This window comes from Tachypleus tridentatus, chromosome 7, assembly GCF_004210375.1.
Source record: "Tachypleus tridentatus isolate NWPU-2018 chromosome 7, ASM421037v1, whole genome shotgun sequence".
NCBI classification, from domain to species: Eukaryota; Metazoa; Arthropoda; class Merostomata; order Xiphosura; family Limulidae; genus Tachypleus; species Tachypleus tridentatus.
In genome coordinates this window covers 43020193-43164371 of record NC_134831.1, presented here as the reverse complement: position 1 = coordinate 43164371, position 144179 = coordinate 43020193, and the positions used below count along the sequence as shown (strand labels likewise).

At 32.0% G+C, this 144179-nt stretch overlaps 2 protein-coding genes across 2 annotated transcripts in view; both read right to left on the bottom strand.

Annotated features, from left to right (window-relative positions):
• Positions 1–2638, bottom strand: part of LOC143257980 (uncharacterized) — a 5845-nt gene extending 3207 nt beyond the window's left edge. Inside the window, exon 1 of the mRNA XM_076517028.1 lies at positions 1–2638. This exon is cut by the window's left edge and continues 819 nt beyond it. The gene's annotated coding sequence lies outside the window, so the exon portion shown is untranslated.
• Positions 2639–63900: 61262 nt separating this feature from the next.
• LOC143257665 (uncharacterized) lies at positions 63901–113735 on the bottom strand. The gene is made up of 8 exons (XM_076516706.1): positions 113632–113735; positions 101117–101243; positions 96801–96923; positions 72263–72309; positions 69817–70018; positions 69402–69524; positions 68753–68878; positions 63901–63987 (listed from the first exon to the last, which is right to left on the bottom strand). Exons 1-8 carry the CDS (start codon positions 113733–113735, stop codon positions 63901–63903), a joined length of 939 nt encoding a protein of 312 aa, XP_076372821.1.
• Between the last annotated feature and the right edge of the window lie 30444 nt (positions 113736–144179).

Sequence of the window (144179 nt, the reverse complement as noted above, 5' to 3'; positions counted from 1 at the left end):
TTGTTTTCTAACAAAAACACTACTTTTCGTTATTACTAAACACTGGCTGAGCCTCTTTTGATGAAAATTTAATCCCACCAACGTTTCTATATATTAGTATATACATCTATCCTCACAGCTTCGGTTCATTTGTTGCGAAATTTCTTCAAAAATTCACTGTAACTCTAATTTTTTTAACAATAGAATCTTAAATAGTGGAGAAGGAAGAAGAAAACAGGTACTACTCAATTAATGAAACACATCTGGAACACGTAGAGTAATGGCACTTATAAATAATCTTTAAAACATTTTGAGAAAAAATTGCTCGGAATAATAAAGCGTTTAAAAATGTGATGGAAATAAGCAAAGTTCTTTTACTGCTGCGTTTGGGTTTAATAAAGAATTAATTATCTTAAAAACATATCATTTTTATAAATCTTCTAGGTTTGTCTTATATATGTGACCAACGTAAAACACGATCAGAAGTTGAACGGGACATTTTAGAGCGTAAAGAGTATACATCTACAGAGGTTCAATATATACTCTTCAAAAAAAGAAACGCAAAAGGCAAAATTTGAGACATATTGTTAACAAGTTTATTCCGGGTAGTTCTGTATGACATTTGTGAAACTTTGCACATTCACTGCAGAACATCCAAGGTTTGCAAAGGCGAAGTCCACGCTCACTAGTTGAAGTTTAACGTCACTCAACCTCATTAACGAGTATGCCCCCCGTGAGCATCAATAACTGCTTGGCATCTCCTGCCGATGGAAGCGATGAGATGACGAATCACATCCTGTGGAATGGCTGTCCACTCAGCCTGCAAAGCTGCTGCAAGCTGAGGTAGAGTCTGCGGTTGAGATTGTCGCCGTCGCAGACGTCGGTCCAACTCGTCCCAAAGATGTTCGATGGGGTTTAAATCCGGTGTTCTGGAGGGCCAGGGAAGAACGTTGATGTTGTGGTGTCTCAAGAAGACAGTGGCGAGTCGGGCTGTGTGAGGACGGGTGTTGTCATGTTGAAAAACGTCGTTGACTTTCACCTTGATGGGTTGCACATGGGGCCTAAGAATCTCGTCGAGGGTTTCGTACGGTCTGATCGGAAATCCGACGCAGCCCTGGTATGCTTGAGGCAGTAGACGTCGCAATGGTGGTCCTATCCCGAAGGTGACGTAACCGGATGAAGCGATCTTGTGCGGGCGTGATCACACGAGGTCTGCCAGATCGTGGACGGTCACGAGTTGATCCATGTTATTGGTGACTATTTCATAGCCTTGTGATGGTGCTTGGTTGGACATTCACAACTCTGGCAACGTCTGATCGAGATTCGCTTGCTTCCAAGCGACCAATGGCGTTGTTGCGTTGTGCTTCATTCAGTCTTGGCGTAAATGTATTTCGTGTCGGTGGCTTAACACTGAGCTATGGAAACCGAGAACCCGTCACTTTTATAGGAATTTTGCACATGTTGCCCTTGCAGAACATGCAAATCTCTCAAACAAATTTATTGGACACGCATGAGTTTTGGCGAAAAATCCGATGTTTTTCTCCGTTTTCAAAGTGCACAACTTTTATTGTCATTTTGGTCTGACAATCAGTGCCTTAACACGTGTAACATCACATACTCTGAGCTTGTAACGTTATCACATATATTTCTCTTTAAAATAACAAAAATATCCCTTTTGCCTTTCTTTTTTGAAGATTTGTTTGTTTGTTTGTTTTGGAATTTACACAAAGCTACTCGAGGGCTATCTGTGCTAGCCGTCCATAATTTAGCAGTATAAGACCAGAGGGAAGGCAGCTAGTCATCCCCATCCACCACTACCTCTTGGGCTACTCTTTTACCAACGAAGAGTGGGATTGACCGTCACATTATACACCCCCACGGCTGAGAGGGCGAGCATGTTTAGCGCGACGCTATATACATATATACGTTACATACATTTCTAAATATATATTTAAGTAAAATTAACATCTATATTATAACAAGTAGGTATTACTAAACACGCTACAACAACTAGAAAAGCATTTCTTAAAATGTGTTATTCTCTTAGCTTTTCAATGGCATGAACCGCTATAAAACGATAAATCGAATGATAGTTTGGAATTCATATTAATGTATTAGTATTTTAAGCAGAATGTCCTGCTAAATAATTTACATGAATAAACAAGACATACCAGTTTTTCGTACTTCTGAAATTCCTTTGTAAACAAATACTTACTGTGTGAATAAAAGGACTTTCAAATAACTCTACATATAATATACTCTCCTGTTCTGTGTCGCCTAGTCTTTCTTATTAGGAACCCTCACTAATCTTCTTCTGCATGTGTCAAATCTGCGGCAGACATCGACGACTATGGCATGCCAGACTTTTCTGTTGTCAATCCTTCTTATCAACTCGATGTTGTTCATTGAGTTCTTGGTGACATAGTTATTGAGGCTGTCGATATATTTAGTTCTTTAGCACCCTCTGCTTTTTCTACCTTCTATTTTTCCACATAGCATCTGTTTCTCTATCCCATTCTTCCTACAGATGTGTCCTAGAAATTTCATTTGTTTCTTTCTTATAGTTTTCATGAGGGACCTTTTGTATCCTGCCAGTTCCATGACTTCCACATTTGTTTTTCTTTCAGTCCATGATATTTTCCTCACTAATACAGGATACAATTCCCTGCAATTTATATAAATAAGTAACAGTGGTTAATTTATTATATATTGGATTAAGAGTTAATAATTTAAACAACGTGATTTGCAAATAGTACAGGAAAGTAAGTTAGATTCTGAGATCACTATATTAATATCGAAATCTGGGTGAGTAAATAACATTTTAAAATACATATATACTGTTGTATCAAGCGTTAATGTCTAAATAATTTAATTAAAATTAACTTTTAAATATTAATTAAACATTCCTCAAAATACATCGTATATGATTGATATCTTTGATATTATAACTTATATAACACCATGTTTAACTATTTATCTAGAGAGTAGACATTTTTTACATAAATATTTTAACTAAATAATTCTCGAAGCTGCCCAAATCTCTTGCTCTATTTATGTTTTAAAATTATATTTAGCATTCCGTTTGTTTCTTTATTTTTTGAATTTCTACACGAGGTCTATTGAATAATCTTCAATGAACACACCGATTTTTTCTGCACGTTTGGTATTTGTCATTTCTCTTCTGGGAGCCACACAACTGTTGGAAACAGTAAGGTTATCCGCAGACACAGCTTCGTGTGGCGATTGAAGTCATTCACATTCGTCAACAATCAACGCAGGACTGACACGAATATACATCCTTCTATTTGCTTCAAACATGTTATGGAAAGATAGATAAGACAATATTATACGAAAGCTTTACTTAATAAGATTCTTTATACTTTTACAATTTCGACGTGCAATTTACTCTGAGTCTATCAGCACTGGTACAGGCGGTAGTAGGAAGCTAAAACTAAAATATATTAAATACCAAATTGTTTTCAAACACCAACAGAATTTTATTACTATCTATCTTTCCAGACGTTTTTGATCCAGCTAGTAACTAGTAAGTTTCTAAAAATTTGAATACAATGATAAGATATTGCATACAAAGATAAGTGCATTGCACTCGTTTCTCTAAAGAAGGAAATGTCTTATTCAATTTTTTTGGTGAATTTAATGCACTGACATCACAAGCAGAACACTTAATTTACAGTCCCTGTTTCGAATTGAAGAGAATAGATAGTTTAATCCAAACACATATTATTCCAGTAGTTACACAATCTCACTAATTGTCCTTAACGTTTAATACGTTAGATGTCAACGTCAATAGTATCTTATCAATGAAAATAGACAAGAATGTATAACAATATGTCAATCACACAATATTTGTGATATTCATTGATGAAGACGTTGTGAACACTATAACAGAATTCCTGGCGCCGAATTAGATGCAACATTCACATTAATGGTTCGTCTTCTTATGGAGAGTGCCAAGTTTACAGACTTCCATTACTAAAATCCTGTATTCGATTCCCCGTAGTGGACATAGCAAAAAGCCCAATATGGCTTTGCTCTAAGACAAGCAAACAATTTTTTTTTTGTTTTGTATGGGGCTAAGATATAGATATTATTAGACCCATTATCATACACAAGCCACTAATGCCACTGTGAGGTCACTTGCATTGTTTGGAGCAAATTCATTCCATTATTAATAATGTGTCAAATTATGTAATGTTTAGAATTACGACAAACAAAGTAAAAAAAAAAAACATTTAATGGTTTGGTTTGTTTTGAACTGAGCACAAAGCTTTTATTTTTTGTTTGTTTGTTTGTTTTTGTAATTTCGCTGTAAGATACAAGAGGGCTATCTGAGCTAGCCGTTCCTAATTTAGCAGTGTAAAACTAGAATGAAAACACCAATTATCACCACCCACCGTCAACTCTTGGGTTACTCTTTTACCAACGAATAGTGGGAGTGACCGTTACATTATAACGCACCCATGGCTGAAAGGGCTACCATTTTTAGTGCGACGGGGATTGGAACCCGCGACCTTCAGATGGCGAGTCAAACGCCTCAACCCACCTGGTTATGATGGGCTCCAAGTACAAAGCTACACAATGGACAAACTGTTCTCTGCCCACCACGACTATTGATACCTGGATTTTAGCAGTGTGAGTCCGCATACATACCGTTAAATTACTGGGGGACTTATTTAATGGACCTAACTAACGACAATGCAAATTGTGCAAATATAATAAAAGTTATAAAGAACATGCTCATTGCTAAATTAGATATATTTGTACAAATTCTTCTGAAATAGTATAAACTGATTTACTAAGACCTCTTTGAAATTGGTGTGTGTTAAACTTTGTTAAACTCAAAACCCTCAGGTAAATATGGCATTGATGCTGAATATAAAGAAATGACAATTAAAATACATCACCATGTTAAACTTCAGTTAATATTATGAATAAAGAAAGATTTGCAACATTATTGCTTATGAAATTAAGGAATCATTTCAAGCGAATATAAAATCGTGACAGTTGATATAGTTATTAAAAATGTAGTAATTCGTGATGACGAGAAGCTTCTATAGATATTAAAATAAAGTTTAGAATGACGTTTTCACCCTCTTAGATCTTCTTTAAATTAACAAAAAAGCTACATAAGCGTTATTCGTCAATAATTTAGCAATGTAAGAACTAGAGAGAAGGCAGCTAGACACCATCCCATACCGCCAAGTGTGTTTTGTAAAAGGAAAAGTATATATGTATATATAAGTTTACTGTAAAATCATATTTTCTAACTGTAATTAAATAATTTCGGAGTCTGCGTTTACTTTCTATTCATGTAACGTCCCACTCCTAGGAAAAGCTTCTCATTCCCTAGAACATGCCAACCACTTCCAAGTAGAAGCCTCTCAACCGCTCAAATAAACCTTTTACCATGTACCCGAAGCTCCATGTCATATACATTACATTCTAGACATTATTGTTCAGGGTCATATAGTTTTGAGTTGAAATAACTGTTTCTGAAATGCCATAGAATGGTTTGAGTACCTGTTTAATAGGAAATGCCTAAATCTAAAGTCATCCTGTTACTATCAAAGGTATTTTGTAGTATATATAATTGTTCATTTCAAATAAATAGCCCTTATTATGGGTATTGAATGCCATAGGTATTTGACAAATTTGGAATCTGAGTTTGATTGGCGACAGTGACGTGAACGATGCAGTCCTAAAAAGGTTGAAACAGCTTATGATTTGCAGACTTATGAGTAATTTTACTAGAAAGAGACGTTTCGACATACTTGGTTTTCCAAGTGCAACTATGCTAATAACCGTTACTAAGTTACAGATTACAAAGTTTATAGTGTGCTAACTGTAGCAAGCCAAGAATATAAAACTGATACTCGGTGTTGCATTGATTATCTTTTTTTTAAGCTTGATGGGAGTTCTTCTAGAAATTTTAGTTAAGGCAAAAATACCTGTAAAACATACTTTGTTGTCTCTCGTACTAAAAAATCTTCGACAAATTTTGGGAAATAGTTGGGAATTTCACAATATATATTTAACAATGTAAGTTACATGCATTTCTAAATATATATTTAACTAAAATAAACATCTATATTAAAACAAGTAGATATCTCTAAATCCGTAACAACAACTAGAATTTTTTTTTTTTTTTAAATAGGATATTCTATAGCCTGAAACGGGTATAACACAATAAATCGAAGGACACTTTGGGATTGATATTAATGTGTTAGAATTTTAGGCAGAATGTCTTGCTAAATAAACTAATTATACCAGTTTTTCGTACTTCTGAAATTCCTTGGTAAACAAATACTTACTGTGTGAATAAAAGGCCTTTCAAATAACTCTACATATAATATACTCTCCCGCTCTCTGTCTTTCTTATTGGGAACCATCACTAATAAAGAATACAATTCGCTGCAATTGTACAAATAAGTAACAGTAATCAATTTATTATATATTGGATTAACAGTTAATAATTTAAACAACGTGATTTATAAATACTACACAAAAGTAAGTTAATAGCTTTTGTTCCAAATGATTCCGAAATTACTATATTAATATATAAAACTGTGTGAGTGAAAATATACATACACTATTGTATCGAGTTTTAATGTCTGAATCACTTAATTAAAATTAACTCTTCAATATTCACTAAACATTCCTCAAAATACATGTTATATAATTGATATGTTATATACCAGAAAATATATAAAGAATATAAAATCTTCACTTCAATATTTTTAACCACAGAATTCTCGGATCATATGTTGTTTTCGATAATATCGTAGAACAGAAGTCAAACGATAAGAATCACAAAAAAATAAATATAGAAGTTTAATCATCAGCAAGTTTATAATGCATGATATCATTTGACTTAGAGTATATCAGGTTCTGACAAACCAGGATTTTCTACAAGTTTTCTGAAAGACGTTATAAATACAGTGAAATAATCACTTTTAAAACAATAACTTTCAATAGATTCATAGCAATGTTTGTATATGATACATAATGATAATACATGAAGATAGTTAGTAAAAAGAAACAGCTGATATCCAGAGAAAATCATTTTAATTTTCAATGTTTCATCCTATGGTCTCATCACATCGCAAACACCTTACTGAACACAAGCCCTGATTAACCCTGAGTTTGCAGCTCTGTCCACTGATATCGAAGGATATGTGAGACTCAGTTATCTATTTATGTATATATAAATATACGTACACTGTCATATTCCTCTCACATATTAGTTGCCTTGGTATCAATTTTTGTGTAAATATCCGTAATCATTTTAAACTGTATTTTCTGTTACTGTTGGTTATAAAATGGTTAAGCGTGACAAAAAGAGAAACTGTTCAGATGAAAGTTGATTAAAGAATTGAAATATTTTCTACATCACAGATAAATAATCGTGAAAAGTTGTTTTGTAACAACAATGAAATCTTTATAACTAGAAATGTCTGAAACTGTATAGAGAATCTCAAACTTATTCATGAGGGTAGTTTTCACAGAAAAAATATTATTTCTATCTTTCGTGGAAACGACAAGTGGAAGTAAAAAACTCACGTCAGTACGAAATATAAAAATGAAAAGAACCACATAATGTTTTATACTTTACATAACGTTTTATAGTAATACACAAATAGATACTGCTAAAAACAAACATTTAGTGTTGAAAAGGTTTCTGTTAGTGATAAAAACAAATTATAAGATTGCATGATACTCTATCGGGTATTATTTGGCATTTCATTTATTTCATTTGTAACTGGGTTGAAACTTTTGTGATATCTTAAAAATGAATTAGATTAGCTACCTTATGCCCACCATCAGTACACGATGAATGTACTCAAGTAAAGTAATTGGGGTTTGTAAATCTAGAAGAATAGAGGCAAGAGTTAATTATTTGTATCATTATTCCAAAATATTACCAGAACTCCACTTTAATCCAGCACTGCAACCACGAATATCAAAATCTGGTTTTCAGCGTCTTAAGCCCACAGAGTAATCGTTGATTCATGGGGGTTACACGTATTTTATAATTTATTTTTCATTCTTACTTTTAAATTTCAGAAAGAAATCGCAGATATGTCGAGAACATCACAGCAAAATATCTGAAAATAGTTCAATTATTTATTCGCTGAAAGAAAATATTATTACATAAAGAGTATTTGATAAAACAAAACATGGGAATACGTCAGTATATACACTGACTGTGTTTTATCTGTCTCTTACGTTTTTGTTTATTTTTCATAGTTGATTTGATTTATACAAAGATTCGTCTAAAGTATGTTATACTTTGCGTTTCCTTTCCACAAGATATTTAACATTAACATACTCTTGTTTAGTGTTTTACTTTGATGATACAAATAAAAAAAGTAATTTCACTGACTGCTTAATGCATCAGAAAACTTTAAACGTATTAACTATTACTAGTGTTGGAGAAGAGACCTCGTCAGCACCTGAGATGGCAGATTTCAGGTGACTAACATATAACATATTCTCCTTTGCTTTAAACTATGACTTTTATCATTTCCATAACCCGAAAAGTATCTAAATGTTAATAACATAGGAATAATCAGTGTCGGTATACGGAAGTTCTTTGAACTGATTTCCTAGTTTTGTTAAACCAAAATCAGTTTTCCAGCACTTAAAATTTATTATTTGCACTTGCAATTTTAATTTTTCACATAATCTTTTGTTCTGCTGTTATTATCTCCAATGCTATACAAAACTTTATGTCTGAGAGATAAAGGTTGCCCAACAGCATTTTAAAAGTATTGTGCGTGTCTGTACAGGTGGATCAAATTCAAACCTTTCCATAAATCTCCAGTTAAAAATAATTTAATAAATTCTATAGAATTTTTGAATTCACTCTTTTTACCTCAGTTAAGATAAGTATGTAAGAAATTGTTAATGAAGACACCAATAGACTTCAACGAGAGAACTTCTACATTTCGAAATTGAAAACAATATGTCCTTATAAATTGAACCAATATTTTAATAACTCTACTGCTTTAAATTTAAGTAATAATTATTGTATTGTTAATTTTTGTTTAAAGATGACTGTTTTCATAAAAGTAAGAAAAATAGAGGCAAAGAAACTAATATATTCAAATGGGTTTATTTATCAGAATTTTGTAGTAATCTTAACAAAATAAGAACATTAATGATAAGTTTTTGATTTTGGACGCGATAATACAAAACATGTATTTGTATATATTATAAAATATCTTTTAAAAGTCAGTGGTTTATTACGTTTAGAAAAAGAGAAACCATAAATTAAACATTCATATTTGCTAATTAATTTTAGGCGCAAAGAATTCAGTGAGTTTCAAATTTCAAAAAATTTTTGATTAAACTATAAAAAGTAATATCTTTTATTGTAAAAATTAAAGCCTACCATCAGTAATAAATACGAAGTTTCAACTGGTCCACCACTATATAATGTGGAGTGATAGCCAATGTATCTCCACAGAAATGTTGTTCATACTTCTGCAGTTATCTCGTGAACCAAAAACACCTTTTATATCCCACATTACAGCTGGTACCTTGGGATCCTTTCAATTTGTTTCGGCTCGTTTTTGGTCATAAAATCTATTATTAAAGTTTTTAAACTAATTTAAATGTAGATGAAAATAATAAATTACCTTGTGAATGTGAACATCTTTTATTTTTTGATACTTTACACAAACATATTATTACTTGTATTTTGAAAATTTAAAAAATAAAATATTACATGAAATACTCAAAAATTATCTAAATACACAATAGCCACAAAATGTGATAAGAATAATATCATAAAATCTATTGAAAACAATAATGATGAATATATTTTAAAACGAAACAATATTACATTTTATCCACCGAGATGGTTTATGTAAAGGAAGTTGTAGTTAGTTGAAAGGTCAAAATTTAACTGATTTTAGCGTTGTGAGTCAGCAGACATACCGCTGAGCCACTGGGGAGCGAAAGTAAACTATCTCTTACAAAATTAAAGAAATACTTTACAGATTTATGAATTCATCTGTTAAAAAATAAAATTCAAGAAATACAAGAAAATTCTCATTGATAAGGCTAATTGTAATATTGGTATCATTTATAAAAGGTTTTAAACATTATGATAAAAGAAATCAATAGAACAAAAAATTTAAACTATTAACCAATCAAAAGATACAGTAATTAACAATCACATGAAGGTTTATAATAAACTTTAGTATAAGCAAATTATTATCTAGATTTATCTTTTGTTTATGCTATTCCTAAATTCAAAATCTACAATTATATTTAGATTTATTTCTAATTCAATAAAAACAATTACTAAATAAACGGCCATTTTTTGAATGTTTCTTTATGAATTTCACGCAAAACTACACGACGGCTCTCTGTGCTATCCGTCCCTAATTTGTTGTGTAAGACTAGAGAGAAGGCAACTAGTCATCACCATCCACCGCCAACTCTTGGGCTTCTCTGTTACCAAAGAACATTGGGAGTGACAGTCACGTTATAACGTCATCGCAGATGAAATGACGAGCATGTTTGGAGCGACACGGATTGGAGCCCGCGAAATTCAGATTATGAGTCGCGTGCCTTAACCCACCTGGCCACGCTGGGCTATACCATTAAATAAATTACTTAATATTTTACTTGTTAAAATTAAAAACAAAAGTGTTAATAATATAAAAACCTACCTTTTTGGATAATAAAAAATAACCAACTCATTTTGAGTTATCTACGAAATTGTGAACAAATAAATAATATTCAAACATTTAATTTTACTACACTCTACACCACAACTCCATTAAAATATTTAATCTTTGTTTTAAATTCATCAAAAGTTCTGTTATCCTGTTATTAAACTGCAGGAAAAAAGATTAAGCTACAAAAACATGAAAGATATATTAAGTGTATGTATCTACAATAATTATATATTTTTAATAACAAGTTTTTAAAGAAGTAATAGTCCCAATGGGAGTTAATTTTTCTACTTGTACAGCAAATCTATATCTTTAATACTATGACAATAGATTTATTTAAAACTATACAATTTCAAACATTTTTATCTTAACTTACAGATATATAGATGATTTAATTAGTATAAATAATTCTCTAATAAACAATGTAATTAACACTCTTTATCCAGCAGAGTTAGAAACTGAAAATACTTCACCATCTAATACCAAAGCACATTATTTAAAATTATAAATTAAAATTATTGCTAAGGATATCAATATATATATATATTTATAAAAAAAAGTATTTTGCTTTTATAATTTATGGTATACCATCTTTTAATAGTACGATACCGCACTCTTCTGTTATAAGCATGTTACTTTGCAATTACTAAGATATTGTAAAATTTGTTATAAATTACAATAATATATCTGTAATGTTAAAATAAGGATAATAAAGTTTAAGATCGAACATTTGAACATTTATTAGGTTTTATATCTTGGAAAATATAATTGTCTAATCTTCAAATTAATTTGTACGATTTTTATACTAAATTAAATAAAATATATTCTATATATGTTTTTAGTCTTATTTCTACACTAATTTATCATTACGCATATAAATATAAAAACGTATACACTTCTTATTGTTTTGTACGTAATGTATACACTTCTTATTCTTTTGTACATATGTACATAATGTATACACTTGCAGTAACAAATTACATTTAATTTGTATAAGTAAGAATCTCTAATTTTGCTTTTTATTTCTACTTCTAATTTTATTTTGCTTTATCAAAAAATTTTAACACTATTTTGAAGGCTTGGTATGGTCAGGTGGTTAGGGCAGTTTCTTCGTAATCTTGGGATCCGAGGGCTCAAATTCCTGTCACACCAAGTATGCTTATCCTTTCAGCGGTGGGGAAGTTATATATTAACGATCAATTCCACCTATTTGTTCGTAAAAACAAAGCCCATGAGACGACGGTCGGTGTTAATGACTAGCTGTCTTCGCTATAGTCTTACACTGCTAAATTAGGGACCGCTAGCACAGATAACTCTCGTGTAGCTGTAAGCGAAATTTAAAAAAACAACAACAAAGAAACCCCATCTCATGTCTCTTCTTTGTAAAACAAAACCGTTTAATTTAGAATTCTGGCTTGAAGATTTATTATAAAAAAATCTGTTCTATATCTCTGGTGTGATAATCATATTGTTTTATTCTGTTGTTAAGAAACATCGTGGAACTTTTTAAAATAAAACACTAAAATTTCCACGTTCACATATAAAAATTCTAAAATATTTAACTTAAATTAAACTATCATTGATTCGTGTCTGATTAAGTTGTTGGAATAAATAGCATCGTCCTTATTCCAGAAAACAAAAAGTTCAAGTTTCCCTATTGCTATTAAATTCGTTTTGTTTTAAATGAGGAAAATAAATTATGAAATTTCTATTTACTAATTTTAATATCATTAAACCAAGTGTTTTTTCTCGTATTTTTTCATCCCTCAATTCAACAACAAATGATTTCAGAATCTTAAGTGTTGTGGGTTTCTGTGTGCCCTGTTTAACTGCAAGGGCAGATAACTGATATAAGTGGGATTCATCCACTGCTTTATGTTGCATCCCTAATATCCCTTGATGATTGTGTTTTCACGTTCCATTGTCTAAAATAGTTAAAATCAAATTGGTATTTTTGAGACAGTTTTAAAAAAAACCTCATCTTGTTTTTTTCTTTAATATAAAACTTTGTTTACAATAAGATAGAATGTAATACACGATAGTTAAATGTTTAGTTAATGTTAAAAGCAGGATACAGTTTGATCAATTGTTACAGTATGTTTGTTATTCAAGTCCAATGATGTACATCATCAGCCTTCATAGTTCAAGTCAAGTATTCCTGAAAACGAAAGTCTACAGATTACGTAAACTCTAACAGCCAAATATATTTCTACCGAAGGAAAACTAAAAAAGTGAACTTTGTGACTGGATATTAACAATACTGCTTGCTTTAAATTTTAATATGAAGGTGTTTTCTAAACATAATGTTATATCTATACATATTAATTTTATATTTGGCATCTATTTAAAGATACAATCTTAAAAAAGAAGTTGCCATACGATACTTTACCCACCTACACAAATATTTACTCACTAGCATATTTTTGTTACTACAACTTTGATGCGTATTTAAACACGCTCATTTTCATGCCTATTTTCAAATATTTTAATTTCTCAGCAAGGGCTCTGAAACGAATGCAGGAAAAACTTATGAACGTACTACTTGATTGAGTAATGAGTAGCAAAAAAAAACAACAATAATTCTCTCTTTATCAGTAAATAACTTTGGTAACTATGCTTTAAATAAACTCAATATTCACTGAATTTCTTAAATTTGGAGAAAATAAGAAATCGGAGAAAAAACTCTTTTGCAATTGGGATATAAAATATATAAATAATCCAAATTTCAGGTAATAAATATTGCCTTACAAGGATTGCTACTACCAATGCAACACAATATCAGTGCTATTGATTATTTCAATGAAATAAAAAAGCGTGTTAATTTAATAATACGTGAAAATTCAATGTGCACTAAATAAAACGTGAGTTAATATTTCAATACGACTAAACTACATAGTTGAACGAAATGATGAAAGGAACTTCAAACGAACAGTAATCAAAACCACAGCAAAATTTTCTATCGCATAATGTACATAAACTAAAAATAGTAGAGCGTAGAACTCAAATTCATTTACCAGAACACTAAAATAGATTAAAAGTGACGATTAATTTTCACTTCATAAAACCCAAACATTTTTTAGTATACCCTCTATTTCAGTAAAAAGGTGTCGTTTTCTTTGAATGAAATTTCTAATGACGTCTCTATATTATTACTAAACTTACCGAGTTTTGTTAATTACAACTGTATATGTCATTATATATTATAACTATTGACATACATGAATTAAACAGACCTGTTCCCATTGTTTCTATCAGTCATTATTATTATTACATATAAATACAATCATACATCTCACCAAAAAACACAAGAACCAATAATCACGCTCCAGGGACGTCCAATGAAAGAACCTAGTTTGCCTCCAAAGTAAAACAATGAACATGTAGAGATAAATGCATAGAAAATCCAGCTTGTTTCTTCATATGTTGTGTCCTTCTTGACTCTTTGTTTCAGGTAAGAAGTTATGTAAGGAGTAATGTTTCCAAATGTTAGTATTGTACCGAGTGCCAGATAAATCAGGAAACATCCAATAACTCTCACCAACGTCCGAACCTCCATTCTGCTATTTATTTATACGAATAAAAAAAGTACTTTATTGTTTTCACGAAATTAAGGAAATATTATCCATAGTTATGCAATTCTATGATATACAGCACTTACCTAATCACATCATACAACTGCAACTGTAAAAAGTGTACTGAATATTTGGTCTTATATGTCTTGCCATTACTTAAAGCAATTATTCAGTATTATAGACCCTCCAGTGGCATAGTGATATGACTGAAGACTCATAGTTATAGAAAAAGGGTTTCAATACCCGCGGTGTTCAGAGCACATATAGCCCATTGTGTAGCTTTTTTGCTAAGTTCCAAATAAGAATGTATACCACAAATTTTATTCCTGATAGTATGTGTTATTTCTTAATTGCTTATGTTCTAAAAATACAGAAAATGACCAATATTCTCTTCAAACTTCTGTGCTGGTTAATCAAAAAAGGAGCAAACTTGCTCATTTTCATTTATATAAGGTCTGAATAATACAACATATGAATTAAGATTTACATGTATTTAAACTAAAGTTATACAAAAACGAACAAAAATGTTTAGAAGTGTGTAGTGTTTCGGGATTTGCGACTGTAATGTAAATCACTTTTACGTATTAGCCTCCAAATATAGTTCCATAATGTTTTCGTTATACGCTCACAGGTGACAAAAGCAAAGTTTGATGAGAAAAATAGGTATTTACCATTTACTTACGCATAAGCAATTGGGAAATAACACTTTTTACCCAGGAACAATAAAAAGTAAAAATTTTGTTACATAATGTAATCAGTCAATCAGTGTCATAAAATTACACACATAAAAGGATTAATAAAAATGACGTCAAAAACGTACTATGTTAACGCCAAAAACAAATAATATGAAAGGCAATAAATTCTTTAATGCTTACTAAAAGTTATTATACTTCCAACATCACTCAGTTTCAATGATATAAAAAACTTCTTCCTTCTCGAGTTTAGGTCTTGGTAGATTGTAAACAAGGCTAAGTATTCTATAATAAAATTTTTTATTCTTTTGTTGTATAATAACTGTACTAATAGTATCTCATGATTGTTAAAGGCTGAAGAATTACAAGGCATCATTTCGAATGTTATAACTTTCAATGTGCTCCATGGAAGCGGAAAATTTTATATAACGGCGTATTTAGGACCTCATCTGATCCAGAAACAATATCAAACGCTAATTCACACATCATTAGATGATCTATGAATACTTTTGTTTAGATAAATTGTGTGAGGTTTACCTCATTTGCTTCACATACTTTTCTTAGAACTAAAGTTGAGATCAACGATTGCGTGATCCTAACATAATATCGAATAATAAAAAACATGCAACACATGATACATCTGGCTTATTTTAGTACGTGTAACTATTTAGTCAATCAAAGGTTTAGAATAAATAGAAAACCAGCATATATAAAACTGAAATTAGGAAAGTGGTATCTTACAAAAGTAAATCAGAAATATATTAAGTGATTGTAAACAGTAGATATTTTTTAACTTCGTGTAATTAGTAAAGTAACTACGAAACGAGATTAAAGAGTAAAATTTGTAATGTTTATACTGTAACTGTTCTGAATTACTTTCCACAACAAGTATAAATATATCAAAAAAAGCTACTTACAGAGTCCAATATTGTTTCTTCCTTTTTTTAAAAAATATTTAGGACAAAAAGTAATAATTATTTTAACCGTCACAGAAAATATGATACATGAAACCTAAGAAACGCTATTATTTCACACAGAGGAAAATAACTTTTAATCAAAACTATTTTTATACTTGTATGACAACTGTTCTATTTGTGTGCATGCGCATTCATGTTTTAGAACAGATGGCTTGAAGCATTAGTGTAAGTGTAATCTTGTTTATTGTTTTAAAGTTATGGACCCAACCAAGACAGGAATGATGTAGGCATTTTTGTATGAATTGGTCTTGTTGGAAAAGTACTTTTCTATCATATACAAAACAATAATTCACATTCCGTGATGACAAGAAAACTGACGTCAAGAGAAAAAGATATATGTAAAACTCCTGGTATGGGTTGAGAAAATTTTATGTAGAGAAGCAAATAACGTTTCGATCTTCTTCGGTCATCGACAGGATCATAAATAAAGAAAGAGGTAACTGATCCGTATCTCAACACATGTTTAAGGGGTTGTGTAATTGAGTGTAGGAATGTTCAGGACGTGCGTAAATGTTTGATTATATTTATTAATATAGGTATGAAGGTGTTCCTTTGTGTTGGTTTATCTTAGGCTTCAGTTGTTGGATAAGTAAGGTTTCTTTAATTTTTGTCAGGAATGTATTTTTGTTTATTTGGTAATTCAGTGTTTTTTATGTTTATATTGTGTTTATTTGATTTGCAGTGTTCGAAAACGTGTGAAGGTGACTTTTTGTGTTCTTTGAATCTGGTTTCCATTTTTCTACTTGTTTCTTCAATATAGAAGTCGTGGCAGTTATCATATTGTATTTTATAAATAATGTTGGTGTGGTGTTTGTCTCTGTAGGTTTTACAAAGTATAGACCTTAGTTTTGTGCCTGGTTTTGAATAAATTTGGAATCAACTGGAATGTCATGTTTTGTTACTAGTTTCTGCCAAATGTTGGTTATTTTCCTGCTGATGTCGGGAATATATGGTATGCAGCAGTATATGGTTTTGTGATTTTTTTTATTCTTGGGATATATTTACTTTTGTTATTTAATTTTGCTTCTTGTCTAGGTGTGTGCGTGTAATGTTTTCTACGATTTGTGAAGAAAACTTATTGATGTTCATAAAGTATTGTTTTATATTGTCTAATTCGTCGTTAATTTTATCTGGTAAACATAGTTTTATGGCTGTGTTTATTTGATTTCTTATTATGTTGAGTGTTTGTTTTGTTTCATGTGCTGAGTCCTAACAAATGTATAATCAAGCATGGGTGATTTTTTCGGTGGATTCCTTTTTTAAACTGTGTATCGGTTCTTGTAATTTTGAGGGTAAGAAATGAAATTTGATTACTTTCTTCCTGTTCACATATGAAGTTAATGCTGGAATGAAAAGAGTTAATGTGACTGTAAAAATTAAATGTGTGTTCTCTTTTTGTGAATCCCGCAATCGTGTCGCCTACATATCTGTACCAGTTCAGTGGTAGATGTAATGCTATCGTTGTTCGCTGCTCTATATAGAATTTTCTTAATCCATACCAGCCGTTTTACCATTTTGGCCAGCAGTGTATAAATAATTCAAATAATCTATATGTTGGTCCGTAATGGCAAGGCCATGGTTGAGACGTTCGACTACTAATCTGAGGGTCACGGTTTGGAAACCTCGTCACACCAAACATACTCGGATTCTCAGCCATAGTAGTATTATAACGTTACGGTCAATCCCACTATTCGTTAGAAAACAGTAGCCTAACAGTCGGCGGTGGGTGGTTTGTTTTCCCTCTGGTGTTACACTGTTAATATTAGGGACGGCTAGTACAGAGAGTCCTTGCGTAGCTTTGCAAGAAATTCAAAACAAACCAATCTATATATTAAAGTACGTCAATACTAGTGGTGAGTTTCAGTGCACATGTCGATAAATTTTAGGACTTGTTTACAATAGTGGTCAAAACTAAAAAAACCAAGTACATTATCGAGCTAAAAAAGACAACGCATATTGAATATAAAGTTTCTTTCAAACTAGCTTTAAATCTACAAGTTGTATTCGTATATATAATTATTTTCTTTTCGAGGTATATACAAAATAAGAACGTATGTGACATCATTTGCCTTACTGAAAGATGTGTTTCGACATTTAATAATACGGCTACATGATCTTATCTCTATAGCAACACAATTTAATTGATAATTTAACCTAATTTCATAACCCTTTGTGTTTACTATTTCGTTTTATACGTAAAACATTAAATCTACGATTTTAATATAACAATTTTTTAGTTTCTTCTTGCAAAGGCAAAAGGTGTTCCTCTAAACAGATTGTATTTCTTTATTTTGTAACAAAGCCACATTGGGTTCTCTCCTATGATCACTGTAGCGAATTGAACCCCTAATTTTAACATTGTAAGTACGCTTTCTTGTTGTTTTTTTAATTACCGACGGCGGGTTACTACCAACCCATAACTCATCAGGCAGTTTGTTTCTTTTGAATTTCGTGCTAAAGCTGCACGAAGGATGTCTGCGCTAGCTTTCCGTAATTAAGCAATGCAACACTAAAAGGAAGGCAGCTAGTCATCATCACCCACAACCAACTCTTAGACTAATGTTTTATTAACGAAGAGTGGGATTGACCATGATTTTATTACGCCTGCATGGCTGAAAGAGCAAACATGTTTGTTGTTACGAGAATTCGACATTTTAAGTGCGTAAACTTGCTGCTTTCCCACTGGTAGAACATCTGCAAACATTTAGTTTCAAAATCAAGCTTGTTTAACAGTAGAGATAAAACACTTTTTGTTAAATTTCACGCTAATACCTAAAGATAATCGTAAAACGTGAAACAAAATTATGAACTTGTTATCAAAAGGCCTGAGAAGACGAAAAATTTCTTTCATATAAAGGTTTATATTTGATTTTATTGTACCTGTTTGAAGCTGAACCCACCGATTATAATATTTAACTGCTGTCATGACAACGTGTAAGTTGCATTTTCCCTCACTCCACTCACAAAATTAAAGATTGACTGTCACTCTTATTAGACTATAATAGCTTAAAGTATAAAATTTCTATTATGTAGTCGCATGGATTCGAAAGTGGTTCACTAATATCGATAACCGGCGTACTATCAGAAGACCACCTGCGCCTTGTATTTAGTTGCAGTTACAAACAACAAATCTTTTCTCTCTGCTATCATGCTGTTCTGGATGCCGGGACCTGTCATGCCATTACCCCACCGATCTCCCCTGTTATCATCGACGGTCTATTGCCAAACCTCATGCCGCCTCAAGTAGCCACGTTCATCTACCAAGCGAATCCGAGCGAAATTATGGACGCGTCCAGGATTCGAATACTCCTCCGGTGCCTCGCGCAGGAAATAAAAAATCAAAATGGAATGAACCACAAACATGTGAAAAAATGAAATTCGTTGCAGGTATTTCGATTTAACTCTTTGCATCTCAAAAAGAGATGCAAAGCAATCATGGGCGCTCAAAAAAGACCTTCTCTTCGCCATACTCGTCATATAAAATTCAACTGGGCTAGTGATTGATTATTAATAGCTAAACCGACAAGATTTAAAGTTGACGAGTTTGTAATGGAATCTGGTGTGAAAGGTCTAATGGTGGTTCACGAGAGGTTAAATATTGACTCAACATAAAAAAACACATACACAAGAGGATTGGAATCTGTAGATCCAAATCCTCAGAATTTGCTGTCAGGAGAAACGGGAGAACCCCGAGAAACACACTTTCACGATCAGGGCGCCGAAAAGTCTACCCTGCTTGTGCCAGGAAGTTACTGGAAAGAAAATAATGGTTATAGAAAGCTTATAACAAAAAAACACAAAAAAATATACAACTTTTAGTGTTAAGTGTTAAGTATGCGATCGAACAAAAGATTGATCTAAGGCACTAGAAGGATAAATATATACAGTTCGTGGATACAAAACTGAATGATTAATTCCATCTGTCTTAAGGAGTCGTTATATTTCGGTCTGGGATGACTGGTGTCTTCTTGCAAATCTTGTTTGTGAGATCTTGCTGAATGTGATGTTGATATCTATAACGGTTGATATGACTATTGTCTTAACGAGCGTGGATTGAGTCTGGCATGAAACTGTCTTCATTTGTTTGGGTAGCTGCTGAAAGGTAACGTCAACGTTGCTCAGAGTAGTCTTGTTCTTCTTCTTAACATAAATTAAGTATTGCTGCTTGCAGAAGAGACAAATGGGATACATGAAGATTAAAAGGTTACTGGACGAGGTGTAGTCTAACTAACAGACTTGACATGTTGAAGAGTAGTTGGTCGACTTCGAGGACGTTCGACACTAAAATGAAAATAGTGTAAGTACATCCGTGGTTAAGTATATAATCAGCTACCTCTTTATGATCGGTCACGACTTCAACAAAGTGAGTTGGTAAACCTGTGGTCTTGAAGTGGATTCTGTGGAAATTGTTGCTTTCAGAGAATGTTGAATTTCAGCTGGAGTTACAGAGAGATAACGTTCTTGATAAATACCGAGTATAAGCTAATGGAACTTTTGGTGGAGGAACACTGAGCGTTGATATCTACTTTCCATAGTTTACAAAGATAATCACGGTCCTGGAGTGTTGAAGGCTGCAGTAATAATCCTCACCGGCAATTGATTATAGTTTTTCTTGGGTCAACTGAGGCGTTAGTTTTGAACTGGTCGATGAAGGCAATAATTTGACGAGTGGAGAAATCCAAAGTCAGTTCCTCAAGAATTACCAAGGGTACTAGTAATATTGGCGTCAAAGGAAGCTTGTGGTGTGAAGGCAACATGACAGAGATGAATTATCACGTCTGAACAATTCAGCAGCTAGTCGTAAAAATAAATAAATAAGCGCGCACACACACACAAATGTACCACCAAGAGAATTCTTCATATTCTGCATTAATGTAAATTACATGAATTGTATTATTAAAATTATTCTTCTACTGCTTTAACCAGTATCTAAATAGGTAATTTAAGTTTACGGGTTTTAACCACACTAATTTATTATTGTTTATTTTTTAAGTATGTAAGCTGTCCAACTTTCTAAGAAATAAACATGCAGCCCAGGTAGTCATCCATTTTACCACTTTTCACGTAATTATTCTTGTTTCAATATTTGGCAGCTCTGCTTACTCATATCGAAAGATATGTAATATACAGATATCTATTAACTTATATCTAAATGTACGTACATTGTCATATTCCTCTCACAAATGAGTTGCCTTGATATCAGTTTTTTGTTTAAATATCCGTAATCATTTTAAATCGTATTTTGTGTGACTGTTGATTTAGAGTTACTTATAAAATAGTTAAGCGTGACAAAAAGAGAAACCGTTCAGAGGAAAGTTGATTAAAGAATTGAAATATTTTCAATATCACAGATGAATAATCATAAAAAGTTGTTTCGTAATAACAATGAAATATCACCAGAACTCCACTTTAATCCTGCACTGTAACCACGAATATGAAAATCTGGTTTTCAGTGTCTTAAGCCCAGAGACTAAACCGTTGATTTATCTTTCATTTTGAATATAAGATTTCAGAAAGAAATAGCAGATATGACGAAAACATCACAGCGAAATATCTGAAAATAGTTGAATTGTTTATTTGATAAAACAAGAAATTAATACATATAGAGTACTTGATAACACAAAACACGGGAATACATTAGGATATTCCCTGACTGCGTTTTATCTATCTCTTTCATTTTTGTTTCTCTTTCGTAGTTGGTTTGATTTATTCAAAGTCTCGTCTAAAGTATGTTATACTTTGTGTTTCCTTTCTACTAGATTTTTTAATATTAACATACTCTTGTTTATTTAATCTTTTACTTCGATGATACACATGAAAAAAGTAATTTCACCGACTGCTTAATACATCAGAAACCTGTAAATGTATTAACTATTACCAGTGTTGGACGAGAGGCTTCATCAGTTCCTGAGATGGCAGATGTTAGGTGATTAGCCTATAACATATTCTCCTTTGCTTTAAACTATGACTTTTTATAATTTCCATAACCCGAAAAGTATCTAAATGTTAATAACATAGGAATAATCAGTGTCGGTATACGGAAGTTCTTTCAACTGATTTCCTAATTTTGTAAACCGAAATCAGTTTTCCAGAACTTAAAATTTATTATTTGTACATGTAATTTTAATTTTTCACATAATCTTTTCCTCAGCTGTTATTATCTCCACTGCTATACAAACATTTATGTCTGAGAGATAAAGATTGCCCAACAGCATGTTAACAAGTATTGTGCGTGTCTGTACAGGTGGATCAAATTCAAACCTTTTCCATAAATCTCAAGTTAAAAATAATTTAATAAATTCTATAAAATTTTTGAATTCACTCTTTTTACCTCTGTTAAGATAAGTATGTAAGAAATTGTTAATGAAGACACCAATAGACTTCAACGAGAGAACTTCTACATTTCGAAATTGAAAACAATATATCCTTATAAATTGAACCAATATTTTTATAACTCTACTACTTTGAATTTAAGTAATAATTATTGTATTGTTAATTTTTGTTTATAGATGACTGTTTTCATAAAAGTAAGAAAAATAGAGGCAAAGAAAATAAGAAATTAAAAGGGGTTTATTTATCAGGAATTTGTAGTAATTTGGATAATACTTTTTATACAAGTACTAGTGTACTTTAATTAATTTGTAAAAAGATTTATAAACTTAATCTTAACAAAATAAAAACATTAATGATAAGTTTTTTATTTTGGACACGATAATGCAAAATACTTACTTGTAGATATTATAAAATATCTCTTAAAAGTCAGTGGTTTATTAAGTTCGTAAAAAGAGAAACTAAAATTAAACTTTCATATTTGGTAATTAATTTTAGACATAACGTATTCAGTGACTTGCAGAATTCTAAAATTATTGATCATTCTATAAAAAGTAATATCTTTTCTTGTAAAATTTAAAGCCTACCATCAGTTATAAATACGAAGTTCCAACTGGTCCACTGCTGTATAATGTAGAGTGATAGCCAGTGTAACTCCACCCAATGTTTTCCTTACTTCAGCAGTTACTTCAAAAACCTCGAATACCTTTTATACCTCACATTATAGCTGGTACCTTGAGATCCTTTTAGTTAGTACAGTGTTTTTATTTTATTTTTGTTTCGTCTTCTTTTTGTTTATAAAACTTATTATTAAAGTTATTATTAAAGCGGTAAGTCTACAGATTTACATTGATAAAATTAGGGTTCGATTCTCCTCAGTTGACACAGCAAATAGCTCGAAGCGGCTTTGCTATATGAAACCCACACACACCCTGAAATACCATTCGAACATAACGTAATGAATCTGGCATAGCTAGGTGGTTAAGGTACTCGAGTCGTAATATGAAGGTCGAGGGTTAGAACCTCGTCACACCAAAATGCTCGCCCTTTCAGCCGTGGGGGCGTTATAGTATAACTGTCAATCCTACTATTCCTTGGTAAAAGAGTAGTACAAGAGTTGGCGATGAAAGGTCATGACAAGCTGGTTTCCCTTTGGTCTTACACTGCTAAATTACGGACGGCTATCTAATATAGCCCTTGTGTAGCTTTGCGCAAAATTCTAAACAAACAAACATAACATAATGTTTTGGGTCAAAAGGAATAAATGGTTTAGCCGGTCTGTTGCAACCTCTGGTCTAAACTGATAATATTAAATAATAAAAAAATGAAGTTAAAATCAGCCTTTATTATTCATGTCCGTAACAAGTTTTATTTTCAACTTGTTCAAATTTCCAACCTACCGTAACATCTGAATGCAGCACATTCCATAGGCCAACCTTTTATATGAAAAACGAAATTGTCTTATTTGAAGACGGTTTCTACCTAGCCTAAATCTATATTTGTGTCACCTAGTCTATAATTCTTTCTGTTTAGTATGAAGAATGTTGATTTACTAACATTATCAATTACTTTTACAATACTTAGCACTTCAATTAGATCCTCTTAACTATTCTTTTGTCACGAGAAAACAACAGTCAGCATCTTAATCTCTCCTCATACGACAACCCCTCCATCTTAGGTGCCAGTTTAGCAACTGTTCACTGAACTCTTTACAACAATTAAATATTCTTTTTAGGGTAAGGAGCGCACGACTGAACATAATGCTGCAAATGTAAAATAACTAGTTACCTATACAATGAAAATGAAACCTTTTTAGACTTGCATTAAATATTTCTGTCGATATAATCTGAATTGTTATTTTACTCTACCTCTATCAAGAACACACTTTTGGAAGGTTTTACAGACTGATCAACTATAACACCAATATCAATTTTTCATGACGCTGTTCATATTATTCACTTATCTAGCATTTATTAAATTTTAAATAATTTCTTATTTATTTGCCCAACTGACTAAATAATCTAAATTATTTTTGAAGCAGACGCATCCTCTTCACAACCAGCAGCACTCAAGACCTTAATAACATCAGCAACTTTAAGTGATTTATTGTCCATTTCTTCATGTATGTTATTAATGTAAATCAAAAGAGCAATGGTTCTAAGAGCTCTAAGGTACAAAATTTGCAACTTCAATCTACTTTTACTGATCTCTGTTTATAATAACTCTTCTGTTTTCTTCCATCAGGTCACTTTTCTATCGAATAAGTTAGCTTATACACAACGCCTAAAAAGATCAGTTTCTGTAACAAACTTTTACGTGGCAATTTATCAAATGCTTTATAAAATTTCAGATAGACCAAATCTATATTTTTATCTCCATCTGCATATGCAGTAACTATAACCATGTATTACAAAGACATTTCTATCCTCAAAGCGTTATCATAGTAACAGTTAAGCTTGTTATTATAACTATTTTTATTCTGATACTTTATGCTAAACTTTCCTCCTCATCTTAGTTTTGTTTCTTTCCGTTTCTCTATGCCATCACAACGATCCTGTCCAAGATTAAATCTTCCCTTACAGCTGAGTCACTAGCCGTTTAAAACATACAGGACCTTTTCCTACTTAAGTATAAATCATCCATTTTAAAACGTTCCCTCCTAACACTGAATTGATACCATAAGTCCAACCAGCTAACCTGCTTATCCTTAGATATTAATTTCAACCTAGCATTTAGCCCTGATGACGCAATACAAATTTTATCTTCACAATCAATTCTTGTCAGTATTCCAGACAAAGTTAATTTATAGTATTTATCTATAAATGCTTTTATTAACGTCTTATACTTATTAATTAGCTCCTCTGATTTTCCCTTCCCTGAACGGTTAACTCATACCTAAACAATAAAACTACCAATTTCTTTGTCCCCTTTATTATATATTTTCCTCTGTCAGTTACGTCTTCCACTTATACACTAGGTTACTTTTTTCTCCCTATTTACCCCACAGACTATTCTATGCATGTACTGTGTCACCTACAACTGTAACATTTTTCAGTTCATAATCCATGTCCTTGTGTATTTTATCTGTTTTCCCTCCACGAAATAGTTCGTCGTCTACATAAGCAAATTGGTGATATACGTTGCTCATTAGAATAGGATCTTTAGAACTAAGTTCGCTATTTTATCCCTAATATGACTCATCCTAACTGGTGTGACTTGTGTGAGACTTGTGAATATCAGTGTGAACGATGTGGGTCTTTATGGATATCATTGTGACTAGTCATACTGAAGTGAAAATAACCCCATCACAAAATAATGTATAACAAAGACATATTACTGATGATCTTTATTGAAATTTTGTAAAAGAAGACATGTTAATAAAATACTGTAACTGAAAGACATAGCCTTCTGTAAAAAAAACAAATAGTTATGATATAACTGAAGTAATAGCAATGATGGAAAACAATAATTGTTGATGATAAACTATTGGTATTAAGTAAGTTAATACTCATTGTCGTATTTGACATAAAAACATCTTTAATAACGTTATACTTTATTCATTACAATATTTTTCAACACATTAACAGTATTTCTCTCCTGATATTATATTCAAGTATAAAACAGGAAAACAGTTCAAAACATTTTACTTGAAAATATAAATTTCCCCAAAACACATTATCAATTGGTATCAAAATATGTTTTTGTTAGTTTTCATTTTCAATGTCGTTATTTATACATAGACACGAACCTGCACCACTGACAATATACGAGACACATTATAAAACGGATACAAGAAACTACAGCTGTAAGAAATAAAACGTGGCGTATCTTAATTATTGTTTGTACATGTGTTATAATAATTATTTCATAATGAACACAGTATTAAATATCTGTCAATACGGTGAAATTTCCTTTTCTTTCTTCCATAATAACTACATGAAAAGCGACAGTCGTTAATATGAATATAAAACTGACAGAACGAAAAACAAAGTTCACCCTTTTCCTTTTATGTTTCTGATCTGTTGTCTTTGTTACATGGAATCAATAAGACTCTTTTTAGTTGACGTATATTCCACATTTTACATTTTAGTAAGTACAAATCAATTGCCTTTTGTTCTATTGATGGTTTATGCTTGGTCTGTAACTTATAAGAAATGTTGATTAGATATATTTGTAAACCTAGTTGGAATAAATATTCATCATTTTAACAGAAAATGTATGATATACATAATTCACGTAAGAAATATTTGACTAGTTATTAAATATAGTTCAGTTGTTAATATTCACAACGTTTTCTCAGTTCGATGTCAGTAACCGGCTAGTTTATTAAAACACCTCTGATGAAGTCACTTAGTCTCCGCCATAACCACTATCTTCGAATTATCTGGCCAGATGTTTTTGGTTTAAGTGTTAAACGTTATTTCTCGTTGCTACAACACCTTTCAAAACGTGTTAAAATTAAAACTATTTACTTCAAGAAAAAAGCTAGAGTATTTTTATGTCATTATTGTTACATGATACGAATCAGGACACAGAGATCTACCCTGCCAAAATTTATATTTATGTCCCCTAGCCTTACTGTTTGACTGTTAAGTATGAAAAAGGATAATAAATCAAAACTATCAATCCATTTACAATCTTCAACATATCAATCAGATCTTCAATAACTCTTATTGTTTTCAAGAAAAATAAATTTGAGAGATTTCAAACCTCTCATCGTATGAAAACAACTCCATCCCAGGCACCATTCTAATTATCCTTCTCTGAACCATTTATACCTAAAGCTCTTTATACTGATACAAATTATAAATTATGTCCGAAAACAGATTGTACTATTTCATTTCCCTTGTTATTGTTTTATAATTGCAAATCTTCAGAATGGCCTATCTGTACCATGAAATTGTAACCAAGATTTTAACCATGTAATTCAGTATATCTGCCGAGACACACAGGAAAACACATTATTGTACTGACGTAATACAATATTTTGTTTTAAACGTCAAACTGGAAAGTGGGTTACTTCAGATGTTTTTTTATTTATCAAAATGTACCACAATATTCCCTGTCAAAAATTGTCATCACAAACATTAAGCTAACAGAGTATTATTAGAAGAATTATTCAGGGAAGAGAAAGGTTTGAAATTATTTTGAGAAATATACCTAAACAAATTGTTAGTGCTTCGACAAACACTGACTTGAAAATATTCTTTTAATTTGTAACTAAATATTTACTTGGATTCTGGTAACGAAGTGGTTACAGATTTTATCCAGAAATTCTATATCGAATAAACTCAAAGCGGTCTGGTTCTAACGTAGTTCTATTTCATTTCACTGATGCACAAACAAAAATAAACAATGTCAAAAACAAATAAATGATTACTTATTTATTATTGTTATTGTAGTGTAAGAGATATTAGAACAAACATGTAAACATATTAAAATATCTAGTATTTGATATATTTCAAGATAAATTAATAAATAAATATTGTATAATTTGATAAAACAGTTAACTATTCAAATAAATTTATACAATATAACAATATAAATACAATTATTTAATATTAATTTTTCTTTGTGTGTTTCCCATTTTTAGTGCTAAAATTAATAAGAAATTAAAAAATAAGACGTTTATAGAACAATAATATCAATAATTAGTCACTTGGAGTAACAACACAAAAGTTTTACTACTGAAGTAACATTGAAGTACTGCTATTGTAACTAAAAGTATGATATAGTACAAGTATTATAATTACATGTATGTTACTGTACAAAAATTACTATAGACAAGTTGTAGTGTTAATATAGTAATCATATGCTTGTTGCAGTACTAATAAAGTTACAGTAGAAGTGTTTCAGAATCAGCAAAAACTTTTTGCTGTACTAACTAACACATACATATTGTATTACCAATGTCATGACTCCAGAAACGTCAGAATACCTGTACGATTACCGTACACAAGTGACAGTAACGTTATAACCGTGATATATGTTGTAATTCCTGTAAACTCTACATTAATGCGTTCTCTAGTTGGAAACCTTATAAAAATACAGAAGTAACTCCAAATCTAGTACATGATCTGTAAATATACTTTATAATAGTTATTATAGATCTATTTTAAACTTATAATAATTACCTTATATATGTTACTTTAACATTATAATCATAACAAGTCTAATACCTCATACGTACCTAAAAAAACATAATATTAACTTTACATGAAATTCATTTTTATCATTTTAACCACCAAAATCTACTATTCTTTTGATACAATCTCATGCTCCTAATACGCCAATCCTGACTCATCATTTACAAGAATACTTTAAAAGTTAATTTAAATAAACATATTTTAAGAAATATATGTAATAGATACTTTGTTTAGTATTATTCACCTCGAAAATTTTAATATCATTTTCTCCACCCTGTATACGTGTATTACATGTCATATGTCCATTCTCTGCATGTGTCTAATGCATCACAATACTCACCTCATACCTAACTAAGATATCACAAACATAACTGACTAGGAGATATCTCAGTTACTGTACATAATAACATTCTCCATCATGAGTGTTTAATATGACAATATTCACCTTATACACGTATCTAATACACCACAATACTCACTTCCTACACCTGTGACCTGCTGGTTAGGGGTTCATGGCTCGCAATTTCTACACTGTAGGTTCAAATGCCTGTCACATCAAACATGCTTGCCCTTCCAGCCGTGTGGCCATTATAATGTGACGGTTAATCAAAGTACGAGTTAGTAATGTTTGGTGTTAACCATCTACCTTCCTTCGAGTAAGTCTAGTCTATCAGTGCTAAATTACGGACTGCTAGGGCACCTCGCCCTTGTATAGCGTTGTGCGAAATTCTTACAAATTCAACACATTTCTAATACTGTACTTATCAGCTCGCATAACATCTTATACCACTGTGTTAAACAAAAACAGATATCAAAGTGACAAATATCTTAAACATAGTTAATTTTTAATTATACTTGTCGTACGACATTATTATACGGCCTATTACATTTTTAAATGCTACATTCTTTATCTTGCCCGACAGGGATTTCCATGATTTAGAATAGTGTATAACAGTTGTATTCTAACCATATTGTATTCGCCATATACATTTCTAATCATACAATAACAAGTGCTATTGTAACACAGGGTTTGTAAAAATAGTTTTGACCACTATTGTTTATACTGCATTTCAGTTGACTTGTAAAGTTCTGGATTGAATGAAACATGTATTTGATAATTTATGTCGCGATCACAGTGCGGTTGGAGTAATATTTTTATACAGTTTTCTAATTCTCGAAAATACTTCAGTGACTATATAAAAATGTAGTGTTTAAAAATAGAACAGGTCTTATAGTAACATCTCATCACATTTACAAGTTGTAACACTGAAAAAACTAGTTGAATAACATTTCCATACGAGTATTTTTTACACTTGTCTTTTGTAACGTTTTAGGTTGGCAAAATACCATTCTTAATTTCTTATCTTTAAAACAAATTTGTCAACGTTTTTATCTTCATTTTGTTCTGTTTTCACATTCATCTTTTGTTACCCGAAATCTCACCCGGATTAACTTTTTTCTGCTTGTTATTTTCTGTTATATTAATTAATAACAATTTCTTGAAATACTCATTGGATGTTCATCACAAGAGAACTCTGCAAAAGTAGAGGTATTATCTTGTACTATGTAGCGAAAAACATTTACGTTCGAAACGTTTATGAAAACAGTTTTAGGTTAGTAATTTCAGCTCAACAATCCCCGTTAGAAATAGGTTCTGTGGTTTAAATATTATTTTATTTATCTTATGTGTGGGTACTAAAGGCAAAAGTTGGTCAAAGATAAACTATTATTCAAATTTTAGATCACTCAAACATAATTTATAGTTTGTATCAGTATAAAGAGCTTCTAGTGGCGCAAGTTGAGAGATAAACGTTTGTTAGCTTGTGAAACGAAAGTATATAAGTGAAAAATGTTGTTAACACAGCTCGTGGTGCAACTGATTGAGAATTATAGTTTCAGATGAATTTTGGACTAATGTTTATAGGCGTAGGTCGTACAATGATTATATTATTGTTGACGTTAGTCTGAAATTATCTATCAATATAAGTAGACTTGTAATAATATTGTTGTTGATAATAGTTGAAACTATAGTGATAAAATGTATATTATAGTCAGTTTTCAAACGGTATATCATTGAATTAGCAAAAAAAATTGATATTTTACTCCATTTTGTGACAAAGGAAGTCGATAGGATGAAGATTTTGGACAGTTACATTTTGTTTATTAAAGAATACATATATAAACTGAGTGGTCAATTTATTAGGTACACCTGGTCTTTAAGGCAAATAGTCAAACAGAGATTCGTGTGCCTGCAACTCAATGCATAAAGCATCCAGACATGGTCAAGAGTTAAGACGTTAAGTTGTTGTTCGATCAAACATTAGAATGGAGAACGTGTGTGATTTAAGTGACTTTGATTGTGGAATGATTGTTCGTGCCAGGCGTGATGGTTCCAGCATCTCCGACATTGCTGATCGACTGGAATTTTCAGGCATTACAGTCTCTAGAGTTTATATGTTATGGCGAATAAAAACATTCTGTAAGCTAGAATTATATGGGCGAAAACATTTTGTTGAAGAGAAAGGTCAGAGGAGAATGGCCATACTCGTTCAAACTGATTCATAGCAATCTTTGTATATGATATATGAGAATAATACATGAATATAGTTAGTAAAGAAAAACAGCTGGTATCCAGAGAAAATTATTTTATTTTTCAATGTTTCATCCTTTGGTCTCATCAAATCGTAAACACCTCACTGAACACAAGCCATGATTAACCAAACAAATACATCTATACTCCAGTTTACATTACTCCACTATCTTACTGAAGACGTCAGAGTATATGTAAATTATTCAATGAATTATCAACATATAGCATTTTATTTTATGAATTTGTTTTCATAAGACAGCTAATGAACATCTTTGAGATGGGTTAAAGAAATCTTTATCAGAACAGCTACAGATGAACAAACATTAAGATACCTTATAATATATTGATTAAAAAGGAAGTGAAGTCAGTGTTGCTGTTATAGTTTTAAAAACATGTGGAGATTAACAAGTATTAAGAAAATCACTTCTAATGTTCAAAATTTACGTAACTAGTTCCTTCGCTGTTTCTGTCAATGGTTCTTGAAATTAATGGTTGTGTGCGTATAGTCACAATATCCAAATGAAAAGAAGAAACAGACAAGCAGGCACATAGACACAAATTTATAAATTATTTATCATTACGCAATCACATAATATATGTTCATTAATTTCTAAAGTATTTCATTGTAATTTGTATTACATAATAAATGTATATCAATCTCATAGCCAATATGTGGTAATAGCTCAAATTCCTTAATTATTAACTGCAATTAATTTTGATAATTGCATTGATCACAAGAAAACACTGCTACGCTAAATCTAATTTTTTTAACGATACCTTTTTACTTCCTTACGCTTTATCTGAAAAGACAAGCGTATAATATATCCATTGCACATGATATATTTCTTTCAATAGCGGAACTCATTAGACCAGTTAGGATACAAGTAATATAAACGCTTTCATTGCTCTATGGTGTCGCAGATTGTGAAAGTTTTAAGTATCATAAAAACATGGTTGTTAATTTGCATTGCGAATTAAACATTTATTTACTTTTATTTTTTTCCAAGGAAACGAATGATAAAAACAACAAACGCTGATCTTTAAAACTTAATAAAATAGAACACTTATTGTTCCTAAACAAAAAGGAAATCATTTTGACCTCTGAAAGAAACAGTCGCTATCACACAAATTATAGCAAACCATCCCGACGAAGAAATAATACAAAGTATAAATGAGGACCAGAGAAAGAAGGAAGCCGTCTGAAATATTTTGTTTGTTTGTTTTTAAATTTCGCACAAAGTAACTCGAGGGCTATCTGTGCTAGCCGTCCCTAATTTAGCAGTGTAAGACTAGATGGAAGGCAACTCGTCTCGTCATCACCACCCACCGCCAACTTTTGGGTTACTCTTTTACCAACGAATAGTGGGAATGACCGTCATATTATAACGCCTCCACGGCTGAAAGGGCGAGCATGTTTGGAGGGACGGGGATGCGAACCCGCTACCCTCAGATTACGAGTCGCACGCCTTAACACGCTTGGCCATGCCAAGGAATGAAATATTAGTTAAAACTCGATATGTTCACTTACTGTATACAGAACTATAACAACTTTATGTCGGATAATTTCAAATCTAGAAGATAACGTGGTTTTAAGGTAATTACATTTTCACAAAGAGGGTTGGTCTTTAAATAAACTTGACTATATATAGTTCAATAATTTCTTTACAGAAACATTTATTTAGTTTTGTTTTAGCAATAAAAAATTGATATAATGTTGTGTACTTGCTGATGTAAAAATTACCATTCCGAAAATTTCAGAAGTGTATTTAAATCCAAAAACGTCAGCAACAGCAGCTGGAACACAGACAAAATCAAGAGAAATGTAAATGAGAGCCCACAAATCCAGATCATGTACATAACTTTTTCTTCAAGAGATGTCGCTACTATAGTGAACAGTAACACTGTCTCTATTCCCACAAGGAGAAGACTCGTTAACTGAAGTGAATGAAGTTAAAAAACTAATTTAAAATACAAGAAACATAAAACAACAGCTTTAAAAAGGATAGAAATTATCAGGTTTAATCCAGAGATATATTCTTATTATAAGTACACATTATTCGGTGCAAAGTTTTGATTAAGTGTATGTTTCTTATCCTTTTATTTTGGTGAGAAAAACTATACTTATCAAATCGACTGATTGGATGAGTAATCTGAAACTGTTCAGGTAATTATTTTCTTTGCGTTAAACTAAACTGTTTTATACACTTTTTCAACATTATTTTCACTATTTCAGTATTATCTCAGTATTACAACACTTAATATTTTCGCTTTATGTACAAAGCAAAGAAAGGACTGTGTTGTTATACGGCAGAGCACAGACACAAGTTTTATTATTCTAAACTCACTATCTTAGTGATTAACCATAAAGATTTTATACATTTAACATAACAAATATTATTTTAATGATTTTTAATAACAACACAAGTTCAATCACTTTTTTTACACCTTTTTACCTTGTAAGATATTTTATACTGAATTACGCCCACAGTCACCCGGCTGAGAGTAAGAACAGCTCCACCTACAAAACCAACGATAGACAGAAACGTATCGTCTTCTATAAACGTCTGTCCATATGTCTGAAAAACAGTAAGAAAGTAATTTTCAAATGAAAAAACTTTCTCTCATCACTCTGGTTAGATTGTTTTAACACAGTTCTGGAGTTGTTACTTAGATTCTAAATATAACTTCTGCTTATTTTGTATAAGGTTAAAGAACTGCACTCAATGGTTGCATGCAGAGTTTGTTTCATGTCGCAGATCAAGACGGTTTCTAATGACAATAAAATAATATTTTTTAAAGGTTAATCTTAGTTACGGTAGTTAAAAGTTACAGATACTACTTACCTCATAAAAAACATTCACAAACGTATATGGATAATATGAGCACATACAAACTATTGGCCCACTCTTAAAATTATTTCATTTTAAGAGCTCCTGTTGGTGACACGTAAAGTTGAGCTTCATTATTTTTGTATGGTTGGTGGTCATCAGCGTTCGCATTAGCGTTTCTTCTAATGATGTAGAGAGTTTTCAATTATTTATTGTTGTTGTACAGTCTAGAGTTTTCATACTTTATTCTTTAATGCACGAATGCCTTGACGTTTTGCACATATATGTTAGTCCACTGGATACTGTTTCTTCCTGGATTAGAAATATAAATGCAGTTCTTCTGTAAGTATAGAAACTGCTAATACAGTATAATGGAAAATAGAAGTACCAACTTTTCTAATTTTTTAATTATCTGATAAAGCCTTCATTTTACTGAAGGTTGTTTTTTTATAAAAAAACATTACATTTCGTTAATATTAGTTTTTGGTTCAGCCTCTTTAGATGAAAATTAAATTCCACCAACGTTTCTATATATTAGTATAAACACCTGTCGTCACAGCTTCGGTTCACACATGCAAAGATTTCTTCAGAATTACGCAGTAACACAATATTTTTAACAGAATATTCTTAAATACTGTAGAAGGAAGAAGAAAACAGGTATTATTAAATTAAACAAACATATCTGGAACACGTAAAGTAATGGTACTCATCAATCATGTATAAAACTCTTACGCTCATTTTCAAAAAGTATTACTAGGAATAATGAAGCGTTTAAAAACGTGATGGAAATATGCAAAGTTATTTTACTGTCGTGTTTGGGTTTAATGAGGGGATACTTATCGTACAAACAACTCACGTTTAGAAATTATGTAGATTTGTATTCATTTTCTAACCAAAATGACACCGGCAGAATTTAAACGGAGCATTTTAGAGCGTTTAGAAGATATATCTCCAGAGGTTCAATATACATGTATTTGATTGCAATTGAATTATTTTTATAATTTGGTTGGAATTTAACATACGTCCACAGAATGCTTACTATTCAGAATTAAAGTATTTCCAGCTCGCTTTACAAAAACTGCCACTAGTAAATAAGTCGGACTTTTTCATATCCTATGATGTTGACACGGATATATATAAATGTATATACTTACATGTATATACATGTATAGCTATTGAAATAAAATAGTTCAATGATATTTTTAAACGAATGGAATATGAAATTATCTGTTTTTTAAATATTTCTAATTGAGATGTTTTCGAAAGAAAAAAACAGACAAGTCACAAAGTATCAATCACTCCATAAGTGATTATGGTTGTTACGAGGCTGTGTTGTACACTCCAGTACGTCACTGCTATCCTAAAACTAACAGACAAAAATGTTTTTATTTAAATTGAATAAATACGCCAGTACTAGAACTACGAGAATTACCCACACATGACATTCACATTTACAAAAAATATATATTACATGTACAGCTGTCTTTGAGATCTAAAGAAAAAGATTACCATCTCTCCTATTCCGTTTTAATACTTTGATATTTCCTGTACCAATACAGTATCATTATTTTGGTTTTCCTTCTGTTTCTTTATCTATACAGTGTATCATTTTTGTACACTTTTTGCGCCACCATTTCTAATCTTCCTACTTAATACCAACATATTTCATAATCATATATCGCAACGTCATCTTCGGAAATATCTCTTAAGACATTTAGTAGAATTACATAAAACAAACAAAAACTTTGTTTTGGGAAATAATTTTTATTTGTCTAGGAACAAGAAAAAGTAAAAATTTTGTTACATAGTGTAATCAGTCAATCAGTGTTATAGAATTAAACATATGAAAGAATTACTAAAATTACGTCAAAAACATACTCTGTTAACGCCAAAAACAAATAGTATAAAAATGAATAAATTGTTTAAAACTTACTGAAAGCTATTGTATTTTGAACATTAGTCTATTTCAATGATATAAAAACTTCTACCTGATCAAGTTTAGGCCTTGTAAACAAGGCAAAGTATTCTTTATTCTTTTGTTGAAGAATAGCTGTACTAACTTTATCTTATGATTGTTAAAGGCTGTAAAATTACAGGACATTATTTCGAATGCTATAGCTTTCAATGTTCCCCATGAAAGCGGAAAATCTTGTATAATTGCGTCGTGTTTAAGACCTCATTTGATTCAGAAACAACATCAAACGCTAATTCACACATCATTAAACAATCTGAAAATACTTTTATTCAGATAAGTTGTGCAAGACTTACCTCATTTGCTTCACATAATTTTGTTAGAACTACAGTTGTGATCGAACATTGCGTGATCCTGACATAATATCGAATAATAAGGAACGTGCAATACGTAATACATTTTTGTACGTGTAACTATTTAGTGAATCAAAAGTTTCGATGAAATAGAAAACAAGCATATATAAAACTGAAATTAGGAAAGTGGTGTCTAAAAAAATTAAATCTGTAATATATTAAGACATTGTAAACAGTAGATATTTTTAACTTCGTGTAATTACTAAAGTAAAAGTCACTATGCAACGAGATTAAAGAGTAAAATTTGTAATGTTTATACTGTAACTGTTCTGAATTACTTTCTACTACCGCTAAAAATATAACAAAAAAAGCTACTTACAGAGTCCAGTATTGTTTCTTGCTTTTTAAAACAAATATTTTAGACAAGTAGTAAGAGTTATTTTAACCGTCACAGAAATATTATACATGAAAACTAAGAAACGCAATGACTTCACAGAGAGGGAAATAACTTTTATCAAACTATATTTAGTCTTGTATAACAACTATTCTATTTGTGTGCGTGCGCACAACTCAATAAATATAGATGCACAGGTATAACAAGGTAAAACCTTCTGTGTTAGAACAATTGGTTTCAAGCAATAATGTAAGTGTAATCTTTTTTCATTGTTTTACAGTTATGGACACAAATATGACAGGAAAGAATTTGTAGATGTATTGAGCTTGTTGGAAAATTACTTTTCTATCATGTACAAAACAATATTTCACATTCCGTGAGAGAAGAAAACCGACTTGTAGAGAAAAATATATATGTAAAAACGGCTGGTATCGGTAGAGAAAGCTCTGTGTAGAGGAGCGAACAACGTTTCGACCTTTTACGGTCATCCTCATTTTCACAATGAAAAAAAGAGGTAATTGGCCCACAGCTGACCACATGTTTGTAGGGGTTATGTCATTCAGTGTAGGAATGTAGACGGCGTGCTTAAATGCTTAATGTTATTTATTAATATAGGTATAATGGTGTTTCTTTGTGCTTTCTCCTTTCATGGAACAATTGAGCATCAGGATATATAGGGGCGTCAAAGTAAAGCTGGCAACATTGGCATGTTGGAGAGAGCATCCTTATTGACTGAAGGTTCTCTTGTGTGGAAATGACTGTATCTTTTAGCAGGATAACGCTGCAATCCAAAATGTCCGCAGGACAAAGAACTTTCTTATACCGAATAACTTGATTCTTTCAGACCATCCAGCGTGTTCGCCCGAACTGAACCCCATTGAAAAGGGAAGTCTTTTTGGTATGGTCTTAAACTTTTGGCCAGTTAGTATTTAGGCTAATTTCATTGTGTTCATTTTCCTATTAAATGCTAAAAAAGTTTTCTATTTTTATTTTTCCCACCACCAACTCTAAGGCTAGTGCGTAATCTTGCTCCTTCCACACTGGGAGGATATCTGAAAACGTATATAGTTTCAAAATCAAGCAAGTTTAACACTAGGGGTAAAACAGTTTGTGTTCAATTTCACCCTATTTCTTAAAGATAATAGTAAAACGTGAAACAAACATATAAACTTGTTGTCAAAAAGCCTGAGAAGAAGACAAATTTGTTTTGATATATCGGTTTTTATTGGTGTTTATGATAACTGTTGAAAGCTGTACCCACCGATTATAATATTAATCTACTGTCCAGAATGAAATGACAACGTATAAGTAGCATATCACCTCACTCCACTCACAAAATTAAAGATTCACTGTCACTCTTATTGGATATTAATAGCTTAAAGTATAAAAATTATATTAAGTTATCGCATGGATTTGAACGCGGTTCACTGATGTGGAAACCCGCCCACTATCATAAGGCCACCTCGCCTGTTATTTATTTGTAGTCATAAAATACAAATCTTTTCTTTCTGTTATCATTCTGTTTTAGATGTCAGGACCTGTCACGCCATGACTCCACCGGTCTCCACGGTAATCGTCGATCGCCTTCCGCCAAACCTCACGCCGCTTCAAGTTGCCACGTTCATCGCCCAAGCTAACCCTAGCGCAACCATGGACGCTACCAGGATTCAAATTCTCCCCCGGAGCTATATTTTTATCCAGTCCTCTGCGCTCGGTGACACGTGCAGGAAATCAAAATGCAATGAATCACACACACGTAAAAAAATCTCAAGAAGAGATATAAAGAAATCGTGGGCACTCACAAGAGAACTTCTCTTCCCCCGACTCGTTATATAAAATTTAACTGGGCTAGTGATTGATTATTAATAACCAAACCGACAAGATTTAAAGTTAACGAGTTTGTAATTCAATCTGGTGAAAACTGTCAAATGGTGGTCCGCGAGATGTGAAATATTAACTCTACAAAAAAAACAACACAAAAATACAAAAGGATAGGGATCTGTAGATACAAAAACCTCAGAACTTTCACGACCAGGGCACCAAAACATCTACCCTTACCGTGCCAGGACGATGCTGGAAAGTAAATCAGTTTTAATAAAACTTATAACAAAAAACACTCAAAAAATATACAACAATAAAACACAAGTGTTAAGTCTACAATTGATCAAAAGATCGATCTGAGGCACTAGCAGGATAAATATGGAGAGTTCTTGGATATGTAACTGAGTGATCGATTCTATTTGTCTCAATGAGTCGTTATATTTCCGTCTGGGACGATTGATGACTTCTTTCGAAACTTCCTTGTGTCTTCTTTCTGAACGTGATATTGATTTCTGTAGTGGTTGATATGTCTGTAGTCTTAACAAGCGATGGTTGGGTCTGTCTTCTTTCGTTTGGGTTTCTGCTGAAGGGTAACGTCAACGTTGCTCAGAATATCTTGTCTTTCTTCTTAGCATTAATTAAAGGGTTGCTCTTGCAGCAGAGATAAATTGTCTGACTGACAGACTTCACATGGGTAAGTAGTTGGTCGATTTCGGGGACTTTCGACACTAAAATGAAAATACTGTAGGTATATCTGTGGTTAAGTATATAATCAGCTACGTGTTTATGCTCGGTCACGACTTTTACAAACGTAGTTGGTAAATCTGTGGTGTTGGAGTGGGCTGTGGGATGTATGGAATTCCGTGGAAATTGTTGTTTCCAAAGAATATTGAATTTCAGCAGTAGTCACAAAGAGATGAACGTTCTTCATAAATACCGAGTATAGACTAATGACTAGCTGCTAGTGATAAAAATAAATAAACACACACACGTGACACCAACAGAATATACTGTATTAGTGTAAATTAGATGAATGGTTAAAGTTATTAAAGTTATTTTACTCCTTCTTTTACCAATATGTAAATAGGTAATTTAAGTTTACGGGTTTTAAACCATACTAATTTATTATTGTGTATTGTTTAAGTATAAAAGTTGTCTAAAGTTCTAAGAAACAAACATGCAGCCCAGGTTGTTATCCATTTTATTACTTTTCACGTAATTATTCTTGTTTCAATATTTGGCAGCTCTGATATCGAAGGATATGTAAGATTCAGATATCTATTTATCTACATCTAAAAATATGTACACTGTTATATTTCTCTAACACATTGGTTGCCTTGGTATCAATTTTTGTTTCAATATCCTAATCATTTTAAACTGTATTTTCTGTGACTGTTGGTTATAAAATGGTTAAGCGTGACAAAAAGAGAAACTGTTCAGATGAAAGTTAATTGAAGAATAGAAGGATTTTCGATATTAACGATAACTGATCATGAAAAGTTATTTTTTAACAACAATTAAATCTTTATAGGTAGAAATGTTTCAACCTGTATAGAGACGATCGCACTTATTGTTGAGGATAGTTTTCACAGAAAAAATATAATTTCTATTTTTCGTGCAAACGACAACTGGAAATACAAAACTCACGTCAGTACGAAATATAAAAAAGAAAATAACCCCATAATATTTTATACTTTACATAATGTTTTATGGTAATACACAAATAGATACTTCATAACACAAAACACAGGAATACATCAGGATACACCTTGACTGAGTTTTTGTTTCTTTTTTTTATAGTTGATTTGATTTATTCAAAGTTTTGTCTAAAGTATGTTATACTTTGTGTTTCTTTTCCACTAGATTTTTAATATTAATATACTCTTGTTTATTTAGTCTTTTACTCTTATGATACACATGACAAAAGTGATGGCAGATGTTAGGAGATTAACATATAACATATTCTCCTTTGCTTTAAACTATGATTTTATATAATTTGCATAACCCAAAAAGTATCTAATTGTTAATAGCACGGGAATAATCAGTGTCGGTATATGGAAGCTCTTTCAACTAATTCCCCAGTTTTGTTAAACCGAAATCAGTTTTTCAGCACTTGAAATTTATTATTTACACTAACAATTTTTATTTTTCACATAATCTTTTCTTCAGCTATTATTATCTTCACTGCTATACAAACATTTATGTCTGAGAGATAAAGGTTGCCCAAAAGCATGGTAACAAGTTTTGAACGTGTCTGTACAGGTGGATCAAATTCAAACCTTTTACATAAATCTCAAGTTAAAAACAATTTAATAAATTCTATAGAATTTTTGAATTCACTCTTTTAACCTCTGTTAAGATAAATATGTAAGAAATTGTTAATGAAGACACCAATAGACTTCAACGAGAGAACTTCTACATTTCGAAACTTAAAACATTATATCCTTATGAACCATTATTTTTGTAACTCTACTGCATTGAATTTAAGTTTTAATTACTGTATTGCTAATTTTTGTTTATAGATAACTGTTTTCATAAAAGTACGAAAACTAGAGGCTAAAGAAATAATATATTCAAATGGGTTTATTTATCAGAATTTTGTAGTAATTTGTATAATACATTTTATACTAGCACCAGTGTACTTTAATTATTTTTTAAAAAGATTTATCAACTTAATCTCTCCAAAATAAGAACATTAATGACCATAATAAGTTTTTTTTTATTTTGGACACGATAATGCAAAACACTTGTAGATATTATAAAATATCTCTTAAAAGTGAATGGTTTATGATGTTTAGAAAAAGAGAAACTACAAATCAAACCTTCATATTTGGTAAATAATTTGAGACATAACGTGTTCAGTGACTTGCAGAATTCTAAAATTATTGATCAAACTATAAAAAGTAATATCTTTCCTTGTAAAAACCTAAAGCCTACCATCAGTTATAAAAACGAAGTTCCAACTGGTCCACCACATTCTAATGTAGAGTGATAGCCAGTGTATCTCCACCGCAATGTTGTTCTTACTTCCGCAGTTATCTCGAGAACCAAAAACACCTTTTATATCCCACATTATAGCTGTTACATTGGGATACTTTCAGTTACTACAACGTTATTATTTTTGTATCGGCTTGTTTTTGGAAAAAAAAATTATTATTAAAGTTTTTAAACTAATTTAAATGTAGATGAAGTTAATAACTTATCTTGTGAGTGTGAACACAATTTATATTTTGATACTTTACAGAAACATTTTCATGCTGGTATCTTGAAAGTTTAAAAAACAAATTATTAAATGAAATACTCAAAAATTACCTAAATAAAACAACAGCCACAAATTTAAATAACAATAATATTCTAAAACAATATTGATGAATATATTTTAAAACATAACTATATTACAATTTATACACCTAGATGGTTTATGTGAAGTTGTAGTCACTTGAAGAGTTAAAATTAAACTATCTCGTACAAAATTAAAGAAATACCATATAGATATATTGATTCATTAGTTAAAAAATAAGTTTCAAGAAATGCAAGAAAATAATATAATTCCCATTGATAAGGCTAATATTGGTATCATTTCTAAAAGGTTTTAAACATTATGATAACAGAAATCAATTATACAAAAAAATTAAACTAATAACCAATCTAAAGATACAGTAATTAACAATCACATTAAAGTTTATAACAAATTTTATTCTAAATAAAAATATTTTGTAGTTTTATCTTTTATTTATACTATTCCCAAGCTCAAAATCGACAATTAAATTTAGGTTTATTTCAAATTCAATAAAAACATTTATTAATCAAACGGCTATTTTATTAAATGTTTTTTTTTAATTTCGCGCAAAACTACACGAGGGCTATCTGCGCTAGCCATTTCTAATATAGTAGTGTAAGATTAGAGGGAAGGCAACTCGTCATCACCACCCACCGCTAACTTTTGGGCTGTTCTGTTACCAACGAATAATGAGAGTGACCGTAACGTTATAACGCCAATACGGATCAAAGGGCGAGCGTGTTTGGAGAGACGGGGATTGTAGCCTGCGGCTTTCAGATTACGAGTCGCACTCCTTAACCCACCTGGCCATGCCGGGCCACTCCATTAAATAAATCACTTAATATTTTACTTTTTAAAATTAAAAACCAAAGTGTTAATAATATAAAAACCTTATTTCTATATAATAAAAAACAATCAAATCAATTTAAAATATCTACGAAATTGTGAACAAATAAATAATATTCAAACATTTCATTTTACTACATTCTACACAACAATTCCATTAAAAGATTTAACCTTTATTTTAAATTCATCAGTAGAACAGTTCTATAATCCCGTTATTAAACAACAGAAAAAAGATTTAGCTCCAAAAACATCAAAGATATATTAAGTTTCTGTATCTACAATAATTATATGTTTTTCAAAAACCAGTTTCTGAACAAGTATTAGTTCCAATGGGAGCTATTTATTCTAATTTTATAGCAAATTTATATATCTTTACTATTATGAGAATAGATTTTTTAAAACTACACAATTTCAGATATTTTTTCTTAACTTACAGATGTATAGATAATTTAATTAGTGTAAATAATCCTGTTCAACATCTAATATCAAAGCAAGTTACTTAAATTCATAAATAAAAATAATTGCTAAGGATATCATTGTATATCTTTTTTATAAAAGAAAATATTTTCCTTATAGAATTTATGGTCTACCATATATTAATAGTACGATACCGCACTCTTCTTTTATAAGCATTATAACTTTGCAATTACTCAGATAGTGTAAAATTTGTAATAAATTACAATAATATATCAGTTATATTGAAATACTGATAAGAAATCAATAGTTACTTCATGTCATAAAGAAACTTATAGCAACAGTTAACCTTATTATTATAACTATTTTTAAACTGATTCTCTATGCTAAACGTTACTTCTATCTCAGTTTTGTTTCGTTAAGTTAGTCTCTACTATCATCACTATCCTGTCCTAGTTTAAATCTTCTATTACAGCTGAGTTACTAGCCGTTGAAAACATACAGGACCTTTTCCTACTTAAGTATAAACCATCCATTCTAAAACGTACCCTACTACCACTGAACTGATACCATAAGTCCAACCAGCTAACCTGCTTATCCTTAGATATTAATTTCAACCTAGCATTTAGCCCTGATCACGTACTTCAAATTTTATCTTCACAATTAATTTTTGTCAGTATGCCAGACACAGTTAATTTATAGTATTTATCTATAAATGCTTTTATTAACGTCTTATACTTATTAATTAGCTCCTCTGATTTTCCCTTCCCTAAACGGTTAACTGATACGTACACAACAAAACTTTATATTTGTTAATCCCCTTCATTATATATTTTTCTCTGTCAGTTACATCTTCCACTTGTGCCCTAGGGTACTCTTTTCTCCCTATTTACACCACAGATTATTCTATTCATGTACTGTTTCAAGGAATCACCTACAACTATAACATCTTTAAGTTCATAATCCATATCCTTGTGTATTCCATCTGCTTTCGCTCCCCCTAATATTTCGTCGTCTGGATAAGCGAATTACTGAAATCCTTTGCTCATTAGAATAGGATCTTTAGAATTAAGTTTTCTATTTGATCCCTAATACGACCCTTCCTAACTGGTGTGACTAGTGTTGGATTTGTGAATGTTAGTGTGAGCGATGTGGGTATTTATTAATTTCATTCTTACTAGTCTTAATCTATTAATGCATATCAATGATAAATTACTAATGAATTTTATTGAACTTTTGTAAAAGAAGACATGTTGATAAAATACTGTAACTGAATGACCTAGCCAACCTGTAAAAGAGCTATGATATAACTGAAGAAATAGCAATGATTGAAAAAAATAATTGTTAATGATAAACTATATATCATTGGTATTAAGTACGTTAATACTCAGTATCGTAATTGACATAGAAACAGCTTTAATAACGTTATAGTTTATTTATTATAATATTTTTCAACACAGTGTTTCTCTCCTGATATTATATTCAAGTATAAAACAGGAAAACAGTTCAAAACATTTTACTTGAAAAGATAAATTTCCCTAAACAACAGACCTTTGTTCTATACCAAAACACGTTATCAATAGGTATCAAAATATGTTTTTGTTAGATTTCGTTTTCAATGTCGCTATTTATACATAGACACGAACCTACACCACTGACAATAAGAATTCATCATGTTTACAGAAAATGTATTGTATACATGATTCTCGTAAGAAATATTGGACGAGCTATTAAATCTAAATTCACGATTTCTATTTGACATTTTCGCAGTCTAAAGTTCTTGTTAATAAACTCCACGATATACAGTTGTTATTGTTAATATCCACAATCCTTTGCATAGCGGTATGTCTGGGGACTTACATCGCTTGAAACCAAGTTTTTATACCCGTGGTAGGCAGAGCACAGATATCGCATTGTGTGGTTTGTTACAAAACAAAAGAAATATCAACAATGTTTTCACAGTGCACAGATCTCTTGTTCATGTCCACGGTGTTTACACAGTAACAGTTCATATTGTTAATTAAAGTCCATGGTGTTTATATAATTTACAGTTCTGTTGTCACTATCCACAATGTTTGCACAGTGTGCAATTCTGCTGTTAAAGTCAAGTGTTTTCAAATTGAACATTTATGTTGTTACTACCCTCTTTAGTGTCATGGTTTACAACTCTTGTTGTTAATAATTTATAAATTCACAATAGATTAATCTACAAAGACATGATGGACGATTTCACTTTAATTTAGTCCCGATCAAAACCACATTACTTCCACAGTGTACAGTTCTGTTGTTAACATTCACAACGTTTACTCAGTTTGTTGTCAGTAACTGGCTAGTTAAATAAAACACTTCTGATGAAGTCACTTAGTCTCCGCCATAACCACCTTCTTCGAGTTTTTTCTTGCCAAAACCTGATTGTCAAAGGTTTCGGTTTCAGTGTGAAACGTTATTTCTGGTCGTTATGACACCATTAGAAACGTTTCAAAATTAAAACTATTTATTTTAAGAAAAAAGCTACAGTATTTCTTTCCAATTATTGTGACATGATAAGAAGCAGGAAACAGAGATTGTTTGCTACTACAAAATCGGTGTATTCATATATTATATGACAAGAAAAGATAGAGTGATAAAAAACTAGAATAATATTTTCTCTTTTCCCAATAGAAATGTGCAGAATTTGTAAGAATTTTAGCAACGCTACACTAAACCTAGGAGCCCTAGCCGTCCGTAATTTAGCAGTGATAGACTAGACTTACTTGAATGAAGGTACATGGTTAACACTAAATTTTAGTAACGAGTACTTTGATTAACCGTCACATCACAATGTCGCAAGGCTGGAAGGGCAAGCATGTTTGGTGTGACAGGGATTCGAACCTTCAGTTTAGAGAGTATTGTGGTGTATTAGGAACGTGTATAAGGTGAATATTGTCATGTTAAACACACATGATAGTGAATGTTATAATGTACAGTAACTCAGATTATTCCTAGTTAGTTATTTTTGTGATATCTTAGATAGATATAAGGTGGGTATTGTTATGCATTAGACACATGCAGGGGATGGACATATGATATGTTATACACGTATACAGGGTGGATAGAGTTATATTAAAGTTTTGGAGGTGAATAAAGGTTTTTGAGGTACTGGATAGAGTATCTGTTAGATATGGATTTGTTAATGGGTACGTATGATTAGATATGTTATGATTATAATGCTAATGTAACATTTTTGAGGTCATTATTATAATTTTAAAATAGATCTATAATAACTATTACACAGACTATTTGCAGATCATGTACGAGATGTGGAGTTACTTCAGTATTTCCATAACGTTTCCAACTAGAAAACGCATTAATGTAGACTTTACTGAAATTACAACATTTATCACAGTTATAACGTACTGTCACTCTTATATAATAATCATACAGGTATTTTGACGTTTCTGTAGTAATTACACTGGTAATACAATATGCGTGTGTTAATTAATACTGAAGCAAGTCTGGGTTGATTCTAAAATACTTCTACTATAACTTTAGTATTACTGTAACAAGCATATGCGCATTATATTAATACTACAACTTGTCTATAGTAATTTTTTATTGTAACATGCATGTAATCCTAATAATTGTACTATATCATATATTTAGTTACCATAGCATCACTTCAATGTTATTGCTGTAGTAAAACTAGTGTGTTGTTACTCCGAGTGACTAATCATTGAATATTATTTTTCTATAAACGTCTTATTTTGCATCTTATTATTTTTAACACTAAAAAAGGGAAACACATTAAGAAACAATTAATATAAAACAATTGTATTTATATTATTCTCTTTTATAAATATATTTGAATAATTAACTGTTTTATCAAATTGTACAATATTTATTTATTTGTTTATCTCGCAATATATCAAATACTAGATATTTTAATATGTTTACACGTTTTTGTTTTTCTAATATCTCTTAACTGCAATAACTATGGTTATTTATGACACTGTTTATTTTTGTTTAGGCATCAGTGAAATGAAATAGAACTACGTCAGAACCAGACGAGTTTCTTTTTATATAGATATTCTGGATAAAATCTGTAAACAATTCGGAACCTTGTTTCCTTGTTTTTGATTTTCGCACAAAGCTACTCCTGTGCTATCTGTGCAAGCCGTCCCTAATTTAGCAGTGTAAGACTAAAGGGAAGGCAACTAGTCATCACCACCCACCGCCAACTCTTAGGCTACTCTTTTACCAACATAATAGGATTGCCGTCACATTATAACGCCCCGACGGCTGAAAGGGCGAGAACGTTTGGCGCGACGGGGATGCGAATCTGCGACCCTCAGATTACGAGTCGCAGACCCTAACACGCTTGGCCATGCCGGGCCACCTTCGAAATAACTATTCAAGTAAATATATAGATACAAATTATCAGAATATTTTCAATTCAGGGTTTGTCGAAGCATTAACAATTTGTTTGGGTATATTTCTCAAAATAATTTCAATCCTTTCTCTTCCCTGAATAATTGTTCTTATAAGTGTCTGTTAGCTTATTTTTTGTGATGACAATTTTCACTCATCATTGAAAAAAATGTTCAACAGGAAATATTGTTGTACATTTTAATAAAAAAAAAGTGAAGTAACCCACTTTCCTGTTTGACGTTTAAAACAACAATTGTATTACGTTTGTACAATAATGTGTCTATCAGTGTGTCGCGGCAGATTTACGGAATTACATGGTTAAAATCTTGGTTACGATTTCATGGTACAGACAGCCCATTATAAAGATTTGTAATTATAAAACGATAACAAAGATAATACAATAGTACTATATATTTTCGGACATAATTTATAGTTTGTATAAAGTGCTTCTGGTGGCGCAAGTTGATAGATAAACGTTTGTTAGCTTGTGAATCGAAAGTATATCAATGAAAATGTTGTTAACACAGTTATAAATATAGAAACGTATATATTTGTCACTGTTTTCTACCAACGTACACACTTGTCATAACAAAGTACGTGCAACTTGTATAATTACGTATACCTAATTTTGAATTTTCTTTCTACAACTAATTTTATTTTGCTTTATCAAAAAATTTTAACACTATCTTGTAGCCTTGGTATGGTCTGTCTTTCCTCTAGTCTTACACTGCTAAATTAGGGAGGGCTAGCACAGATAACCCTCGTGTATCTGTACGCGAAACTATAAAAAATACAAAAACAAAGAAACATTATCTCACGTCTTTCCTTCGAAGAACAAAACCGTTTAATTTAGAATTCTCACTCGAAGATTTATGGTATAAAAACTATTCTATAATTCAGGTGTGATAATTATATTATTTTTTTCTATGGTTAAGAAACATCTTGGAATTTGTTATAATAAAACATTAAAATTTCCACATACACATATAAAAAATTCTAACATATTTCATTTAAATTAAACTATCACTGATTGTTGCCTAATTAGCTGATTAGAATGAATAGCATCGTCCTTATTCCAAAAAACAAAAAGATCCAGTTTCCCTATTACTATTAAATTCGTTTTGTTTTAAATGAGGAAAGTAAAACAAGAAACATATTTTTATTTACTAATTTTAATATTATAAAAACAAGGTTTGTTTTTTCTTACATTTTATCATCCCTTATCTGAACAACAAATGGTTTTAGCATCTTAAATGTTGTGTGTTTTTGTGCGCCCTGTTTAACTGAAATGGCAGTTAACTAATATTCGTGGGATTCATCCATTGATTTACGTTACATCCATTATATCCCTTGATGATTATGTTTTCACGTTTCACTGTCTAAAATACTTGAAATCAAATTGGTATTTGTGAGACAGTTTTCAAAGAAACTTCTTCTTGGGTTCACCTTTAATATAAAACTATGTTTACAATCAGATGGAATGTAATATACCTAAGTTAAATGTTTAGTTAATGTTAAGAGCTGAATACAGTTTAATCAGTAGTTACAGTAAGTTTGTTATTCAAGTCCAATGATATACATCAGTAGCCTTCATAGTACAGGTCATGTATTCTTGAAAACGAAAGCCTACAGATTACGTAAACTGTAACAGCCAAATATATTTCTACCGAAGTAAAAATAAAAGAGTGAACTTTGTGACTGGATATTAACATATAATTACTTGAATAACAATGCTGCTCACTTTTAATTTTAATATGAAGGTGTTTCCTGAGCATAATGTTATATTTATACATATTAATTTTATTTTTGGTATCTTTTTAAAAATAAAATCACAGAAAAGAGGGAGCCATAGGATTCGCAACTCACCTGCACAAATATTTAATCATTAGCGTATTCTTGTCACTTAGAAACTTTTATGGGTATTTAAATTAACACGTTTAGTTGGTATATTACTTCAAAGAATGTATTTAAAATTTACATTTTTCACATAAACATACACATACCATGGAAACTTACACAATATATTTTAAATAATTTTCATTGTTTACGACGATGAACAGTTTATTCTAAATTAATTGTCATGACTTCATGTAAAATATTCAATTTTCTCTAAATTATGATAAAATAAAATAAATAAAATGTACCATAAATTGAGATAATGTTTGGAAATCATAGAGTAAACTTTTTTGCAAGCAATCGCAAATAAATAAAAATAGAAAATCTTTTCTTAAAATATTTTAACATAAAAAGCTTCTTGTGAGTAAAGTTTATTTTATCTTAAGTTTCCAAAAATGTCTGGATGGCCTATATTATAATTATTCACCATCACGTTTTCACCAGCCTTGTGTATAGTTCCACTGTTACTGTTAAATTAATTAAACACAGTAATATCTAAATAAATTATACAATAAGTTAAAACAATCTCTGTAAATGTAATTTACAGTGTTTTAATGTATTTCCAAGTAAGGTATAATTTGTTGTCTTCTTGCTTACCTAAGCTGACCGAATCTCTTGCTATATTTATGTGTTAAAAATATGCTTAGCATTCCGAAAATTCTTTAAGCTATAAGTCTGTATTTACTCTACAGGATTCCTTCAGAGTGAATACAAAAGACATTCACACTAAAATGTTTAATATTAATTAGTCTGCAGAAGCACGAAAATATCGTTCCCAGTTAAGGAACATAACTGACAATACAACGCGTTCGTATATTTATAAGTAAGAAATCTCTATTAAATTTTGGTCGGAATGATTTTTATTTTTCAACTAAATGCAGGTAGTGTTATCCGATCAAAGGCTAATGTTATCAAATCAACAGTCATTTATAAAACTCGCAAAGATTTTAGACTAAATGTAGGTTAGAAAATTGTATGGTTTTGTTCTTCTCATCCCTCTTATACAAATTCATGTTGATTTTTCTCGAACAATTCGAACTGAAATTCATCTGCTATTGAATACAAATATGAATAATTCATATTTTTAGTAACATGGAAACGAACACACATGGATGTATTTCTGATTATGTTTCTTTCAGTTTTAAAAAGTTTGTTTCGTGAATTAAATATATTGATATTTTATCATCTGCCGTTTTATCATTATTACACATTACCTGACAAAGTAATCATGAATACTACTTAGTGAACAGTTACAACATTGATAAGTCTCCTTTAAAAATATATTTCTGTTCTGAATTAACATCAGTCTCTTAAATGTTTAGTTAGTAAGGCGGTAGCAGTCAGGTCTGAGGGCTTTGCCTCCGATGTTGAATACACTCAACAGAAACAGAAGATGCTGGAACGCTAAGGTAGCGTTTGGCTAGTATAGATAAGGAAGAAAAGTGGATGGATCTTCCAATAATCTATATATAGTTGTTTTCGTCAGGAATGTAAAGACTGTAGAGGTAGGTGTTTACATTCATCTTCTAAAGATGAAGCGCTAGAGTCATGGAGTAAACAAATAAACTAAATAGCTTTCCTTCCTTTCAAGGAAAGAAGAGTCCTCTTTTGGTTCTATGGTTCCGGGACAAAGTTGTGGAGAATATTTATTGACATTTTGCTGCGGAAGCATTCCACGCAATTAATAGATCGTAGTTCTAGTGAAACAACAGTCGTGTTTAGACCTGAGATCCATTGTTCCAGCCAAGTGGAATGTAGTTTGTACTGAATCAGCCAGGCGTAAACAGATATCTTCAACGAAGAGACAACATTGAAATTATATATGGAGTGCATCTTATCAATATGAGTCGTCAGCCTATAAACACATGGCACTACATAACTGAAGGTAACTGTTCTGACTCTGGCTGAAACCTGTTAGTGTCGGGATTGTCACCAAATCTTCAAGAACAATTAGTTCATAAAAGTACGTTTCGGTGTAATCTTTCAGTATAATAAGTTCATGAATCAATTCAATGAATACAAATACTATGTCACTGCATTTCAATTACAAGTATGATTACTTTTATTTTCCCTTCCACCGTATATAAATATTAATACCAATACCCCGTGTCTACCGTAAGGAAAACATGTCTACAGGTTTTCCTCTTGCCAATAGTTGTGTTTCGATTGTTGTTTGGTCCTGTTCGTGTAGTAAAAGCTTTCCAGTTCACTGAGAGTGTTTATTTCGTAGTAACGTGTACCTTACTGTCTTAAGGAAACAATTAAACCTTTATGTTAATCAAATTCGCTGCCAAGATATCTACTCTACTATTGAATCTCCATAAAGAATATATCCTAAGAAATTTAATATTCCTTATATAATTCGACAACTTCCAATGTTAATAGTGTCAGTTTTACTTACCTGTTAAGTGACTGCAATACGACCCTATTAAAACATAAAATATTGTATCAACGAGTCACATTGAATAATCTTCAATGAACTCACCTTTTGTTTTTCACGCGTTTGGTGGAATATCAGTGCTAGTTGTCTTTAAATTAACAGTGTAAGACTCGATGGAAGGCAGCTAATCATCACTACCCAGCGTAAAATCATGAAGTTACTCTTTTACCTACGAATACTTGGAGTGACCATCACATAATAACTCCCCCACGACTGAAAGTGCGATATTTTTTGTGCAACGGTGATTAGAACCAGCGGCTTTCAGATTATACGTCGACTACCATAACGGACCGGCATAATTTGGATATATGCATTCGCTTTCTATTCATGTAACTTATATTTATTTTTGAGTTCACAGTTAAATAGCAGATCCAAACTACCAACTGGCATGCCTCTTCCATGGAAAAGCACGTCCAACTTCTAGGAAAAGCTTCTTATGACCTGAAAGAAGCCAGTCACTTTCAAGGAGAAGCCTCTCAACCGCTCAAACAAACCCTTTGCCATGTACTCGAAGCCCCATATCATATATATTACATTCTAGACTTTATTGTTTAAAATAAATGTTTTTTAAATGACATAGAATAGTTTGAGTACCTGTTTAATCGGAAATGCCTAAATCTAAATTAATTCTGTTCCTATCAAAGGTATTTTGTAGCATATAAAATTGTTCATTTCAAATATAGAACCCTTATTTTAGGAATTGAATGTTACATGTGTTTAACATATTTGGAATCTGAGTTCGATTGCCGGCAGTGACATGAACGATACAGTCCTAAAAAGGTTGAGAGAGTTTATTATTGTAGTCTCATGAGTAAATTTTACCCTGAAGAGAAAACTGGAAACAGACATTTCGATACACTTGGTTTTCCAAGTGAAGCTATCCTAATAAGTTTTACGAAGTTATAGCTTCCAAAGTTTGTAGTATGCTAACTGTAGCAACTCAACAATATACAATTGTCACTCTGTGTTGCGTTAGTTATCTTCTATAAGCTTCATACGATCTGTTTTAGAAATTTTAGTTAAGAAAAAAATACCTGAAGATGCAAACACTAGTGCTTTCGTAAAACATACATTGTTGTCTCTTCTACTCGAAAATCTTCTACAAATTTTGGGAAATAGGTGAAAATTTCACAATATATATTTAAGAATGTACGTTACACACATTTTTAAACATATATTTAACTAAAATTAACATCTGTATTATAACAATTAGATATTACTAAACCCGTTAACACAACAAGAAAAGCATTTCTTGAAATGAGTAATTCTGTGAACTTTTCAATGGCCTGATACCTGTATAACACGAAAAATCAAATGATAGTTTGGGATTCATATTAATGCATTAGTATTTTAAGCAGAATATCATGCTAAATAATTTATATGAATAAACAAGACATACCAGTTTTTCGTACTTCTGAAATTCCTTTGTAAACAAACAGTTACTGTGTGAATAAAAGCCCTATCAAATAACTCTACATATAATTTACTCTCTCGCTCTATGTCACCTAGTTTTCATTATTAGAAAACCTCACTAATAAAGGTTACAATTCCCTGCAATTTGCATAAATAGGTAACAGTAGTCAATTTATTATATATTGCATTAACAGTTAATAATTTAAACAACGTGATTTGCAAATACTACAGAAAAGAAAGTTAGTAGCTTTTGTACTAAATGATTCTGAGATAACTATATTAACATAGAAATATGTGTGAGTAAATAACATTTGAAAATATACATACTCTATTGTATCGAGCTATAGTGTTTAAATCACTTAATTAAAATTAACTCTTAAAAATTAACTAAACATTCCTCAAAATATATAACTCATATGTTAGATATAATAACTTATATAACTCTATGTTCAACTATTTGTCTAAAGAATAGAAAATCTTCACATGAATATTTTTAATCAAAAAATTCTCGAATTATATTTTGTTTTCGATGATATCGTAGTACAAAAATCGTTTCCTTTCAGACAATAATCACAAGAGAAATAAAAAACAAGTTTAATCATCAGCAACTTTATAATGCATGGTATCCTTAGACTTAAAGTTTATCAAGTTTTGACAAACCAGGATTTTCTTCAATTTTCTCTAAAAGACATGTTATAAATACAGTGAAATAAACACTTTTGAAACATAAGCTTTCAAAGCATTCACAGCAATGTTTGTGTATGATATGTAATGATAATACATCTAGATAGTTAGTAAAGAGAAACAGCTGATATCCATAGAAAATTTTTTTTTCAATGTTTCATCTTATTCTCTCATCAAATCGTAAACACCTTACTAAACACAAACACTGATTAACCAAACAAATACATCTGTATTCCAGTTTACATTAGTCTACTATGCTACCACAGACGTCATAGTATATGTCAATTTTTCCATGAGCCATGAACATATAGAATTTTACTTTATCAATTTGTTTTCAAAAACAGCTAATGAGCATCTCTGTGTTACTATACTTTTAAATGGGTTAATCCTTATCAAAGCAGCTACAGATAAACAAATATTTCGATATTTTATTATATAATGATTAAACAGGAAGTGAAGGCTGTCAACTACTTCCCTCGCTGTTCCTGTCAAATGTGCTGATATTAATGGTTGTGTGCGATGTGTTTCAGGGAAAAATATAGTTACAAGTATCCATATGAAAAGCAGAAAACAAATAAATAGGGCATATGGGAATAAAATTATGAATTATCTATCATTAAGCAATCACGTAATATATGTTCATTAATTTATAAAGTATTTCACTGTAATTTATATTACATGATTATTGTACATCAAACTATAACAATCTCATAACCAATATGTGGTGATAGCTCTAATACCATCATTAAGTAACTGAAATTTATTTTGATAGTTGCATTGTTCACAAGAAAACACTGCTGCGGTTTATCTAATTTTTTAACAGTACCTTTTTCCTTTCTTATGCTTCATCCAAAAATACGAGTGTATAATAATACATCCACTACACAGGATGTATTTCGCTTAATAGCAGAACTTATTAGACCAGTTGGGTTTCAAATAATATAAAGGCTTTCTTTGCTCTTCAGTGTCTCAGATTGCGACAGTTTTTAATTACAAAAAAACATGGTAGTTAATTTGTGTTGTGAATCAGACATTTGTTTACTTTGTTTTCCAAGAAAATGAATGATAAAAAAACAAACACTCATCTTTAAAATACAGTAAAATAGAACACTTCTTGTTCATAAACTAAAACAAAATCATACTGACCTGTGAAAGAAACAGTAGCTGTACACAAAGTGTAGCAAACCATCCCAACGTAGAAATAATACGATGGATAAAAAAAACACAAGAGAAAGTTTTTTTTGTTTGTTTGGGAATTTCACACAAAGCTACTCAAGGGCTATCTGTGCTAGCCATCCCTATTTTAGCAGTGTAAAACTAGAGGGAAGGCAGCTAGTTATCACCACCCACCGCTAACTCTTGGGTTACTCTTTTACCAACGAATAGTGGGATTGATCGTAACATTATAAACCCCCACGGCAGGGAAGGCGAGCATGTTTAGCGCGACGCGTGCACTAACACGCGACCCTCAGATTACGAGTCACACGCCTTACGCGCTAGGCCATGCCGGGCCGACAAGAAATAGAAGGAAGCCATCTGAAATAAAAAGCCATGCATTGTTAGTTAAAACTCCATATGTTTACTTTATGTATTATAGAAAGATGTCTACTTTACTTCTGATAAATTCAAATTTAGAATATAACGTGGTTTTAAAGTAAATACTCGTTCACAGAGGGTTGGTCTTTAAAAAACCTTGACTATATATAGTTCAATAATTTATTTACAGAAACATTTATTTAGTTTTGTTTCAGACATAAAAAATTGATATGACGTTGAATACTTATTGATGTAAAAAAAACCATTCCGAAAATTTCAGAAGTGTACTTCGATGGAAAAACTTCAGCAAAAACAGCCGGAACACAGACAAAAGCAAGAGAAATTGTAAAGGAGAGACCACAAACAGAGTTTATGTACATAACCTTTCCTTCAAGAGATGTCGCCACCATAGTGAAGAGTAACACTTTATTAACTTCAAACAATGAAATCAACACAAAAACTAATAAAAAAACACATGTGTAAATTATAGCTTTAATTCCTGAAGAAAGACAATATTTGTGTCTTTCAAATATCTTGCTCCAGCCTGGTATCTAATATGTCATTCACCTTCTTTCAACAACTAACATTTCATATTTCTAAATTTCATGAATTTAATTAAAGAATAATCTATGACACATAACCCTTTGAAGATATTGTAAATATCTTAAAATAAAAATGATGAATCATGAATTCCAACAATGATATGCAGGATCTGATGGGTTGTACTCGACTAGCTGGTGTACCCGTACCCTGGACGGCAGTTATGTAAATTCATGATTGATCAAAGGTTGTCTTAGGAGATGAAAAGTTGTTTCTTTTACATATAATTAAAAAAAAAAACGCCTGAGAATGAAGAAAAATAAAGTTCTACTTAATGAGAAACGGAGACGAAATGGAAAAATTGTGATCTCCATAATATCATGATTTTACAATTCTCATAGTTTTTTTTCCAAAACGTACTAAATATTTGTGACTTGTAGAGTGAAAAAACTAACAGTTAAAACAAAAATAAGTAAGGATTTTTATTATTTTGAGGAAAATGTAAAATAAAGTACTAGAAAACTGAAACTAGGAATGTGTGTTTTATTTCTAAAAGCGTCACGAAAGTTTATAGAAATTTGTAACTTACCAATCAAAAGCAGGTTGTAGATTATTAGGGTTTATAAAGAATGTCTTCACACTATTCATAAATAGAGGAGTTACAGGTAACCCTGAAACAACTAGCACTGTCACGAATCCTTTATTGTTGGGAAACAACTGTAGAGGCAGAGAACAAGCACTGAAGGCAGTCAAACGTCAGTAAATTCCATTGTGAATTAACCATTGTAATCAATTGTTACAAAGCTGTGTTGCATATTCCAGTACGTTACTGCTATCCCAAAACTAACAGACAAAAATATTTTATTTAACATGAATAAATACGCTGGTACGAGAACTACGAGAATTACACACATATGACATTCACATTAACAAAAAATATATATTATATGTAGAGCTGTCTCTCCTATTCAATTTTATCACTTTGATATTTGCTCTATCAAAACAGTGTCATTATTTTGGATTACCTTCTCTTCCTTTATCTATACAATATATTTTTGTTGTGCAGATATAGCGCCACCATCTCTAATCTTCCTACGTAACACCAACATATTTCATATTGAAATATCGCAACGTCATCTTTGTTTTTCTGCTCAAACTATGAACTGTTGTCAACACGTTTAATAATGGAAATATATCTTGAGACAGTTAGAAGCATTACCTGAAACAAACAAAAACTCCTTTTTGCAGGATTTATTGACGTAGCTGTTACGTGCTATTTCTGGTGCTCTTCTTGTGGTAAAATTGTTATCACTACAAATTAACTGATATTTTATTTGTGTTTGCTGTTCCGATAGTTACAAAGTCCTTACAATACTTCTTATTGTATTGTTAATTTCCATACTCCCAGTAATTTTCCTGTCTTGCATCGTGTTTTCATTTTCAGAGATGAAGAAATATTATGTCATCAGCAAACCACAATAGTAACGTGTTTTGTTATTAAGTCGGTTTATTAGTATTATTTGTGAGATAATGCTAGTTTCAATTTATATAATCATAGCAAGTTAATATGTTTCTTTAATAAGCGTTTACTATACACACGTTTATTTTAAAGTCGATTTTTAAATACTTTAAATTTTCAACATAAGCTCTGAAACGAATGTAGGATTAACTTATGAACGTACTAATTCTTCATGTAAATTAATAGCCAAACAAAAACAACAATAATTCTCACTCCTATCAGTAAATAACTTTTCTAACTCTGCATTAAGTAAACTCAATATTCTCTGAATTTTTTTAAATTTCGAGAAAATAAGAAATCGAAGAGAAAATTTAGATGGAGTTGGGAAACAAAATAATGCTTGTCCTGCTACTAGCAATGCAACATAATATTAGTGCTATTAATTATTTTAATGAATTAAGAAATCATGTTAAATTAATATGTGCATATTGATTTTCAATGTGAACTAAATAGAACGTGAGTTAACATATGAAAACGACTAAACTATATTTAACAAAATGTCAGAAGGATCTTCAAATGAATAGTAAACAAAGCCATAGCAAAATAAAAGTAGAATTTTCTATCTCACAGAGTACATAAACCAAAATGAGAAGAGGGTAGAGCTTACATTCATTTACCTGAAATAGATGATATGTGACGATTAATTTTCACTTCATAAAACCCAAACAGCTTGTAGTAAACCCTTTATTACAGTAAAAAGTTGTCGATTTCTTTCAATGAAAATTCTAACGACGTCTCTCTTATTAATACAAACTTTACTAAATCTTGTTAATTACAGTTGTATTGTGATTGTATATTATAACAATTTACATCCATGAATTAAACAGGCCAGTTGTCATTGTTTTATTAGTTATTATTATTATTATTACAAATAAATACAAACATACCTCCTTCCAAAAAATACAATAACCAATAACAATTCACCAGCGACGTCCAATGAGATAACTTAGTGTGCTCCTAAGTAAAACAATGAACATGTAGCGATAAATGAGTAGAAAAACCAGCTAGTTTCTTCATATATCATGTCCTTGTTGTCTCTATATTTCAGGTAAGAAGTTATGTAAGGAGTAATGTTTCAAAACGTTAGTACTGTACCGAGTGCCAGATAAATCAGAAAACATCCAGCAACTGACACCAAGGGTCGAACTTCCATTCTGTTAATTTTCTATACGAATAAAACTAGTACAGTATAGTTTTAACGTAATTAAGAAAATAATTATCCATACTTACGCACATATATGTTATATGTATTGATTATTTGTCTTAATTCTCGTGCCATTACTTAAAGCAGTTCTTCAGTATTATAGACCCTCTATTGGCACAGCGGTATGACTAAGGATTCACAGTGCTAGAAACCGGGTTTCGTTACCCGTGGTGGGAAGAGCTCAGATAGCCCATTGTGTAGCTTCGTGCTTATTTCCAAATAACAATGTGTTACACAAATTTTCTTCCTAGATAGTATGTGCTATTTCTCATTGCTTATGTTCTAAAAATACAGAAAATGGCCATTATTCTCTTCAAATTTTCGTTTTGTGAAGTTGATAATGAAATTTAGAAATTAACCTATTTTTCGTGTAAAAACGGGGAAATTTGTACATTTTCATTTAAATAAAATCTGCATAAAACAACATATGAATCAAGATTTACATGTATTTAAACTAAAGTTGTACCAAAACGAAAAAAACTGTTTAAACGTCTGTAGTTTATCTAGATTTGCGACTGTAATGTAAATCACTTTTACGTATGAGCCTTCAAATATAGTTTCCCATCATGTTTTCGTTATACGCTCCTTGGTGACAAAAGCAAAGTTTGAAGAGAAATATAGGTATTTACAATTTACTTCGGCATAATCAATTGGGAAATAACACTTATTGCCCATGAACAAGAAAAGGTAAAAATAATTTTACGTACTGTTATCAGTCAATCAGTGTTATAGAAATAGACATATGAAAGTATTATTTAAGATGACGTCAAAAACATACTCTGTTAACGCCAAAAACAAATAATATAAAAGGAAGAAATTCTTTAAAACTGATTTAAAGCTAATGTATTTCCAATATCACTCTGTTTAATGATATAAGAAAGGTCTACTTTATCGAGTTTAGGCCTTGGTTCTATGTACATAATGTTAAGTATTCTATTATAACATTTTCTTTATTCTTTTGTTGTAGAATAACTGTAATAACTGTATCTCATGATTGTTAAAGGCTGTAGAATTGCAGAACATTATTTCGACTACTATGCTTTCAATGTTCCCCATGGAATCGGAAAATCTTATATAGCAGCGTATTTAGGACCTCATCTCATCCAGAAACAACTTCAACGCTAATTCACACATCATTAGATAATCTGAGTATACTTTTGTTCAGATTATTTGTGTAAGGTTTACCTCATTTGCTTCACATAATTTTGTTAGAACTGCATTTGAAATCGAAGATTGCGTGATCCTGACATAATATCGAATAATAAAGAACGTTCATTTGATTTAGTTTACTACGTGTAACTATTTAGTGAATCAAAGGTTTAGAATAAATAGAAAACAAGCATATATAAAACTGGAATTAGGAAAGTGGTATCTAACAAAGGTAAATCTGGAATATATCAAGTCATTGTAAACAGTAGATATTTTTAACATTGTGTAATTAGTAAAGTAATATCTCTATGAAACGAGATTAAAGAGTAAAATTTGTAATGTTTATACTGTAACTGTTTTGAATTACTTTCCGCTACAGCTATAAATATAACAAAAATAGCTACTTAATGAGTCCAATATTGTTTCTTCCTTTTTTAAAAAAAATTTTGGACAAAGAGTAATAGTTATTTTAACCGTCACAGAAAATATGATAATGAAAACTAAGAAACGCTATGACTTCACAGAAAAGAAAATAACTTTTATCAAATTATTTTTATTTTTGTATTACAATTGTTCTATTTGTGTGCATTCGCACAACTCAATAAATTTAGATGCGTAGGTATAACAAGGTAAAACCTTATGTTTTAGAACAGATGGCCTCCGTCATTAATGTAAGTGTAATATATATTTTTTTTTTTGCTTTAAAGTTATGGACACAAAAGACAAGAATGATGTAAAAAATTGTACATGTATTGAGGTTGTTGAAAAATTACTTTTCTATCATATACAAAACAATAATTCACATTCCATGATGACGAGAATTCCACTTGTATATTAAAATATATATGTAAAAACGAGTGGTATGAATTGAGAAAATTCTATGTAGAGGAGCGAACAACGTTTCAACCTTCTTCGGTCATCGTCAGGTTCATAAATAAAGAAAGAGGTAACTGATCCGTATCTCAACACATGTTTAAGGGGGTTGTGTAATTGAGTGTAGGAATGTTCAGGACGTGCGTAAATGTTTGATTATATTTATTAATATAAATATGAAGGTGTTCCTTTGTGTTGGTTTATCTTAGGCTTCAGTTGTTGGATAAGTAAGGTTTTTTTAATTTTTGTCAGGTATGTATTTTTGTTTATTTAGTAATTCAGTGTTTTTTATGTTTATATTGTGTTTATTTTATTTGCAGTGTTCGAAAACGTGTGAAGGTGACTTTTTGTGTTCTTTGAATCTGGTTTCCACTTTTCTACTTGTTTCTCCACAATAGAAGTCTGGGCAGTTATCATATTGTATTTTGTAAATAATGTTTGTGTTGTGTTTGTCAGTGTAGGTATTACATAGTATAGACCTTAGTTTTGTGCCTGGTTTTTGAATAAATTAATATCAATTGGAATGTCATATTTTGTTACTAGTTTCTCCCAAATGTTGATTATTTTTCTGCTGATATAAGGAATATATGGTATGCAGCAGTATATGGTTTCGAGAGTTTTAATTCGTGGGGTATATTTTCTAGTTGATTTTGCTTTTTGCCTAGGTGTATGCGTATAATGTTTTCTACTGTTTGTGGAAGAAACGTATTGATGTTGATGAAGTATTATTTTATTTTGTCTAATTCATCGTTAATTATATCTGACGAGCATAGTTTTATGGCTGTGTTTATTTGGTTTCCTTGTATGTTGAGTTTTCGTTTTGTTTCATGTGCTGAGTCCCAAGGATTGCATAGTCCAGTATGGGTGATTTTTCGGTGGATTCCTGTTTTAAACTGTGTATCGGTTCTTGTAATTTTGAGGTTACGAAATTATATTTGATTGCTTTCTTCTTGTTCACATATGAATCGTGTCGTCTACATATCTGTTCCAGTATAATGGTGGAAGTAATGCTGTGTTAAGTGCTTGTGTTTCAACTTGTGTCATAAAAATATTGGCTAGAACTGGTGATACTGAACTGCTCATGCTTAGGCCATTAGGCCACCGACTTCAAACATGTGGTCAGCTATCGGTCAGTTACCTCTCACTTTCTTTGTGAATCTGACGATAATCGAAGAAGGTCGAAACGTTTTCGCTTCTCTACATAGACTTTTCTCAATCCATATCAGCCTTTTTAATATATATAAATAATTCACATTAAATATATGTTGGTCCGAAATAGCCAGGTGGTTGAGACGCTCGTCTCGTAATCTGAGGGTCGCTGGTTCCAAACCTCGTCGCACCAAATATGCTCGGCTTTTCAGCCATGGAGGCATTATAACGTAACGATCAATCTCACTATTCGTTAGAAAACAGTAGCCCAACAGTTGACGGTGGGTCGTCTGTTTTCCCTCTAGTTTTACACTCCTAAATTAAAGACGACTAGCACAGCCTGTCCTCGTGTAGTTTTGCACGAATTTCAAAAAAAAACTATATAATCAAATATGCCAGTATTTTAGCGAGTTTCAGTGCTCATATTGATAAATTTCAGTATTTAATAACGATGGTGGTCAAAAGTTCATTACCGAGTTTAAAAAACAACGAATATTGAATATAAAGTTTCTTTCAAACTAGCTTTAAATCTACAAGATATATACGTACATATAATTATTTTCTTTTCGAGGTATATACAAAACAAGATCGTATGTATCATAAAATGCCTTACTGAAAGATGTGTTTCGACATTTAATAATACGGCAACATCATCTTATCTCTATAGCAACACAATTTAAATAATAATTTACCTAATTTCTTAACCCTTTGTATTTACTATTTCGTTTTATACGTAAAACATTAAATCTACTATTTTAATATATCAACTCTTTTGTTTTTACTTGCAAAATCAAATGGTATTTCTGTGAAAGATTGTCTTTGTTTATTTTATGGCAAATAACAAAGCCACCTTCGTTCTCTCCTATGTTCACTGTAGGTAATTGAGCCCAGAATTTTCGCATTGTATGTACTCTATTTTGTAGATTTTTTAATTACCGACGGCGGGTAACTACCAAACCATAACTCATCGGGCAGTTTGTTTGTATTGAATTTCGCGCAAAAGCTACACGAAGGATGTCCGCGCTAGCCTTCCGTAATTTAGCAATGTAAGACGAAAGGGAAGGCAGCTGGTCATCACCACCCACCAACAACTCTAAGGCTAAAGTTTCATTATCGAAGAGTGGGATTGAACGTGACTGTATAACGCCTCTATGGCTGAAAGGGCGAGCATGTTTGATGTGACGAAGATTCGGCATTGTAAATGCGTAATTTTGCTGCTTCCCCACTGGGAGGACATCTTAGAACACTTGATTCAAAATCAAGCTTGTTTAACAGCAGAGATAAAACACTTTGTGTAGAATTTCACCTTAATACTTAAAGATAATCGTAAAACGTGAGACAAACGTATAAACTTGATATCAAAAGGCCTCAGAAAAAGATAAATTTCTTTTATATAACAATTTTGTTGTTTATGGAAACTGTTGAAAGCTGTACCCACTGATTATAATATTTATCGTTTGTCCTACGGAAAATGACAACGTGTAAGTATCATTTTACCTCACCCCACTCACAAAAGTAAAGATTGTGTGTCACTCTTATTAGACACTAATAGCTTAAGTATAAAAATTATATTATGTTATCGCATCGATTTGAACGCGGTTTACTAATGTCCAAACCCGCCGCACTATCAGAAGTCCAACTACACTTGTTATTTATTTGTAGTCACAAAACACAAATCTTTTCTCTCTGTTATCATGTTGTTTTAGTTGCCAGGACCTGTCACGCCAATATCCCTCCGGGCTACCAGGTAATCGTCGCCGTCTTACCGCCAAACCTCACGAAGCCTCAACTAGCCACGATCAACGCCCAAGCCAATCCGAGCGCAATTATCGACGCGTCCTGGATTCTAATCCTCCACCGGGGCGGTATATTTATCCAGCCCTCTATGCTCGGTGACTCGAGCAGGAAACCAATCACACACCTAAAATGAATCATACACACGTAAAAAAAATGAAATTCGTGACAGTTATTTCAAGTTAACACTTTGCATCTCAAAAAAGAGATGTAAAGCAATCGAAGGCGCTATGAAGAGATCTTATCTTCGCCCTACTCGTGATGTAAAATTGAAATGGGCTGGTGATTGATTATTTATAGTTAAACCACAAGATTTAAAGTTGTCGACTTTGTAATGCAATCTGGTGACAAATGTCCAATGGTTGTCAGCAAGAGGTTAAACAGTAACTCTACAAAAAAAAAAACCGTAAAAACACACACCCAAAAGGGTAGGGATCTGTAGATTCAAAAACCTCAGAAATCTTGAATACCCCGAGAAAATCCATTTTTACGTGAAAGATCAGGGCGCTGAAAATACAACCTGACCATGCCCGAAAGTTGCTGAAAAATAAAATCAGGGTTAGTAAAGCTTATAACAAAAACCACTAAAAAATATACAAAGTTAAAACACAAGTGTTAAGTCTGCCTTCGATCGAAAGATCGATCTAAGACACTAGGAGGATAAAGATAGGTAGTTCGTGGATACAAAACCGATTCTATCTGTCTCAATAAGTTGTTCTATTTCGGTCTGGGACGATTGATGTCTTCCTGAGCATCTTGTTTGTTTCTTTTTACTGAATGTGATGTTGATATATGTAGCGGTTGATATCTCTGTAGTCTTAACGAGCGTGGGTTGAATCTGGCATGAAGCTATCTTTTTTTGTTTGGGTCGCTACTGAATAGTAATATCAACGTTGGTCGGAGTATCCTTGTCTTTCTTGTTAGCAATAATTAAAGTATTGCTGCTTGCAGAAGAGATAATTGGCATACATCAAGATGAAAAGCTACTGGACGAGGAGTACTCTGACTTATAGACTTGTCATGTTGAAGAGTAGTTGGTCGACGTTGGTTAAGTATATAATCAGCTACCTGTTTACGCTTTGTTACATCTTTAACAAAGTACGAAATATAAAAATAAAAGACCCACAATTAAAAACAAATTAAAGCATTCTATGATATTCTATAGGGTATTTAATTTGGCATTTGATTTATTTCATTTGTAACTGGGATGAAACTTTCTTGGCATCTTAAACACGAATTAGATTAGCTACCCTGTGCCCGCCATCAGTATCAGAATAATGCAGAGGCCAGAGAAATAAAGAAATTGCGGTTCGTGAATCGAGAAGAATAGAGGAAAGAGTTAGTTATTTGTATCATTATTCCAAAATATTACCAGAACTCCACTTTAATCCAGCAGTGCAACCACTAGTATCAAAATCTGGTTTTAAGCTTCTTAAGCCCGCAGACTAGCTGTTGACTTATAAGGGTATATGTATTTTGTAATTTATCTTTCTTTCTGACTATAAGATTTCTAAGAAGAATCGCAGATATGGCGAAAACAAGGCTGCTGTTCTAAATATACGAGTGTGTGCTTAAAATTATTGGAAACCATAGATGAATGATTAATGCTCTTTCGCTGTGTTTAGAAGTCTCTAGGCTTATAACCCTCAAAATCAAATATTCATACCCGTGGTGTGCCGAGAATAGATTGTGTCTTTTTAAGCCTAATAACACTGCAAACTAGGAGTGCAACAATGAACAGTTGCTATCTGTAGATATTTTATGAAACTACAGAATAACAAATATTTTTCTTAAATAAAACATTACAGCGAAATATTCGAAAATAGTTGAATTGTTTATTCCCTAAAAGAAAAAACACACATAAAGTAATTGATAAAATAAAACACGGGGAAACATCAGGATATACCATGACTGGGTTTTATCTATTTCTTTCGTTTTTGTTTCTTTTTCATAGTTGGTTTGATTTATACAAAGTTTCGTCTAAAGTATGTTATACATTGTGTTATCCTTTCAACCAGAATTTTCATATTAACCTACTCTTGTTTATTTACTTTTTTACTTTGATGATACACATGAAAAAGTTAATTTCACTGACTGCTTAATACATCAGAAACCTTTAAATGTAATAACTATTATTAGTGTTGAACGAGATTCCTCGTCAGCACCTAAGATGTGAGTTGTTATGTTATTAACATATAACATATTCTCCTTTGCTTTCATCTATGACTTTTTATAATTTCCATAACTCGAAAAGTATCTAAAGGTTAATAGCACGGGAATTATCAGTGTCAATATACGGTAGCTCTTTTAACTGATTTTATAATTTTGTTAAACCGAAATCAGTTTTCCAAGACTTAAAATTTATTATTTGCACTTGTAATTTAAATTTTTCACGTAATATTTTGTTCTCCTGTTACAATCTCCACTACTATAGAAACATTTATGTCTTGAGATAAAGGTTGCCCAACAGCATGTTAACAAGTTTTGAGCGTGTCTGTATAGGTGGATCAAATTCAAACCTTTTCCATAAATCTCAAGTTAAAAATAATTTAATGAATTCTATAAAATTAAAACATTTTTGAAATCACTCTGTTTACCTCTATTAAGATAAAAATAAAAAAATTGTTAATGATGAAGACTTCAACGAGAGAACTTCTACATTTCGAAACTAAAAACATTACATCCTTATGAATTAAACCAATATTTAATAACTCTACTGATTTGAATTTCAGTAATAATCATTGTATTGTTAATTTTTCTTTATAGATAATTTTTTTCAAAAAGTAAAACAAAACTAGAAATAAAGGAAATAATAAATTAAAATGGGTTAATTTATGAGTAGCAGTGTATTTTAATTAATTTTTAAAAATACTTAACTTCCTCTTTACAACATAAGAACATTAATGCCTGCGATAAGTTTTTGATTTTGGACACGATAATGCAAAACACTTACTTGAAGATATAAAATATGTCTTAAAATTCAATGGTTTATCAAGTTTCGAAAAAGTTAAAGCCCACCATCATTTATAAATACGAAGTTCCATCTGGTCCGCCAATATAAAATGTAGAGTGATAGCCAATGTATCTCCACCGCAGTGTTGTTCTTACTTCCGAAGATAATAATCACAAAAGAAAAAAAACAAGTTTAATCATCAGCAAGTTTATAATGGTATCATTTGTCCTAGTGATTATCAAGTTCTGACAAACCAGGATTTTCTACAATTTTCTCTAAAGGACATGTTATAAATACAGTGATATAAACACTTTTGAAACATTAGCTTTCAAAACATTGATAGCAATGTTTGTATGTGATATATGAGAATAATACATTAAGATAGTTAGTAAAGAGAAACAGCTGGTATGCAAAAAAAATATTTTATTTTTTAATGTGTCACCCTATGTTCTCATCAAATCGTAAACACCTCACTAAGCACAAGACCTGATTAACCAAACAAATACATTAAAAATAAAGTTTACATTATTCTACTATGTTACTAAAGAGGTCATAGCATATGTCAATTATTCAATGAAGCATTAACATACAGCATTTTACTTTATCAATATGTTTTCATAAGACAGCTGATGAACATCTCGGCGTTACTATACTTTGAGATGGGTTAAAGATATCCTTATCAAAGCAGCTACAAATGAACAAACATTACGATACTATATTATATAATGATTAAAGAGGAAGTGAAAGCTGTGTTGATGTTGCAGATTTTCAAAAAAACCTGCAGTTAAACAAGAATTAAGAAAGTCATTTCTAATGTTCAAAAGACCCGAAGCTAGGTCCCGCGCTGTTCCTGTCAAAATTTCTTGATATTAAAGGTTGTATGCGTTGTGTTTCAGGGAAAAATATAGTTACAAGTATCCTTATGAAAAAAAAGCAAACAAACAGGCATATCGGAATAAAATTATATATTATTTATCGTTACGCAATCACGTAATATATGTTCATTAATTTATAAAGTATTTCACTATAATTTATATTACATGATTAATGTACATCAAACTGTATCAATCTCATAACCATGGCCTGTCATGCCCACGTTAAGGCGTGCGCTTCGTAATCTGAGGGTCGCGGGTTCGCGCCCGAGTCGCGCCAAACATGCTCGCTTTCCCAGCCGGGGGGGCGTTATAATGTGACGGTCAATCCCACTATTTGTTGGTAAAATAATAGCCCAAGAGTTGACGGTGGGTGGTGATGACTAGCTGCCTTCCCTCTAGTCTTACACTGCTAAATTAGGGACGGCTAGCATAGATAGCCCTCGAGTAGCTTTGTACGAAATTCCAATACAAACAAACTCACAACCAATATGTGGTAATAGCTTTAATCCCACAATTAAGTAACTAAAATTAATTTTGATAATTGCATAGTTCACAAGAAAACACTGCTACGCTTTATCTATTTTTAACAACACTTTTTTGCTCCATTATGCTTTATCCGAAAACACGATAATAATACATCGTGTATTATTACACGATGCATAATTACATGCATAATTACGCATGATGCATTTCGCTTGCCCCCAATGGCTTAGCGGTATCTCTGCAGAGGTAGAACGCTAAGAACCGGGTTTCGATATTCCTGGTGTACAGAGCAGAGAGAGCTCATTGTGTAGCTTTATGCTTAATTAAAATCAACATCATTTCGCTTAATAGCGGAACTTATTACACCAGTTGGGATTCAAATAATATTAAGACTTCCTTGCTCTTGACTGTTTCAGGTTGTGACAGTTTCTAATTACCAAAAACATGGTAGTTAATTTGCGTCGTGAAACAGACATTTTTTTGCATTTTTTTTCTACAAGGAAACAAGTGATAAAAAACAAACGCTGATCTTTAAAATACACTAAAATAGAACACTTCTTATTCATAAACTAAAACGAAATAATTCTTACCTATGAAAGAAAGAGTCACTGTCACACAAAATGTAGCAAACCATCCTAACGTAGAAATAATACAATGGATAAATAAGGACCAGAGAAAGAAGGAAGCCGTCTGAAATAAAAAGCCATGAATTATTAGTTAAAACTCGTTATGTTTACTTAAAGTGTTGTAGAAATATATCAATTTTATTTTGGATAATTTCAAATCCAGAAAATATCGTGGTTTTAAGGTAATTAGACTTTCACAAAGAGAGTTGGTCTTTAAATAAACTTGACTATATATAGTTCAATAATTTATTTACAGAAACATTTACTTAGTGTTGTTTTAGTAACAAAAAATTGATAAAGTGTTGTATACTTAGTGATGTAAAAAATACCATTCCGAAAATTTCGGCAGTGTATTTTGATATACATACTTCAGCAACAGCAGCCGGAATACAGACAAAAGCAAGAGAAAATGTAAAATGAAGTCCACAAATCCAGATCATGTATGTAACTTTTCCTTCAAGAGATGTCGCCACCATAGTAAACAGGAATACTGTCTGTATTCCCAGCAAGAGAGAAACAGCTATAAAGAAAGAAAGAAATCATTATGTTTAATCCACGGATGTGTTTTTATGATAAGTACTAATTATTCGGTCCAGAGTTTGGATCAGGTGCAAGTTTCTTATCCTTTTATTTTGGTGAGATAAACTTATTACTTATCAAATCGACTGATTAGGTGAGTGATCTGAAAGTATTCGTATAATTATTTTCTTTACGTTAAATTGTCAGGTTCACGATGACCGAATAAGGTGGAAACGTTGTTCACTCCTCTACGTAAAAAAAAATTATCAACCAAAAAGAGCAGTTTTTACATATATGTTTCTCTACAAGTGGGTTTTCTCGACATCAAAGAATGAACTATGTTATTATATAAGGAAGAGCTCAGACAAAAATTTTATTATTCTGAGCTCTCTATTTTACTACTTAACCACAAAAATGTTATGCATTCAACACAACAAATATTATTTTAATAATTTAAATAACAACATAAGTTCAATCACCCTTTTTACACGTTTTTACCTTGTAAGATATTTTGTCCTGAATTAAGCCCACAGTCACTCGGCTGAGAGCATGAACAGCTCTAGCTACAGAACCGACGATAGAGAGAAAAGTATCGTCTTTTATAAACGTCTGTCCATATGTCTGAAAAACAGTAAAAAGTAATCACTCCGGTTAAATTGTTTTAACACAGATCTGGAGTTGTTACTCAGTTTCTAAATATAACGTCTGCTAATTTTATATAAGGTTAGAAAACTGCACTCAATGGTTGTTTGCAAAGTTTGTTCTATGTCGCACTTCAAGACGGTTTATAATGGCAATAAAATTAATATTTTTTAAAGGGTAATCTTAGTTACGGTAGTTAAAAGTTACAGATACTACTTACCTTGTAAAATATATTAACAAACTTATATGGGTAATATGAGCACATACAAACCATTGACAAATGATAAAATTCTTTCATTTTCAGAGCTTCTGTTGGTGACACATGAAGTTCGGCTTCATTATTTCTGTACGGTTGTTGGTCATCAGCGTACGAACTGGCTGGAGTTTCTTTAAATGATGTAGATAGTTTTTCATCATTTATTGTTTTTCTACAGTCCCGAGTTTTTGTACTTGATTTTTTAATGCACGAATGCCTAGACGTTTGCACATATGTGTTAGTTCACTAGATACTGTTTCTTTATGGGTTAGAAATATGAATACAGTTGTTCTGTATGTTCAGAAACTTTCAATACAAAACAATGGAAAATAGAAGCGTCAACGTTTCTCATTTTTTTAACAAGGTGATTAAACCATCGTTTTACTAGAGGCTGTTTTCTTAAAAAAAACACTACATTTCTTTAATATTAAGCATTTGCTGAGCATCTGTAGATGAAAATTTAATTCTACCAACGTTTCTATATATTAGTATAAACACCTGTCCTCACAGCTTCGATTCACACATGCGAAAATTTCTTCAGAAATACGCAGTAACACTATATTTTTTTTAACAGAAGATTCTTAATTACTGAAAAAGGAAGAATAACTCAGGTACTATTAAATTAAACAAACATATCTGGAACACGTAGTGTAATGATACTTATCAATAATCTGTAAAACTCTTACGCTTATTTTCAAATGGTATTGCTTGGAATAATGAAGCGTTTAAAAACGTGATGGAAATAAGAAAAGTTCTTTTACTGCCGTGTTTGGGTTTAATGAGGAGTTACTTATCTTACAAACAACTCATGTTTATAAATCATCTAGATTTGTATTAATTATGTGATCAACATGAAACACGAGCAGCAGTTGAAATGAGCATTTTAGAGCGTTAAGAGGATATATCTCCAGAGATTCAATATATTTGGTTGCAAATTAATTATTTTCATAACTTGGTTGGAATTTAACTTACGTCCACAGAATTTTACTATTCAGAATTAAAAGATTCACTTCACAAAAACTGTCACTAGCAAATAAGTCGGACTTCTTCATATGCTATGATAAAGATTTACTTTGCTGTCTAAAATTTTTAATAAACCATTTCATTCAGACTGCTCTAACCTGTTTTAATTCTTTATACATGAGTAACCGAATCAGTAGAATGCCAACAGTAAAACTTACCGTAATCAGAAACAAAGCAGGAACACTTTCTATAATTTCATCGTTGTAAAATTATCTGAAAGAATGTTGAACGTTTACTTGTTAATAAAAAACTAAAGTGACGTAAGAATTAATTTAATACTATAGTGATGTGATTGAACAGCATCACTCCATTTAACGAGGATTTCTTTATGAGGCTAAAAACCAAGTTCACACAACACAGATAATCCAAGGTGTGGCTTTATGTTTAACTATAAACAATGGAATAAACACACAAATCTAATAAATAAAACACATGGGTAAATTATAGCTTCAATTCCTGATGTAATACAATATTTGTGCCTTTCGAATACATTCCTCCAGTCTGGTATCTAAAATGTCATTCACCGTGTTTCAACAACTAACATTACATATTTCTAATTTTCATGAATTTAATGAAAGAATAATCTAAGAAATATAACCCTTTAAAGATATTGTAAATATTTTAAAATAAAAAATGATGAATAATGAGTTAAAATAATAATATGCAGGATCTGATGGGTTGTATATGACTAGCTAAGATACCCGTACCTTGGAGAGCAGTTATCTAAATTCATGATTAATGAAAGGTTGTCTTACAAAATAAAAAGTTTTTTTTCCTTTATATACAATTAAAAAACTCTTGAGAATAAAGAAAATGAAGTTCTACGTAAGAAAACGCCCGTAAAAACAGCAAAAACAAAATATGAAACGTTAAGTTTGCATATATCTCCTCTCAGAACCAACAATCCGTTTTGCCATATTTTATGGAACTCCATCAACAGGGCCAAAGCAGTGGTTACAAAAACGGAGCAAAATATTCACATGTTCACAACCTACTAATTATTTACATGTACATACAACATACAGTACTATGATATTTATGCAGATGGTGCCAGCGATTTACATCCCCGTTAGATGCATTCATGACGTCATATTTGTACCCTGAGAATGAAGAAAAGTTCTACGTAATTAGAAACGGAGACGAACGGGAATATTGTGACTCCTGTTGCAAATCTACATGAACACACAATAAAAATTTCGCGATGTTGTGGTTTGCACATCCCGCAGCAATTTTTTTTTAGTGTCGTATAAATAAAAGTTCCATTGTAGCATGATTTTACAATCTTTATAATTATAACTAGTAATCTGTGTTTTGTATATAGAAAAGTCACGAAAGTTTAGAGAAATTTGTAACTTACCCATCAGAAGGAGGTTAGAGATTATTAGGGTTCACAAAGAATGTCTGCACACTATTCATAAAAATAGGAGTTAGAGCTAACCCTGAAGCAACTATCCCTGTCACGAAGCCTTTCTTCTTCGGAAACAACTGTGAAAAAAAATGTTAATCAAGTTAAATTTTATATCATTTTGTAAATGTAGAAACGTTTAGAAACGTATTATATGAACAAGATATTATCTGGTTATTAATGAGAACGATATGTATTTGCATCTTAGACACGTCCATTTTATTATAGATTTACAGGATTAGAAATCTCGTCAACACAATAGTGATAGTTCCAAGTAGACGAGCATACCGCAGGTCAAAATATGTTAAGGCACTAACCAATATCGGCCCACCGTTCTATATACTAACCTCAATTCTCATACCTACCTTCAAAAATAATATTTTTGCGAAATCAAGTTTCACAATAGTAGAGGCAGAGAACAAGCACTGGAGGCAGTCAAACGTCAGTAAATTCTATTGTGAATCAACCAAAACAAAGGTCATTCATAAAATTTATTCGTCAAGTATTCACATAATAATAATTATTATAAATCAACTGGTTGTTTTTGTTGTTTTGAATTAAGCACTAACCTACACAATTGCCTATTTATGCTCAGCCAATAAAGGGTATCGAAACCTCTTTTTAGCTTGTAAGTCCGCAGACATAGTGTTCTGCCAGTGAGAGGTAAACATAAATTAGGTTGACAACTAATATGTAGAAACAACTTTAGTTTTTTTTTTTTTTTTAATTTAGAACAAAGCTACTCGAGGGCTATCTGTGCTAGCCGTCCCTAATTTAGCAGTTTAAGACTAAAGGGAAGGGAGCTAGTCATCACTACCCGTTGCCAACTCTTGGGCTACTCTTTTACCAAAGAATAGTGGGATTGACCGCACTTTATAACTCCCCCACGGCTGAAAGAGCGAGCATGTTTGGCGCGACGGGGATGCGAACCCGCGACACTCAGATTACGAGTCGCACGCCTTGATACGCTTGGCCATGCCGGGCCAAGTTGATAACACCACGATCAAAAATGTCTCTTAAAACATATTGCATAGCAACAAAATTATCGTTTAATATTGTTGTTAGTCTATGTACTTCAAGTAGAAAATAAAAGGTATACATAAAAAATTGATAAAAAATATTTCTTGATTTATTAATTTATAGGATTTCACGGCATCCTCATCATGTCCCCTTTTCAACCCCTTCGTGACGTTGAGTGTCACATACAGAGTTTAGATACCCTGCGGAATAATTACTGATACATTTTTTATAAGAGTTTATACAAGTATGGTGAATTTAAGAATTAAAACAATTCGAAGATTTAACTTATCGTGTATTACTCATGTAGGTTACCTGTGGACGTTAACATGGATGTACAGATGTATATACTTACATGTATGGTGCTTTATATCAATAGATATAAAATAGTTAAACGATATTTTTTCATCAAATGGAATGAGAAATTATCTGTTTTTTAAATATTTTTAACTGAGATATTTTCGAAACAACTGTGCTCGCCTCGACCACAGTGACCACTGGATGGCCAAACAACAGACAAATCCCAAAGTATCAATCACTCCATAAGTGATTATCGTTGTTACGAAGCTGTGTTGTATACTCCAGTACGTTACTGCTATCCCAAAACTAACAGACAAAATATTTTTATTTAACTTGAATAAATACGACACTACGAGAACTAATGAGACATTCTCATTAACAAAAATATATATATATTACATATAGAGCTGTCTTTGAAATCGAAAAATAAAAGATTACTATCTCTCCTATTCCATTTTATCACTTTCATATTTGCTCTTCCAATGCAGTATCATTATTTTAAATTTCTTTCTGTTCCTTTAAATATACAGTATATTTTTGTTGTCCACATAAAGCGCCACCATATATAGTTTTTATACATAATGCCAACATATTTCATAGTCATCTATCGCAACGTCATCTTTGTTTTTCTGCTCAAACTATGAACTGTTGTCAATGCATTTAAAGACAGTTAATATCATTACCTTAACAAACAAAAACTTCTTTCTGCAGGATTTATTGATGACTTTAGTAGGCTGTCACGTGCTATTTCTGGTGCTCTTCTTCTGGTAAAATGGTTATTACTACAAATTAACTTGTATTTTATTTGTGCCTGCTCTTCAGAGAGTTACAAAGTCCTCACAATACTTCTTCCTATTTTGTTAATTTCCATACTCCCAATAAATTTCCTGTCTTGCATCGTGTTTTCATTTTCACAGTTGAACAAATATTATATTATCAGCAATCCACTACAGTAACGTGTTTTGTTATTAAGTCGGTTTATTGGTATTATTTGAGAGATAATGCTAATTTCAATTTATATAATGATAACAAGTTAATATGGTTCTTAAATAAACGTTTACTTTTCCCACATTCATTTTCAAGCCTATTTTCAAATACTTTATATTTTCAACAAGAGGTGTGAAACGAATGTAGGATTAACTTATGAACGTACTAACTGATCGAGTAACTTAATTAAAAAACAACAACAATAATTCTCAATTCTATCAGTAAATAACTTTTCTAACTCCACATTAAGTAAACTCAATATTCACTGAATTTCTTAAATTTCGAGAAAATAAGAAATCGGAGAGAAAACGTTCAATGAGTAGGGATACAAAATTTATAAATAATCCGAATTTCAGTTAACAAATAATGCCTGTCCTGCTTCAAGCAATATAACATAATATTAGTGCTATTAATTATTTTAGTGAATTAATAAATCGTGTTAATTTAATAATAGGTGCATATTGGATTAAATGTGCACCAGATAAAAAGTTAGTTAACATTTGAATACGACTAACTACATAGATGAACTAAATGATAGAAGGATCATCAAATGAACAGGAAACAAAACCAAAGCAAAATAAAAATAGAATTTTCTATCTTACAATGTACATAAACTGAAAAGAGAAGAGCGTACAGCTTATATTCATTTACAAGAACACTAAAATACATGAAAATAGACATTTAATTTTCACTTCATAAAACCCAAAGAGCTTGAAGTAAACCATCTATTTCAGTAAAAAGTTGTCGTTTTCTTTCAATGAAGATTCTAACGACGTCTCTATATTAATACAAAATTTACCGTGTTTTGTTAAATGCAGTTGTATTGTGAGTGTATATTATAACTATTTACATCCATGAGTTAAATAGACTTGTTGCCATTGTTTCTATTCATTATTACATATAAATACAATCATACATCTTACCAAAAAACACAAGAACCAATAATAATGCTCAAGCGACGTCCAATGAGACAACCTAGTTTACCTCCAAAGTACAACAATGAACATGTAGAGATAAATGCATAGAAAATCCAGCTAGTTTCTTCATATGTTGTGTCCTTCTTGACTCTTTGTTTTAGGTAAGAAGTTATGTAAGGAGTAATGTTTTCAAACGTTAGTACTGTACCGAGTTCCAGATAAACCAGGAAACATCCAGCAACTGACATCAAGGGTCGAACTTCCATTCTGCTTATTTTCTATACGAATGAAACTAGTATTTTATAGTTTTAAATAAATTAAGAAAGTAATTATGCACTTCTATGTTATAGAGCATTTACCTAATCACACCATACAACTGCAACTGTAAAACATGTTTTGGTTATTTGATTTTAATTATCTGGTCATTACTTAAAGCAATTCTTCAGTATTATAAACCCTCCATCGGCAGAATGGTGTGACTGAGTACCCACATTACAAGAAACCGGGTTTCGATACCTGTGATGAGAAGAGCACATATAGCCCAATGTGTAGCTTTGTACTTAATTCCAAATAACAATGTGTAACAAAAATTTTGTTCCTGGATAGTATGTGCTATTTCTTAATTGTTTGTGTTTTAGAAATACAGAAAATGGCCGTTATTCTCTTCAAACCTTTGTTTTCTGACCTGGATAATGAAATTTAGAAATTAACCTATTTTCTATGTAAAAACATGCATTTTCACTTACATAAGGTCTGAATAAAACAACATATCAATCAAGATTTAGATGTATTTACACTAAAATAATACAAAAACGAATAAAATGTTTAAACGTCTGTAGTTTTTCGAGTTTTGCGACTGTAATGTAAATCACTTTTGTGTATCAGCCTCCAAATATTGTCTCCCATCATGTTTTAGTTATACGCTCCAAGGTCACAAAAGCAAAGTTTGAAGAGAAAAATAGGTATTTACCATTTACTTTAAATATAATCAATTGGGAAATAACATCTTCTGTTCAGGAACAAAAAAAAGTAAAAATTTTGTAACGTACTGTAATCAGTCAATCAGTGTTATAGAATTAGACATATGAAAGGATTAATTAAGATGACGCCAAAAACATATTCTGTTAACGGCAATATAAAAAGGAAGAAATTCTTTAAAACTTACTAAAAGCTAATGCATTTGCAAAATCACTCAGTTTCAATGATATAAGAAATGTCTACCTTATCTAGTTTATGCCTTGGTACATTGTACACAAGGTTAAAAAATTCTATTATAAAATTTTCTTTATTCTTTTGTTGTGGATTAACTGTAATAACTGTATGTCATAATTGTTAAAGGCTGTAGAATTGCAGAACATTATTCCGAACGCTATAGCTTTCAATGTTCCCCATGGAAGCGGACCATCTTATATAGTGGCGTATTTAGGATCTCATCTCATCCAGAAACAACAATAAACGCTAATTCACCCATCATTAATGAATCTGAATACACTTTTCTTTAGATAAGTTATGTAAGATTTACGTCATTTGCTTCATATAATTTTGTTAGAACTACAATTCAGATCGAAGATTTGAATATAATAATATCGAATGACAAGAAACGTGAAATCATGATACATCTGGCTTACTTTAGTACGTGCTTATTTTAGTGAATCAAAGGTTTAGAATAAATAGAAAACCAGCAAAACTGAAATTAGGAAAGTGGTATCTTACAAAAGTAAATATGGAATATATTTAGTCATTGTAAACAGTAGATATATTTAACTTGATTTAATTAGCAAAGTAAAAGTCACTATGAAACGCGATTAAACAGTAAAATATGTAATGTTTATACTGTAACTGTTCTGGATTGCTTTCCGCTACTGCGATAAATATAACAAAAATAGCTAATTACAGAATGGTGTATTGTTTTGACTTTTGTTAGTACAGCGGTATATCTTCGGATTTCAAAAACTAGAATCAGGGATTCGATTCTAGTCAGTGGGCTCAGCAAATAACCCCCTGTGGTTTTGTTCTAAGAAAACACAAAGCTAATATTCTTTCTTCCTTTTCTTATTTATAGTAATAGTTATTTTAACCATCACCGAAAATATGATACATTAAAACGCTATGATTTCACAGAGAGGAAAATAACTTTTTTCAAATTATTTTTATTCTTGTATAGCAACTGTTCTGTTTGTGTGCATGCGCAAAACTCAATAAATTTAGATGCATAGGTGTAGCAAGGTAAAACCTTGTGTTTTAGAACAGATGGCTTCCATCATTAATGTAACTGTAATCTTTTTTATTGTTTGACAGTTTTTGACACAAACAAGAGAGGAATGATGTATGAATTTGTATATGTATTGAGTTTGTTGGAAAATTACTTTTCTATCATATACAAAACAATAATTCATATTTTTTGATGACGAAAAAAAGCAACTTGTAGTGAAAAATATGTATGTACAAACGGGTGATATGGATTGAAAAAATTCTATGTAGAGGAGCCAACAACGTTTCGACCTTTTTCAGTCATCGTCAGGTTCATAAATAAGGAAAGAGGTAACCGATCGGTATTTGACCTCATGTTTAAGGGTTTGTGTAATTGCGTGTAGGAAGTACATGGCGTGCCTAGATGTTTGATTATATTTATTAATATAGGTATAAAGGCGTTCCTTTGTATTGGTTTATTTTGGGCTTGAGATGTTCTAAAAGTAAGGTTTCTTTAATTTTGCGTTTGTTTATGTTTCTTTCTTTATTTAGTATTTGGCTGTTTTTTATGGTTATATTGTGTCTATTTGATTTGCAGTGTTCGAAAACGTCTGAAGCTGACTTTTTGTGTTCTTTGAATCTGGTTTTCATTTTTTTACTTGTTTCTCCAAAAGTCGGGGCAGTTATCATATTGTATTTTGTAAATAATGTTGGTGTTGTGTTTGTCAGATATTTTTTACACAGTATAGACCTTAGTTTTGTGCCTGGTTTTTGAATAAATTTACTATCAACTGAAATGTCATATTTTGTTGCTAGTTTCTGAAAAATGTTGGTTATTTTTCCGCTGATATTAAGAATATATGGTATGCAGCCATATACGGTTTCGTGATTGTTTAATTCGTGGGGTATATTTACTTTTGTTAGTTGATTTTGCTTTTTGTCTAGGTGTTTGCGTGTAATGTTTTCTACTGCTTGCGGAAAAAACTTATTTATGTTGATGAAGTATTGTTTTATTTTGTCTAATTCGTCGATTATATCTGTCGGGCAGAATTTTATGGCTGTGTTTATTGTTTCTTAGTATGATGTGTTTTTGTTTTGTTTCATGTGATGAGTTTCAAGTTATATATAGTCCAGTATGGGTGATTTTACGGTGGATTCCTGTTTTAAACTGTGTATCGGTTCTTGTAATTTCTATATTAAGAAATGATATATGATTACTTTCTTCCTGTTCACATGTGAATGAATTTAATGTTGGGATTTATAGAGTTAACGTGATGGAAAAATTAAATGAACGGTTTGTGGATTTGATTCCCGCTATGGTGTCGTCTACATATCTGTACCAGTATTGTGGTGGAAGTAATTACGTGTTAATTGCTTGTATTTCAACTTGTGTCATAAAAATATTGGCTAGAAGTGGTGATACTGGATTGCTCATGCTTAGGCCATTTGTTAGTAAATACACAACCGCCTACAAACATGTGGTCAGCTATCGGTCAGTTACCTCTCTCATTTTTTTTTTTTTTGTAAATCTGACGTTGGCCGAAGAAGATCGAAATGTTTTCGCTTCTCCACATAGAATTTTCTACACCCATACCAGTCGTTTTAACATATATAAATAATTCACCTTAAATTTATGTTGGTCCGGAATGGCCAGGTGGTTGAGACGCTCGACTCCTAATCTGATTGTCGAGTGTTTCAAACTTCGTCACACCAAACATGCTCGGCTTGTCAGTCATGGAGGCATTTTAACGTAACGGTCAATCCCACTATTCGTTAGAAAACAGGAGCCCAACAGTTGGCGTTGGGTGGTCTGTTTTCCATTTAGTTTTACACTGCTAAATTAGGGACGGCTAGTACAGCCAGCCCTCGGGTAGTTTTCAACGAAATTCAAAACAAACCAAACTATATATTAAAGTATGCCAGTAACTTAGTTTCAGTGCGCATGTCGATAACTTTAATGACTTACTAACAATGGTGGTCAAAACGCAAAAAACCTAAGTGCATTACCGAGCTTAAAAAACAACGTACATTGAATATAAAGTTTCTTTCAAACTAGCTTTAAATCTACAAGTTATATATGTATATATAATTATTTTCTTTTCGAGGAATATACAAAACAAGATCGTATGTGACATCATTTGCCTTAATGAAAGATGTGTTTCGACATTTAATAATACGGCAACATCATCTTATCTCTATAGCAACACAATTTAAATAATAATTTAACCTAATTTTTTAACCCTTTGTGTTTACTATTTCGTTTTATACGTAAAACATTAAATCTTCAATTTTAATATATCAACTCTTTAATTTCATCTTGCAAAGGCAAATGGTATTTCTCTGAAAAGATTGTCTTTGTTTATTTTATAACAAATAATAAAGCCACATTGGTTCTCTCCTATGTTCACTGCAGGCAAATGAACCCCGAATTTTAGCATTGTAAGTACGATTTCTTGTTTTTTTTTTAATTACCGACGGCTGGTTACTACCAACCCATAACTCATCAGGCAGCTTGTTTCTTTTGAATTTCGCGCAAAAACAACACGAAGGATGTCTGCGCTAGCCTTCTTTAATTTAGCAATGTAAGACGAGAGGGAAATCAGCTAGTCTTCACCATCTACCGCCAACTCTTGGGCTATTGACTTTATAACGCCTCCATAGTGAAAGGGCGAGCATTCGACATTGTATGTGCGTTATCTTTCTGCTTCCCCACTGGGAGGATACCTGAAAACATTTAGTTTCAAAATTAAGCTAGTTTGGCTGTAGAGGTAAAACAGTTTGTGTTCAATTTCACGCTATTATTTAAAAATAATCATAAAATGTGAAACAAACTTATAAAGTTGTTGTCAAAAGAACTGAGAACAAGACAAATTTTGTTCGATATAACGGATTTTATTTGTGTTTATGGGAACTGTTGAAAGAAGTACATACCGTTTATTATCTTTAACTACTGTCCTGAGGGAAATGACAACGTGTAAGTCGCAATTTACCTCACTGCACTCACAAAATTAAAGATTGTGTGTCACTCTTATTAGATACCAATTGCTTAAAGTATAATAATTTCAAATGGTTGTGAATAATGAAACAGCATGCCAGGAATGGTCACACCATTACCTCTCCGATATGCCAGGTAATCGTCGAAGGTCTACCGCCATACTTCACGCCGCTTCAAGTATCCACGTTCATCGCCCAAGACAACCCGGGCGCAACTGTCGCCGCGTCCAGTACTCGAATCCTCCGCCGGGGCGATATTTTTATCCAGCCCTTTACGCTCGGTGTCTCGAGCAGGAAACCAAAAATCAAAATGAAATAAATCACACACACGAGAAAAAAATGATATTCGTGGCAGTTATTTCGATTTAACACTTTGCATCTCAAGAAGAGATGTAAAGCAATCGAGGGCGCTCATAAGAGACCTTCTCTTCGTCATACTCGTGATGTAAAATTTATCTGGGCTAGTGATTAATTATTAATAGCTAAACAGACAATATATAAAGTTTATGAGTTTGTAATGCAATCTGGTGACCAAGGTTTAATGGTTGTCCGCGAGAGGTTAAGTAGTGACTCTACAAGAAAAAAAAAACACCTTAGAATTTGCTATGAATGGAAACGGGAGTACCCCGAGAAAATCCACTTTCACGATCAGGGCGCCGAAAAATCTACTCTAACCGTGCCTTGAAGTTGCTGGAGAGAAAATCAGGGTGAGCAAAAGTTACAACAAAAAACACGAAAAATATACAATGATAAAACACAAATGTTAAGCCTGCAATCGATTGAAAGATCGATCTAAGGAACGAGGAGGATAAAGATAGGCAGTTCGTGGATACAAAACAAAGTGACAAATTCTATCTGTCTCAATGAGTCGTTCTATTTCGGTTTGGGACGATTGATGTCTTCTTGTGAATCCTGTTTGGGTCTTCTTGCTGAACGTGATGTTGATATCTGTAGCGGTTATATGTGTGTAGTCTCAACGAGCGTGGATTGAATCTGACATGAAGCTGTCTTTTTTTCTTTGGGTCGCAATTGAATAGTAATATCAACGTTGGTCGGAGTATCCTTATCTTTCTTGTTAGCATTAATTAAAGTATTGCTGCTTGCAGAAGAGATAATTGGCATACATAAAGATGAAAAGCTTCTGGACGAGGGGTTCTCTGACTGATAGACTTGACATGTTGAAAAGTAGTTGGTTTAACGTCGGGGACATTCTACACTAAAATGAAAATGCTGTAGGTACATCTGTGGTTAAGTATATAATAAGCTACCTGTTTATGCTTGGTTACGTCTTTAACAAAGTACGAAATATAAAAATTAAAAAATCACATTATGTTTTATATTTATAGTAACACACAAATAGATACTACTAAAAAACAGACGTTTAATGTTGGAAAGTTTTCTAGCAGTGATAAAAACAAATTATGAGATTGTATGATACTCTATAGAGCAGTTGATTTGGCATTTGATTTATATTATTTGTAATTGGGTTTAAACTTTCGTGATATCTTATAAATGAAGTAAATTAGCTACCCAATGCTCGCCATCAGTATCGAAATAATGCATAGGCCAACCAAGTGAAGAAATTGCGGTTCGTGAATCTGGAAGTGCAGAGGCAAGAGTTAGTTTTTTGTATCATTATTCTAAAATATTACCAGAACTCCACTTTAATCCGGCAGTGCAACCACAAATTTAAATTAAACTATCATTGATTGGTGTCCAATTAGATTATTGAAATGAATAGCATCGTCCTTATTTCAGAAAACAAAGAGATTCAGTTTTCCTATTACTATTAAATTCGTTGTTTTTTTTTTTTAAATGAGGAAAGTAAAGCAAGAAAAATATATTTATTTACTAATTTTAATACCATAGAACAAAGAGTTGTTGTTTTTTTTCTCGCATTTCTTTATCCCTCACTGGAACAACAAATGATTTCAGAATATTAAATGTTGTGGGTTTCTGTGGCACTGTTTAACTGAAAGGGCAGATAACTTTCATTCGTGGGATTCATCCACTGCTTTATGTTTCATCCATAATATCCCTTGAACATTGTGTTTTCACCTCTCATTGTCTAAAATACTTGAAATCAAATTGGTATTTGTGAGACAGTTTTGAAAGAAACCTCTTCTTCGGTTCTTCTTTAATATAAAACTTTGTTTACAATCAGATGGAATGTAGTATACGTAAGTTAAATGTTTAGTTAATGTTAAAAGCAGTATACAGTTTGATCAGTAGTTACAGTAAGTTTGTTATTCAAGTCCAATGATATACGTCAGTAGCCTTAGATAGTAACAGTTGATATAGTTAATAAAAATGTCGCAATTCGTGATGACGAGAAACCATCTCCTGAAGTCAGCTCGTATAGATATTAAAATAATATTCAGAATGACGTATCAATGGCATTTTCACCTTTTTAGGTCATCTTTAGGTTAACAAAAAGGCTACGTAAGCGTTAATCGTCAATAATTTAGCAATGTAAGAACGAGAGGGAAGACAGCTAGTCACCACCACCTACCGCCAAGTGTGTTTTGTAAAAAGAAAAGTATATATATATAAATTTGCTTTAAAAACATAATTTTCTAATTGTAATTAAATAATTTCAGGGTCTGCGTTCGCTTTCCATTCATGTAATTTATATTTATTTTTAACTTAGCAGTTAAATACACAATTTCAAATATTTTTTCTTAACTTACAGATGTATAGATAATTTAATTAGTGTAAATAATCCTGTTCAACATCTAATATCAAATCAAATTACTTAAATTCATAAATAAAAATAATTGCTAAGGATATCATTGTATATCTTTTTTATAAAAGAAAATATTTTCCTTTTAGAATTTATGGTCTACCATATTTTAATAGTACGATACCGCACTCTTCTTTTATAAGCATTATAACTTTGCAATTACTCAGATAGTGTAAAATTTGTAATAAATTACAATAATATATCAGTTATATTGAAATACTGATAAGAAATCAATAGTTACTTCATGTCATAAAGAAACTTATAGCAACAGTTAACCTTATTATTATAACTATTTTTAAACTGATTCTCTATGCTAAACTTTACTTCTATCTCAGTTTTGTTTCGTTAAGTTAGTCTCTACTATCACCACTATCCTGTCCTAGTTTAAATCTTCTATTACAGCTGAGTTACTAGCCGTTGAAAACATACAGGACCTTTTCCTACTTAAGTATAAACCATCCATTCTAAAACGTACCCTTCTACCACTGAACTGATACCATAAGTCCAACCAGCTAACCTGCTTATCCTTAGATATTAATTTCAACCTAGCATTTATCCCTGATGACGTACTCCAAATTTTATCTTCATCATATAGTATTTATCTATAAATGCTTTTATTAACGTCTTATACTTATTAATTAGCTCCTCTGATTTTCCCTTCCCTAAACGGTTAACTGATACGTACACAACAAAACTTTATATTTGTTAATCCCCTTCATTATATATTTTCCTCTGTCAGTTACATCTTCCACTTGTGCCCTAGGGTACTCTTTTCTCCCTGTTTACACCACAGATTATTCTATTCATGTACTGTTTCAAGGAATCACCTACAACTATAACATCTTTAAGTTCATAATCCATATCCTTGTGTATTCCATCTGCTTTCGCTCTTTCAAATATTTCATCGTTTACTTAAGCGAATTGCTGAAATCCTTTGCTCATTAGAATAGGATCTTTAGAATTAAGTTTTCTATTTGATCCCTAATACGACCCTTCCTAACTGGTGTGACTAGTGTTGGATTTGTGAATGTTAGTGTGAGCGATGTGGGTATTTATTAATTTCATTCTTACTAGTCTTAATCTATTAATGCATATCAATGATAAATTACTAATGAACTTTATTGAACTTTTGTAAAAGAAGACATGTTGATAAAATACTGTAACTGAATGACCTAGCCAACCTGTAAAATAACAAAGAGCTATGATATAACTGAAGAAATAGCAATGATTGAAAAAAATAATTGTTAATGATAAACTATATATCATTGGTATTAAGTAAGTTAATACTCAGTGTCGTATTTGACATACAAACAGCTTTAATAACGTTATACCTTATTCATTACAATATTTTTCAACACAGTGTTTCTCTCCTGATATTATATTCAAGTATAAAACAGGAAAACAGTTCAAAACATTTTACTTGAAAAGATAAATTTCCCTAAACAACAGACCTTTGTTCTATACCAAAACACGTTATCAATAGGTATCAAAATATGTTTTTGTTAGATTTCGTTTTCAATGTCGCTATTTATACATAGACACGAACCTACACCACTGACAATAAGAATTCATCATATTTACAGAAAATGTATTGTATACATGATTCTCGTAAGAAATATTGGACGAGCTATTAAATCTAAATTCACGATTTCTATTTGACATTTTCGCAGTCTAAAGTTCTTGTTAATAAACTCCACGATATACAGTTGTTATTGTTAATATCCACAATACTTTGCATAGCAGTATGTCTGGGGACTTACAACGCTTGAAACAAAGTTTTTATACCCGTGGTAGGCAGATCACAGATATCGCATTGTGTGGTTTTGTGGTTTATTACAAAAGAAATATCTACAATGTTTTCACAGTGCACAGATCTCTTATTCATGTCCACGGTGTTTACACAGTGAACAGTTCATATTGTTAATTAATGTCCGTGGTGTTTACACAATTTACAGTTCTGTTGTCACTATCCAAAATTTTTGCACAGTGTACAATTCTGCTGTTAATTTCAACAGTGTTTTCAAAATGAAAATATATGTTGTTATTATCCTCAATAGTTTCACGGTTTACAATTCTGTTGTTAATAATTAATATTTTTACAATTGATTAATTTACAAAGACATGATGGACGATTTCACTTAAATTTAGTCCCGATCAAAACCACATTACTTCCACAGTGTACAGTTCTGTTGTTAACATTCGCAACGTTTACTCAGTTTGTTGTCAGTAACTGGCTAGTTAAATAAAACACTTCTGATGAAGTCACTTAGTTTCCGCCATAACCACCTTCTTCGAGTTTTTTCTGGCCAGAAGCTGATTGTCAAGGGTTTCGGTTTCAGTGTGAAACGTTATTTCTGGTCGTTATGACACCATTAGAAACGTTTTTAAATTAAAACTCTTTATTTTAAGAAAAAAAGCTACAGTATTTCTTTCCAATTATTGTGACATGATATGAAGCAGGAAACAGAGATTGTTTGCTACTACAAAATCGGTGTATTCATATATTATATGACAAGAAAAGATAGAGTGATAAAAAACTAGAATAATATTTTCTCTTTTCCCAATAGAAATGTGTAGAATTTGTATGAATTTTAGCAACGCTACACTAAGGCTAGGAGCCGTAGCCGTCCGTAATTTAGCAGTGATAGACTAGACTTACTTGAATGTAGATAAATGGTTAACACTAAATTTTAGTAACGAGTACTTTGATTAACCGTCACATCACAATGTCGCCAGGGCTGGAAGGGCAAGCATGTTTGGTGTGACAGGGATTCGAACCTTCAGTCTAGAGATTTCGAGTATTGTGGTGTATTAGGAACGTGTATAAGGTGAATATTGTCATGTTAAACACACATGATGGTGAATGTTATTATGTACAGTAACTCAGATTATTCCTAGTTAGTTATTTTTGTGATATCTTAGATAGATATAAGGTGGGTATTGTTATGCATTAGACACATGCAGGGGATGGACATATGATATGTTATACACGTATACAGGGTGGATAGAGTTATATTAAAGTTTTGGAGGTGAATAAAGGTTTTTGAGGTACTGGATAGAAGTACCTGTTAGATATGGATATGTTAATGGGTACGTATGATTAGATTTGTTATGATTATAATGCTAATGTAACATTTTTGATGTCATTATTATAATTTTAAAATAGATCTAAAATAACTATTACACAGACTATTTGCAGATCATGTAAGAGATGTGGAGTTACTTCAGTATTTCCATAACGTTTCCAACAAGAGAACGCATTAATGTAGAGTTTACTGAAATTACAACATTTATCACAGTTATAACGTACTGTCACTCGTATATAATAATCATACAGGTATTTTGACGTTTCTGTAGTAATTACATTGGTAATACAATATGCGTGTGTTAATTAATACTGAAGCAAGTCTGGGTTGATTCTAAAATACTTCTACTATAACTTTAGTATTACTGTAACTAGCATATGCGCATTATATTAATACTACAACTTGTCTATAGTAATTTTTTACTGTAACATGCATGTAATTCTAATAATTGTACTATATCATATATTTAGTTACCATAGCATCACTTCAATGTTATTGCTGTAGTAAAACTAGTGTATTGTTACTCCGAGTGACTAATCATTGAATATTATTTTTCTATAAACGTCTTATTTTGCAACTTATTATTTTTAACACTAAAAAAAGGAAACACATTAAGAAACAATTAATATAAAACAATTGTATTTATATTATTCTCTTTTATAAATATATTTGAATAATTAACTGTTTTATCAAATTGTACAATATTTATTTATTTGTTTATCTCGCAATATATCAAATACTAGATATTTTAATATGTTTACACGTTTTTGTTTTTCTAATATCTCTTAACTGCAATAACTATGGTTGTTTATGACACTGTTTATTTTTGTTTAGGCATCAGTGAAATGAAATAGAACTACGTCAGAACCAGACGAGTTTCTTTTTATATAGAATTTCTGGATAAAATCTGTAACCGCTTCGGAACCTTATTTCCTTGTTTTTGATTTTCGAACAAAGCTACTCCTGGGCTATCTGTGCAAGCCGTCCCTAATTTAGCAGTGTAAGACTAAAGGGAAGGCAACTAGTCATCACCACCCACCGCCAACTCTTAGGCTACTCTTTTACCAACATAACAGGATTGCCGTCACATTATAACGCCCCCACGGCTGAAAGGGCGAACACGTTTGGCGCGACGGGGATGCGAATCTGCGACCCTCAGATTACGAGTCGCAGATCCTAACACGCTTGGCCATGCCGGGCCACCTTCGAAATCACTATTCAAGTAAATATATAGATACAAAGTATCAGAATATTTTCAATTCAGGGTTTGTCGAAGCATTACCAATTTGTTTGGGTATATTTCTCAAAATAATTTCAATCCTTTCTCTTCCCTGAATAATTGTTCTTATAAGTGTTTGTTAGCTTATTTTTTGTGATGACAATTTTCACTCATCATTGAAAAAAATGTTCAACAGGAAATATTGTTGTACATTTTGATAAAAAAAAAATGAAGTAACCCACTTTCCTGTTTGACGTTTAAAACAACAATTGTATTACGTTTGTACCATAATGTGTCTATCAGTGTGTCGCGGCAGATTTACGGAATTACATGGTTAAAATCTTGGTTACGATTTCATGGTACAGACAGCCCATTATAAAGATTTGTAATTATAAAACGATAACAAAGAAAATACAATAGTACTATATATTTTCGGACATAATTTATAGTTTGTATAAAGTGCTTCTGGTGGCGCAAGTTGATAGATAAACGTTTGTCAGCTTGTGAATCGAAAGTATATCAATGAAAATGTTGTTAACACAGTTATAAATATAGAAACGTATACATTTGTTACTGTTTTCTACCAACGTACACACTTGTCATAACAAAGTACGTGCAACTTGTATAATTACGTATACCTAATTTTGAATTTTCTTTCTACAACTAATTTTATTTTGCTTTATCAAAAAATTTTAACACTATCTTGTAGCCTTGGTATAGTCTGTCTTTCCTCTAGTCTTACACTGCTAAATTATGGAGGGCTAGCACAGATAACCCTCGTGTATCTGTACGCGAAACTATAAAAAATACAAAAACAAAGAAACATTATCTCACGTCTTTCCTTCGAAGAACAAAACCGTTTAATTTAGAATATTCACTCGAAGATTTATGGTATAAAAACTATTCTATAATTCAGGTGTGATAATTATATTATTTTTTTCTATGGTTAAAAAACATCTTGGAATTTGTTATAATAAAACATTAAAATTTCCACATACACATATAAAAAATTCTAACATATTTCATTTAAATTAAAATATCACTGGTTGTTGCCTAATTAGCTGATTAAAATGAATAGCATCGTCCTTATTCCAAAAAACAAAAAGATCCAGTTTCCCTATTACTATTAAATTCGTTTTGTTTTAAATGAGGAAAGTAAAACAAGAAACATATTTTATTTACTAATTTTAATATTATAAAAACAAGGTTTGTTTTTTCTCACATTTTATCATCCCTTATCTGAACAACAAATGGTTTTAGCATCTTAAATGTTGTGGGTTTTTGTGCGCCCTGTTTAACTGAAATGGCAGTTAACTAATATTCGTGGGATTCATCCATTGATTTACGTTACATCCATTATATCCCTTGATGATTATGTTTTCACGTTTCACTGTCTAAAATACTTGAAATCAAATTGGTATTTGTGAGACAGTTTTCAAAGAAACCTCTTCTTGGGTTCACCTTTAATATAAAACTATGTTTACAATCAGATGGAATGTAATATACCTAAGTTAGATGTTTAGTTAATGTTAAGAGCTGAATACAGTTTCATCAGTAGTTACAGTAAGTTTGTTATTCAAGTCCAATGATATACATCAGTAGCCTTCATAGTACAGGTCATGTATTCTTGAAAACGAAAGCCTACAGATTACGCAAACTGTAACAGCCAAATATATTTCTACCGAAGTAAAAATAAAAGAGTGAACTTTGTGACTGGATATTAACATATAATTACTTGAATAACAATGCTGCTCACTTTTAATTTTAATATGAAGGTGTTTCCTGAACATAATATTATATTTATACATATTAATTTTATTTTTGGTATCTTTTTAAAAATAAAATCACAGAAAAGAGGGAGCCATAGGATTCTCAACTCACCTGCACAAATATTTAATCATTAGCGTATTCTTGTCACTTAGAAACATTTATGGGTATTTAAATTAACACGTTTGGTTGGTATATTACTTCAAATAATGTATTTAAAATTTACATTTTTCGCATAAACATACACATACCATGGAAACTTACACAATACATTTTAAATACTTTTCATTGTTTACGACGATGAACAGTTTATTCTAAATTAATTGTCATGACTTTATGTAAAATATTCAATTTTCTCTAAATTATGATAAAATAAAATAAATAAAATGTACCATAAATTGAGATAATGTTTGGAAATCATAGAGTAAACTTTTTGCAATCAATCGCAAATAAATAAAAATAGAAAATCTTTTCTTAAAATATTTTAACATAAAAAGCTTCTTGTGAGTAAAGTTTATTTTATCTTAAGTTTCGAAAAATGTCTGGATGGCCTATATTATAATTATTCACCATCATGTTTTCACCAGCCTTGTGTATAGTTCCACTGTTACTGTTAAATTAATTAAACCCAGAAATATCTAAATAAATTATACAATAAGTTAAAACAATCTCTGTAAATGTAATTTACAGTGTTTTAATGTATTTCCAAGTATGGTATAATTTGTTGTCTTCTTGCTTACCTAAGCTGACCGAATCTCTTGCTATATTTATGTGTTAAAAATATGCTTAGCATTCCAAAAATTCTTTAAGCTATAAGTCTGTATTTACTCTACAGGATTCCTTCAGAGTGAATACAAAAGACATTCACACTAAAATGTTTAATATTAATTAGTCTGCTGAAGCACAAAAATATCGTTCCCAGTTAAGGAACATAACTGACAACACAACGCGTTCGTATATTTATAAGTAAGAAATCTCTATTAAATTTTGGTCGGAATGATTTTTATTTTTCAACTAAATGCAGGTAGTGTTATCCGATCGGTGGCTAATGTTATCAAATCAACAGTCATTTATAAAACTCGCAAAGATTTTAGACTAAATGTAGGTTAGAAAATTGATGGTTTTGTTCTTCTCATCCCTGTTAAACAAATTCATGTTGATTTTTCTCGAACAATTCGAGCTGAAATTCATCTGCTATTGAATACAAATATGAATAATTCATATTTTTAGTAACATGGAAACGAACACACATGGATGTATTTCTGTTTATGTTTCTTTCAGTTTTAAAAAGTTTGTTTCATGAATTAAATATATTAATATTTTGTCATCTGCCGTTTTATCATTATTACACATTACCTGACAAAGTAATAACGAATATTACTTAGTGAACAGTTACAACATTGATAAGTCTCCTTTAAAAATATATTTCTGTTCTGAATTAACATCAGTCTCTTAAATGTTTAGTTAGTAAGGCGGTAGCAGTCAGGTCTGAGGGCTTTGCCTCCGATGTTGAATACACTCAACAGAAACAGAAGATGCTGGAACGCTAAGGTAGCGTTTGGCTAGTATAGATAGGGAAGAAAAGTGGATGGATCTTCCAATAATCTATATATAGTTGTTTTCGTCAGGAATGTAAAGACTGTAGAGGTAGGTGTTTACATTCATCTTCTAAAGATGAGGCGCTAGAGTCTTGAAGTAAAGAAATAAGCTAAATAGCTTTCCTTCCTTTCAAGGAAAGAACAGTCCTCTTTTGGTTCTATGGTTCCGGGACTATGTGGTGGAGAATATTTATTGACTTTTTGCTGCGGAAGCATTCCACGCAATTAATAGATCGTAGTTCTAGTGAAACAACAGTCGTGTTTAGACCTGAGATCCATTGTTCCAGCCAAGTGGAATGTAGTTTGTTCTGAATCAGCCAGGCGTAAACAGATATCTTCAACGGAGAGACAACATTGAAATTATATATGGAGTGCATCTTATCAATATGAGTCGTCAGCCTATAAACACATGGCACTACATAACTGAAGGTAACTGTTCTGACTCTGGCTGAAACCTGTTAGTGTCGGGATTGTCACCAAATCTTCAAGAACAATTAGTTCATAAAAGTACGTTTCGGTGTAATCTTTCAGTATAATAAGTTCATGAATCAATTCAATGAATACAAATACTATGTCAGTGCATTTCAATTACAAGTATGATTACTTTTATTTTCCCTTCCACCGTATATAAATATTAAACCAATACCCTGTGTCTACCGTAAGGAAAACATGTCTACAGGTTTTCCTCTTGCCAATAGTTGTGTTTCGATTGTTGTTTGGTCCTGTTCGTGTAGTAAAAGCTTTCCAGTTCACTGAGAGTGTTTATTTCGTAGTAACGCGTACCTTACTGTCTTAAGGGAACAATTAAACCTTTATGTTAGTCAAATTCGCTGCCAAGATATCTACTCTACTATTGAATCTCCATAAAGAATATATTCTAAGAAATTTAATATTCCTTTTATAATTCGACAACTTCCAATGTTAATAGTGTCAGTTTTACTTACCTGTTAAGTGACTGCAATACGACCCTATTAAAACATAAAATATTGTATCAACGAGTCACATTTAATAATCTTCAATAAACACACCTTTTGTTTTTCACGCGTTTGGTGGAATATCACTGCTAGTTGTTTTAAATTAGCAGTGTAAGACTCGATGGAAGTCAGCTAATCATCACTACCCAGCGTAAAATCATGAAGTTACTCTTTTACCTACGAATACTTGGAGTGACCATCACATAATAACTCCCCCACGACTGAAAGTGCGATATTTTTTGTGCGACGGTGATTAGAACCCGCGGCTTTCAGATTATACGTCTACTACCATAACGGACCGGCATAATTTGGATATATGCATTCGCTTTCTATTCATGTAATTTATATTTATTTTTGACTTAACAGTTAAATAGCAGATCCAAACTACCAACTAGCATGCCATTTCCATGGATAACACGTCCCACTCCAAGAAAAAGCCTCTTATGTCCTTGAAGAAGCAAACCATTTCCAAGGAGAAGACTTTCAACCGCTCAAACAAACCCTTTGCCATGTACCCGAAGCCCATGTCATATACATTACATTCTAGATTTTATTGTTTAGTGTCATATAGTTTTAATTTAAAATAACTGTTTTTGAAATACTATGGAATGGTTTGAGTACCTGTTTAATCGGAAGTGTCTAAATCTAAATTCATCGTGATCCTATCAAAGGTATTTTGTAGAAAAAATAGTTCATTTCAAACAAAGAACCCTTATTATGGAAGATGAATGTCACATGTATTTGACAGATTTAGAATCTGAGTTATAATGCCGGCACTGACGTGAACGATGCAGTCCTAAAAAGTTTGAGAAAGCTTATGATTTGTAGTCTCATGAGTAATTTTTACCCTGAAGAGAAAACTGGCAAGAGACATTTCTATACACTTGGTTTTCCAAGTGCAGCTATCCTAATGAGCGTTACTAAGTTATAGCTTCCGAAGGCTCCTCCTTTGGTACAGAGGTTAATCTACGGATTTATAAAGCGAACATCAGGGGTTCGATTTCTCTCGGTGGGCTCAGCAGATAGCCCAAAGTGGCTTTGCTATAAGAATAAACGCAAAACGCCTTAAGCTTAATTATATCTTTTAAGCTCCCCAGTAGCTCAGCGGGTATGTCTGCGGACGTACAAAGCTAAAATGCGGCTTTCGATACCCGTTGTGGGCAGAACGCAGAGAGCCCATTTTGTAGCTTTGTGCTTAATTCAAAACAACAACAACAGCTTCCGAAGTTTTTAGTATGCTAACTGTAGCAACTCAACAATATAAAATTTTGTTTAAGTCAAAAATACCTTAAAATACAAACGTTAGTGCTTTCGTAAAACACACATTGTTGTCTCTTATACTAGAAAATATTCTACAAATTTTGGAAAATAGGTGATTAGTTTGTTTTTGTTAATTTCGCGCAAAGCTCCTCGAGCGCTATTTGCGCTGGAAATAGGTGGGAATTTCGCAATATATATTTAACAATGTAGTTTACATGTATTTCTATATATATATTTAACTAAAATAAACATCTATGTTAAAACAAGTTGATATTACTAAACTGTAACAACAACTAGAGAAACATTTTTTAAAATGAGTTATTCTGCGAACTTATCAATGGCCTGTAACCGGTATAACACGATACATCGAATGATAATTTGGAATTAATATTTATGTGTTAGTATTTTAAGCAGAATGTCATGCTAAGTAATTTGTATGAATAAAGTAGTTATACCAGTTTTTCGTACTTCTGAAATTCCTTCGTAAACAAACACTTACTGTGTGAATAAAAGGCCTTTCAAATAACTCTACACATAATATACTCTCCCGCTCTGTGTCACCTAGTCTTTCACTTTTAGGAAACCTCACTAATAAAGGATACAATTCCCTGAAATCTCTATAATAAGTAACAGTAGTGAATTTATTATATATTGGATTAACAGTTAATAATTTAAACAACATGATTTGTAAATACTACACAAAAGTAAGTTAGTAGCTTTTGTTCTAAATGATTCTGAGATAACTATATTAATATAGAAATGTGTGTGAGTAAATAACATTTGAAAATATACATAAACTATTGTATCGAGCTTTAGTGTCTAAATCACTTAATTAAAATTAACTCTTAAAAATTAACTAAATATTCCTCAAAATACATAACTCATATGTTAGATATAATAATTTATATAACACTATGTTCAACTATTTGTCTAAAGAATAGAAAATCTTCACATGAATATTTTTAATCATAGATACTTAGTAAATAGAAACAGTTGGTATCCAGAGAAAATTATTTTATTTTTCAATGTTTCATCTTATTGTCTCATCAAATCGTAAACACCTTACTAAACACAATCCCTGATTAACCAAACAAATACATCTGTATTCCAGTTTACATTATTCTATTATGTTTCTGAAGACGTCAGAGCATATGTCAATTATTCAATGAGCCATTAACATATAGCATTTTATTTTCATAAGACAGCTAATCAACATCTCTGTGTTACTATACTTTAAGATGGGTTAAAGAAATCTTTATCAAATCAGTTATAGATGAACAAACATTACGATACTTTATTATATAATGATCAAACAGGAAGAGAGGGCAGTGTTCAAGTTATAGTTTTAAAACATCTGAGAATTAATATTAAGAAAGTCGCTTCTAATGTTCAAAAGATCCGTAACTAGTTACCTCGCTGTTCCCGTCAAACATTAATGGTTGTGTACGTTGTGTTTCAGAGAAAAATATAGTCACAAGTTCCTTAAGAAAAAAGACAAACAAAAAAACAGGCGTATAAGGATATAATTATTTATATATTATAAATTGTGTTATTTATCATAACACAATCACATAATATATGTTCATTAATTTATAAAGTATTTCATTCTCATTTATACTACACGGTAAATGTATATTTATCTCGTAGCCAATATGTGGTGAGAGCTCTAACACCTTAATTAAGTAACTGAAAATAATTTTCATTATTGCATTGTTCACAAGAAAACACTGCTGCGCTTAATCTAACTTTTACCAATACCATTTTTAAGCGTTATTCCGGGCCCGGCATGGCCAAGCGTGTTAAGGCGTGCTACTCGTAATCTGAGGGTCGCGGGTTCGCATTCCCGTCGCGCCAAACATGCTTGCCCTTTCAGCTGTGGGGGCGTTATAATGTGACGGTGAATCACACTATGCGTTGGTAAAAGAATAGCCCAAAGTTGGCGGTGGGTGGTGATGACTAGCTGCCTTCCCTCTAGTCTTACACTGCTAAATTAGGGACGGCTACAACAGATAGCCCTAGAGTAGCGTTGTGCTAAATTCAAAAACAAACAAACAAACAAACAAAAAAGCTTTATCTGAAAGAACGAGTGCATTTTGCTTAATAACGGAACTTATTAGACCAGTTAGGATGCAAATAATATAAAGGCTTCCTTGATATTGAGTGTCTCAGAGTGCGACTGCTTTAAGTATCGTGGGATGAGCAGATAGCCCCATGTGGCTTTGCTATAAGAAAATCACAATCACGCTTTAAGTATCATAAAAACATGGTAGTTAATTTCCGTTGTGAATTAGACATTTATTTACTTTTATTTTTCTTCTAAGGAAACAAATGATAAAAAAACAAACGCTGATCTTCAAAATACAGTAAAATAAAACACTTTTTGTTCCTAAACTAAAACGAAATCATTCTAACCTGCGAAAGAGACAGTCGCTGTCACACAAAATGTAGCAAACCATCCCAACAAAGAAATAATACGCTGGATAAATAAAAACCAGAGAAAGAAAGAAGCCGTCTGAAAAATCATAAATTATTAGTTAAAACTCGATATGTTTACTTTATGAATTGTAAAAATATATCATCTTTACTTCTGATAAATTCAAATCTTGAAGATAAGGTCGTTTTAAGGTAATTATACTTTTACAAAGATGGTTCGTTTTAAAGAAAGATGAGTATGTATAGTTCAATAATTTCTTTTTAGAAAGATTTATTTAGTTTTGTTTTAGCAATAAAAAATAATATAATGTTGTGCACTTACTGACGTAAAAATTACCATCCCGAAAATTCCAGAAGTGTTTTTAAATCCAAAAACTTTAACAACAGCAGCCGGAACACAGACAAAAACAAGAGAACAAAAGAGAGACCACAAATCCAGATCGTGTATATAACTTTTCCATCAAGAGATGTCGCTAGTAAAGAGTAATACTGTCTGTATTCCCCACAAGAGAGCATTCGTAAACTATAAATATAATATATTATAACTTTAAGTGACTAAAGTTAAAAACGAATTTAAAATACGAGAAAAATAAAACAACACCTATTAAGAAGGACAAAAATCATAATAAATTTAATCCAGATGTATGTTCTTATTATAAGTACACGTTATTCGGTCCAGAGTTTGGATAAAGTGCATGTTTCTTATAGTTTCATTTTCGTGAAAAAAACTGATTACTTATCAAATCGACTGTTTAAGTGAGTAATCTGAAAGTGTTCGTATAATTATTTTCTTTGCGTTAAACTAAACTGTTTTAAAAACTTTTTCAAAACAGTGTTTTCTTCAACATTATTTTCACTATTTCAGTATCTTTGAGTATTATTACTCTGATATATTATTGCTTTATGTACAAAGCAAAGAATGGACTATGCTGTAATGTGGCAAAGCTCAGAAAAAAGTTTTATTTTTCTGAACTCTGTATCTTACTGCTTAACCATAAATATTTTATACATTTAACACAACAAATATTATTTTAATAATTTTTAATAACAACATAAGTTCAATCAGTTCCCTCTACAAGAATTTACCTTGTAAGATATTTTGTCCTGAATTAAGCCCACAGTCACCCGGCTGAGAGCATGAACAGCTCCAGCTACAAAACCAACGACAGATAGAAACGTATCGTCTTCTATTAACGTCTGTCCATATGTCTGAAAAACAGTAAGAAAGTAATTTTGAAATAAAAAACTTTCTTTCAACACTCCAGTTAGATTGTTTTAACACAGTCCTGAAGTTGTTACTTAGTTTTTAAATGTAACTTCTGCTTATTTTATATAAGGTTAGAAAACTGCACACAATGGTTTCTTGCAGAGTTTGTTCCATGTCGCACAAGAAGACGGTTTATAATGACAATAAAATTAGTATTTTTAAAGGTTAATTTTAGTTACGGTGGTTAAAAGGTACAGATACTACTTACTTTATAATAAAACATTCAAAAACATATATGGGTAATATGAGCTGATACAAACTATTGACAAAAGATAAAATTCTTTCATTTTAAGACTTTCTGTTGGTGACACATGAAGTTCAGCTTCATTATTACTGTACGGTTGTTAGTCATCAGCGTTCGCATTGGCTGGAGTTTCTTCCAATGATGTAAATAGTTTTTCATTATTTATTGTTGTTCTGTAGTCCAGAGTTTTCGTATTTAATTCTTTAAAGTGCGTATGATTTGACGTTTTGCACATATGTGTTACTTCATTCGCTGCTGTTTCTTCCTGAATTAGAAATATGAATAAAGTTCTTCTATATGTGTAGAAACTGACTATATATTATTATGGAAAATAAAAGTACAAACTTTTCTTATTTTTAAATTGGCTGGTAAAGCCATCATTTTACAAAAGGATGATTTCTTTGAAAAACACTACATTTCATTAATATTAAACACTGGCTGAGCCCTTTACATGAAAATTTAATTCCACCAACGTTTCTATATATTGTTATAAACACCTGTCCTCACAGCTTCGGTTCACGTAAGCCAAAATTTCTTCAGAAATACGTAGTAACACAAAATTTTTTTGAAGAATAGGATCTTAAGTACTGAAGAAAGAAGAAAAAAGCAGGTACTCCTCAACTGGTGAAACATATCTGGAACACAAAGAGTAATGGTACTTATCAATAATTTATAAAACTCTTAAGCTCATTTTCAAAAATTTTTGCTAGGAATAATGAAGCGTTTAAAAACGTGATGGAAATAAGAAAAGTTCTTTTACTGTTATGTTTGGGTTTAATGAGGAGATACTTATCTTACAAACAACTCATGTTTATAAATCATCTAGATTTGTATTAATTATGTGATCAACATGAAACACGAACAGAAGTTAAACGGAGCATTTTAGAGCGTTAAGAGAATATATATATATATAGAGGTTCAGTATATGTGGTTGAAACTGAATAATTTTTATAACTTGGTTGGAATTTAACATATGTCTGTAGAAACCTTACTATTCAGAATTAAAAGATTCCCGGCTCGTTTAACGAAAATTTCCAATGGTAAACAAGTAGGACTTTTTCATAACTTATGATGAAGATTCACTTTGCAGTCTGAAGTTCCTTTAATAAGCTATTTCATTCAGACTCTCTAACCTATTTTAATTCTTATGGTAATTCTTTATACATGAGTAACCCATCAGTAAAATGCCACCGGTAAAACTTGCCGTTATCAGAAACAAAGCAGGAACACTTTCTATAATTTAGTCGTTGTAAAAATATCTGAAAGAATGTTGAACGTTTACTTGTTAATAAAAAACTAAACTGACGTAAGAATTAATTTTATACTATAGTGATGAGATTAAACAGCATCACTCCACATAACGCAGCCCCATTTATAACGTTAGAAACCAGATTTCGACAATACAGATAATCCAAGGTGTAGCTTTATGTTTAACTACAAACATTGAAACCAACACACAAAACTAATAAATAAAACTCATGTGTAAATTATAGCTTCAATTTCTGATGTAATACAATATCTGGGTCTTTCGAATATCTTCCTCCAGCCTGGTATCTAAAATGTCATTCAACTTCTTTCAACAACTACGATTTAATATTTCAAAATTTCATAAATTTAATGAAAGAACAACCTATGACGCATAACCTTTTGAAGATATTGTAAATATTTTAAAATAAATATGATGAGTAATGAGTTCAAATAATAATATGCAGGATCTGATGGGTTGTATACGACTAGCTGGGGTACCCCTACCCTGGACGGCAGTTATGTGAATTCGTGATTAATGAAAGGTTGTATTAGAATATGAAAAGTTGTTTCATTTATACATAATTTTAAGAAAACGCCCGTAAAAAACAGCAAAAACAAAATATGAAACGGTAAGTTTGCATATATTTCCTCATAAAACCACCAAACCTTCTTGCCATTTTTTGTGAAAGTCCATTAACAGGGCCAAAGTAGTGGTTACAAAAACGGAGCACAATATTCATATGTTCACAAACTGCTAATTGTTTACATGGACATACAACAGACAGTAATATGATATTTATGCAGTTGGTGCCAGCGATTTACATCCGCGTTAGATGCTTTCATGACGTCATATTTGTACCCTGAGAATGAAGAAAAGTTCTACGTAATTAGAAACGAAGACGAAACGGAAAATAGTGACTTCTAAAGCGAATCTACATGTACACACAATAAAATATTTGCAAAGTTGTGGTTAACACATCGCGCGGTAATTTTTTTTCAGTGTCATATAAGAAACAGTTCCATTATAGTATGATTTTACAATCTTTATTATTTTCTTCCAAAATGTTCTAAATATTTGGGACTTGTACAGTGAAAAAAATAACTGTTAAAATAAAAAGATGTGAGGATATTGATGATTTTGAGTAAAAAGTAAAATAAGGTACTAGAAAACTGAAACTAGGAGTTTGTGTTTTATTTCTAAAAGTGTCACAAAAGTTTACAGAAATTTGTAACTTACCCACCAGAAGCAGGTTGTAGATTATTAGGGTTTACAAAGAATGTCTGCACATTATTCATAAACAGAGGAGTTACAGCTAACCCTGAAGCAACTATCCCTGTCACGAAGCCTTTCTTGTTGGGAAATAACTGTGAAAAAAATATTAATTTATTTTGTGGCGTGTCTTTTGAAATAATCAAGCTAAATGTTATATCAATTTGTAAGTTTAAAAACGTTTTGTATGAATTATATATTATCTGGATATTAATATCAACTATATGTATTTGCATCAACAGACACATCCATTTTGTTTTAGATTTACTGGATTATTCAGAAGTGTATAAGAAAAGAAAGCGAAACCATGTTTACACATTAGTGATAGTTCCATGTAGGCGAGCATACCGCACGCCAAAATGTGATGGGGCACGAACCACTATCGCTACCCCGTTGTATGTCCTAACCTCATTTGTCATATCAAAATTCAGAAATAATTTTTTTGTCAAATCAAGTTTCATTAAGGTAGAGGCAGAAACCAAGCACTGAAGGCAGTCAAATGTCAGTAAATTCCATTGTGAATGAACCGAAATAAAGGTCATTCATAAAATGTATTCGTCAGCTATTCACATAATAATAATTATAAGAAATCAACTAGTTGTTTTTGTTGTTTTGAATTAAGCACAAATCTACACAAATGGCTATTTGTGCTCATCCAACAAAGTGTACTGAAACCTGTTTTTTTAGCTTTGAGTCAGCAGACATGGTGTTCCGCCAGTGAGATGCAAACATCAATGAGATTTACAACTGATATGTAGAAAAAGTAAGTTGGTAACCCGAAGATCCAAAATGTGTTTTAAACATGTTTCTTAGCAACATAATTATAACCTTCTATAATTGTTAGTCTGTGTACTTGAAGTACAAAATGAAATATAGACATAAAAAGGGGAAAATATTTCTTGATTTATTAATTTATAAGATTACACTGATACACTTATAATGTATCACGACAACCCCATCTTGGCTCCCTTTGAACCACGTCATTAAAATATAAATAAACAGACAATATTATAACTATTGCATTCTGGCTTTCATGACATCTCCTATTTTCAGAAATGAATCGTCACGTGGAGTGACACATACAGAGTTTAGATTCCTAGCGGAATAATTACCGATACCCTTCTCATAAGAGTTCATACAACTGTGGTGAATTCAAGAATTAAAACAATTCGAATACTTAATTTATCGTGTATTACTGTTGTAGGTTAGCTATGGACGTTAACATGGGTATATAAATGTATAAACTTACATATATGGTGCTTTATTGCAATTGATATAAAACAGTTAAATGATATTTTCTAAACGAATGAAATGTGAAATTATCTGTTTTTAAATATTCCTAATTGAGATATTTTCGAAACAACTGTGCTCACCTCAACAGCAGTGACCACTGGGTAGCCATAACAAAAGACAAGTTCCAAAGTGTCAATCACTCCATAAGTGATTATAGTTGTTACGAGGCTGTATTCTATACTCCAGTACGTTGCTGCTATCCCAAAACTAACAGACGAAAATGTTTTTTTATTTAACTTGAATAAATACGCCAGTACGAGAACTACGAGTGTTACACACACATAACATTCATATTTACAAAAAGTATATATTATATGTAGAGCTGTCTTTGAGGTCGAAAAAAAATTACCATCTCTCCTGTTCCATTTTATTACTTTGATATTTGCTCTACCAATACACTATCATTATTTTGGATTTATTTCTGTTCCTATATCTATACAGTATATCTATATTGTCCACTTACAGCGCCACTATTTCTAATTTTTCTACGTCATATCAACATATTTCATAATAACATATCGCAACGTCATCTATGTTTTTCTGATCAAACTGTTACCTGTTGTCAATACAGTTAATAATGGAAATATCTCTTGAGACAGTTAATAGCATTACCTGAAACAAACAAAAACACCTTTCTGCAGGATTTGTTGATGTACTTTAGTAGACAGTAACGTGTTATTTCTGGTGCTTTACTTGTGGTAAAATTATCGCTATAAATTAACTGGTATTGTATTTGTGTTCAGAGAGTTACAAAGTCCTCACAATACATATTCCTATGTTCTTAATTTCCATACTACTAATAAATTTCCTGTCTTGCATCGTGTTTTGATCTTCAGAGTTGAACAAATATTATATTATAAGCAATCCACTACAGTAACATGTTTTGTTACTAAGTCGGTTTATTAGTATTATTTGAGAGATAATGCTAATTTCAATTTATGTAATGACAACAAGTTAATGTATTTCTTAAGTAAACGTTTACTATACTCACGTTTACTTTGAAACCTATTTTCAAATACATTAAATTTTCAATATAAGCTCTGATACGAAGGTAAGATTAACTTATAACCTTACTAATTGACCGAGTGACTTAAAAGAAAAAACAAAAACAACAATAATTCTCACTTTTATCAGTAAATAACTTTTCTAACTCTGCATTAAGTAAACTCAACATTCACTGAATTTCTTAAATTTCGAGAAAATAAGAAATCCGAGAGAAAACTTTCATGGAGTTGGTTTCAAAATTTATAAATAATCCAAATTTCAGTTAAGAGAAAATTCCTGTCCAATTCTAGCAATACAACATAATATCAGTGCTATTAATTATTTTAATGAATTAAGAAATCGAGTTAATTTAATAATACGTGCATATTGAAAATGAAATTTGTGAGGGCGTCACTATGTTAATACAAACTTTACTGAGTGTTGTTAATTACAGGTGTATTGAGATTGTATATTATTACTATTTACATCCATGAATTAAACAGACCTGTTGCCATTTTTTCTATTACTTATTGTTATTATTACATATGAATAGAAACATACATCTTACCAAAAAATACAAGAACCAATAATAATGCTCCAGCGACGTCCAATGAGACAACCTAATTTGCCTCCTAAGTACAACAATGAACATGTAGATATAAATCCATAGAAAATCCAGCTAGTTTTTTTCATATGTTGTGTCCTTATTGACTCTTTGTTTCAGGTAAGAAGTTATGTAAGGAGTAAAGTTTCCAAACGTTAGTACTTTACCGAGTGCCAGATAAAAGAGGAAACACCAGCAACTGACACCAAGAATCGAACCTCCATTCTGCTAATTTTCTATACGAATAAAACTAGTACTTTATAGTTTTAACAAAATTAGGAAAATATTTATCCATAGTTATGCACATCGAGGTTATAGAGCATATAACTAATCAACCATACAACTACAACTGTAAATAGTGTATTGGTTATTTGGTTTTCATTGTTTGACCATTACTTATAGCAATTCTTTAGTATTATAGACACTCCAGTGGCACAGCGGTATGACTGAGGACGCACAGTGCTATGAACCAGGTTTAGATACTTTTGTTTAAACAAGTTGAGTAAGGTTCACCTCATTTTCTTCAGATAATTTTGTTAGAACTCCAGTTGAGATCGAAAATTGCGTGATCCTAACACAATATCGAATAATAAGGAACGTGCAATACATGATACATCTGGTTTATTTTAGTACGTGTAACTATTTACTGAAACAAAGGTTTAGAATAAATAGAAGCCCAGCATGTATAAAACTGAAATTAGGAAAGTGGTATCTAACTAAAAGTAAATTTGGAATATATCAAGTCTTTGTAAACGGTAGATATTTTTATCTTCTTGTAATTAATAAACTAAAAGTCACTATGAAACGAGATTAAAGAGTAAAATTTGTAATGTTTATACTGTAACAGCACTGAATTACTTTCCGCTACCGCTAAAATATAACAAAAATATGAATTGTAATAGGTATCTGTTATATGAGTTTGTGGATTTACAAAAATAGCTACTTACAGAGTCCAATATTGTATATTTCTTTTAAAATATATATTTTGGACAAAAAGTAATAGTTATTTAACCGTCACAGAAAATATGATACATGAAAACTAAGAAATGCTATGACTTCATAGAGAGGGAAACTTTTATAAAATTATTTTTATTCTTGTATAACAACTGTTCTGTTTGTGTGCATGGGCACAACTTAATAAATATAGATGCATAGGTATAACAAGCTAAAATCTTGCGTTTCAGAACAGATGGTTTGAAGCAACAGTGTAAGTGTAATCTTTTTTATTGTTTTACAGTTACGGACATAAACAAGACTGGAATGATGTAAGAAATTGTGTATGTATTGAGCTTGTTGGAAAATTTATTTTCTATACTAACAAAACAATATTTCATATTCCGAGATGACGAGAAAGCCCAATTGGAGAAATATATATATATGTAAAAACGGCTGGTATCGGTAGAGAAAGCTCTATGTAGAGGAGCGATCAACGTTTCGACCTTCTTCGACATCGTGAGGTTCATAAAGAAAGAAACAGGAAACTGACCCACAGCTGACCACATGTTTGAAGGGTGGTGTATAACTCAGCGTAGGAATGTAGAGAGTGTTCTAAGATGTGTGATTTTATTTATTAATGTAGGTATAAAGGTGTTTCTTTATGCTTTCTCCTTCCATGGAACAATTGAGCTCTGGTTTTACAGGGGCGTCAAACAGCAGCTGGTAACATTGGTATGTTGGAGAGAGCATCCTTATTGACTGAAGGCCTTTGCTTGTGTGGAAATAATGTATCTTTTAGCAGGAAAACGCTGTAATCCATAATGTCCGCAGGACAAAGGACTTTTTTATGGCGTATAACGTGACTCTTTTAGACCATCGAGCGTGTTCGCCCGAACTAAACCCAATTGAAAATGTTCGGGGGTGGATGGTAAGGGAAGTCTATAGAAATGGATATCAATTTCAAACAGTGCATGATCTTCGTGAAGTCATCTTCACCACTTGGAATAACATTATAGCCAGTTTTCTACTTGTTATATCGACCATGCCAAAGCGAATGTTTCAAGTTTTTCGCAATGACTGCCATAAAACTCTCTACTAAGACCACTTGTTGGGAATTTCCTACCTTGTTTAGGACTTCTTTTTGGTATGGTCTTAAACTTTTGACCAGCTAGTATTTAAACTTATTTCATCGTGTTCACGCTTTCCCGATTCAATTCCAAAATTTTTATTTTTTTTATTTTCCCTTTTCTTATTTTCATCTTTTGAAGCTCTACTCAAATAAGTGGTTGAGTCTAACAACGCAAAATGCATATTTTGTCTTTATCTTCATTGGCCTTAATATTTTGTCCAGCTGTGTATAAATAAATCAACTAAACAATATGTTTGTTCTGAATGGTCAGGTGGTTGAGACGCTCGACTCCTAATCTGAGAGTCGCGGGTTCCACACCGCGTCGCACCAAACATACTCCACTTTTCAGCCATCGAGGCATTATAACGAATCGGTCAATCCCACTATTCGTTAGAAAACAGTAGCCAAACAGTTGGCGCTGAGTGATCTGTTTTCCCTCTATTTTTACTCTGCTAAATTAGAGACGGCTTGCACAGACAGCCCTCGTGTAGCTTTCGTGCACGAAATTCAAAACAAACCAAAGTGTATATTAATGTATGCTAGTATCTTAATGTTGAGTTTTAGTGCGCATATCGATAAATTTCAGGACTTGCTAACGATGGTGGTCAAAACGCAAAAAACCCAAGTGCATTACTGAGCTTAAAAAAACAATGCATATTGAATATAAAATTTTTTTAAACTAGCTTTAAATCTACAAGATATATACGTACATATAATTATTTTCTTTTCGAGGTATATACAAAACAAGATCGTATGTGTCATCATTTGCCTTAATGAAAGATATGTTTCTACATCTAATAATACGGCTACATGACCTTATCTCTATAGCAACACAATTTAATTTATAATTTAACCTATTTTTTAACCCTTTCTGTTTAGTATTTCGTATTGTACGTAAAACATTAAATTTACGATTTTAATATATCAACTCTTTATTTTCTTCTTGCAAAGGCAAATGGTATTTCTCTGAAAAGATTGTCTTTGTTTATTTTATAACAAAGAACAAAGCCACATTGGTTCTTTCCTCTGTTCACTGTAGGCAAATGAACCCCGAATTTTAGCATTGTATGTACTCTTTCTTGTTGTTTTTTTTAATTACCGACGGCGGGTTACCACCAACCCAAAACTCATCAGGCAGCTTGTTTCTTATGAATTTCGAGGAAAAGCAACACGAAGGATGTATGCGCTAACCTCCTTCCTTAATTTAGCAATGTAAGACTAGAAGGAAATCAGCTTGTCATCACCACCCACCCCCAACTCTTAGGATATTGACTTTATAACACCTCCATAGTGAAAGGGCGAGCATTCGGCATTGTAAGTGCGTAATCTTTCTGCTTCCCCACTGGGAGGATACCTGAAAACATTTAGTTTCAAAATTAAGCTAGTTTGACTATAGAGGTAAAAATAGTCTGTGTTCAATTACACTCTATTACTTAAAGATAATCATAAAACGTGAAACAAACTTAAAACTTGTTCTTAAAAAGAACTGAGAACAAGACAAATTTGTTTCGATATAACGGATTTTATTTGTGTTTATTAGAACTGTTGAAAGCAGTACTTACTGTTTATTATATTTAACTTATGTTCTGAGGGAAATGACAACGTGTAACCAGCATTTTACCTCACACCACTCACAAAATTAAAGATTGAGTGTCACTCTTATTAGACATTAATAGCTTAATGTATAAAAATTATATTATGTTATAGCATGGAATCGAACGCGGTTAACTAATTTCAAAACCCGCCGCACTATCAGAAGGCCACCTGCGCCTGTTATTTATTTGTCGTCACAAACAACAAATCTTTTCTCTCTGCTATCATATTTTTTTAGAGGTCCTGTCACGCCATGACCACACCGGTCTCCCCGGTAATCGTCTACGGCCTAACGCGAAACCTCACGCCGTTGACAACCAGATCGCAACTATGGTCGCGTCCAGGATTCAAATCCTCCGCCGGGACTGTGTTTTATTCAGCCCTCTACGCTCGGTGACTCGAGCAGGAAACCAAAAATCAAAATGAAATGAATCACACACAATCAATATAACTGATTTAACATTTTGCATCTCAAAACGGCATTTCAATCGAGGGCGCCCAGAAGAAACCTTTTCTTTGCCCTACTCGTGATGTAAAATTTAACTGGGCTAGTGATTGATTATTAATAGCTAAACCGAGAAGATTTAAAGTTAACAAGTTTGTAATGCAATCTGGTGGCAAGGGTGCAATGGTGATCCACAAAAGGTAAAATATTGACTCTACAAAAAAAAAAAACACAAGAAGATAGAGATCTGTAGATCCAAAATCCTCTGAATTTGCTGTCGGGAGAAAGAAACGGGAGTACCAAAGAAAACCCACTTTGACTATCAGGGTGCCGAAAAATATACCCTGTCCCTACCCGGAACTTGCTAAAATAGAAAATCAGGGTTAGTAAAGCTTATAACAAAAACTCTAAAAAAATATACACTGATAAAATACAAATGTTAAGTCTGCACCAGAAGGATAAAAACAGGCAGTTCGTGGATACAAAACTGAGTGATCGATTCTATCTGTCTCAATGAGTCGTTCTATTTCGGTTTGGGACGATTGGTGTCTTCTTGCGAATCTTGTTTGGGTCTTCTTGCTGAACGTGATGTTGATATATGTAGCGGTTGATATGTCTGTAGACGTAATGAGCGTGGATTGAGTCTGGCATGAAACTGTCTTCATTTGTTTGGGTCCCTGCTGAAAGGTAACGTCAACGTTGCTCAGAGTAGTCTTGTTTTTCTTCTTAGCATTAATTAAGTATTGCTACTTGCAGCAGGGATAATTGGCATACATGAAGATGAAAAGGTTACTGGACGAGGGGTACTCTGACTGACAGATTTGATATGTTTAAGAGTAGTTGATCGACTTCTGGGATCGTTCGACACCAAAATGAAAATACTTTAGGTACATCTGTGGTTAAGTATATAATCCTCTACCTATTTATGCTCGGTTACGACTTTAAAAACGTGAGTAGGTAAACCTTTAGTTATGGATTCTGTGGGCTGCATGGAGTTTCGTGGAAGTTGTTATTTCCACAGAATGTTGAATTTCAGCTGGAGTTACAGAGAGATGAAAGTCCTTGATAAATACCGAGTATAAGCTAATGGAACTTTTGGTGGGAGAGCACTGAACGTTGGTATAAGTTTTCCATGGTTTATAGAGATAATCATGGTCATGGAGTGTTGAAAGCTGCATGATAAGCTTCCTCAACGAAGGATTCTAGTTTGTTTTGGGCCAACTGAGACGTTAGGTTTAAACTTGTCGATGAAAGCAATAATTTGACGAGGAGAAAAATTTACTGGCAATTTATCAAGAATAATCGGGGGTACTGATGATCTTGGCGTCAAAGGAAAGTTGTGCAATGAAAACAACATAACAGAGATGAATTTTCACGTCTGAACGCTTTAGCTACTAGTCGGACAGACATAACGCCAAGAGAATACTTCATATACTGTATTAATGTAAATTACATAAATGGTATTATTAAAATTATTATACTCCTGCTTTAACCAATATTTAAATAGGTAATTTAACTTTAAGGGTTTTTACCCGTAATAATTTAATATTCTGTATTGTTTAAGAATATAAGCTGTCCAACTTTCTTAGATATAAACATGGAGCCCAGGTTGTCATCCATTTTATAACTTTTTACGTAATTTTTTGAGCGATGAAGTCAATATGACAGATGAATTGTCACGTCTGAACACTTCAGTTGCTTGTTGTGAAAATATACAAATAAACGCACAAACACACAGGTTCCGCCAAAATAATATATTGTATTAGTGTAAATTACATGAATTGTATTACTGAAATTATTCTACTCCTGCTTTAACCAATATGTAAATAGGGAATTTAAGTTTACGGGTGTTTAACCATACAAATTTATTATTTTGTATTGTTTAAGTATGTAAGCAGTCCAACTTTCAAAGGAATACACATCCATCCAAGATTGTCATCAATTTTGTTACTTTTCACGCCATTATTCTTGTTTCAATATTTTGCAGTTTTGCTAACTGATGTAAACGGATATGTAGGATTCAGATATCTATTTTTATATATTTAAATATACGTACATTGTCATATTCCTCTCACATATTAGTTGCCTTGGTATCAGTTTTTGTTTAAATATCCGTAATCATTTTAAATTATATTTTCTGTAACTGTTAATTTAGAGTTGGTTATAAAATGGTTAAGCGTGATTAAAAGAGAAAAAGTTCAGATGAAAGTTAATTAAAGAATTAAAGGATTTTCGATGTTAGAAATAAATAATCATGAAAAGTTATTTTGTAACAACAAGGAAATCTTTACAGGTATAAATGTTTGAAACTCTATAGAGACGATTACACTTATTGTTTTGGATAGTTTTAACAGAAAAAAAATACAATTTCTATCTTTCGTACAAACGACAACTGGAAGTAAAACTCACATCAGTACGAAATAAAAAATTAAAACAACTACATAATGTTTTATACTTTACATAATGTTTTATTGTAATACACAAGTAGATACTGCACAAAAACAACCATTTACTATTGAAAAGTATTCTGGTAGAGATAAAAATAAATTATATGATTGCATAATACTTGTATATAGGATATTTGATTTGGCATTTGATTTATTTCATTTGTAACTGGGTTGAAACTTTCGTGATATCTTAAAAATGAATTAGATCCTATGCCCGCCATCAGTACCCGATGAATGCATAGGCCACCCGAATAAAGAGATTGCGGTTCGTGAATCTTGAATAGAAACAAAGGTTAGTTATTTGTATCATTATTCTAAAATATTACAAGAACTCCACTTTAATCCAGCACTGCAACCACGAATATCAAAATCTGGTTTTCAGCGTCTTGAGTCCACAGACTAACCGTTGATTTATGGGGAGTATACGTATTTTATAATTTACCTTTCTTTCTGACTATAAGATTTCAGAAAAGAATCGCAGATATGGCGAAAACAAGGCTGCCGCTATAAATATACGGATGTGTGCTTAAAATTATTTTAAACCATAGATGAATGATTAATACTCTTTCGCCGTGTTTAGAAGTCTGTAGGCTTATAACCCTCAAAATCAAATATTCATACCCGATGTGGGCGGAGAATAGATAGCCCATTCTGTCGGTTTGAGCTTAGGGTCCAACAATAAACCCTTGCCATCTGTAGATATTTTAAGAAACTACAGAAAAACAACTCTTTTTCTTAGATAAAACATTAGAGCGAAATATCTGAAAATAGTTGAATTGTTTTTTCGCTAAAAGACAAAATTCACACATGTATAGTTTCTGATAAAACCAAACACGGAAATACATCAGGATATACCATGACTGGGTTTTATCTGTCTCTTTCGTTTTTGTTTCTTTTTCATAGTTGGTTTAATTTAAACACAGTTTCGTCTAAACTATGTTATACTTTGTGTTTCCTTTCCACTATCTTTTCCATATTAACATACTCTTGTTTATTTAATTTTTTTACTTTGATAACACAAATGAAAAAAATAATTTCTCAGACTACTTAATGCATCAGAAATCTTTAAACGTATTACCTATTACTAGTGTTGGACGAGATGCCTCGTCAGCTCCTGAGATGGCAGTTCTTATGTGATTAACTATAACATATTCTCCTTTGCTTTAAACTATGAGTTTTTATAATTTCTATAACCCGAAAAGTATCTAATTGTTAATAGCACGGGAATAATCAGTGTCGGTATATGGAAGCTCTTTCAACTAATTTCCCAGTTTTGTTAAGCCGAAATCAGTTCTTCAGCACTTAATATTTATCATTTGCACTTGCAATTTTAATTTTTCACATAATCATTTCTTCAGCTGTTATTATCTTCAATGCTATACAGACATTAATATCTAGAGATAAGGGTTGCCCAACAGCATGTTAACAAGTTTTGTGCGTGTCTGTACAGGTGGGTCAAAATTCAAACCTTTTGCATAAACATCAAGTTAAAAATACGTCAATGAATTCTATAGAATTAAAACCTTTTTGAATTTAGTCTTTTTACCTCTGTGAAGATAAGAACTTAAGAAATTGTTAATGAAGACACCAATAGACTTAAACGACGGAACTTCTACATTTCGAAATTAAAAACATTATATCCTTTTGAACTGAACCAATATTTTAATAATTGTACTGCTTTGAATTTCAATAATGATTAGTTTATTGCTAATATATTTTAGATATAAATTTTAATAAATGTAAGAAAACTAGAAATGAAGGAAGTAATAAATTAAAATTGGTTGATTTATTAGAATTTTGCCGTAACTTGAATAATATTTTTCATACTAGTACTAGTGTAATATAATTAATTTTTAAAAAGATTTATGAACTTAATTTTTCCAAAATATAAACATTGATAACTGTAATAAGTTTGTTTTTTTATTTTGGACAAGATAATGCAAAACTCTTACTTGTAGATGTTATAAAATATCTTTTAAAATTCAATGGTTTATCAAGTTAAGAAAAGGAGAAAGTACAAATCAAACCTTCATATTTGGTAATTAATTTTAGACACAAAGTATTCAGTGAGTTTCAGATTACTAAAATTATTTATCAAACTATAAAAAAGTAATATAATTTCTTTGAAAAATTTAAAACCTACCATCAGTTATAAATACGAAGTTCCAAGTGGTCCACCAATATATAATGTACAGTGATAGCCAATGTATCTCAACCACAATGTTGTTCTTTCTTCTGCAATTACCTCCAAAACCTAGAATACCTTTTATATCCAACATTATAGCTGGTACATTAGGATCCTTTCAGTTAGTACAATGTTTTTATTTTATTTCATTTTTGTGTCGGCTTGCTTTTGGTTATAAAAAACTATTATTAAAGTTTTCAAACTAATTTAAGTGTAGATGAAGTTAATAACTTATTTTGTGAGTGTGAGCTTAGTTTATTTATTGATACTTTACACAAACCTAGTGTTGCTGGTATTTTGAAAATTTCAAACATAAAATACTTACAAAATGAGTAAGAAAAATATTCTAAAATCGATTGAAAACAATATTGATGAATATATTTTAAAATTAACTATCTTACATTTTATCCATCTAGATGGCTTAAATAATGGAAGTTGTAGTTACAAAATTAAAGAGATACCATAGAGATTTATTAATTGATCAGTTAAAAATAAGTTTCAAGAATTGCAGGAAAATGTTATAATTCCCATTGATAAGGCTAATTGTAATATTGGTATCACTTCTAAAATGTTTTAAACATTATGATAAAAGAAATCAAAAGTACAAAAGATTTAAACTACTAACTAATCTAAAGATACAGTAATTAATAATCACATTAAAGTTTATTATAAACTTTATTCTAAACAAAATTATTATGTAGATTTATCTTTTGTTTATAGTATTCCAAAACTCAAAATCTACAATTAAATTTAGATTTATTTCTAATTCAATAAAAACAATTATTAAACAAACGGCCATTTTATTAACTGTTTGTTTTTTGAATTACGAGGACTATCAACGCTAGCCGTTCCTAATTTAGTAGTGCAAGACTAGAGGGAAAGCAACTAGTTATCACCACCCACCTTTAAATCTTGGGCTGCTCTGTTACCAACGAATAGTGAGAGTCACCGGCTCGTTATAACGCCATCAAGGATGAAATGGCGAGCATGTTTGGTGCGACGAGGCTCACACCTTAACCAACTTGGCCATGCCGCGCCGTTCAATTAAAGAACCTACTTGATATTTTACTTGTTAAAATTAAAAACAAAAGTGTCAATAATATAGAAACCTACTTTTTTGATAATAAAAAATAATCAACTCATTTTAAAATATCTACAAAATTGTCAACAAATAAATAATATTGAAACATTTGATTTTACTTCATTCTACACCACAATTCCATTAAAGATTTAATCTTTGTTTTAAATTCATTAATAGAAGAGTTCTGGTATCCTGTTATTAAACTACAGGAAAGTAGATTTAGCTCCAAAAACATAAAAGACAAAAGTTTCTGTATTTACAATAATTATATGTTTTTCAATAGCTAGTTTTTAAAGAAGTATTAGTTTCAATGAGAGCTAACTATTCTACTTGTATAGCAAATTTTATCTTTGCTATTATGAGAATAGATTTATTTAAAACTAAACAAATTCATATATTTTATCTTAACTTATAGATATATAGATTATTTAATTAGTATAAATAATCCTGAAAAAAATGTTATTAACACTATTTATCCAGCAGAATTAGAAACTGAAAATTTTTCAACATCTATGACCAAAGCACATTATTTAAATTTATAAACTAAAATAAATGTAAGAATATCAATGTATACATTTTTTATAAAAGAAAATAATTTCACTCTATATTTTATAGTCTACCCTATTTTAAGAGTACGATACCGCACCCTTCTGTTATAAGCATTATAACTTTCCAATTATTATGATATTGTAAAATTTGTAATAAGTTACAATGATATATCAGTATTGTTGAAATACTGATACAAAATTTAATAGTTAATTCATGTGATAAGGAAACTTTAAATAAAATTATTAAACTGTTCTCTAATAAATAGCGAATTTTGTTAAATAAATATAAACAAACAAAAATTAAAGCAATTTTACTAAAAAATTATAATAACTATTTTTAGTTATGAAAAACGCAATTTAATACCGTTGCACAACTTTATGTAGATGTGCACCTTTCCGCATGTAAAGGCTTTTTTGAAAACGATAGTCACAATAGACTTAATGGGAGGTAGTTGGGACTTGTACTAGTTAATTTTTATAACTGAGTGGGACCCTTCATACTGACATAATTCTTTTACTGGGCTACCAATTAGTGCTCTTCTACCTCAATGGAGCTGGAATGCTAACTTCAAGAGGTAAATTTAATAAACTTACTTACGCCCGAATGACCTTATTTTCTTTATTCTTATAAACTTTAACTCACTTTTTCTTCTTCTTTAATTCGGAGAGGAGTTGCCTTTCCACAACTGTCTGCAGGCAGTGAAGGATGACACAGATGAAAAACGTTGTGAGCTTGAGCACCCACATCTCGCTCTTTTAATTTTTATTTCTATATCTATTATTTCTACTGCTATTTCTTTACTTCATTTTTCTTTCTGTGAGGTTGGCGAATGGGGGTGATTACTGATATACGGTGTATTCCCATCGCAATTTGGGTCCTTCTTCTCCAGTCATGTCCTAAACATAAAGTACATTTTTGTTCATAACAAATTAGTATAAAATGTATATAATAGTTTAAAAAAACACTATTTTATATTGACAAAAAGTAACATTTTACAAACCATTCCAATTTTGGTGGTAAGAAAAATATGATAAACCGCTGTCATCTTTAAAACAAAATATTTAAGCTTATTAAACTTTCTAAATAAAATGTTGAATTTTTATACATATTTTAATAGCATTACAGTCACTGAAGATAAATAATAAAATCACAACTATTAATATCACGTATTTATTAAATACTAATGTGTAAAAGAGATCAGTGTCAACAACGCTCTCTGTGTTGTTGATGACGTAATCGTAATTAAAAATTGAATATTCAATATTACTTTCATGAAGTAATAATCAATATGTAATTATTAATTTGCATATAATTTATACCTCATTATTAAATTAATTAACCTTGAAGTAATAATAAATTAAGTATTAATTTATTCCTTCATCTCAGTTTTGTTTCGTTCATTTTGTCACTGCCATCACCATTATGTTGTCCTAGTTTAAATCTTCCCTTACAGCTGAGTTACTAGCCGTTTAAAACATACCTGACCTTTTCCTATTTAAGTGTAAACCATCCATTCTAAAAACGTCCCTCCCACCACTTAATTGATCCCATAAGTCTAACTATATTAATTTCAGCCTAACATTTAGACTCCAAATTTTAGCTTCACAATTAATTCTTGTCAGTATTCCAGGCACAGTTAATTTATTGTAATTATCTTTAAATGTTTTTATTCACGTCTTATACTTATTAATTAGCTCCTGTGATTTACCCTTCCCTGTATGGTTATTCATACGGACACAACAAAACTACATATTTGTTAGTTTCCTTTATTATATCTTTTCCTCTGTCAGTAACGTCTTCCACTTGTGCCCTAGGGTACTCTTTTCTCCCTATTTACCCCACAGAGTATTCTATCCATGTACTGTGTCAAGGAATCACATACAATTATAACATCTTTAAGTTCATAATCCATATCCTTCTGTATTCCATTTGCTTTCCCTCCCCGTAATATTTCGTCGTCTACATAAGCGAATTGCTAAAATCCTTTGCTCATTAGAATAGGATCTTTAGAATTAAGTTCGCTATTTTATCCCTAATACGACTTATCCTAACTGGTGTGACTAAGGTGAAACTTGTGAATATCAGTGTGATCGATGTGGGTCTTTATGGTGTTCATTGCGACTAATCTAAGTCTATTAATGCATATCAATGATATATTACTAATAAACTTTATTGAAAGTTTGTAAACGAAAACATGTTAATAAATTTCTTTAACTGAATGACATAGCGAACCTGTAAAATAACAAATAGCTAAGATCAAAACTACGTTACTTCCACAGTGTACAATTCTGTTGTTAATATTCACAACGTTTCCTCAGTTCGATGACAGTAACTGCCAGTTTAATAAAACGCATCTTATGAATTTACTTGGACCCCGTAATAACCACCTACTTCGGGGTATCTGGCCAGAAGCTGTTTGTTAAAGGTTTTGGTTTCAGTTTTAAACGTTATTTCTATTTGCTACGACATCTTAAACGTATCAAAATTAAAATTATTTACTTCAACTAAAAAGCAACAATATTTCTATCTAATTATTGTGACATGATATGAAGCAGGAGACAGAGATCGTTTGCTGCTAACAATAAGTGTATTCATAAATTATGTGACAAGAAGAGATAGAGTGATCAAAAACTAGAATAATGTTTTATCTTTGCCCATTTTATGCCTTTAGTACCCACACATGAGATTAATAAAATAAACTTTAAACCATATAACCTATTTCTAAAGCGGATTGTTGAGCTCAGATTACTAAGCGAAAACTGTTTTCATAAACGTTTTGAACGTAAATATTTAGCCCTGCCTAGTTCAAAATAAAACTCTATTTTTCCACTGTTCTATTGTGATGAACATCCAATGTGTATTTGAAGAAATGTTTCATTAATTAATATATCAGAAAATAACAAAAAGAAAAAGTTAATCAGGGTGAAATTTCGGCTAACAAAAGTAGAACATCAAAACAGAACAAAATGAAGAAAAGAAAAATTTGAAAAATGTGTTTTAAAGATTAGAAGTTAAGAATGGTAGTTTGCCAGCCGATAACATTATAAAAGATAAGTGTAAAAAATACTCGTAAGAAAATGTTATTTAAGTAGTTTTTTCAAAGGAAAGAGAAAGAAAGTATTACTAAGAACATGTAAATCTCTTGTATTTATTGTTTTACAATTTTTTTTAATTAGGATAATTTTGTTGGAATGAGAATCAAATATTTTCTTCAAGGTCTGAGGTCAGGAGATGTGGACGTTTATTGAATCTTGTTCATTTCGTAGTAAGGATCAAAGATCACGCAAGTTTCAAAACGACATGGTATTAACGCCCTTTACAAGTTGACGAAGCAGTGTTAGAACTTGTAAAGGCCATGAGATATTACTATTAGACCTATTCTATTTTTTAACACTACATATTTTATATAGTCCCTTCGGTATTATGGCCCGGCATGGCCAAGCGCGTTAAGGCGTGCGACTCGTAATCTGAGGATCACGTGTTCGCATCTCCATAGCGCCAAACATGCTCGCCCTCCCAGCCGTGGGGCCGTTATAATGTGACGGTCAATCCCACTATTCGTTGGTAAAAGAATAGTCCAAGAGTTGACGGTGGGTGGTGATGACTAGCTGCCTTCCCTCTAGTCTTACACTGCTAAATTAGGGACGGCTAGCACAGATAGCCCTCGAGTGCTTTGTCCGAAATTCCGAAGGGTTTGTTTTGGAATTTCGCACAAAGCTACTTGAGGGCTATCTGTGGTAGCCGTCCCTAATTTAGCAGCGTAAGGCTAGAGGAAAGGCAGCTAGTCATCACCACCCACCGCCAACTTTTGGTCTACTTGGAATAAAGAATGCAGCATTTAAAAATGTAATAGACCGTATAATAATGTCTTTCGACAAGTATAATTAAATATTTACTATGTTTCAGATCAGAATGAGGCCCATGAAACAAGAGTGGCGTATTACGAATATATTTTGAGCAGCTCATATGTGATATTTATATCTATATTTGTTAAACACATAGTAGTAAATAACATTATGCGAGTTGATAGTAACAGTATTAGAAATGTGTAGAATTTCAATGAATTTCGCGCAAGGTTACACAATGGCTATCTGCCCTAGCCGCCCGTAATTTATCAGTGCTCGACTTGCCTTACTCAAGGTAGATGGTTAACATCAACCATTACAAAGGATTACTTTGATTAATCGTCACATTATAATAGTGCCACGGATGGAAAGGCAAGCATGTTTGGTAAGACGGGGATTTGAACCTACAGTCTAGAGATTGCGAGCCATGAACCCATAACCAGCAGGTCACAGGTGTAGGAAATTAGTATTGTGGTGTATTAGGAACGTGTATACGGTGAATATTGTCATATTAAACACACATGCTGGTGAATGTTATTATGTACAGTAACTGAGATTATTTCTTGTTAGTTATTTTTGTGATATCTTAGATATGTATGGGGTGAGTATTGTGATGCATTAAACATATGCAGAGGATGGACGTATGATATGTTACAGACGTATATAGGTTGGATAAAGTGATATTAAACTTTTGGAGGTGAATAATACTGGACAGAGTATGTGTTAGATGTGGATAGGTTATTGGGTACGTATAAGGTATTGGATTTGTTCTGATTATAATCTTAAGAAAACGTATATGAGGTAATTATTATAATTTTAAAATAGCTCCATAATAACTATTATACAGATTATTTACAGATCATGTACCATAAGGTTTCCAACTAGATAACGCATTAATGTCGGGTTTACTGGAATTACAACATTTATCGCCGTTATAACGCTATTGTCACTTGTGTACAATAATCATACAGGTATTCTGACGTTTCTGTAGTGATTACACTGGTAATACAATGTGCATGTGTTAATACCGCAGCAACTCTGTGCTGATTCTGAAACATTTCTACTGTAACTTTAGTAATACTGTAACAAGCATATGCGCATTATATTAATACTACAACTTGTCTATAGTAAATTTTGTACTGTAGCATGCATGTACTTATTATAATTGTACTATATCATATTTTAATTGCCATAGCAACACTTCAATGTTACTGCTGTGGTAAAACTGTTGCGTTGTTATTCCAAGTGACTAATCATTGAATATTATTGTTCTATAAACGTCTTATTTTTGCATTTCTTATTAATTTTAATACTAAAAAAGGAAAACACATCAAGAAACAATTAATATTAAAAAATTGCATTTATATTATTATCTTATATTAATATATTTGAATAATTAACTGTTTTATCAAAATATACAATATTTATTTATTTATCTCGCAATATATCAAATACTAGATATTTTAATATGTTTACAAGTTTTTTCTAATATCTCTTACACTGCAATAACAGTAATAAATATGTCATAATATGGTTGTTTTTGACATTGTTTATTTTTGTTTGTGCATCAGTGAAATGAAATAGAACCACGTTAGAACCAGACCGCTTCGAGTTAATTCGATACAGAATTTCTGGATAAAATCTGTAACCACTTCGTTACCAGAATCCAAGTAAATATTTAGATACAAATTAAGAGAATATTTTCAAGTCAGTGTTTGTCGAAGCATTAACAATTTGTTTAGGTATATTTCTCAAAATAATTTCAAACCTTTCTCTTCCCTGAATAATTCTTCTAATAATACTGTGTAAGCTTAATGTTTGTTATGACAATTTTCACTCATTGTTGAAAAAAAATGTTAAATAAAAATTATTGTTGTACATTTTGATAAAAAAACCCTGAAGTAACCCACTTTCCACTTTTACGTTTAAAACAAAATATTATATTACATTAGTACAATAAATTGTCTATCTTTGTGTCACGACAGATTTACAGAATTAAATGGTTAATATCTTGGATACGATTTCATGGTTCAGATAGCCCATTACGAAGATTTGTAATTATAAAACGATAACAAAGGTAATACAATAGTACTGTGTTTTCGGCCATAATTTGTATCAGTATAAAATGCTTCTAGTGGCGCAAATTGATACATGCGCCAAAATGAAAATTGTTGTTAACATTAGTTGTGTCGCAACTGATTGAGAACTATAGTTTCAGATAATTTTTGGACAGAGGTTTATATGCGAAGGTCACACAAAGATTATCTTGTTGTTGACGTTAACCTGAAACTATCTATCGATATAAGTAGACATGTAATAATATTATTTTTATAATAATTTTAAACTGCATACACTGTGTCAACATAACTAGAGATTTAATATTTTTCTGAGCGTTTAAAATAAAAGACATCAAGATATTTTTGAAACAAATCTGACCATTTTAGTTTTTTTATTTCAGTTTCATAAGTGTGTAAAGCATGATGTGGTGTGTGTTTTAATTTATTATTATACTGCATAAAGTAGTAAAGATATGATAAAATTAAGTTCAAAATAATATTTGGTCATTTGTGGAATATAATGAAGACTTGGATTGATGACTCGATGATATGTGTATTTGAACAGAATGTCTTTGTTCTAACCAATACGAAACATTTACAATTCCACTTTATACGTCAGAACCTAGCTTCATGCTTTGTTCAACGGCATAATCGTTTCGGTAATATCTTAAACTTATTTTTGTATCAAACAGAATTAAAAAACTACATGGCTTCCAGTCTTTCAAATATCAGTTTCAATGAGGAGATATTCCGCTTTTAACCAATATGAATATTTTTCAACGTTACTTTAAAGTGTTTCTATACCACGTTCACCCAAGTAAATATACATGTTTAGGTGATAACTTGCTATAAACGTTATTCATATTTAACCAGAATTTCATTAAATGGAATCTAGTGATCTTCAAATGATTCAGTTTCGTTATTAAATATTCTAACGTTAAAATATGTTATTCTCACTATTCAGCTGTTAGTTTATAAGGAGAACTGGCAAAAATAGTGATAACAATGTATATTATAGTCACTTTTCAAAGAATATCTCATTCAAAATTGATATTTTTACTCTATTTTCTTAGGAAGGGAGTCGACAGGATGAAGATTTTGGACAGTTACATTTTGTTTATTAAAGAAAACATATATACACTGAGTGGTCAATTTATTAGGTACACCTGGTCTTTGAGGCAAATAGGCAAACAGAGAATCGCGTGCCTGTAACTCAATAGATAAAGACATGGTCAAGAGTTAAGACGTTAAGTTGTTGTTCGATCAAACATTACAATGGGTAACGTGTGTGATTTAAGCGACTTTGCTTGTGGAATGATTGTTGATGCCAGACGTGATTGTTCCAGCATCTCCCACATTGCTGATCGCCTGGAATTGTTATGCATTACAGTCTCTAGAATTTATAGATAATGGCGAAAAAAACATTATCTAAGATACAATTATACAAATGAAACCAGCTTGTTAAAGAAAAAAGTCAGAGGAGAATTGCCAATCTTGTTCAAACTGATAAGAAGGCTACAAACACTCTAATGACCACTCTTTAGAACAGTGGTATGCAGAAGGGCAACTCTGACGCACAAAACATCAAACCTTGAAGCGGATGGCCTACAGCAGCAGAACACCATGCAGGGTTCCATTCATGTCAGCTAACAACAGGAAGATGAGGCTACAGTGGGCACGGGATCACCAAAACAGGACGATTGAAGATTGGAAAAAGGTCTCATGGTCTGACGAATCTCAATTTTTGCTGCGGAATGCATTTGATAGGGTAGTAATTTGGCGGAAACAGCATGAATCCATGGAATCATTCTGCATTGTGTCAACGGTAAACGTCAATGGTGTCGGTGTAATAGTGTGGGATACGTTTTATTGGCACACATTAGGCCACTTAATACCATTTAAGAATAATGTGAATGCCAAAGTTTATTTGAATATTCTTGCTGAAAATGTGCATCCCATTATGGTTATTTTCTACCTATTTTCCAAAGGCTACTTCCAGCAGGATAATGCACAATATCATAAAACACGCATCATTTCATGCTGATTCCACGAACATGACAGTAACTTAAGTGTACCCCAATGGCATGGCCAATCACCATATCTCAGTCCAATATAGTACTTTTGGGATGAGGAAGAACGGGAGGTTCGCAGCATAAATGTGTGGCCGCCAAATCTGCAGGAACTGCGTGATGTTATCACATCAACATGGACCAAAATTCCGAGGGATATTTCCTGCACTGGTAGTAGATAAGTCTACCTAATCAAATGGCCATATGTATATATATATATATATAGTATTTTTCGACTCCATAGATCTGAAATTTGCGTGTAAAACGTTATATCTTTTTATGATATAAAAAACTGATAGCTAAAACCGTCGGAACGTGGTCACACAATCAAGTAAAAACCAAGAGAAGAGTTTATTTCAGACATACTTCATTTATCAACAACCATGGTTACACTATTAAACGCACCATCAGTTGCAGGCTAAAATCCTTCCATCCGACCTCCTTAGCAAAAGTTTTGGGTATTAAGAAAAAAAATAATATTTTCCTTGCAGTTTTTTTAAGATTAAATTGATGATTAGTTTTAATAAAGTGGGATGCAAAGGTTGAATCTGTTCTCCTCGATACTCATGTTATGGAAAATTAGAGGGTTGGTAATACGTTTTGCTTAATATTTTATAAGAATGACTTCTAACCTCTCTTTATCAGCAAATAATCTCCTAGTAGAAATGATTCACAAAGTTAATTTGTTTGACGTAGTAGATAATACGATAGAAAGATTTGAAACTTAAATTTTTGGCGTAAACCTATTAATTTTAGTGAAAAGTCAAAATAATTAAACGTTTAAGATAAATCCCCATTTTAACCTTCTAACCGCTGTTGAAGTATTAAGTTTCTGAGTGCAGTATAACTCTTCCATGGGGTTTACCATAAAAATATTACGTAAGATATTTTCTTTTTGATGGACATGACATAATTTGGTAGAACTGGAGTTCGATTTGTTTGTTTGTTTTGGAATTTCGCACAAAGCTACTCGAGAGCTATCTGTGCTTGCCGTCCCTAATTTAGCAGTGTAAGACCAGAGGGAAGACAGCTAGTCATCATAACCCACCGCCAACTCTTGCACTACTCTTTTTCCAACGAATAGTGGGAGTGACCGTTACATTATAACGCCCACCCGGCTGAAAGGGCGATCATGTTTGGCGCGACCGGGATACGAACTAGCGACCTTCAGACTACGAGTCGCACGTCTCAACAAGCTTGAGCACGCCGTGCCATGGAGCGTAACACATTAAGTAGAATTTGAGAATATTTTTGTTCAGATAAGTTGTGTATAGTTTATCTTATTTGCTTCACATAATTTTGTTAGAATACAGTTTAGATCGAACAAAGATTGCGTGATTCTAACATAATATCGAATAATAACAAACGTGCAATACATGATACACTCGCTTATTTTAGTACGTGTACCTATTTAGTGAATAAAATGTTTTCAATAAAAAGAAAACAAGCATATGTGATACTGAAAATCGGAAAATGGTATCTAACAAAATTAAATCTGGAATATATCAAGTCATTGTAAAGAGTAAATATTTTTCGCTTCGTGAAATTAGTAAACTAAAAGTCACTATGAAACGAGATTAAAGAATAAAATTTGTAATGTTTATACTGTAACTGTTCTGAATTACTTTTTACTACCGCTATAAATATAACAAAAATAGTTACTTACAGAGTCCAGTATTGTTTCTTCCTTTTTAAAAGATATATTTTGGACAAAAAGTAACAGTTATTTTAACCGTCACTGAAGATATGATACATGTAAACTGAGAAAGGTTATCATTTCAAAAACAGGGAAATAGCTTTTATCAAATTATTTTTATTCTTGTATGACAACTGTTCTATTTGTGTGCATGCGCACAACTCAATAAATATACATGCATAAGTATAACAAGGTAAAACCTTGTGTTTTAGAACAGATGGTTTCAAGCACTAATATAAGTGTGCTATTTTTTATTGTTTTACAGTTATGTACACACACAAGACAGGAATTATGTAAGAATTTGTAAATGTTTTGATCTTGTTGGAAAATTACTTTTCTATCATGAACAAAACAATAATTCACATTCCGTGAAGACGAAAAAACCCACTTGTAGAGAAAAAATATATATATAGAAACGGCTGGTATGGGTAGAGAAAGCTCCATGTAGAGGAACAAACAATGTTTCGACCTTCTTCGGTCATCGTCAACTTCACAAAGAAAGAAAAAGAAACTGACCAACAGCTGACCATGTATTTGAAGCGTGTTATGTAATTGGGTGTAGGAATGTAGAGGGCATGCTTAGATGTTTCATTATATTACTTAATATAAGTATAAAGGTGTTCCTTTGTACTGATTCATTTTGGGCTTGAGTTGTTGTAAAAGGAAGGCTTCTTTAATTTTGCGTTTGTTTCTTTATTTAGTATTTGGGTGTTTTTTATGGTTATGTTTTGTCTATTTGGTTTGTTGTGTTCGAAAATGTGTGAAGGTGATTTTTGTGTTCTTTGAATTTTGTTTCAATTTTTCTACTTGTTTCTCCAATATAGAAGTCGTGGCAGTTATCACATTGTATTTTATAAATAATGTTTGTGTGGTGTTTGTAAGTGCAGGTGTTTCATAATGTTGTCCTTAGTTTTGTGCCTGATTTTTGAATAAATCTGGTATTAAATGGAATGTCATACTTTATTATTAGTTTCTGCCAAATGTTGTCTATTTCTCTGCTGATGTCGGGGATATATGCTATGCAGCAGTATATGGTTTCGTGATTTTTTTAATTCGTGAGGCATATTTACTTTTCTTAGTTGATTTTACTTTTTATCTAGGTTTGAGCGTATAATGTTTTCTACGGTTTGTGAAGAGAACTTATTGATGTTGATGAAGTATTGTGTTATTTTGCCTAATTCGTCCCTAATTCGACTCATGTCCTGAGTCCCAAGGAATGTGTAGTCCAGTATGGGTGATTTTTCGGTGGATTCCTATTTGACACTTTTTCCGTCTTGGAATTTTGATGTTAAGATTTTTAACAACTCAAAACGCATATTTTTATGTTCATTGGCCTTAAGATTCTTTATATGTATGATATTTTTAGACCTGAAATAGAAGTTTAAAACGTTATATCTTTCCCTAACTTATATCTGAAATCGTCGGAACATGGTTTCATAATCGAGTAAAAAAACCAGTAAAAGAGTTCGTTTCACAAATAATTCATTTATCACCAACCATGATTACATTATTTAAGGTACCATCAGGTACAGATTTAAATCCTTCTATCCGACGTCCTTAGCAAAAGTTTTGGCTATTAAGAAAAAATCAAAATTTTCCTTGCAGTTTTTTAAGATTAACTTGATAATTAGTTTTAATAAATTGGGATAAAAAATTGAATCTGTTTTTCTCGATACTCATGTTCTGAATTATTAGAGGGTTGGTAATACTTTTTGCTTAATATTTTATAATAATGACTTCTAACCTGTGTTTGTCAACATCTAATCTCCTTGTAGAAATGATTGAAAAAATTAATTTAATTGGCATAGTAAATAATACCATAAAATTTTTGCATCTTAAATTTTTGGCGAAAACCAATTATTTGTATTAGAAAGCCAAAAAAGTTAAGGGTTTAATATAAATCTTCATTTTAACCTTTTAACCGCTGATGAAATATTATGTGTCTAAGCAGAGTATTCCACTAATGATTTATATTATTAAAAATAAAACAAATGGAAGGACATTTTCCGTTTCTATTCTAAAACGTTGTCAACATCTCTTGGGTATCGCTATGTGGAGGAAATATTCTTTTCATGATTCTACAATACAATAACTAATATTTTCTCTTCTTATCGCGTTTAACATAAAAAATGTTATCTGAGATATTTTCTTTTGATGGCCTGACATAGTTTGGAAAAAGAGAGATCGACTTACGATCTGCAAGTCACGGGAGCGAAACCTCTCATCAAATATTGTCGCTTTTTCAAATGTGTCTTCATTATATGGTGACGGTTAATCACACTACTCGTTGGTAAAGAGCAGTCCAAGCCTTCGTAGTGAATGGTATTCAGTGGTTGACTTCCATGCAGTCTATAACTTTAAAATTAGAGACAGATAAAATAGGGACTCTCTGAATAACTACGATAAAAAGAAAATCAGCGGATCACCTCATTGTGATATGGTAAGGGTTAAACTCGAAGTAATACCATTTATTTAATTATAAAAAGTATTTTTCTATCGAGATAAATAATGATGGCCTATAAACTGAAAATATTACGAACAAAATGCCGGTGAGCCATTCTAAGTGAATACATTATTAAAGAAGAAGTTTCTACGCAGGTTACTTATCAAAGTTTTGTTTCGAAAAATTGAATATTTATTGTGTTTTATATCCTGGAAAATATAACTAGCTAATCTTCAAATTTATTTGTAAGATTTTTATACCAACTTATGTTATATATATTTTATATCGTTAGATTTTATAGTCTTATTTCTACATTAATTTAATATTAAGCATACAAATGTGAAAACGTACACACTTGTTATTGTTTTGTGTAAAATGTACACACTTGTCATAAGAAAGTACGTGTAATTTGTATAAGAACGAATCCCTAGATTTGGTTTTTATTTTTACAGTTAATTTTATTTTGCTTTATCAAAAAATTTAACTTAATCTTGCAGGCTTGGTATGGTCAGGTGATTAGGGTGGTCCACTCGAGGGCTCTTATAACTGTCACACCAAGCATGCTCACCCTTTCAGCGGTGAGGAAGTTATATAGTTACGATCAATTCCACTATTTGCTCGTAAAAGAGTAGCGCATGAAATTGCAGTCGGCGGTAATGACAAGCTGTCTTCTCTCTTGTCTTAACCTGTTAAATTTGGGACGGCTAGCACAGATAACCCTCGTATAGCTGAGAGCGAAATTCCAAATAATCAAAAATCGTTTTGTTTTAAATGAGGAAATTAAGGCAAGAAAATATTTTATTTACTAATTTTAATATCATAAAACCGAGGTTTTTTTTTTCTCATATTTTGTCGACCTTTAATTAAACAACAAATAATTTCAGAATCTTAAGTGTTGTGGGTTTCTGTGTGCCCTGTTTAAATGAAAGGGCAGATAACTGATATTCGTGGGATTCATCCATTGCTTTATGTTGCATCGATAATATCCCTTGAAGATTGTGTTTTCACGTTTCATCGTCTAAAATACTTAAAATCAAATTGGTATTTATGAGACAGTTCTCATCAGCCTAAGGAAAACTAAAAAAGCCTTTTTTTGGGTTCGTTTTTGACATAAAACTTGGTTTACAATCAGAAGGAATGTACGAGGGAGCTCATTTAATGGACCTAACTAACAACAATGTACGTTATGCAAATATAATAAATGTTATAAGGAACATGCTCGTGTTTAAATTTGACATTTTTGTACTAACTACTTCTGAATTAGTATAAACTAGTGTATTGAGACCTGTTTTACACGGGTGTATGTATTTTGTTTTATGATATCAACCAAACATAATATTTTGTTAAATTCAAAACCCTGAAGAAAATTAACTGGACCAGTCCCTGTATGTGTTTGTTGTGCAAATAATGTTTTATTATTTAAAATCAGGCAAATATAGAACTGATACTGAGCATAGATAAATGATGATTAAAATGCATCACCATATTAAATTTCAGTTAGTATTATGAATAATAAGAAAGATTTGCAACAATGGTGGTTTATCATATCAAGAAATCCATTTGAAACGAATATAAGGTAGTGACAGTTGATATAGTTATTAAAAATGTATTTATTCATGATGACGAGAAACCCTCTTGAAGTAAAAATGTATCCTGAAGACGGCTGGTATAGGTATTAAAATCAGGTACAGAATGACGTTTTGACCTTCTTAGGTCATCTTTAAGTTAACAAAAATGCTACATTGACGTTATTCGTGTAACGGTAGAGGAAAGGCAGCTTGTTACCACCACCTACCCCCAACTTTGAGGCTAATCTTCTACCAACTTATAGTGGGATTGACCTTTATACTATAATGGTCTACAGCTTAAATGTCGATCATGTTTGGTGTGACAGCGATTCGAACCTACGACCATCAGATTACACGTCGACTGCCCTAACCAACTAGCCATGCTGGTCCGCCAAGAAGACGGAGAAAGTGTTTTGTTAGAAGTGTTTTGTTTTTTCTAACTGTAATTAAATAATTTGGGTATATGCATTCGCTTTATATTCATGTAATTTATATTTAATTTTAACTTAACAGTTAAATAGAAAAGCCAAACTACCAACTAGCATGCAACTTCCATGGCGAAGCATGTCCCACTCCTAGGAGAAGCCTTTCATACCCAAGAAGAAGACAGCCACTTCCAAGGAGAAGCCTATCAACCACTTGAACAGGCCCTTTGCCATGTACCAGAAGCCTCTTATCATATGCATTGCATCCTAGACTTTATTGTTCAGTGTCATATAGTTCAGATTTAAATTTACTGTTTCTTAAATGCCATATAATGGTCTCAGTACTTTTAAATAGGAAATCCCAAAATCTAAAGGCATCCTGTTCCTATCAAAGGTATCTTGTGATATATAAAATTGTTCATTTCAAATAAAAAGCCCTTATTATGGGAATTGAATGTCACAGGTATATGACAGATTTGGAATCTGAATTCGATTGGCGAAAGTGACGTGAACGATGCAGTCCTAAAAAGGTTGAGACAGCTTATGATTAGCAGTCTCATGAGAATTTTACCCTGAAGAGAAAACTAGAAAGAGACGTTTTTATACACTTGTTTTTCCAAGTGCAGCTATCCTAATAAGTTTTACTAAGTTAAAGCTTCCGAAGTTTGTAGTATGCTAACTGTTGCAAACCAACGATATAATATTGTCACTCTGTGTTGCGTTGGTTATCTTTTATAAGCTCATGGAAGTTGTTCTAGAAATTTCAGTTAAGATAAAAACTCTAGTACTTTCGTAGAATATATATTGTTAACTCTTGTACTCGAAAATCTTCTACATATTTTGGGAATTAGTTGAAAATTTCACAATATTTATTTAACAGTGTAAGTTACATACATTTCTAAATACACATTTAACTAAAATTAACATCTCTGTTAAAACAAGTAGATATTGCTAAACCTGTAACAACAACTAGAAAAGCATTTAAAAAAATGGGTTATTTTGTGAACTTATCAATGGCCTGAAACAGGTATAACACGATAAATCGATTGATAGTTTGGGATTCATATTTATGTGTTAGTATTTTAAGCAGAATGTCTTGATAAATAACACTGGTTTACAAAGAAATTGAGGCAAGCACAAAAATAGTTGTTTTAACCTTAATTTTGGGGTGCTAAATTCAGATTTGAAATCCGTTTTTACTCATCACCTCTAGTTTTTTAGATATGCATATTGTACATTTTGTACACATACTGTACATAAAGGCGTATATGCATTCAGGGTTAATTTCTAATATTGTGTGACTTATGTCTTCTTTTTTAGTTATTATGCAATAAATGTAAGTGATAGCATTACATTATATATATATATATATATATAGCTATATATCAAGACGGATTTTGGCAGTTAAGCGTAGCCAACACGTCTCAATCAACAGTAAGTAGTGCACTGGCAGTCAGCGCAGGAGGTTGGTGTCCCTCGACAATTGTGTTACACAATCTTTTGGGTATATATTTTTATTACAATTTCCAACGACGCACATAATTATTATTGCCTTACATATGATTTAATTTTACTTTGTTTTTTTTCAGATTCTCCAATGGCTTCAAGCTCGTCAAAACACCGAGGATGCCTCAACAAGGCCAATTCTTTCTGCCACGTGTGTGGGGACTTCACAACAGTTGCACAGCGTCGAACCATCACTTCCCTCCTCAGAACTGCCTACTTTCATTATTTTGACTGTAAAATTGGTGATCAGGACAAATCTTGGGCTCCACACATCTGTTGTAAACCCTGCGACAATGGACTAACTGCTTGGATTAATGGCAAGAAAGCGGCTTTCAACTTTGCAGTCCCGATGGTTTGGAGAGAGCCACGAAGCCATGCAGATGATTGTTATTTTTGTCTAACAAATATAACTGGTTTCAATGCATCTTCTAGAAAAAAGATCAAATATCCCAACCTTCCATCTGCTATGAGAACCGTTCCCCATTCAGATGATCTTCCTGTCCCAACACCTCCAGTAAATAAGGATCTTCTTTCCTCATCAGATGAAGAAATGCCTCCAAGGAAAGATTCTGCCAGGTCAATCTCTTCCAAAGATATTGACTCTTCTTATTCAGTTACAAGTGGCAACGAGCCACACTGGATCACGCAAGAAGACCTGAATGACCTTGCTCGTGATTTGTATCTGTCAAAACAGCAGTCAGAGCTCTTGGCTTCTCGGCTTAAACAGTGGAACCTAGTCCAGGAAGATGTAAGGATCACCAGTTTCAGGAATCGGAACAAAGACCTTGTTTCATTTTTCGACATGGAAAACAAGTTGTGCTACTGCACAAATGTACCTGGCTTGTTCACTTTCCTTGGTTTGCCACATAATCCTTCAGACTGGCGTCTTTTCATTGACTCTTCCAAGCGAAGTCTCAAGACTGTGCTTCTGCACAGCGGGAATAAATATCCCAGCATTCCCACTACACACTCTGTCCATATAAAGGAGTTCTATGACAATATGGAGCTTCTTTTAGAAGCTGTTAGGTACAACCAGTACCAGTAAAGTCTGTGTGGGGACCTCAAAGTCATTGGTCTTCTTATGGGTATGCAAGCGGGCTTCACAAAGTACTGTTGCTTTCTCTGTCTCTGGGATAGTCGAGCTGTATCCCAGCATTACAAGCAGAAAGACTGGGGGTCTAGAAGCATTTTCGTTCCTGGCAAACACAGCGTCAAGGAGAATCCTCTGGTTGACATGAAGAAGGTGCTTCTTTCTCCTCTTCACATCAAGCTTGGTTTGATGAAGAATTTCGTGAAGGCCATTGACAAAAATGGTGCTGCCTTCCAACACTTGTCTACTGTGTTCCCAGATCTCAGTGCTACTAAGCTCAAAGAGGGCATCTTTGTCGGACCTCAAATCCGAGAAGTGCTGAAGGATACTAATTTTGAGGAGCTTCTTACCTTAAAGGAACTGAGAGCTTGGGAAACATTTAAGTCAGTCTGTAGTGGATTCCTTGGTAACACACGCGTATCAAATTACCAAGCCTGTATTGAGAAGTTGCTAAAGACTTATGAGGATATGGGATGCCGAATGTCACTCAAAATTCATTTTCTCCATTCCCACCTCAACTTCTTCCCTCCAAACCTTGGAGCAGTGAGTGATGAGCACGGAGAAAAATTCCATCAAGACATTACGAAGATGGAGAGCAACTGCCAAGGCAAGTGGAACCCCAGCATGATGGGAGACTTCTGCTGGATGCTCTTGCGTGTCATCCCGGAGGCAAAATACACCAGATCATCTAAGAAAACACACTTCTAACTGTCTGCGGTACTATGAATTGTGTACATTGTGTCATCCAAGTATATTTATTCCGTCAATGTTCTTTATCTATCCTGTTTTATATGTAATAAGCTGCTACAACTGTTGAAATAAGCACGTAAATACTCTGTATATACTAAAATGAGACTATTTAAAAGCCAGAAAACTAGACGTGATAGAGCAAAACTGTTTATAAATTTGAATTCAGCACACCAAAATTAATAAAAAACACCTATTCACATTCTTGCCTCAGACAAAAAATATTTTTTTGTAAACCAGTGTAATTTACACGAATAAACTAGTTATACCAGTTTTTCGTACTTCTGAAATTCCTTCGTAAAAAACACTTACTGTGTGAATAAAATCCCTTTCAAATAACTCTACATATAATATACTCTCCCGCTCTATGTAGCCTAGTCTTTCATTTTAATCAACCCTCACTAATAAAGGATACAATTTCTTGATTTTCTGATCAGCCAAATAAATACATATATATCCCAGTTTACATTTTTCTATCATAGTACTGAAGACGTTAGAGCATATGTCAATTATGCAATGAACCAAAAATATGTAGCATTTTACTTTATCAATTTGTTTTCATTAGAGAGCTAATGAATATCTCTGTGTCACTATACTTTTAAATGGGTTAAAGAAAACTCTATCAAACAGATGAACAAACATTTACGATACTTAAATATATACATAATGTATTAATTAAACATGAAGTGAAGGCTGTGTTGATATCACAGTTTTAAAAATATCTGGAGATTAACAAGTATAAAGAAAGTATCTTCTAATGTTCAAAAGATCCGTAACTAGTTCCTCGCTGTTCCTGTCAAAATTTGTTGATATTAATGGTTGTGTACGTTGTGTGTCAGGGAAAAATATAGTCACAAGCATCCCTATGAAAAGAGAAAAACAAACAAACAGGCGAATGGCAATAAAATTATAAATTATTTATCATTACGCAATCACGTAATATATTTTCATTAATTTCTAAAATATTTCATTGTAATTTATATTTCATGATAAATGTATATCAATCTCACACACAATATGCAGTGACAGCTCTAATCCATTAATTAAGTAACTTAAATTAATTTTCATTATTGCATTACTAACAAGAAAACACTGCAACGCTAAATCTAAATTTTACCAATAACTTTTTCCTTCTTAAAGCTTCATTCAAAAGGATGAGTACATTTCGCTTAATAGCGAAACTTATTAGACCAGTTAGGATGCAAATAATATAAAGTCTTGATTGCTCTTGAGTGTCTCAGAGTTACGACTGTTTTAAGAATCATAAAAACATCGTAGTTAATTTGCGTTGTGAATTAGACATTTATTTACTTTTTTCCCAAGCAAAAAATGATAAAAATAACAAACGCTGATCTTTAAAATACAGTAAAATAGAAAATTTCTATTTTCTAAACTAAAAAGAAATCATTCTGACCTGTGAAAAAAACAGTCGCTGTGACACAAAATGTAGCAAACCATTCCAATGAAGAAACAATACGATGTATAAATAAGGACCAGAGAAAGAAGGAAGCCGTCTGAAATAAAAAGTCATAAATTATTAGTTAAAACTCGATATGTTCACCTCGTGTATGGTAGAAAGATATCAACTTTATTTCTCATAATTGAAATCTAGAATATAACGTGGTTTTAATGAAATTACACTTTCACAAAGTAGGTTGGTCTTTAAAAAAACCATGTAAAGTTGAATAATTTCTTTATAGAAACATTTATTTAGTTTTGTTTTAGAAATAAAAAGTTGATATAATATTGTGTACTTACTGATGTAAAAATTACCATTCCGAAAATTTCAGAAGTGTATTTGAATCCAAAAACTTCAGCAACAGCAGCCGGAACACAGACAAAATCAAGAGAAAATGTAAAAGAAAGCCCACAAATCCAGATCATGTACATAAATTTCCCTTCAAGAAATGTCGCCACCATAGTGAACAGTAAAACTGCCTGTTCTCCCAGCAAGAGAAGACTCGTTAACTAAAAATATAATGTTATAGCTTAAAGTGACTAAAGTTAAAAAACGAATTTAAGATACAAGAAACATAAAACAATATCTATAAAGAAGGATAAAAATCATTATATATAACCCAGACATATGTTCTTATTATAAGTACACATTATTTGGTCCACAGTTTGGATTAAGTGCATGATTCTTGTACTTTCATTTCCGTGAGAAAAACAGATTACTTATCAAATCGACTGTTTAGGTGAGTAATCTGAAAGTGTTCGTATTATTATTTTATTTGCGTTAAAATAAAGTATTTTAAACACTTTTTCAAAAGAGTGTTTTTTCAACAATATTTTCACTACTTCAGTATCGCTGAGTATTATTACACTGATATATTTTGTCTTCATGTAAAAAGGATAAGAATAGACTATGTTGTTATACCGTAGAGCTCAGAAAAAGTTTTATTATTCTGAACTCTCTATTTTACTACTTAACCATAAAGATTTTATACATTTAACACAATAAATATTATTTTAATAATTTTAACAACATAAGTTCAATCACTTCCCTTTACATGTTTTTACCTTGTAAGATATTTTGTCCTGAATTAAGCTCACAGTCACTCGGCTGAGAGCATGAACAGCTCCAACAACAGAACCAACGATAGATAGAAATGTATCGTCTTCTATAAACGTCTGTCCATATGTCTGAAAAACAGTAAAAAACTTATTTTCAAATGAAAAAACATTCTCTCATCACTCTGGTTAGATTGTTTTAACACAGACCTGGAGTTTTTACTTAGTTTCTAAATATAACTTCTGCTTATTTTATATAAGGTTAGAAAACTGCACTCAATGGAGTCGTCCAGAGTTTATTCCATGTCGCACAAGAAGACGGTTTATAATGACAATAAAATTAATATTTTCTGAAGGTTAATCTTAGTTATGGTAGTTAATAGTTACAGATACTACTTACCTTATAAAAAACATTCACAAACATATATGGGTAATATGAGCTGATACAAACTATTGACAAAAGATAAAATTCTTTCATTTTAAGAGTTTCTGTTGGTAACACATCAAGTTCAGCTTGTTTATTTCTGTACGGTTGTCGGTCATCAATGTTCGCATTGGCTGGAGTTTCTTCCAGTGATGTAGAAAGTTTTTCATTATTTATTGTTGTTTTATAGTCCAGAGTTTTTGTACTCAATTCTATAATGCACGTATGCCTTGACGTTTTACACATATGTGTTAGTTCACTGGATACTGTTTCTTCCTGGATTAGAAATATGAATACAGTTGTTCGGTATGTATAGAAACCGACAATAGAATATAATGGAAAATAGAAGTAGAAACACTTCTAATTTTTTTTTTAAAATTAGCTGATTAAGATATAATTTTACTAAAGGTTGTTTTCTAACAAAAAACACTACTTTTCGTTATTATTAAACACTGGCTGAGCCTCTTTTGATGAAAATTTAATTCCACCAACGTTTTTATATATTAGTATATACATCTGTCCTCACAGCTTCGGTTCATGTATTCTAAAATTTCTTCAAAAATTCGCTGTAACACTAATTTTGTTTTAACAATAGAATCTTAAACAGTGGAGAAGGAAGAAAAAAACAGGTACTACTCAATTAATGAAACACATCTAGAACACGTAGAGTAATGGCACTTATAAATAATCTCTAAAACATTTTGAGAAAAAATTGCTCGGAATAATAAAGCGTTTAAAAATGTGATGGAAATAAGCAAAGTTCTTTTACTGCCGTGTTTGGGTTTAATGAAGAATTATTTATCTTAAAAACATCTCATTTTTATAAATCTTCTAGGTTTGTCTTATATATGTGACCAACGTAAAACACGATCAGAAGTTGAACGGGACATTTTAGAGCGTAAAGAGGATACATCTACAGAGGTTCAATATATACTCTTCAAAAAAAGAAACGCAAAAGGCAAAATTTGAGACATATTGTTAACAAGTTTATTCCGGGTAGTTCTGTATGACATTTGTGAAACTTTGCACATTCACTGCAGAACATCCAACGTTTGCAAAGGCGAAGTCCACGCTCACTAGTTGAAGTTTAACGTCACTCAACCTCAATAACGAGTATGCCCCCCGTGAGCATCAATAACTGCTTGGCATCTCCTGCCGATGGAAGCGATGAGATGACGAATCACATCCTGTGGAATGGCTGTCCACTCAGCCTGCAAAGCTGCTGCAAGCTGAGGTAGAGTCTGCGGTTGAGATTGTCGCCGTCGCAGACGTCGGTCCAACTCGTCCCAAAGATGTTCGATGGGGTTTAAATCCGGTGATCTGGAGGGCCAGGGAAGAACGTTGATGTTGCGGTGTCTCAAAAAGACAGTGGCGAGTCGGGCTGTGTGAGGACGGGTGTTGTCATGTTGAAAAACGTCGTTGACTTTCACCGTGATGGGTTGCACATGGGGCCTAAGAATATCGTCGACGGTTGCGTACGGTCTGATCGGAAATCCTACGCAGCCCTGGTATGGTTGAGGCAGTAGACGTCGCAGTGGTGGTCTTATCCCGAAGGTGACGTAACCGGATGTAGCGATCTTGTGCGGGCGTGATCACACGAGGTCTGCCAGATCGTGGACGGTCACGAGTTGATCCATGTTGTTGGTGACGATTCCATAGCATTGTGATGGTGCTTAGGTAGACATTCAGAGCTCTGGTAACATCTCATCGAGATTCGCCTGCTTCCAAGCGACAAATGGCGTTGTTGCGTTGTGCTTCAGTCAGTCTTGGCGTAACTGTATTGCGTGTCAGTGGCTTAACACTGAGCTATGGAAACCAAGAACCCGTCACTTTTATAGGGATTTTGCACATGTTGCACTTACAGAACATCCAGATCTCTCAAAGAAATTTATTGGACACGAATGCGTTTTGGCGAAAAATCCGATGTTTTCCTCCGTTTTCAAAGTGCACAACTTTTATTGTCATTTTCGTCTGACAATCAGTGCCTTAACACGTGTAACATCACATACTCTGAGCTTGTAACGTTATTACATATATTTCTCTTTAAAATAACAAAAATATCCCTTTTGCCTTTCTTCTTTTGAAGAGTAAATGTGGTTGAAACTAAATTATTTTTATAATTTTCTTTCAATTTAACATTCGTTCACACAAACCTTAGTTAGATAGTTAGTTTATCACCATTAGATTCTATCTAGAACATAGGGCCGCAAGCGCTTGCGGATTCTTCAATAAGTATTTAAATAGGTTGTTAGCCCACTGCACCGAGCTGTCCCTAATTTAGCAGTGTAAGACCAGAGGGAAGGGGCAGCTAGTCATTACCACCCACCACCATCTCTTGGGCTTCTCTTTTACCAAGATTTTTGACCGTCACATCATACGCCCCCACGGCTGGGAGGGCGAGCATGTTTGGCGCGACGCGGGCACGAACCCGCGACCCTCGGATTACGAGTCAAACGCCTTACCTGCTAGGCCATGCCAGGCCCATAAACCTTCCTATTCAGAATTAAAAGATTCCCAGCTCGCTTAACGAAAACTGCCATTAGTAAATAAGTCTAACTTTTTCATGTCGTATAATGAAGATTAACCTTACAGTCTGAAGTTTCTTCAATAAACTCCTCATGGACACAACAAACCTTCATGCCAAATTTGATGAAGGTCCATCAAGAAAAGCAAAGTAGTGGTTACAAAACGGAGCAAAACATTCATATGTCCACAACCTGCTAAGTATTTATGTGGACATACAACAGACAGAACTATCATATTTATGCAGATGGTGCCAGCGCTTTACATCCGCCTGAGATGCATTCATAACGTCATATTTCTACCTTGACAATAAAGAAAAGTTCTACTTTATGAGAAACGGAGACGTAACTGGAAAATTGTGACTTCTAAACTAAATCTACATGTACACACAATAAAATTTAGCAAAGTTGTGGTTTTCACATCGCGCGGTAATTTTTTTCAGTGTCATATAAGTAAGTGTTCCATTATTGCATGAATTTACAATTTTTATAATTTTCTTCCTAAATGTTCTAAATATTTGGGACTTGTTCAATAAAAAACATAACAATTAAAATAAAAAGATGTAAGGATTTTGAGTAAAAAGTAAAAAAAGGTAGCAGAAAACTGAAACAAGTAGACAGTGTTTTATTTGTAGAAGCGTCACGAAAGTTTACAGGAACTTGTAACTTACCCATCAGAAGCAGGTTGTAGATTATTGGGGTTTACAAAGAATGTATGCACACTATTCATAAAAAGAGGAGTTACAGATAATCCTGAAGCAACTGGCCCTGTCACGAAGCATTTCTTGTTGGGAAACAACTGTGAAAACAAATGTTAATTTATTTTGTGGCCTGTTTTTTTGAAATAGTCAAGATAAATGTTATAACACTTCATAAATTAAGAAACGTATTGTATGAACTATATATTATCTGGTTATTAGTGGTAACTATATGTATTTCGATCAACAGACACAACCACTTTGTTACAGATTTACGGGATTATTCAGTTTATTTGTTTACAAATTGGTGATAGTTCCACGTAGGCGAGCATATCGCACGCCAAAATATATTGGGGCACTAATCGCCACACCCTTGAAAATCCTAACCTCAATTGTCATAGCTAACTTCGAAAATAATTTTTTTGCGAAACCAAGTTTCACCAACGTAGAGGCAAAGAATAAAAACTGAAGTCAGCTATACGTAAGTAAATTCCATTGTGAATGAACCAAAATTAAGATCATTCATGAAATATATTCGTGACGTATTCAAATACTAATAATTATTAGTAATCAACTAGTTGTTGTTCTTTTATTGAACTAAGCACCCAAATCTACACAATTGGTTGTTTTTGCTCAGCCAACAAAGAGTATCGAAACCTGTTTTTAGCTTGTAAGTTCGCTGACATAGTTTTCTTCCAGTGAGAGGTAAACATCAATTCGACTATCATCTAATATGTTGAAAAGCAAGTTGGTAACACCACGATCCATTATGTATTTTAAACATGTCTCTTAGCAACAGAATTATAACCTTATATTGTTGTTAGTCTATGCACTTGAAATACAAAATGAAATATATACATAAAAAGGGGGAAAATATTTCTTGTTTTAATAATTTATAACATAAAACTTATACACTTCTTAATTTTCAAGGCATCCCCATCATGGTCCCCTTTCAACCCCGTCACTAATATCTCAATGGACAGACAATATTATACCTATTGTATCTGGATAAATGCATTTTAACTATTATGCCATCTCCTATTTTTAGAAATGAATCGTGACGTAAAGTGACACATACAGAGTTTAGATTCCCAGCGGATAAATTGCAGATACCCTTCTCATCAGATTTTATTCAAATATGTTAAAATCAATAATTAAAACAATTCGAATACTTAACTTATCGTGTATTACTATTGTAGGTTACCTATGGACGCTAACATGGACATATAAATGTATATACTTACATATATGTTGTTTATAGCTATTGAAATAAAATAGATAAATGATATTTCTTAAACAACTGGAACATGAAATTATCTGTTTTTTAGTGATTTCTAATTGATATGTTTTGAAAAGAACGGTGCTCACCTCGACAGCAGTGATCACTGAGTAGCCAAAACAACAGACAAGTCCCAAAGAATTAATCACTCCATAAGTGATTATGGTTGTTACGAGTCTGTGTTGTATACTCCAGTACGTTACTGCTATCCCAAAACTAACAGACAAAAGTGATTTTTATTTAGCTTGAATAAATACGCCAGTACGAGAACTACGAGAGTTACATACACATAACATTCACATTAACAAAAAGTATATATTATATATAGAGATGTCTCCTATTCTATTTTATTACTTTGATATTTGCTCTTCCAATACAGTACTATTATTTTGGTTTTCCTTCTGTTCCTTCATCTGTACAGTTTTTTTTTTGTTGTTCACTTACTGCGCCACCATTTCTCATCTTCTTACTTTATACCAACATATTTCATAATTATATTTCGCAACGTCATCTTCGTTTTCCTGCTCAAACTGTGAACTGTTGTCAATACATTTAATAATGGAAATATCTCTTAAGACATTTAGAAGTATTACCTAAAACAAACAAAAACTCCTTTTTTTCAGGATTTATTGATCTACTTTAGTAGACTGTTACGTGCTATTTCTGGTGCTCTTCTTGTGGTAAAATTGTTATCACTACAAATTAACTGGTATTTTATTTGTGCTTGCTCTTCAGAGAGTTACAAAGTCCTCACATTACGTCTTCCTATTTTGTTATATTCCATACTTTCAATAAATTTCCTGTCTTGCATCGTGTTTTGATCTTCAGAGTTGAAGAAATATTATATTATCATCAATCTACTGCTGTGAAGTGTTTTGTTATTATGTCGGTTGATTAGTATTATTTGACAGATAATGGTAATTTCTATTCATGTTATGATAAGAAGTTAATATGTTTCTTAAATAAACGTTTACTATACCCACGCTCACTTTCAAGCCTATTTTTAAAAACTTTAATTTTACAACGTAAGCTCTGATATGAATGTAGGATTAACTTATGAACATACTAAATGATCGAGTAAATGAACAGCAAAACAACAACAACAATAATTCTCACTTCTTTCAGTAAATAACTTTTCTATCTATTGTTTCTATTCGTTTTTATTATTATTACATATAAATACAATCATACATCTTACCAAAAAACACAAGAACCAATAATAATGCTCCAGCGACGTCCAATGAGACAACCTAATTTGCCTCCTAAGTAAAACAAGGAACATGTAGAGATAAATGCATAGAAAATCCAGCTTGTTTCTTCATATGTTGTGTCCTTCTTGACTCTTTGTTTCAGGTACGAAGTTATGTAAGGAGTAATGTTTCCAAACGTTAAAACTGTACCGAGTGCCAGATAAATCAGGAAACATCCAGCAACTGACACCGAGGGTCGGACGTCCATTCTACTAATTTTCTATACGAATAAAATTAGTGCTTTATAGTTTTAATGAAATTAAGGAAATAGTAATCTATAGTTATGCAGATCTATGTTATAGAGCATTTAACTAATTACACCATACAACTGCAACTGTAAAACGTATATTGATTATTTGGTCTTAATTGTCTTTCTATTACTTAAAGCATTTCTTCAGTATTATAGATCCACCAGTGGCACATCGATATGACTGAGGACTCACAGTGTTGGAAACCGAGTTTAGATACTTTTGTTTAAATAAGTTGTGCAAGGTTTACCTCATTTGTTTGAGATAATTTTGATAAAACTACAGTTGAGATCAAATATTGTGTGATCCTAACGTAATATTGAACAATAATGAACGTGCAATACATGATACACCTGACTTATTTTAGTACGTGTAACTATTTTTTGAATCAAAGGTTTAGAAGAAATAAAAAAACCAGCATAAATAAAACTGGATTTGGAAAGTGGTATCTAGGAAAAGGAAATCCGGAATATGTTAAGTCATTGTAAACAGTAGATATTTTTAACTTCATGTAATTAGTAAAGTATAAGTCACTATGAAATGAGATTAAAGAGTAAAATTTGTAATCTTTATACTCTAACAGTTCTGAATTACTTTCCACTACTACTATAAATAAAACAAACATAGCTACTTACATAGTTCAATACTGTTTCTTCCTTCTTTAGAAAAAATATTTTGGACAAAAGTAATAGTTATTTTAACCGTCACAGTAAATACGATACATGAAAACTAAGAAACGCTATCACTTCACAGAGAGTGACATTACTTTTATCAGATTATTTTTATTCTTGTATGACAACTGTTTTATTTGTGTCCATGCGCACAACTCAATAAATATTGATGCATAGGTATAACAAGGTAAAACCTTGTGTTCTGGAACAGATGGTTTCAAGCATTGGTGTAAGTGTAATATTTTCTATTGTTTTACAGTTATGGACACAAACAAGACAAGAATGATGTAAGAATTTGTATATGTATCGAGCTTGTTGGAAAATTACTTTTCTATCATATACAAAACAATAATTCACATTCCGAGATGACGAGAAAACCCACTTGTAGAGAAAAATATAGAGCGAACAACGTTTCGACTTTGTTCGGTCATCGTCAGGTTCAGAAAGAAAGAAAGAGGAAACTGACCCACAGCTGACCACATATTTGAAGGGGGTTGTGTAATTCAGTGTAGAAATGTAGAGGGTGTTCTTAGATGTGTAATTTTATTTATTAATATAGGTATAAAGATGTTTTTTGAGCTTTCTCCTTCCATGGAGCAATTAAGCTTCAGGATATACAGGGGTGTCAAACAGCAGCGGATAACGTTATTCTTTTAGACTATCCAGTGTGTTCGCCCGAACTGAACCCCATTGAAAATGTTTGGGGATGAAATTATATAGGAATGGATGTCAATTCCAAACAGTGCATGATCTTCGTGAAGCCATCTTCACCACTTGTAATAATATTCCAGCCAGCTTTCTGCAAACTCTCATATCGACGATGCCAAAACGAATGTTTGCATTTATTCGCAATGAAGGCCGTAACACTCACTACTAAGACCTATTGTTTGGGCATTTCCTACCATGTTTAGGACTTCTTTTGGATATGGTCTTAAACCTTTGACCAGCTAGTATTTATGCCAATTTTATAGTGTTCACATTTTCCCTATTAAATTCTAAAAAAGCTTTTTATTTTTATTTTTCCATTTCTTATTTTCATCTTTCGAAGCTCTACTCAAATAAGTGGTTCAGTCTAACAACGTAAAATGAATATTTTTTTTCATGTTTATCGGCCTTAACGTTTTGGCCAGCAGTGTATAAATAAATGAAATAAACTATATGTCGGTCCTGAATGGCTAGGTGGTTGAGACACTCAACTCCTAATCTGAGGGTCTCGGGTTCGAAATCTCGTCGCATCAAACATATTCGGTTTTTTGACATGGAGGCGTTATAACGTACTCTCAATCCCACAATTCGTTAGAAATCAGTAGCCCAAATATTCTTACAATACTAAATTAGGGACGGCTAGGGCAGATAGCATTCGTGTAGCTTTGCACGAAATTCAAAACAAACCAAACTATATATTAAAGTACACCAGTATATTAAGGGAGAGTTTCAGTGCTCATATCGATAAATTTCAGGACTTGCTAACGATGGTAATCAAAACTCAAAAGCCCAAGTCCATTATTCAACGTAATAAAATAACACATTTGAATATAAAGTTTCTTTCCAACTAGCTTTAAATCTAAAAGATAAATATGTACATATAATTATTTCCTTTCGAGGCATATATAAAACAAGCACGTATGTGACATCATTCGCCTTACTGAAAGATGTGTTTCGACATTTAATAATACGGCTACATGATCTTATCTCTATAGCAACACAACTTGATTAATAATTTTACCTAATTTCTTAAGCTTTAGAGTTTACTATTTCGTTTTATACGTACAACTTTAAATCTACGATTTTAATATATCACCTTTTAGTTTCTTCTTGCAAAGGCAAATGGTATTTCTATAAAAATATTGTCTTTGTTTATTTTATAACAAAGTCACATCAGGTTCTCTCCTATGTTCACTGTGTGAAATTGAACCTCTAATTTGAGCATTGTAAGTACGATTTCTTGTTGTTGTTTTTAATTACCGACGGCGGGTTACTACCAATTTATAACTCATCAGGCAGTTTGTTTCTTTTGAATTTCGCGCAAAAGCAACACGAAGGATGTCTGCGCTAGCCTTCTTTAATTTAGCATGTAAGACGAGAGGGAAATCAGCTAGTCTTCACCATCTACCGCCAACTCTTAGGCTATTGACTTTATAACGCCTCCATAGTGAAAGGGCGAGCATTCGACATTGTATGTGCGTTATCTTTCTGCTTCCCCACTGGGAGGATACCTGAAAACATTTAGTTTCAAAATTAAGCTAGTTTGACTCTAGAGGTAAAACAGTTTGTGTTCAATTTCACGCTATTATTTAAAGATAATCATAAAACGTGAAACAAACGTATAAAGTTGTTGTCAAAAGAACTGAGAACAAGACAAATTTTGTTCGATATAACGGATTATATTTGTGTTTATGGGAACTGTTGAAAGCAGTACATACCGTTTATTATCTTTAACTACTGTCCTGAGGGAAATGACAACGTGTAAGTCGCATTTTACCTCACTGCACTCACAAAATTAAAGATTGTGTGTCACTCTTATTAGATACTAATTGCTTAAAGTATAATAATTTCAAATAGTGTGAATAATGGTGTGACCAGTCCTGGCATGCTGTTTCAAATGCCAGGACTGGTCTCACCATTACCTCTCCGATATGACTGGTAATCGTCGAAGGTCTACCGCCAAACCTCACGCCGCTTCAAGTATCCACGTTCATCGCCCAAGACAACACGGGCGCAACTGTCGCCGCGTCCAGTACTCGAATCCTCCGCCGGGGCGATATTTTTATCCAGCCCTTTACGCTCGGTGTCTCGAGCAGGAAACCAAAAATCAAAATGAAATGAATCACACACACGAGAAAAAAACGATATTCGTGGCAGTTATTTCGATTTAACACTTTGCATCTCAAGAAGAGATGTAAAGCAATCGAGGGCGCTCATAAGAGACCTTCTCTTCGTCATACTCGTGATGTAAAATTTATCTGGGCTAGTGATTAATTATTAATATCTAAACAGACAATATATAAAGTTTATGAGTTTGTAATGCAATCTGGTGACCAAGGTCCAATGGCTGTCCGGGAGAGGTTAAGTAGTGACTCTACAAGAAAAAAAAAAACCTTAGAATTTGCTATGAATGGAAACGGGAGTACCCCGAGAAAACCCACTTTCACGATCAGGGCGCCGAAAAATCTACTCTAACCGTGCCTTGAAGTTGCTGGAGAGAAAATCAGGGTGAGCAAAAGTTACAACAAAAAACACGAAAAATATACAATGATAAAACACAAATGTTAAGTCTGCAATCGATTGAAAGATCGATCTAAGGAACAAGGAGGATAAAGATAGGTAGTTCGTGGATACCAAACAAAGTGACAAATTCTATCTGTCTCAATGAGTCGTTCTATTTTGGTTTGGGACGATTGATGTCTTCTTGTGAATCCTGTTTGGGTCTTCTTGCTGAACGTGATGTTGATATCTGTAGCGGTTATATGTGTGTAGTCTCAACGAGCGTGGATTGAATCTGACATGAAGCTGTCTTTTTTTCTTTGGGTCGCAATTGAATAGAAATATCAACTTTGGTCGGAGTATCCTTGTCTTTCTTGTTAGCATTAATTAAAGTATTGCTGCTTGCAGAAGAGATAATTGGCATACATAAAGATGAAAAGCTACTGGACGAGGGGTTCTCTGACTGATAGACTTGACATGTTGAAGAGTAGTTGGTCGGGGTCGGGGACATTCTACACTAAAATGAAAATGCTGAAGGTACATCTGTGGTTAAGTATATAATAAGCTACCTGTTTATGCTTGGTTACGTCTTTAACAAAGTACGAAATATAAAAATTAAAAAATCACATTATGTTTTATATTTATAGTAATACACAAATAGATACTACTAAAAAACAAACGTTTAATGTTGAAAAGTTTTCTAGCAGTGATAAAAACAAATTATGAGATTGTATGATACTCTATAGAGCAGTTGATTTGGCATTTGATTTATTTTATTTGTAATTGGGTTGAAACTTTCGTGATATCTTATAAATGAAGTAAATTAGCATCCCAATGCTCGACATCAGTATACAATAGTATACTTACAATAGTAGTTGTTATGATATGATTAGCAATGTATATGGCGAATACATTGTGGTTGGAATACAACTGT

What these genes read in the sequence shown, in the direction of transcription:
- LOC143257665 (XM_076516706.1), bottom strand. Translation starts at nt 113,735, where the DNA reads ATGTGGGTGCTCAAGCTCACAACGTTTTTCATCTGTGTCATCCTTCAC. An exon ending in GAATTAAAGAAGAAGAAAAA is followed by an intron (nt 101,244 to 113,631) that starts GTGAGTTAAAGT and finishes TTCGTCTGTTAG; the next exon opens with TTTTGGGATAGCAGCAACGT. An exon ending in CAGTGGTCACTGCTGTTGAG is followed by an intron (nt 96,924 to 101,116) that starts GTGAGCACAGTT and finishes ACTGTTTTTCAG; the next exon opens with ACATATGGACAGACGTTAAT.